The following is a 144,179-nucleotide window of genomic DNA, read 5'->3' as shown; positions in this document are numbered from 1 at the left end:
AATGCAAAAAGCTTTCATACATCTGGCCCGTAATGTTGTGTAACCATTTTTTTTTTTTTCCTATCAACCAATCAATCAATATTTCTATAGTGCACCTTGGCAGGGTGCTATAAAGGAAGGTATGCTGTATTATGCATGTTTTCATTATGTCACTTTGGATATTGTTGCCGGGTGACATCAGTTAAACTTACAGAGAGTTCTGGAATGCAGGGACTTGGGCAGGAGTTGCATCTCCTGTACACAGCGTAATAAAGTACCGTCTTCTCATCATCTGTGAGACGCTTGACTTTGGAAAAATATCCACTTTACCATTCCCCATTTACAAAAATCAACCACTCACTTGCTGATACTGCATTTTGTTTTCCTTTGGTGCTGTCCATATTGCTAAAGATGCACGTTTCATTCACACTTTTACAATCAGCATGTATAGGACCATTGCTTTACAGAGAGGCCAAGGACTGGATCCGTAAGTAGTCTGAACACTATTATGACCCACTGACAGGCAGTGTCAGAACCTCACACTGCATTCAGTCTCCGCTCTGCAGCTTTTATCCAGACACTGGAAGGCGATTCAGATCAAACTATGCACAACACAAAAGACATATGTTGCATGAAAAACTACAGAAGCACAGCAGCTGGAAATACCAAATACATCTAGGAAATGCTGATGGACAGTCAAGTAAAACATGTGAAATGTTAACAGGAAATGTATCCCTGACATTATTTACATAAAAGATTGTGTTACATTTACTGTTTGGAAATCAATCAAGCCCTGCTTTTGCCTCAAAAGATAAGGATATGAAAAGAGAACCTGATAGGGACTCATTTCAAAATTGCCCTACTTAAAGCTCTACTAAGAGGAACCAGGCACAGGACTCAAAACATCTACTGGACCACTGCTATGGCAAGTTAGCAATTAAGATGCCTTTAAATCTTATTCTTGTCACATGTGCTCTGTGTTCAGAGAGAGAGGTCAAAAGTCAGTTTGTCTGCATGAAGTGCAAATACTTTGCCTTGTGACTGCAGAGTTCCAGGATTTTGCAAGGTGAACTGTCTGACCTATGTGAAATGAGAGGCTTTTGGTATCAGGATTTTCCTAACACACAACATTTATATAACTAAGTCAATTTTACAAACATTTCAAAACATATTTCAGTAGCTGTGAACGACCATTTTTTGTACTAAAAAGATTTTCATAGGATGAAAAAAAAGTCAGAACACTTTATTTGGTGATGTGCAAATGATACATTTTTTCTGAAACCCAATTTTCACAGATTATTGTTAATACACTATATAGTTTTATCAGTAAAGCTGCAAGTTAGTGGGAAGGTTTTTGGACATTTCTTGGAAATTTACTGTCTGTAAATATCAGTGCGCTACCACATCATGCTTTAGTAATATATTTATTTAAAGTGAGTGTTTAAACATAAACTGAAAAACACTCCTGCCCTGATGGCAAAGCTGTTAGTAAACTAAGAGGCAAGTCATGCATGGATTATGTGTACCCTATATGTGGCCTAGATTTATTATACATGGAGCAAACATTTAGGTGGTCATTACAATCCTGGCGGTTGGTGTTAAAGCGGCGGTAAAACCGCCAACAGGCCGGTGGAAAAAAAAAATTAATTACGACCGTGGCGGAAACCGCCAACATAGACAGCCACTTTAACACTCCGACCGCCAAGGCGGTACAAACAAACACCGCGGCGGTAACCGTCAACAGACAGGCAGAGGACAATGTACCGCCCACAGAATTACAACAGTCCAATCCGCCACCTTTTCCGGGGCGGATTCACTGCGAACAAAAACACTGCGGAAACAGGACTTGGAAGGGAAAACGCTCACCTCTACACACCCCACGCGGAACTAGGATGCCATGGAGCCAGAACTCAATATTCTACCTGCCTTTGTCTTCCTACTCCTCTACCAGGAGCACGAACGCCGGTGGCAAAGACCACGGTGAGTACTGCACCTACGACACAGGGGAGGGGGGAGGGAAAAAACAGTGACACACACACACGCAACTCGCAAAACCCCAACCCCCACCCTCACCCACGACAACACACACACTAATACATCATGATACATTACAGTTACACCCCCAACCCCCCTGGAAGAATGCAAGGACAAAAGGAAATGAGTCGAATGATTGTAATATATTCAAATACAGTAATCAAAAATATAGCGAGATGTAAAGTTATATACACGATAAACAAATATATACACCAAGAATACAAGTCCAAGGTATTCCACCATCATAGTCCGTGGACCACTGGGCCCAAAAGGCATGGGCGAGGCCCACACTCAATACCCAATCAAAACGGAGAGAACACTGCTGGGGCATCAGATAGAAAAAAAACAGGCACCTCAGGGGGAAGCGAAGGGGGGGGCACCTCAGCCGGATGAGTGCATGACGCCAGCTCCACGCGGGGGCTCCATGCCCACTGTTCAATCCTGGGGAGTACAAAGCCACAGTCTCTCAAGTCTCTACAGCGGGTGGTTTGCCCAAAGTTCAATCCTGGGGAGTGCAAAGCCACAGTCTCACAAGCCTTTACAGTGGGTGGTTTGCCCACTGTTCAAACCTGGGGAGTGCAAAGCCACAGTCTCTCAAGTCTCTACAGTGAGTGGTTTTCCTACTGTTCAATCCTGGGTAGTGCAAAGCCACAGTCTCTCAAGTCTCTACAGTGGGTGGTTTGCCCACTGATCAATCCTGGGGAGTGCAAAGCCACAGTCTCACAAGTGGATAACAGTCTCCACTGGTTCTGGAGGGGGCTTTGTGCCCAGAGTGCTTCATCCTGCCAAGGACAGATGTAGTGGATGTGACTCTCCACTGGTTCTGGAGGGGGCTCTGTGCCCAGAGTGCTTCATCCTGCCAAGGACAGAGGTAGTGGATGCCTTTCTCCACTGGTTCTGTAGGGGCTTTGTGCCCAGAGTGCTTCATCCTGCCAAGGACAGAGGTAGTGGATGCCTTTCTCCACTGGTTCTGTAGGGGCTTTGTGCCCAGAGTGTTTCATCCTGCCAAGGACAGAGGTAGTGGATGTGAATCTCCACTGGTTCTGGAGGGGGCTCTGTGCCCAGATTGCTTCATCCTGCCAAGGACAGAGGTAGTGGATGCTTTCTCCACTGGTACTGGAGGGGGCTTTGTGCCCAGAGTGCTTCATCCTTCCAAGGACAGAGGTAGTGGATGCCTTTCTCCATTGGTTCTGGAGGGGGCATTGTGCCCAGAGTGCTTCATCCTGCCAAGGACAGAGGTAGTGGATGTGAATCTCCACTGGTTCTGTAGGGGGCTCTGTGCCCAGAGTGCTTCAACCTGCCCGTGGCGGCCTCAGTAGCGTCGGAATCATTGGCGCTCACTGGCCTGTGGTGCTGCTGGCGGCGGTGTCCTGGGCAGCGGTTCTGCTGGCGGCGGTGTCCTGGGCAGTGGGGCTGGTGGCGGCGGTGTCCTGGGCAGCGGTTCTGCTGGCGGCGGTTTCATGCACGCCTCATTCTCACCCCCCCATCTTTCATCCACACCACTCCAAACAGGCATTGCCCATACAGCATGCTCACAGTGTACTTACCTGTTTGCCTGGAGGACCGTAGAGTAGCATGTACTGGGGGAGGACCCCGTCCACGAGTTTCTCCAACTCCTCCGTGCTGAAGGCAGGGGCCCTTTCCCCAGACACACAAGCCATTGTCTCTTCCAGACTGAGGTCACATCAGCACTTGCAGTGTAGGTCCTCTCCTGTTGAAGATCAGGTATCAAGTGAGTGAACAGAGAGAAAATGGCGGGCACGTCCGTGGCGGTGCGTACCGTCACCGCCGGCGTACATCGTCATTGGCTCCTGGGACCCCTAGGGTCCAATGTTAACAAATGCAGCATTGCGCTGCAGTCTTCGACCGCCTACTGCGACGGTGTACAACGCCAGCGCAGTTACCTCATATCCCCTTGTCCCACTTTACAGGTCAAGCAGCCGCCATTTCATGGGCCCACATGTCATTATTTTGGACTGCGTCACACACATACCTAGGCCTTGCCTAAACACTCATACAGGCATATGTCGATTTGCTAATATTTTCAGAGTAAGCTGTGTTTACGTACCTCAGAGTTGGTTGACTCTCTGCTCGCCGTTCTCCTCCATAGGCACCGTTGCTGGGGCATGTGAGGAGATGGCGGCATCCTCCGGTGTACAGACCGCTGGTGGACCTGTCGACAATGGAGGAGCGGCATGTGATCATCACCTACAGACTTGATCGTGCCACAATCCAGGAACTGTGTGCCCAGTTGGAGCCAGACCTGATGTCAGCTATCTGCCATCCCACAGGAATCCCCCCCAAGTGCAGGTGCTGTCGGTACTCCATTTCCTAGCAAGTGAGTCATTTCAAACTACAGTGGCCATAGCATCAGGGATGTCCCAGCCTATGTTTTCCAACGTGTTGTCCAGAGTGTTGTCTGCCCTGCTGAAACACATGCGGAGCTACATCGTTTTCCCTCAGGTGGAGGATTTGCCTACAGTGAAAGGTGATTTCTATGCCCTGGGATATATCCCCAACATCATTGGTGCCATTGATGGGCCACATGTGGCCTTGCCCCCCCCCCCCAGGAGTGAACAGGTGTACAGAAACCGGAAGAGTTACTATTCGATGAATGTGCAGATGATGTGTTTGGCAGACCAGTACATCTCCCATGTGAATGCCAAATTCCCTGGCTCAGTGCATGACGCTTACATTTTGAGGAATAGCAGCATCCCTTATGTGATGGGGCAACTCCAGAGGCACCGTGTGTGGCTATTAGGTGAGGACATGGACCCAATACAGTGTGAATAGTTGTCTGGGTCTGGGAATGTCTCTATGAGTTAGTGTGTGTCCAGTTGTCCCTCAACATTTGCAGGTGACTCTGGTTACCCCAACCTGTCATGGCTACTGACCCAGTGAAGAACCCCAAGACAAGGGCAGAGAAACGCTACAATGAGGCCGATGGGCGAACTCGGAGGATTATAGAGCGGACCTTCGGCCTCCTGAAGGCCAGGTTCCGGTGCCTCCATATGACAGGTGGTTCCCTATTCTACTCACCAAAGAAGGTGTCCCAGATCATCGTGGCCTGCTGTATGCTTCCCAACTTGGCTTTGCGACGACAGGTGCCTTTTCTGCAGGAGAATGGTCCAGATGGAGGTGTTGTGGCAGCTGTGGGGCCTGTGGACAGTGAAGACGAGGAAGCAGAAGAAGAGGACATAGACAACAGGAACACGGTGATCCTGCAATACTTCCAGTGAGACACAGGTAAGAAGACAACACTGTCTGCTACATGTGATTTAGGGCCAGATGTAGCATAATCAGTTTTTGCGACTTGCAAATTGCGAGTCTGAGCGACTCGCAATTTGCAAGTCGCAAAAACGGATGCAGAATGGTGTCTCAGACACCTTCTGCGACTCGCTATGGGGTCGCAAAGACCCACCTCATCAATATTCATGAGGTGGGTCGCATTTTGCAACCCCATAGCGAGTCCCTGCACTCACAGGGATGGTGGCCTGCTGTAGTCAGCAGACCTCCATGCCTGTGACTGCTTTTAAATAAAGCAGTTTTTTTTTCATTTTGCAGCCCGTTTTCCTTAAAGGAAAACGAGTTGCAAAATGAAAAAAAATCCGAAACCATTTGGTTTCGTTTTTTTCAGAGTAGGCGGTGGTCCATAGGACCACTGCCTGCTCTGAAAAAATATTTATGTCAACATTCACAAAGGGGAAGGTGTCCCATGGGGACCCTTCCCTTTTGCGAATGTGTTACCACCAGTGTTACACTGGTGGTAACTTCGAGTTGGTTTGCGACCGCATTCGCGGTCACAAAGCAACTCTGAATTGCGATGCGAGTCGCAAATAGGAAGGGAACACCCCTTCCTATTTGCGAGTCGCATTCCCAAATTGCGAGTCGGTACGGACTCGCAATTTGGGAATGTGCATCGCTTGAGGCCATTTGCATGGCGCAAACTGCATTTTTCGCAGTTTGCGCCATGCAAACGGCGTGCTACATCTGGCCCTTAATTCTACTACCTCTCTACCATCTGGCATTTTCACCCAGTGTATGGTCACTGAGTTGTCACTTTCCCTTACAATTTCACAGATGTGGGTCCCACTGTGTGACATCTGCTTTGTTTCCGCATGGACTAGAGCTGTGTGACATAGGTATGTTGACATTACATTTGACATAGCATTTTGCCACTGTAATTGCTAATACACAATTTCGAAATCACAGACAGACTCCTGATTGTTTTGTGATTTAAGGGTGTTTATTTAAGTGCTCAATATTGGAGGGTGTTGTCAAAATGGTCAGGGGTGATGGTGGAGGAATGTCCATGGCAGAGTCCAGTCTATTAGTCTCACAGGTGCATTGTCCAAAGGGGCCTAGGAAGTGGAGCTGGGGCAGTTTAAGGATGGACAGGGTGACAAAGTGGGACAAAAGGATAACAATCAGGGTGGTCTCATTTCTTGGCAGGGGTCTTGGCATTGTTCTCTGTCTTTGTCCTGGATCTCAGGGACCATTTACCGGGTGGTTCTCCATCTGCAGGGGGTGGGGTGCTGGTGTGGTGGTCCTGTGGCGGTGCCTCCTGTCCACTAGCGCCGGCAGAGGTGGTGGGCAGTTCATCGTCCAGGCTAGTGTCAGGAGCCCCTTGTTGTGCCACAGTGTCCCTCTGGGTGTTCATGAGTTCCTTCAGCACCCCTACTATGGTTCCCAGGGTGGAATTGATGGATTTGGGTTTCTCCCTGAAGCCCAAATACTGTTCCTCCTGCAGCCACTGGGTCTCCTGAAACTTGGCAAGTACCGTTGCCATCATCTCCTGGGAATGGTGGTAGGCTCCCATGATGTTGGAGAGGGCCTCGTGGAGAGTAGGTTCCCTGGGCCTGTCCTCCCCCTGTTGCACAGCAGCCCTCCCAGTTCCCCTGTGTTCCTGGGCCTCTGTCCCCTGAACCGTGTGCCCACTACCACTGCCCCCAGGTCCCTGGTGTTGTTGGGGTGGTGGGTTAGCCTGGGTTCCCTGTAGTGGTGGACACACTGCTTCTTGACGTGTCCTGTGGACAGAGGTTTGAGCCCGCTGGGTGGGTGCTGTGCTGGTGTTTCCAAAGGGGGGAAGCTCTGTAGTGGCTTGTGACAGTGTGAGGGGAACCGACTGTCCCGAGTTCCCAGATGGGCCGGGCTGGTCATCTAGATCCAGTTGGACAGAGCTGCTGTCATCACGGTGGGCCTCTTCTGTGGGTGGAGTGGACATATCTGGACCCCCCCTGTCCGGTGACGTTGGGTAGGGGTCCTGCAGGGGTGTGAAAGCATGATTATTGCATCTGTGTGTGCCATGGTGTGCAATGGGTGGGTGACCATGTATCCCAGTGCTTGCATTCCTGTGTAGGACCTTGTTTGATGATGGTTTAGGGGGGTGTATGGGTATGTGCAGTGGCCATGCTTTGGTGATGGGTGTCCATGCTTTGGTGTTACATGCAGGGCTTGGGTTTGGGATGTGTGGTTTGTGATATTGGGACATCTGTGAGGAGTTGGAGTGATGGGGGTGAGGGCGAGGGTGGGGGTATGTGATGGCATGCAGGTAGGGTGGGGGATGAAATAGTGAATGATTTGACATATCAGACTCCATTCCTCCTGCTACTCCTGCAAAGCCCTTAGGATGCAGTATAGCCAAAACCTGCTCCTCCCATGTTGTTAGTTGTGAGGGAGGAGATGGGGGTCCGCTGCCAGTCCTCTGAACTGCGATGTGGTGTCTTGAGACCACGGAACGCACCTTCCCCCGTAGGTCGTTCCACCTCTTCCTGATGTCATCCATAGTTCTTGGGTGCTGTCCCACTGCGTTGACCCTGTCTAAGAATCTTCGCCATAGCTCCATCTTCCTAGCTATGGTGGTGTGCTGCACCTGTGATCCGAATAGCTGTGGCTCTACCCGGATGATTTCCTCCACCATGACCCTGAGCTCCTCCTCAGAGAACCTGGGGTGTCTTTGCAGGGCGTTAGGGTGGTGTGGGTGATGTGTGGGGTGGTGTGTGTTGTCATGTGTGGGGTGATATTTAGAGGTGTGTTGTGTGAGGTGCTTGGATGTTGTGTGCGTGATGGTGATGAGTGCCTGTGAATGCTAGTGTTGTTTCTGTTGGTGTCTCTCTCTGGCCTTCAGTCGCAGTTGTGGTCGTAAGGGTTTGTGGGTGATGTGGGTGTGTGTTTTATATTGTATTTGGTGTGTGGGAGTGGTGTGTGTATGTGTATCAGGTGTGTGTATTTCGATTTGTCCAATGTGGTAGTGTTTTGTAAATGTGTATGTATTTTGAGCGCGGCGGTGTGTACCGCCAATGGAATACCGCGGTTGAAAGACCGCTGCGTGGATTCGTGGGTCGTGATAGTGTGGGCGTATTCCTGTTGGCGTGACGGTGGAGGTTTTTCTTATCGCCAGTTTATCACTGACCTTTGGTGTGGTGGACTTGTGTGGGTGTCTAGATTTTGGCAGATTACGGGCTGTGGGTCATAATGACCATGGCGGAATTCCGCGGCCGCGGCGGTGTGTTGGCGGTCTTCTGCACGGCGGTAAGCGGCTTTTACCTCCAATGTTGTAATGACCTCCTTAGTGTATTTAATCAAACAAGAGGATTTTTACAGCAGAAATGCTGAACTCACATATTTGAAGGTGCACTCGTGAGAGAATGAAGAAAAAAGCGACTGTAAAATACAATATTTGCCTAGGATCACTCAATTTGCAACCCGATTCCAGGTCAAGTACATTACAGTTAGTTATTACAAGATGACCAAGGCACTCAGAGGAGCAAAGTTCAGCAAAGTTTGTAGGAGAAGGTATCCCTGGTCGTGTGAGTCCAGAAGCGGAGAAGAAAGCACTGATTCCAAGTTGGTGTTGAGTAATGTCTTTATTCTTAGACAAAGTTTGTCGTAGGTAAGTTACGTCTTGCAGAAAAACAGCCAACACTTGTTTCGTCACACAAGTGACTTTATCAAGGCTGGGCCCGTCCGGCCAAGGAAAGTGAGACCGCAATCGGTATGTAGGTAGGTAGTAGGTATGTGCTGAGCCTGGCAAGGTCAGTGTTTAATCTTCACGTGATCGAAGAGAGAGACGAGGAAGCCCTGATAAGCCTCCAAGCAACGTCCTGAGTCGAAATGCAATGCCCACCGATCCGTCCGTAGAAACGCGTCAGTTAGGTCAAGTAGACTATTCAAGCTACTCGACCTGCAGGTCTAGTAACATTTTTATGATATTTCGAGTCCTGAGGCATGTAAAATGGGTGTCAATCATTGCAACATATTGCTTCCTTTTACAACCAGCACTGTGTGCAGCACAACCTCTGAATATGAATAGAGGCAGACATTTGTTTAGACAAAAGTGGCCCCTTTGCGTATTCATGCTTAGACGCGCCTTTGAAAAGAAACATGCTTAAGGAGCATGTTAACATATACTCAAGAATAAAGCATTTGCACATTTCAACACTAATTAGGTTATGTTATGTTTTCCTTCCTACCACTGATATCTTACTGTCAACTCAGACTATGGAACTGGCCTGGACATCAGTGACCTGCCCCCACTGTGAGCTGTTCCCCATCAGGTTCAATTGTGCATTCTACCCCACATTACTCCTGTAAACTTCATCAAATGTCATAACATCTCAACTTCAAAGCAGTAGTTAATGTTCCCCAACAGTGAATGCTAACACATCCTGAATTTGCAATTTAAAATTGGAAGGGCTAAATATGTAAATGTGGCAACACGAATACATATTTTGCTTTAATTAAAGAGGAAAAGAATTCTAGGTTGGTCATTCTATAGCAACATGAGCTCTGCAGATTGGGGCATGAGACGAGAGCACTACTACAGTGTAAAGAAGTACTCAAGCTTGTAAACATTTAGGGCCAGATGCAGCAAAGGTTTTTACCCATTCAGTGTCTATGGGAAAAAGTGTTTGTACATATGGCCCTTAGAGTTTACAAGTCTGAATACACATACCAGCAGATAAAAAACATCTTTGTATAGAGACTCCAGCTAAACATTAGGGACACTTCTAACAGCAAGAAACGGAAACACACGACAAAGTGATTAAACTTTACACTGAAGCAGAGACTTTCCACAATTACGTAATTATAAATGCTCTTCATGCCCCACGGCCTACCCTCGTGCGCTGTTAGCAGCGAGGCATGGACCTCCGGCGCAGAGTGCATGGACACTGCTTCAGAGCCAGGAAGGGGGACACACGTCACAGCAAGGCCACCACAATGCTCCAGCTCTCATAATGGCACTGGAAATCATAAACGCAGAGAAAGAATGCAGCAGGCCCGCTGCTCACTGGGTAAAACATTTAAAGTGTGCACCAAGCTGAATGATTAAGTTTCAACAACCACCACGTTCGTACATGCGCCCAGGTAGGCATGTGCCGCAAGTTCTAACCGCCGTGATGCCGTTCGCAAGTTGGCGCTGCCAGTTCCCCGAGATCAAAACTATCTTATACAACAAGTTTTATTTATGGCAAAGAAGTTAGCATAACGCATACTAATTTAGTGATGGCATTAAACTTACTGGTGTCCTGACAAATGTCAATATGAGCCGGGGTAGTGTGGGGAAGAGTGAGGTAATTTACTCTAGGAACACACACTATTATAGACAGACAATTTCAATGTTGCAAGTTCATGTTCTTTCTTCTTCCTTCAGTAGACCAATCAGGCTCTGATGTGCCCAAGGGAACCCCCAATTTTTCTTGAGAAATAATGCTGACATAACATGCAAAGCTGATGATGGTTAAAACTTGTGCTAAATGCAAAAGTGTAGCCGGCAACCATACTTAAATAAATGTGGTAGGCCTGAAACACGGGGACACTGACATATAGTTAACTAAGCTAAGAAATTGTAAAATCAGCAGAAGACTTGATCTTGACCTTTTGAGAAACGTGTTTTTCATAACGAATAGTTGTCACGGAAAAATGTTTTGCTTCTCGTTTATACAGATGTTTCCACTAAAAAGACTACTGTTAGCTAATGAATAGACTTGCTATTTAGACCGATAAATATGAAAGTTCATACATGGGAATGCAGTCTTGAGTAGGAGAATGAATCCTGAGAAACTAGACAAAATAATTACAAGATAAAACATAATTGTGGTCTTGGAAGTTGCTTTCTGAGGTTTATTGTTTCCCTGTGAAAAGATGGGGAGTGAAAGCGTTCTCATGGGAACTTCGGAAGCTGATTGGTCAACTGAATAAAGAATCATGAACCAGCAACATTGATATTTTGTCTGTCTATAATAGTGCATGTTCCTAGAGTAGGCTACCTCGGTCATCTTCCACACTCTTTTCAATTCTCCTTACTGCCTTACATAATGGAGACTCTATTGAGTTTCTTGAACCGCTTGTCATGAGACGTCTTGCTTTTATTATTGAACTACTGAGTGGACCTTTGATGTTGAAGCTTTGTGCTTTGTGATTTCTCTCAAATTCAGAACTCTTAATGGGTTTCCTGGACTGGCACATTTTCCTTCTCATTCCTAGAATAGGGATTCCTTCCTTTATGGAAAGCGCTTAACATAGCTCCCAAGTTTCCCGGGTCCATGCATGATGTGCGTCTCCAGTCCAGATTTTTTCCTTTGAAGTCTGGGATTGGCAGTCCAGTTTTTTTAATGGAGTACACAAGACTACAAGTCCCAGAACTATAAAAAAAAAAAGTAGATTCGAGTAGCACATCACAAGTGGACCTTAGAAACTTGGCAGGGCTGGTTTAATGCATTTTATTGATTACTTATCCTGGTTATTGATTTCTGACAAAACTAATGACTACGATTAATGAATTTATCTTGTGACTTTAATAAAGATGAAATACTAAAAAGAATTTGAATTTAAAAAAAAACTTTAACTCATAGTGAAATACACTAGAGATGGTTATGATAGTCTAATGTGATGTACAGCTGATTAATCTCCATTAATGTCAAAGTTACATCCACATGAGAAGAGCAGGCAGTCTGGGTTTTCCCCTGATAATGGTAAACCAAGACTTTAACTGAGCAGTCCCCACACCAGCAAAAGTTAGCATAATGCATAGTAATTTAGTGAGGGCAATAGACTTACTGGTGTCCTGACAGACGTTAATTGGAGCCAGGTCGCAAGCAAGTCCCCAGGGTCCAATATGTTGCTTAGGGGTCGCGATCCCCTAGTTTACGTCAATACATGGATGAGGGACTTACAGGCAGTGGAAAAGTTAAAGTACAAGCTCAAGAAAAAGGATTATGTTTAAAGGTATTTTAGAGAGGTAGACTCCAAAGTATTAAAATGTAGAATTCCATTATTTAGCTGAGGAGCACGAAAGGACACAGCTGCACAGATGCCCTCTCTTCAACTGTCTTCCAAGGCAACCCTTACATCTTAAACTTATACATTCTATGAATGCTGGCTAACCCAGCATTCTACTAGTCAAGCTCATTTAAAAGACAACACTTCCCCCTCCCCTTAAAAGAAAACAACACAACAATTAAAAAAACAAACAAAAAAAAAAAACATTTCCAAGTAAAATACATATGTAAAACAAGCTTAACATAACAACAGTAATAATCAGTACTGGAAGCCACAATCTAAATAATTTTACACATGGCTGAATAATTTCACACACGACTGACAATATAGGGGGTCATTCTGACCTTGGCGGTAAAAGGCCCATACCGCCGGTCAGAACTCCGCCATACTACCGCCGCGGCCGCGGTAAACCGCCACGGTCATTCTGACCACCAACTGTGAATCCGCCAAAAACCCGACATCCAAGGAAGGCCGCCTCATCAGCGGGCAGCGGAAAACTGGAGATGACCAAACCTCCACCGCCACACCAACACAAACACAAACACGCCCATGCCATTCTGACCCACCAATCCACGCCGCGGTCTTTCACCCGCGGTATTCCATTGGCGGTACACACCGCCGCGCTCAAAATACACACACACCTCCAAAACACTGCCACATTGGGCAATTTGAAATACACACACCTGACACACATACCAACAACACTCCCACACATCCATACAACTATAAAACACACACCCACATCACCCACAAACCCCTACGACCGAAGATCAGAGACGAAGGAGAGAGAGACACATCACAGAATAGAGAGCCACATCACACAGAGGCACACTACACCATCACACACACCACATAGAAGCACAAACACCACACACCAACACACTCATCACCATATACACCACCCCACACCTCATCCACACCACCCCATGGCACCCCAAAGGCACCCACGCTTTTCGGACCAAGAACTCCGGGTCATGGTGGAGGAAATCATAAGAGTTGAACCGCAGCTCTTCGGCTCACAGGTGCAGCACACCACTATAGCCAGGAAGGCGGAGCTATGGCAGCGGATCGTGGACAGGGTCAACGCGGTGGGACAGCATCCCAGAAATCGAGACGACATCCGCAAACGCTGGAACGACTTAAGGGGAAAGGTGCGTTCGATGGTCTCGCGACACAACCTCGCAGTGCAGAAGACTGGCGGGGGACCCCCACCCACTCCACCCGAATTCACAGCATGGGAGCAAGAGGTACTAAACATCCTGCATCCTGATGGCCTCGCTGGAGTACACGGAGGAATGGACTCTGGTAAGTACAATCTCAACTACTTCACCCCCCCCCCCCAGCATGCTAACCCCCACCACCACCCTCACCCCCAACCCCCCATCACACATCCTCCCTGAGAATGTCTCTCCAGCACAACCCACCCAACACCAACCCCTGCATGCCATCACAAACTATGGACACCCATCACCCAAGCATGACCACTGCACATACCCCCCCCCCCAAAACACCCCCACAACACCTCCCCCAAGGGAATGGCAGCACTGGGGGACAAGGGCACCAATCAATGGCACGCAATAGCACACACAGAAACAATAACCATACTCTCTTACCCCATGCAGGACCCGAACGCCAACACACCGGCCAGGAGGGTCCAGAAATGTCCATCCCCCCCCGGAAGAGGCCCCCAGTGATGACAGCAGCTCTGTCGACCTGGAACCTGATGGCCAGCCCGGACCATCGGGGACCTCTGGACAGTCGGTTCCCCACACACAGGCCACAGCAGACCCAACCCCCTCTGGGACCAACAGCACAGCTCCCACCCAGCGGGCCCATGCCTCTGTCTCTAGGACAGGTCAATCAGCGGTGTGTCTGCCACTACAGGGCACCCAGGCTAACCCACCACCCCAACAACAACAGGGACCTGGGGGCAGTGGTAGTGGGCACACCGTCCAGGGGACAGAGGCCGGGGGAAACAGGGCAACTCGGAGGGCTGCTGTGCGACAGGGGGGGAGGAGAGGCCCAGGGAACCCACTCTCCAAGAGGCCCTCACCACCATCATGGCAGCCTACCACCACTCCCAAGAGACGATGGCGACGGTACTGGCCAGGTTCCAGGAGATCCAGGCACAGCAGGAGGAACGCTACATGGGGTTCACCAATCAACTCACCAACATCTCTACCGCTATGGGGAGCATAGTCCAGGCCCTCAACCGGATAGAAGACACGTTGCGGGACCATGTGGCACCACACAGGGCCCCTGTCACTAGCCAGGAACAGCCTACCACCTCCGCCGGCGCTAGTGGACAGGAGGCCCCACCACAACGACAGGCCACCAGAACCCCACCTCCTGCTGAAGAACAACCACCCCGCAAGAGGAGCCTGAGATCAAAAAAATCGACAGAGTAGGATGTCAAGACCCCCGCCAGCATGAGACACCCCCTGAACTCATCCCACTGTCCCACATTGCCACCCTGTCCAACCTTGAACTGCCCCTGCTCCATCCTTCCACAGGCATATGGACAATGCACCTGTGAGACTGAGAACTGGACTCTGCCATGGCCATTACTCCACCCCCACCCATCACCGTGTTTATATCATGTACCATTATCTAGCACAAAAAATAAATCACTCAATGCACTGAAATCAAACAGGAGTCAGGCTGTATTATTTACAAATGTATAACACATTACCGATCAATTATGTTCTGTTAACTTTGTGCTGAACACATACCGAGATCAATAAGCATTAGTCCATGGGCTAACCAAGCAGTAGTCACAGAGTGGGTCATACAGCACTGAAAAGGTAAGAGAAAATCAAACATCAGTTTAAAAGAACTGGGGGGTCATAGACAAAGTTGAGAAGCAGGAGGCTTGCAGGAAAAGTAAAATGGCGTGGGTGATTCTTACCTGTGTGCTACTGAAAATACTGTTGGATAACTCTGTCCCTGTTGTCTGTGTCGTCCTCTGAGTCTTCCTCCTCTTCATTCTCCGCAGGCTCCACAGCTGCTTCAACACCACCATCTGGACCATCCTCCTGCAGGAAAGGCACTTGACGTCGCAATGCCAGATTGTGAAGCATACAGCAGTCCACGATGATCTGGCACACCTTCTTTGGTGAGTACATCAGGGATCCCCCTGTCATATGCAGGCACCTAAATCTGGCCTTCAGGAGCCCAAAGGTTCTTTCTATGATCCTCCTAGTTCGCCCATGGGCCTCATTGTACCGTTCCTCAGCCCTGGTCCGGGGATTCCTCACTGGGGTCAATAGCCAAGGCAGGTTGGGGTAACCAGAGTCACCTATTAGCCACACACGTTGTCTCTGTAGCTGTTCCATCACATAAGGGATGCTGCTATTACGCATCACATACGCGTCATGCACTGACCCAGGGAACATGGCATTCACATGGGAGATGTACTGGTCAGCCAAACAGACCACCTGGACGTTCATAGAATGGTAACTTTTACTGTTTCTGTACACCTGCTCATCGTCTTTTGGGGGGACTAAGGCTACATGGGTCCCATCAATGGCACCAATGATGTTGGGAATATGTCCAAGGGCATAAAAATTACCCTTCACAGTGGCCAAATCAACCTCCTCAGGGAATATAATGTAACTCCGCATGTGTTTCGTCAGGGCAGACAACACTCTAGACAAAACTTTGGAAAACATAGGCTGAGACATTCCAGATGACATGGCCACTGTTGTCTGGAATGAGCCACTTGCAAGAAAATGGAGGACTGACAGAACCTGCACCAGAGGGGGAATTCCTGTGGGTTGGCGGATGGGGGACATCAGGGCTGGCTCCAGCTGGGCACACAGTTCATGGATAGTGGCACGGTCAAGTCGGTATCGTAGTATGATGTAGCGTTCTTCCATTGTCGACAGGTCCACCAGCGGTCGGTACACGCGAGGATTCATCCTTCTCCTCGCAAGTCCCAGTGGACGGTGCCTAGGAATGACAACATGGAGCACAGAGTCAAGCCAATCACTGGTACGTTCACCACAGCTTGCATAGCACACGGTTATCTATGTTTTGAAAGGCGTGTATGTGTGGCAATGCAAGGCCTAGGCCTGTGTGTCGCAGTAGAAATTATGCCATGTGGGCCCTTGAAATGGCGGCTGCCTGACCTGTGAAGTGGGACAATGGGATGTGAGGTCAATGCGCTGGCGGAGCATACCGTGGCGGTAGGCGGTCGAAGACCGCTACACGGAGCCGCATTGGTTAACATTGAAGCCTATGGGTTTCAGGAGCCAATGACGAGGTGCGCCGGCGGTAGCGGTACGCACCGCCGCGGTACGCACCGCCGCGGGCGTGACCGCCATTTTCTATCTGCCTAATCACTCGAGACCTGATCATCCACAGGAGAGGACCTATACTGCAAGTGCTGCTGTGACCTCGGTCTGGAAGTGACAATGGCTGCTGCGACTGGGGAAAGGGCCCCTGCCTTCACGTCTGAAGAGTTGGAGAAGCTCGTGGATGGGGTCCTCCCCCAGTATGCGTTACTCTACGGTCCTCCAGACCAACAGGTAAGTACACCGGGTGCACATGGAATGGGCGATGCCTGTGTGGAGTGGGGTGGATGTAAGTTGGTGGGGTGGGGGGCGAATGAGGAGTGCCACGCACGACAGATGAGAGCATGTGCCATATGGCAAGGTTGGGGAGGGGGGGGCAATCACATCTAACATGCAGTAAGTTGATGAATGTTTCCTTCCCACCCTGTACATGTCACATAGGTCAGCGCCCATTAGAAAGTCGAGATTTGGCGTGCCATCTCCAAGGAAGTCCGGGCCCTGGGGGTCCACGTCAGACGGGGCACCCACTGCCGCAAGAGGTGGGAGGACATCCGCCGCGGAACCAGGAAGACCGCCGAGTCACTGCTGGGGATGGCCTCCCAACCTAGGAGGGGTGCCAGTCGTACCCTGACCCCCCTGATGTCCCGGATCCTGGCGGTGGCCTACCCTGATTTGGATGGGCGCTTGAGAGCATCACAGCAGACACAAGGGGGTGAGTATCAGCACATTCTGCTATCTTTCTGCGCAGTGGAGGTGTCTGGGTGGGGGAGGAGGGTTGTGGGTGACATTAGGCCAGGGCGCTTTCTGTAGTGTAGTCCTCTCCCTTAGGCATGGCCCTGTGCTCCCGGCCCCCACCTCTGTAGGGTGACAAGTACAGCTATTGATGGTCCAGCCTCACACATCTGCGCGTTTGTCCTCTCTTGACCTGTTGTCTTAGTCAGAAGTACTGAGTAGTGTACCCCGAATGCGCGGCTTAGTGCATGAGGCTCCTGTGTCTGTCCTCTCCGCCAACGGTGTTGACATTGCATGCACTCAACCTGGTCTTCTTTTTTCTCCCCCCACCCTTCTTCTTCTTGTGCATGTGTGCATTAGCATCATCAGGCGGAGGAGATTTGGCATCGGAGCACGAGGGAGCTGCAAGTCACAAGGCCCCGGTGGGCCCAGGAACAGACACCGAGGGCACCAGTGATCCGGAGGGCGAGGGGAGCACCACAACGGGGACCGGTGGTGAGAGCAGCGACACAGACACGTCCTCGGATGGGTGCTCCCTGGCGGTGGCGGAAACATCCGGGACCCCCGCCTCTACAGGTACAGCCGCCACCCAGCGCACCAGCCCCGCCCTCCCTGCAGCCCCTCAGCCTACGCTCCGTGCCCGCTCGCCCAGGAAGGCGGGCGTCTCCTTCGCCCCAGGCACCTCAGCCCCTGCCCCGTCACCCCTGCTGCCCTCAGTGCGGAGCTCATTGACCTTGTGAGGACGCTCATTGTTGGGCAGACTACCCTTTTGAATGCCATCCAGGGGGTAGAAAGGGAGGTGCATCGGAGCAATGCCTACCTGGAGGGCATTCATTCGGGTCAGGCTGCCCATCAACGATCGTTCACTGCTCTGGCCTCAGCACTGACGGCAGCCATTGTCCCTGTTTCCAGCCTCCCTCTTCTGACTGCCTCCAGCCTGTCTCTGTCTCCTGTTCCTCAGCCTATCCCATCCACACCATCTGACCAGCCTGCACACACCTCAACACCCAAGGGCAGCTCATCCAGACACAAGCACCACAGATCCCACAAACACTCACCCAAGCAACACCCAGATGCAGACATTCCAACAGTCACTGCCACCCCTGTGTCCCCCTCCTCCTCGTCTCCCTCCTCCCTCCCTGTGACGTCTACACTCACACCTGCATGCACACCAACATCAGCCAGTGCTTCCATCACCAGCACACCCTCCTGTACAGTCCGCACGCGTGCAGTCACCACCCCCACTGCCATTTACACGTCCCCTGTGTCCTCTCCCACTGTGTCTGTCACCCCCTCTTCCAAGACACACAAACGCAGGCAGCCACCCACCCAACAAACATCCACCTCACGACAGCCTACAGCACCAGCACCTCACCCAATGACAGCACACCTGACTCTCCTACAACCACATCCTCTTCCTCAACTCCCATCACCACTTCTCCTACCCTTTACCTAGGCCCTAAAAAACTTTTCCTGGCTAATCTTAACCTCTTTCCCTCCGATGACCTACCCCCTCCATCTGCAAAGAGTCCCAAGAGCACCACAGCCACCACCAGCCCAGCTTCGGGTGTCACTGTTGTGCATGGGTTCTGGAGTCCACCCTTTGCCAGCAGTGACACCTCAATCAGCAGCAAGGACACATCCAGCCCCCCCCCCCGGCAAGAGGACCAGGAAACACAAGGGCCGCCGTGCGAGGACTGACACGGCTGCCCCCAAGGAGCAAACTTCGCCCACTTCACCAGCCACATCATCTAGGGGAGGCAAGGGCCCGAGAGCCCCATCTAAGGAGCGTAAGGGCAGCAGGGCGGAGAAGTCAGGCAGCAGGAGCGCGGAGCAGGTGGGCCCCACATGCCACATCCCAGCTGGAAAGGAGGACACCAAAGGGCCCAGGACTCCGTCCCCGAAGGGTCCAGAAGCATCACGGTCGGAGGGCGACTGAGCAGGGAGTCCAGGCCAGGTCTGGCTCCCTTGACCTACTGGATGTGCACCACTGAACAGGGCCCGCCGTGCAGAAGAGCACCGCTGAACAGGGCCCGCCGTGGAGAAGAGCACCGCTGAACAGGGCCCGCCGTGGAGAAGAGCACCGCTGAACAGGGCCCGCCGTGGAGAAGAGCACCGCTGAACAGGGCCCGCCGTGAAGATAGGCACCGCTGAACAGGGCCCGCCGTGAAGATAGGCACCGCTGAACAGGGCCCCGCCGTGCAGAAGAGCACCGCTGAACAGGGCCCGCCGTGGAGAAGAGCACCGCTGAACAGGGCCCGCCGTGGAGAAGAGCACCGCTGAACAGGGCCCGCCGTGGAGAAGAGCACCGCTGAACAGGGCCCGCCGTGAAGATAGGCACCGCTGAACAGGGCCCGCCGTGAAGATAGGCACCGCTGAACAGGGCCCCGCCGTGCAGAAGAGCACCGCTGAACAGGGCCCGCCGTGGAGAAGAGCACCGCTGAACAGGGCCCGCCGTGAAGATAGGCACCGCTGAACAGGGCCCCGCCGTGCAGAAGAGCACCGCTGAACAGGGCCCGCCGTGGAGAAGAGCACCGCTGAACAGGGCCCGCCATGGAGAAGAGCACCGCTGAACAGGGCCCGCCGTGGAGAAGAGCACCACTGAACAGGGCCCCGCCGTGGAGAAGAGCACCGCTGAACAGGGCCCCGCCGTGCAGAAGAGCACCGCTCCGCTGGGCCCCGCCGTCTCAAGCACCGCTCCGCTGTGCCCGCAGTCTCAAGCACCGCTCTGCTGGGCCCCGCCGTCTCAAGCACCGCTCCGCTGGCCCCTTCCTCTCAAGCACCGCTCCGCTGGGCCCCGCCGTCTCAAGCACCGCTCCGCTGGGCCCTTCCTCTCAAGAACCGCTCAGCTGGGCCCTTCCTCTCAAGCACCGCTCCGCTGGGCCCCGCCTTCTCAAGCACCGCTCCGCTGGGCCCCGCTGTCTCAAGCACCGCTCCGCTGGGCCCTTCCTCTCAAGCACCGCTCCGCTGGGCCCTTCCTCTCAAGCACCGCTCCGCTGGGCCCGGCCGTCTCAAGCACCGCTCCGCTGGGCCCCGCCGTCTCAAGCACCGCTCCGCTGGGCCCCGCCGTCTCAAGTACCGCTCCGCTGGGCCCTTCCTCTCAAGCACCGCTCCGCTGGGCCCCGCCGTCTCAAGCACCGCTCCGCTGGGCCCTTCCTCTCAAGCACCGCTCCGCTGGGCCCCGCCGTCTCAAGCACCGCTCCGCTGGGCCCCGCCGTCTCAAGCACCGCTCCGCTGGGCCCTTCCTCTCAAGCACCGCTCCGCTGGGCCCTTCCTCTCAAGCACCGCTCCGCTGGGCCCCGCCGTCTCAAGCACCGCTCCGCTGGGCCCCGCCGTCTCAAGCACCGCTCCGCTGGGCCCTTCCTCTCAAGCACCGCTCCGCTGGGCCCTTCCTCTCAAGCACCGCTCTGCTGGGCCCTTCCTCTCAAGCACCGCTCCGCTGGGCCCCGACGTCTCAAGCACCGCTCCGCTGGGCCCCGACGTCTCAAGCACCGCTCCGCTGGGCCCTTCCTCTCAAGCACCGCTCCGCTGGGCCCTTCCTCTCAAGCACCGCTCCGCTGGGCCCCGCCGTCTCAAGCACCGCTCCGCTGGGCCCCGCCGTCTCAAGCACCGCTCCGCTGGGCCCTTCCTCTCAAGCACCGCTCCGCTGGGCCCCGCCGTCTCAAGCACCGCTCCGCTGGGTCCTTCCTCTCAAGCACCGCTCCGCTGGGCCCCGCCGTCTCAAGCACCGCTCCCCTGGGCCCCGCCGTCTCAAGCACCGCTCCGCTGGGCCCTTCCTCTCAAGCACTGTTTATGGTTCACTGTGCCCACCATGCCTCCTCCTTGAGCAGTGGACACTGTCATCCACCAGATGGACTGTGGCTTTGCACTCCCCAGGATGGTGAAGTGGGCAACCCACCCACTGTAGAGACTTGAGAGACTGTGGCTTTGCACTCCCCAGGATGGTGAAGTGTGCAACCCACCCACTGTAGAGACTTGAGAGACTGTGGCTTTGCACTCCCCAGGATGGTGAAGTGGGCAACCCACCCACTGTAGAGACTTGAGAGACTGTGGCTTTGCACTCCCCAGGATGGTGAAGTGGGCAACCCACCCACTGTAGAGACTTGAGAGACTGTGGCTTTGCACTCCCCAGGATACATCAATGGGCATGGTGCCCCTTCGTGGATCTGGCGTCGTGGACTCATGTGGCTGTGGTGCCTCCCCCTTACCTTCCCCCTGAGGTGCCTGTAATTTTTTCATCAGATGCCCCTGCAGTGTTCTCTCCAAAGGACTCAGGTCTCCTGTGTGGGCTTTGCCCTTGTGTCGCTACACTGTAGCCCACGGACTGTTCCATTTAACTTTCATGTACAGGACTAATTGCCTCGGTTCTCCATGGCAGTGTATATAGTATCATTTTGTTATGGATATTTTGCATAGTTGACCGCTCCATATCAGAGTCTATTTTTTATATAAATTTTTCCTCCCAATTTATTTCTGTCTTTGCATTCTTAAGGGGGGTTTGGGTGGTGTCACTGTGCATTGTTGCTTTGCATTAGTGTGTACATAGTTTGGGGGGGGGGTCGCATATGTGTGTGCCGTAAGCTTCCCTCCTCCCCCCTCCCGTGTGTCGTAGGTGCAGTACTCACCGTTGTCGTCTGCGCCGGAGTTCGTACTTGTGGTAGATGAGAAGGTAGACGAGAGCAGGTAGGATGTTTAATTCGGGTTCCATGCTGTCCTCCTTCCTCGTGGAGTGTGTTTTGGTGCGCGTTTTCCCGTTCGTAGTCTGTTTCCGCCGTGTTTTTATCGGCGGGGCTCCCGCCCCGGAAAAGGTGGCGGATTGGTGAGTTGTGATAGTGTGGGTGGTACATTGTCTGCCGCCTGCCAGTTGGTGGTGACCGCCACGCTGTTTGTCTGCACCGCCGCGGCGGTCGGAGTGTTAATGTGGCGGGCTGTGTTGGCGGTTCCCGCCAGGGTCAGAATTCCATTTTTTCGACCGCCGGCCTGTTGGCGGGTTGGCTGCCGCTTTATCACCGACCGCCAGGGTTAGAATCACCCCCATAGTCTCTTAACCAACCCGGTGCTTTCCTTTCTCTGACTTCGCTGCATTCCAAAACAGGACCATCCCCTGAATCTCTTGATGCACTCTGACAGACCGACTCACCCTGCTTCCTAGTTTTATCATTTGACTAATCCATGTTACATTCGTCAATCATGGATTCCTGTGCAAGGTTTGTTTCACTGGTTATCCCACCTGTACCAGGTCCCTTATTTAAACCACATGTACCCGGCTCATCCCCCTGTTCAAAATGCTTGACTTCATCCTGAAGCCATTCAAATTTCCTTCCTATAGTGTCAAACCCTATCCTACTCCTCGCAATCTTATTCAAATTTCACACTTTGCCACTCCTTAATTTAACAGTAAACTGGAACCCTTCAACAACCTTCTCAGGATCATAAAAACTACTTTCTCCCTTACACACCAAACAAGGTTTCTTAACATATACCCCGTCACCCACCTCAATTTTAACAGCCTTAACGCAGTGTTTAGCATCAAAATACCTTTTACTTTTGTCATGAATACCTTCCATTCTGTTAATCACCTGATCTCTTAATCACGGCTCCACCCCGTGGCAAATAACCTTCCTGGATTATACTTGGATCTTAGTTTCCACCCTCTCTTGATTACAAAAGGTGGTAGCCCAGTAGCATTATTGTATGTGACTTGATAAGCCAAATTCATCTTCCCTACTTGAATAATCCAATCTTCTTTATGTTTAATAGCTAGTTGGATTGTACCTTTCAAAACACGGTTAAATCTTTCAACCATTCCATTTCAACTAGTTTTGTTCTATGTTTAATACCAAGTTTCCCAAAGTATACCTTAGTTTTGTTAGAAAGAAACTGTACACCATTGTCACTCACAATAGATGATGGAATGCCCTCAACCGTAAACACCTCATCTAAAGATTTTAGAACTGCATCTGTATTAGCCTTATCTACCACCTTCACCACAGGTCAGCAAGAAAACCAATCAATTAACACCAAAAGATATTTCTGTGGATTCCCCACCAGGCCCATAATGTCAATTGCCACTGATTCCCATGGCTCTTTGAAAAGAAACCTATCTGACATGGATGGTCGCAACGTTTGTAACGACTTATCATAAGTAGAACATGCAACACATTCTCGCATAGTACGTTCAGCAGTCATATCCATTCTAGGCCACCAGAATAACTTCTTCAGTACAGATTTAGTCCCTCATTATGAACATGGCGGTCCGTTCCGCACCGCCAGCGGTGGTGGCAGAAACCGCCAACAGAGGAGCGGTCCGGACCACCAAATAATGAACCAAACATAACTCACGCATCCCGCGCACCACCCACCGCCAGGAAAGGATTCCCACTGACGACGGCAGAGGCCGCCCACGGGCCGTCGGAAAGGCCCAACCCGCCCATCAAATTATGAACCACCATTCCGCCACCAGTTCCGGGGCGGGGACCACCGCCACACAAAGCCAGGCAGAAATTAAACAAATAGAAGGAAACACTCACCGGGGCTCAACAAAACGTTCAGGGGCAGCCATGGACAGAGAACGGCAGATCATGCCAGCCTTGTTCCATGCCATATATATACACGACTGAGACCGCCGATGAAGACGACGACGGTAAGTACTGCAAGGCAGGGCATGAGAGTGTGCATGTAGAGGGGACAGACAGGGAGGCGAAAGAGGCAGGCACACTAGGGGAAGTGGACGTTGTTGTGTGTGCAGGTGTATGTTGGCTGTGTGAATGCTTCTGGTGGGAGGTGTGGTTCTTGTGTTTGGAAGTGTGTTTTTTGTGTGTAGAAGTGCTTGACTGCATGTCTGAATGTGTGCCTTGGACGGGTGAAGGGAGTGGGGTGCTGGAAGGGGTAGAGGAGGTTGGAGGGGGGACGGAATGGCCAGGGAAACTGGCTGCCGTCCAAGAGGAGGCCAGAGCCTGAAAAGATCTCTGTACAGCAGACACAGCACCATGAATGCCATCCAGATAGGCATTAGTCTGCTGCACCTCTGATGCTAGCCCCTAGATGGCATTGACGATGGTTGTCTGCCCTACAAAGATGGTTCTCAGGAGGTCAATAGCCTCCTCTGTGAGGGCAGCAGGGCTGACTGGGGCAGGCGACGAGGTGCCTGGGGCGAAGGAGACGCCCACCTTTCTGGGTGGGTGGGCACAGTCAACTCAGTGGGGAGCAGAAGGGAGGGCACTGATGGTATGGGTGGTGGCAGAAGTTCTCACGGTCGGGATTTGTCCACTAGTGTCCGCCACCACTGGAGGACCCCCAATGGAGGAGGTTTCAGAGTCACTACCACTGATGGTAGTAGCCTCCCCCGTGGAAGTCCCCTCGTCCGTTGTCTCTGCCTCCGAGTATCCGTGGGCCGCTGTCTCCCCACTAGCCGGTGCCTCAGCTCCCTCGCCTGATGTTGATGCTGTACCAGACACACAAAAGAGAACAGGGAGGGGGAGACAAAACAGGAGAGACAATTGTAAGTAGCTGAATGCTGATACACAATGGCCAGACACACACCTACCCAGCAGACACACCCAACAGGCAGCACCATGCACTAGGCCTGTGACCATGCCCCTGACTACTGAGCAGTATACTGACCTACACCCAAATCCTGTCATTGAATTGAAGCTGAGGTAGGTGAAACCTGACAAGTACACTCCTACACCCTTTGGGGAGCAGTCAGTAGCTGGACACCAGTCAAAACCCTGCTCTAAGCCGCATGAGCCCTATGGCACACACACTCATCCTTCCAGGCTGAAGTATGGGCTGTGAGTACTCACCCCCTTGTGACTTCTGTGCAGCCTTCAAACGCCCATCCAGGTCTGGGTACGCCACCGCCAGGACCCTTCGCATTAAGGGAGTCAGTGCCCGACGGGCACCCTTACTACGTTTGGAGGACTTCCCCAGCTGGGCCTCACTGATCTTCTGCGCCCAGCGCCGCAGGTTCTCCCACCTCTTCCAACAGTGGGTGCTCCGCCGGGTGTAGACCCCCAGGGTGCGTACCTCCTTGGCGATAGCATGCCAATGTGCCCTCTTCTGGTGGGCGCTGACCTAGTAGGGAGACACAGAGATGAAACACAGAGGTCAGACACCTGCACGATGGCAATAGCTGGCTGATTGTTAGACATAGGACAAACAGTACTCCCAGATATGCAGGACAGTGGCACGCAGCATTCCATGCACCAAGCCTCATCCTGGCTCACAGGAACGCACATCCGAGCAATCCACTCCATCCATTACACACACAGGGCCCCCCAAACCCGGACTCACCTGTACCTCTGGCCGGCCGTAGAGTCTGCTGTACAGGGGCAGGACCCCTTCCACCAGTTTCTCCAGTTCTTCCTGGGTGACGGCGAGGCCCTTTCCCCTGCACCACGTGGAACATCCATAGCCAGAGGCAAGCCACAGCAGTACACTGAGTGGAGTACTTGTCCGCACAAGATCAGGGAGTCAAGAGACCACACGATGACGAACGCGCGTACGTTCTGCGGCGGAATGCACTGTCATCGCTGGCGCTGATCATGATACGCCAACATTCCCCATTGGCATCCATGTTATCCAATGAGGGTGTGAACAGCGGTAAACACGCCGAACGCTGTGACATCAACCGCTAGCTGTCTTAGGTCACTTCCACAACAAAGGGGCAGAACTTCAGTGGGCAGACATTTTGCCATCACCTACACATCTAGAAATTCAATTTAGTCACAATGCTGGGCCTACTAGCCATATGAATCACATATGTCTCTATCCATAGAGTATATTACCACACATAATTTACTCTGTTCCCTCTTAGTGATGACAATGTACATCTGTCAGGTTGCAGGTATTGTACAGACACTACTATGAAGAATGCAGTGAATGTGTTTAGCAAATATGCCTGTGTAGGTGTGCACATGACTCCTTGTTCTTACCCCTCACAGGTACAGACCCTTGTGGCGAGGAAGGGCACCTTCTGTGTACAGACCACTTGTGAATATGGGGACCATGGTGGAGCGTCAGATCATTATCACTTTCAGACTCACACGTGCAACTATTCAGGACCTACGTGCATTACTGGATCTTGCACTGACTCCCAGAAATCGTAATCAGCATGCCATTCCAACTGAGGTGCAGGTGCTCTCCGCACTCCATTTCCTGGCCACAGGCTCATTTCAAGTGACAGTGGGCATGGGTGCTGGTTTCTCACAGCCAATGTTCAGCCAGGTATTCTCTTGCACATCCTGTTTGAGAGCCACCGCCAGAGATTTCTGCCTTGAGCACAATGGCAAGAACCTCCTTTAAAGGTGCAATTGCCGTTAACCCAAAGCCTCTCCTGGATGGGTGGATTGCATGTATACATGACAACTTGATCCTTAATCAATTCCTCACATAAATTGTCCAATTTGCAATCCAAAGCTATTTTTTTTTAGCTCAGCCACATAATTGTCTATCGACTCCAACTTATTTTGCTTCCTCTGGAAAAAATTAAACCTTGTAATTCCTATACATACTTTAGGCGCAAAGTGATTATCTAATTTTAGCAGTGCTAAATCATTCACATTCATATCTCCAGAGATAATTACTGTAGTCATTTAGTTATACACTTTTAACCCAAAGGGTCCTTAAGAATGTAGTAAAATTATTTTCTTATGTACCGGTGCAAATTACAGCATCAATATAATTAGTAAAATATGCTTTCCACTCAAACCATTTTATTGAAGGTTCTAATCCATCTGTACAAAAAGGTTGAAGTGGACAAATACTGTAATTTTGTGTAGACATTATGAATGGACTTACCAGTGTCAACACTTCACCCAAAAGGGATTAGTTCACTGTCTAATATTCACCATAAGATCCTTAAAGGTGACAGAAAAGAAAAAAATAATAATAATAAACAGTGCCAAAATACCTTTGACTGCTAATAGTTTCAATGATCATAGCTGGAGAACGCGTGGTAAATTATTGCAGGAGACGCATTAGTAACAGGCAAATGCATACTTTGGCACGAAACATCAGAAAAATAACCAAATCCCAGTAATGAAGCTTGTACATTGGTAATCTAATCCAAAATGGCCACCACACGCAAGGTCACATAATGTGACCCTATGCACTGACGACGATCCCCAATTCGCTTCACACAAACAAGGTTGTGGTGTGTTTCGTTCCAAGGAAGAACGTTGATCCCATCGTTCCAACAAGGATGCTCTACATGATGACGGTTTCTCATCCAAATCCAGCGCAAGGTGAGTATCCATACACCAAGCACATATAAACAACAAAGACGAGTCTCACACCAACACTGCTCCAATATCCAGAAGGTAGTCATCACACATTGCCCGCAAAGCACCATTAATGGTATCGCTTGAATAAATAGATCCTCTTATGCAATGAAAACAGCAGTAGTGATAGCAGTGTAGGTCCAACAGTTCCTCAGCGCTCATCGCCAGTGTAGAGAAGTAGACTCCAAAGTATTAAAATGTAGAATTCCTTTATTAAGCTGAGGAACACAAAAGGACACAGCTGCACGGATGTCCTCTCTTCAACTGTCTTCCAAGGCAAACCTCACATCTTAAACTTACACATTCTAAGAATGCTGGCTAACCCAGCATTCTACCAGTCGAGATCATTTAAAACACAAGTATGCCTACAATGCCACAACGTGTTGCATTCCTATCCATTCGTAGACAAATTGTAATGCTTTACCCAATTAACAAATGGATTGGAGCCACTTTATTTGCTCGCAACGACTCTCAAGAAACTCTTGCAGTGCTTCAGGGTATTTCCCTATTTGGCCTAAATTGAAACTTCACCCATACCTGACCCACGTTCTCCCTTTACCATAATGGCTGCTAAAGGGATATGTTTTTTCTGTTCCACCCGCTACCGGCCACTATTCGTCGCATTTACTCCCGGTGTTCTGTCCTTTGACGGTCCCCATCTTTTTCCGCTCTACATTCTTCTGTGCGCATGCGCATGGCTGTGTGCATGCGCACTAATAATTTTGTCACTTTCCTTATCTTTACGAGCTCCGCTCACAGCTCACTTGTGATACGCATGCGCATGGGTGTGCGCATGCGTTTTATTCATTTTCTCATTTTGCTCGTCTTTACTACTCATCTTTACCAGCTCTGAACTGCGTTGCGGCACCCCAGTGCGCGGTTAGAAGCAGCCAGGGACGCCGCACGCATTTTGGGAATAGTAAATAAAGGGAAGCGCGATTACCATGATAAAATGCGAGCCTCTGCTTAGGTGGGGCCAGGCACAATGGAGTCGGCATACAGCTATGCAGGAATGTTACTGCTTCCCGTGTGATCATTATGCAGGGCAGGCCATCATCTTTACGAGTTTGTACTTTCAGGCCTGCCCTGCCTAATAATCACAGGGACAACAAGACCTTTGGTTACTGTGTGTGACATTTTTATAATTTAATTCTATGGGTGACCTTTTAATGGCTACACTTTATCTGTATTAAAATCCAGCTATCTGAAACCTTGGCATCTATGTAGCGTGCACCATAGGGCAGGAGCAGGAGCCTGACACACACACGTTGTTGGCCATGCCTCCACCTACTTTCTCCTCACTCAGCAACAGTAACCAAGGGTCTTGCTGTCAGGATCGTTAGGCAGGGCAGGCCTGAAAGTACGCTTTCGTAAAACATTCAGTGTATTTATGAGTGCCTTTTTTTCAGGAGAAAAAAATCAAACAATGAAGCCAATTAAAAATATAGATTTTAAAAATTGGCGGCATGCAAGTATGAATGTGATATTTGGTTGTGGATTTTTGTGAATTTACAAGTTTACTCTTCATTTAAATACAGAGGGTGTTTGAGGTGTTATACTCCCCTAATAAATGCAATAGTTTTGTACAGGTGATTTCAACAGCACTTTTTGCACACAGAGAACAATGCACACATACTATTCCTCCTTGTTTTAAAAGTAGTCAAAACTAGTTGTTATTTTACAAAATATTGTTTTCTCTCCCACCAATGTGCATTCCTGTCCCCTTCCACTGCCACATACGCCACTCTCATGCACCCTGCTTCTCGAATAATATATTTAAATAGTATGGGCCTCATTCGAGCCTCGCTGTGGTGGTCCTTCCACAGAGGAGCTGCCACATTAAGAGCTGTGGGGCTTGGCAGACGCCTTATATGCCAGCCTAACTGTCAGCGAAACTGCAGCATCCCCCTCTAACAGACCAAGCTACGACCCTGTTTAAATCTTGTGTTTTTGGAAGGTGCAAAATATTGCTCAGTGCCATTGTTTGAAGTGTTGGCTCTGCCCTTCTAACCCCCTCCCCCTGAAGTTTGGATCTAGTTGCACCTCTGGGCAGGCATGGGTATGTATAGCGAATTATGGGACTGGCATGACGGCTATCACAGAATACATAATGTGCAGAGTTTTAATATTTTGGGACAGGACAGTGGTGTACAAGAAATGTTTTGTTGGACACTTTACATATGTTTCAGGGTTAGTTTTCTCCAGTAACTCCTTATTCAGATGAGTTATGTGGATTGTAATATAATCATGTTATTCAAATTGGATAATTGAAATTTTCTAAAATCACCCACTGCTTGTAAAATTTTATTTTATTTTATTTTATGTTTTTATCTGGGGCCACTCTACACAGTCTGTAAAGTGGCCTACGGGTATAATGGACTGTAGGATTTTCAATTGAATTAATCAGAGAGACGCTGGTGTGTCCACTTCTGCCAGGAACATGAGTGATTTACACCAATCGTTGTCATTCGTTTCTCACAATCCCGCACCCATCTGTCCTGCACTTCCACCTAGGGTGCTGGTTGTTTCTCATTAATGTCCCATCTGTGAGGGAAATCAGGTTTTCCTTTACTGACCCATCCATCAATCCCATCTCCTGCAAAGAATTACTCCTGCACCTTTACATTTGTGAGGGTGCTGTGATGAAGATCTGCCCTAAGTTGTGCATATTTCATCCATTGCATGGCAGGCAATCCAATATTCCTTTTGCAGATGTGCAAAGGCGACTACTCCATTGTCATTCCACACGTCCGCCAGAGTTGAGATGCCTATGGTCCCAACCACAAAACCCCTTCAGAGTCACCAACTTTGGGAGCCTAAAGCTTTCCCATAACAGTGTTCCCGGGATCCATTGAGTACACATTAGCCAATTTTTTGTATTTATCTCCCTCCAAGTCCTATCCACCAATTCCTTGCCTGGACAGAGTTTCAATTCCAGTTTACACCTGTACAGCCAAAGTAGGATAGCTTTTTTTACCCATATATTGGTGGTCAGCCCAAAATGGTGGCCTTTTCACTTGGGCATATGCACATTGCATAACTACACAAACCTGTCCAGCCTCATAATACTTGCAAATGTTTTGCAGGTCAATCCGCCTTTATATTTAGACCCCTGGAGAAAATATAGAGCCACCCTTGACTTCCCACCCGTCCGTACCAGGATGCGCACCAGCGCTTCAACCTGTATAAAGAATGTGTCTGTTATATATAGGGTGTGTTTGGAAGAATGTAGAGAAAGCACAGGGCTCCAATTATCTACTCGACCACTCACTATGGCGAGTTTTACCTTATGCGTTTGATTCCACTTGACCCTTGTAGCAAGTGGACAAATAAGAGGTGTTCAGTCCATTCACAAACTGAATTAGCAATTAAGATGTCTTTAAACCTTATTCTTGTCACATTTTCTCTGTGTTCAGAAACATAGTTCAAAAGTCAGTTTGTCTTCTTGGATTGCAAATAATTTTCCTTGTGACTGCAGAGTTCCTGGATTTTGTAAGGTAAACTGTCTGACCAAAGTGAAAGAGAGGCTTTTGGTATCTGTCTTTTCTTAACACACAACATATATTTAACTTAGTCAACTTCACAAACATTTCAAAATATATTTCAGTAGCAGTGAAAGACCCTTTTTGAACTTCTGTGTGATTAAAAGAAATTATTTTATTAGTTTTAAAAACAAGTCGTAATACTGTACGCGGTGATATGCGAATGATAAATGTTTTCTGAAATCCAATTTTCACAGAATTTTGTTAATAGACAACATAGTCTTACCATTAAAGCTGCAGGTTAATGGGCAGCTTTTTGGACATTTCTTGGAAATGTACTGTCTGTAAATGACAGTATGCTACCACATCATGCTCTAGTAATATATTTATTTAAAGGTAGCCTTTACACATAAACTGAGAAACACTCCTGCCCTGATGGCAAAGCTATTAGTAAACTAAGAAGCAAATCATGCATGGATCATGTGTACCCTATATGTGGGTTATATTTATTATACATGGTGCAAACATTTAGTGTATTTAATCCAACAAAAGAGGATGATTTTTTTTTTACAGCAGAAATGCTAAACTCACATATTTGAAGGTGCACTCATGTGAGAATGAACAAAAAGGCGATTGTAAAATTAAATATTTGCCTAGTATCCCACAATTTGAGATCCGTTTCCGGGTCAAGCACATTACATTCTTGTCGAGTAGATTATTCAAACTACTTGACTTGTAGGTCTAGTAACATGTTTATGATTTTTAGAGGCCTGAAGCAGTTCAGTGCTCACATTTTAAAATATGCCACACTTACCAGCGGAGAAATTGACATTGACTGCCATTGCCTTACATCCTGGTCAAAGTGGGCTAGCAGAGGGACCAAATTATCTCCCCAAATGTTTAAATTTAGTCATCTCCACTGTAAGGGTTAAAGCCAATTGTTGATCACGTACTTTGTCCATTGGGAACAATAAAGATTTGTCCCAAATATCATTAAATCCAGAGACCTCTACAAAGACCTGAAAGATATCTTGCAACGTCTTTAGTGTTCCTGTCACTTGAGTCAAGTCATAAAAAAGAAATAAGCAGCATTCTGGGTGATCACCCCCATCCCTCATGCATCTTGACCACCTTCAAATCTGCACATCCATCCATATCCATTTGATTACATCCTCTATCACCAGCCCAAATATCATCGGCATCAAAGAGCAACCCTGTGCTGCTGGAACTCACAGGAGGCGTGCCTATCAATTCTTATTCTTGCACAGGGTATATTGTACAGCAACCTACCATCTCCAGTACTTGGGGCCAAAACTAATTTTAACCAGGATTCTAAAATGAAATGGCCACTCTTCAGAGGATGTATATGATCTTGTATTGTCAGACATCTGCCCCATTAATGTTTGTTTCATGAAAAGAAGAGTGACCTTAATGTGTATTACGGAAATTTGTGGTATGTAGGTGAACCACACAACATAAGTGTGGGGTACTGGTTAGGTGAGGCACATCATCATGCTCACATATAGTATGGCTGCCCTATTAATATAGTTGATGTACAGTTAGCAGCTGAACTTTATTATGCACATACGTGTTGTTTCTGTGTGTATGTGCAGTCAATCTCTTCTTTAAGTTAATCGGTTAGCCCAGTATACTGGTATTTTTGTATGAGCATCTATCCTATCTGCTCAGTTTATATTTTTTTATCTGCAATACATATTGTTACAGTGGTTAAAAAATGAGAATCAAATACAATATCTATATGGATTTTGCGCTTGCTTATTGTCAAATATCCTTCTCTTAAGGTTCACCCCAAAATGGTTGCCTTCCTTCTCTTTCTCAGACTTTTTTCTTGTTGTCGGGACTCTGAGCACTCTACCACTGCTAACCAGTGATGAAGTGCATGTGCTCTTGCCTTAAAATATGTTAATGTTTGCTTATCCACAGTTGGCATATTTAATTTACTTATAAGTCCTAATAAATTGCACTTACCTACGCCCTGGATTTGTAAATTAAAGGCTACTAGTGTGCCCACAGAAATGATTGTGCATCCCAATTGAGTAGTAAGTCCAACATGACTGGCTTGTCATTACAGAGCCTGTGTGTGCAGTTGTAAACTACCATTTTCATCTGTCAAGTTAAGTCTTTCCAGGTTCAAACCTTTATTTGTAAAACATATGTAACCCCCTTAGTGGGACCTGCAAAGATCAAAGGGAAGAGGCAAGTTGGACATATACTTGTAAGTTGAACCTTTTGTGGTAATAGAAAAACTATTACACATGTCTTTCACCACCGCAAGGCCTAACTTTCACTTGAGGTAACATTATGGTTACCTTGAAGCAGCCTGTCTAATTTCCAATTGTTGAAAAATCAAAAAGGCCTAACTTTCACTTGAGGTAACATTATGGTTACCTTGAAGCAGCCTGTCTAATTTCCAATTGTTGAAAAATCAAAAATTGGAGTTAGGTGTCTCCGGACTCGCAATTCAAAATCACAATTTATGGTCAAGTCGAACTTTAATTTGTATGGCTTGAAATGACACTTTAAGAAATTTGCCATTTTATTTTCTTAAATATTTACTGCCTTCTGGCTGCCCCTGACTACATGTTTGGGTGGGTGACACATCAGCTCTTGTGCATTCCCTCCAGACAGGCACACACCGAGGGAGCTCAGGTGTGACTAATGGACCATAAACATCCTGATTTCTTACCCTTGGCAGGATGAAATGGAGCAGCTGACACATCTAAATGGGCTCTCTGTTCTTCCCATACACAGGGCTGCATAATCCCCTGTAGCGAGTCTGGAGCTAAGACCGGAAGTGCAGAGACTATGTGCACGTTTGCCAAAGGGCTCTTTTTCAAGTCTCCCCCATTTCAGAGGCACCACTTGGCATAATAATTGGACCTCGGATATCACCAACTCATTACACTTCTGGACATGTGGACACTTTGCTAGGAAGAACTGCTATGCTGCTTAATGGACTGTCACTCTACTGAACTCCTGTTGTGCTGTGCTGACCTGCTGTCTGCTGCTCTCCTTGCCTGGTATCCATAAGGGCTGGTCCTGAATCTCTCCAAACCAGAACCAAAGTGATTTTAAGTGCTTGCTGGCTTTCCTCCTGTTCTTTAGAAGTCCCAAGGACACAAAAGTCTTCTAACACATCACCTACTACATCTGGAATTTGCTTGCTGCAGCTCTTGCCCTAACATATGGTGGCAATTAAAGTGCTGCTACTACTCGAACCAGCGCATTGATGTTGTTGTGCTGCTTAGAACTGGTGCATTTCCATTGACGCCACAGTCATTATTAAGCATATTGCATTGCTCCTATTGCTAGACTGCCACCAGTGCATCGCTGCTGGTGCAAGGACTGGACTGGAGCATCATGCTCGGAAATGCCACCATTGTTTGGAGAAATCTGGTGCAACACCCAAATTACGTGGGGATTTTCAACTCATCTTGTGCTGCAACAAGTATTACAGTAGTTTTGATCGCCAGTCCCTGCCTGGCTCCTGTAGCCAGCTTGCATTCCATTATGAGCCGCCTGAAAACTTTACTTTCTCCAGGTCCAGTTCTGTCAGATAACTCAATATTCACTTTGTGCTTATAAGCGCTATTGCATTTAATCTTTACAAATACATGCCTGACTTCTAATCATTGTATTACTTTTTTTTTTTTCATTTATAAAATTGTAATCCACTTCTATAAACATGATGTTGAGTCCTTTTGTGTTTTTTTACTTTGTTGCTGTTTTCGGTATTGCCCAAATATATTAGATATTGCCTCCTAATGTATGTATGTTGGCCCTCCTCCACCCGCAGACTCCTCCCTGTGCCTCATCCCTGGTGCCATAGTGGCCATTTGAAACTAAGTATATCACACTCTATTAACTTTTTTCCTCCCTTTACTTCTGCCTTTTTACTTCTGAATGTACTTCTATTTTTTCACTTGTTTCTTTTATGTCTGTTTTTCTTTTTCTCCTTCTTGCGTTTTCTACGTGCCACTGCTGCCCCGGTTGCTCCTCCCCCTCTCCCGTGAATCGCTTTTCCTGCCCTTTTGCCTCCCAGCAGAGCGCCCCCCCTCCCTCCCCTCCTTAATGGCAGGCGCAGCACTATGTGAGAGGTAGACTCCTCTGACCACCTGGTCAGCCTCTGTTGCCCTCCCTAGGGCAGCTCCTCTGGCTGCTGCTGTTGCCTTTGCTTGGGACGAACTCAGAGCCTGCCTGACTCTAGGCTCCTGCCAGCACCTCATCGATGGTGGCCTAGTATCTGTCTGAAAGTAAGTATCTTCCTCTCTTTACTCTTTGCCTCTCTTTACTCTTGTTTTTTTTACTGCTGCCTTTACTTCTGTTTCTTTTCTGCCCTTTTCTCTTTTTCTCCCTCTTGTGTTTACCCCGCACCGCTGGTGCCCCAGCATCCCCACCCTCCCCATACAAAGCGCTTCTCCCACCTCCTCATCACTGGACTCCCGCCTCCCTCTCTTTCTTAACGATGGCCACCACGCTGGTGCGCCACAGGAAACCTGTTTGTGCATGGACGGCCCACGGCCCCTGGTTCTCACCCCTTCTGCCGGTTCAACGCAAGCACTCTACGTGCCTTCAACCCGATAAGATCATCAGCATGCCACCAAGCCGATCACAGGAACATCTATGGACCATTTTCTTGCTGCATCTCCTCCAGCACACTCCAAGTACAACTCCACGATTCCACACCAGGCCTTGACCGCCACCTCAAGTGCATACTCCTCAACACATGCTCCCTCGTCGAGCACGCACTACAAGTCTGAGACCTCAGCGACTCAACAGCCCCGGATGTCACTTTCTCAGGGTGATCACCCCTGCCACTACCACAGACATTGCCACGGCCATTACGCACAAGTACAAAATCATACACTAGGACAGAGCCAACCGGCCTGGAGGTGGCATTGCCATAATCTACAAGAACAACCTCTGCCTTTCATCATCTAGTCGCATTCTGTCAACGCACAAGCATCTACATTTCCATATCGTGACCAACCGAAACTCCTCCCTACATGGCACCCTCATCTACAGGCCACTTGGATCTCAACCCCACTTTTGACAAGACATCGCCAACCTCGTTGACCCTCCAAGCAGTCACTTTCTCCTATTACATCCTACATGGTGATCTGGATTAACATCTTCATACCCTCGATGACCCCCAATACCTCAAACGTCCTGTACAACCCCACAACTCTCGGCCTCAAACAACTCGTCAATGTCCGCACCCACAAAGCCAGACACATCCTGGATGCCATTGTCTCAGCAGGGGACAACCTCACCATCATCCACACTGTTGGATTGACCACAATTGCATCTACTTTACCTACTCAAAAAACACTGCACGCCACAACACCCCCTAACCCCCTGGCAGACACTGGGGCAAAGTCACAGAAGCACAGATCACCAAACGCTGTCAACCACTCCCTCACACCAGACGCTAATGAATCCGCAGGTAAACTAAAGCGCTGGCTCTGATATGTGCCGACAACATAGCCCCCCTAATGGAAATTGGCAGGGAATCTACAGAGCAAAACTCACAAGTGGTTTACGCAAGACCTATATCGATCCAAGCGCACCTGCAGACTATTGTAATGCAAATGGAGCCTCAGCAAATCCACCAAAGACCGAACAGCCTACAAAAATACTGGCACCACGCACCACCAGAACATCCGAGCCACCCAAAAAGCTGCATTTCAAGCATGCCTCAATACCAGCACTCACAGCATCAGAGAGCTCTTCGTCATTGTCAAAGAGTTCACAAACCGCAGGGCAGAAACCTCATCCATCCCTCCCTCCCAACGTTCTTACCCACCTTCTTTCACTGTAAGATCCGGACATCTATGAAGGCTTCAAGATCCAGAGCCCGCCATCACCACTCACCACCACGGACCATGCACCCCCACCAGATACTGAACTGCTGGACCCCATTACTATAGAGGACACTCAAAGACTAATGAACTCCATCCACTTGGGAGCATCCTCAAATCCATGCCCTCATCACATCTTCGACCTTGTCAGCACCATCATTTCACCGGAGCTTTGCTGAACGATCAACCTATCGTTCAAGACTGCCACATTCCCCTCAGACTGTTAACACACTGAAATCAGCCCGCTACTCAAGAAATCCAAAGCCGACCCTAGGGAGCTGAAGAACTACTGACCCATGTCTCTGCTCCCTTTCCCAGCCAAGGTAACGGAAAAAGCCATCAACCAGGAACTCATCGAGTTCCTCAAGACACACCGTACCCTAGAACTTACCCATTCCGGATTCGGAAACAACCACAGCACCGAAACTGCATACTTAGCCGCCACCGACGACATGCGCATCATACTGCACAGCGTAGGCACTGCTGCACTCATCCTTCTAGACCTCTCTACTGCATTTGACACCGTCTCCCACTTCAGCCTCTGCAACAGGCTGCACAACACTAGCATCTGAGACAAAGCCCTGAACTGGATCTGCTCCTTCCTCACCAGAAGAACACAGAGGGTCAGACTACCACTGTTGACATCAGACCCTAAAGGCACTTGCTGCGGAGTGGCCCAAGGATCCTCACACTGCCCGAAGCTTTTTAACCTTGACATGGCCCGCTCACTAAGATCATCAAACAACACGAGGTAAAGATAGTCTTCTACGCCAATGATCCTCTCAATGTCTGACGACTCTGCTCAAGCCAAGAGGCATTTCCACAATGGGATGAGAGCAGTCTGCCCTTAGGTAGAGGCCAGCTGCCTCAAGCTCAACTCGGACAAGACAGAAATCCTTGTGAATGGCTACACCCCATTCTGCCTGGAATGACTCATGGTGGCCCCCACTCAGGTTAACGCCCCCACCCACATTGACCAGTTGTGCGACCTGGCCATTATCCTTGACTTCTCTCTATCAATGACACAACAAGTTAACGCTGTCTCCTCATCAAGCTTACACCCCCTCTGTAGGAAAATGGCTCCTTGTTGCAGTTACCCCCCACTTTTTGCCTGATTTTCATGCTGATTGAATGAGAATTGTGCTGAGATCCTGCTAACCAAGCCCCAGCACCAGTGTTCTTTCACTTAAAAATGTACCATTGTTTCCACAATTGGCACACCCCTGGCATACTGATCAGTCCCTTGTAAAACATACCACTGGTAACAAGGGCCCTGTGACCAGGGAAGGTCCCTAAGGGCTGCAGCATGTGTTGTGCCACCCTGAGGGACCCCTCACCTACCACATTCACAATGCCATTGCAGATTGTGTGTGTTGGTGCAGAGAAAAAGGCAAAGTCGACACGGCATATCCCTCAGAATGCCATGCATACAAAATACTGCCTGTGGCTTCGGTAAGTCACCCCTCTAGCAGGCCTTAAAGCCCTAAGGCAGGGTGCACTATACCACAGGTGAGGGCATAGCTGCATGAGCAATATGCCACTACAGTGTGTAAGTCCATTCTTAGACATTGTACGTACAGTGTGTCCATATTCAGTATATGGCCTGGGAGTTTGTCAAAACGAACTGCACAGCTCCGTAATGGCTACACTGAATACTGGGAAGTTTGGTATCAAACTTCTCAGAATAATGACCCCACACTGATGCCCATGATGGATTTATTACAAAATGCACTTAGAGGGCATCTTAGAGATGCCCCCTGTATTGTACCCAATCCTTCAGTGCAGGACTGACTGGTCTGTGCCAGCATGCCACTGAGGGACAAGTTTCTGACCTCCTGGGGTGAGAGCCTTCGTGCTCTCTGTGGCCAGAAACAAAGCCTGCACTGGGTGGAGGTGCGTCACACCTCCCCCCTGCAGGAACTGGAACACCTAGCAGTGAGCCTCAAAGGCTCAGGCCTCGTGTTACACTGCCCCAGGGCACTCCAGCTAGTGGAGATGCCCACCCCCCAGAAACAGCCCCCACTTTTCGTGGCAAGTCCGGTGAGATAATGAGAAAAACAAGGAGGAGTCACCCCCTCAGCAAGGTCCACCCCTAAGGTGACCAGAGCTGAAGTGACCCCCTCCTTAAAAAATCCTCCATCTTGTTTTGGAGGGTTTACCCAATAGGAATAGGGATGTGCCCCCCGCCCCAAAGAGAGGAGGCACAAGGAGGGTGTAGCCACCCTCAAGGACAGTAGCCATTGGCTACCGCCCTCCAGCCCTAACACACCCCATAAATTCAGTATTTAGGGGCGACCCTGAACCTAGGATTTCAGACTTCCTGACAACCTAAAAAAGAAGAAGGACTGCCGACCTAAAAGCCCTGCAGAGAACACGGAGGCAACAACTGACTTGGCCCCAGCCCTACAGGCCTGTCTCCAGACTCAAAGAACCTGTAACAGCGACGCATCCAGTGGGACCAGTGACTCTGCCGACTTAGAGGGCTGCCCTGCAACCCAAAGGACCAAGAAACTCCAGTGGACAGTGGTTCTGTCCAAACAACAAGGAAGAAACAATCTTTAAAGGGACTCCCACTTCACTCCTGAAGCATGAGTCCCCAACACTCTGCACCCGACGCCCCCGGCTCGTGTCCAGAGAAACCAACACTACAGCGAGGACCCCCAGGCGACTCCCACTACCCTGAAATTACCTCCCTACACCCCCACGGTGAAGCCTGCAGAGAGAATCCAGAGGCTTCCCCTGACCACAACTGCCTGGTAACGAAGAACCCGACGCCTGAAAAAAGCACACCCGCAGCCCCCAGGCCAAGAGGAACCAACTACAGGTGCTGGAGTGACCAGCAGGTGGCCCTCATCTTTTCTCAGTTGGTGGCTGACCCAAGAAGCCCCCCCGTGCCCTGCCTGCATCACCAGAGTGACCCCTGGGTCCCTCCATTGATTTCTATTCAAAACCCGACACCTACTTCACACACTGCACCCGGCCGCCCCTGTGCTGCTGAGGGTGTATTTTGTGAGCCTGTTTGGGACCCCCCTAGTGCTCTACAAAACCCCCCTGGTCTGATCCCCGAGGACTCAGGTGCTTACCTGCTAGCAGACTGGAACCGGAGCACCCCTAGTCTCCATAGGCATTATTTAGGCCCCACTTTGACCTCTGCACCTGACCGGCCCTGTGTTGCTGGTGCTAGGTGTTTGGGGTTAACTTGAACCCCCAATGGTGGGCTGGCTATGCCCCAGAGACTGAACTTGTAAGTGCTTTACTTACCTCAAAAAATAACCTGTACTTACCTCCCCCACAGACTGTTGAATTTTGCACAGTCTCCACTTTTAAAATAGCTTATTGCCATTTTTGCCAAAACTGTGTACCTTACTGTTTTCATTCAAAGTTCTATATTTACTTATGCCAAGTACCTTGCAATTTGTGTACTTATTTGAATTCTGAATCTTGTGGTTCTAAAATAAATTAAGAAAAGAAAAGAATAATTTTCTATATAAAAACCTATTGGCCTGGAGTTAAGTCTTTGAGTGTGTGTTCCCATTTATTGCCTGTGTGTGTACAACAAATGCTTAACACAACCCTCTGATAATCCTACTTCTCAACCACACTACCACAAATAAAGCATAAGTATTATCTATTATTGCCACTATCAACCTTGAAGGGGAACCATTGGACTCTGTGCACACTATCGCTCACTTTGAGATAGTATATACAGAGCCAGCTTCCTACACCCTCAATCTCCCGCAGAAGATTTTAAAAAGGATTCCCCGACACGAGGAAGACAGTCCTCCACTCACTCATCATCACCAAACAGGACTACATCAATTGAGTCCAGAATGCAGCATCCACATCCATCCTTGACCTCCACCACACAGCTGAACCTCCTCCCACCTCAGAGACCTACGCTGGCTCCCAGTCAACCAGTGCATCACATTCAAGGCACTGCACAACATAGTACTGGCATACATCAACCACCACCTCACCTTCTACATACCCAACAGACGTCTCCATTCCTCCCAGCTCGCACTTGCATCTGACCCGAACAAACTGAACAGTATAACATTAGGAAAATACTTCTCATACCTAGCAGCCTGGACATGAATTTACCACACTTCCCCTCAATCTCAGGCAAAAAGCATCACTGAAACTGTTCAGGAAAGAACTCAAGACCTGGCTCTTCAACTGAGCAGCATGCCTACTTTCTGCACACTGAGACTCTATGGGTGATTGGCCGTGTTTTACAAAACTTTGATTGATTGATGGTGTATATTTGACTTACCCTGACAATGATTGTTTCTTGTTTGATAAGGTGCATACCCCTGCCAACCTGAAAACTGATATCTCAGCCTTATTATGTTATATTTTGCATGCATTAGATATTCTGGACAGCCAAGGTTAAAAACAAATTAGTTGTAGTTTTACCTTGAACCCCACAGGCATGTTTTTGGAGAGATGGGTTTTTCTGGTCATGTAGCTCCTGGTAAGTCCTTCTCGTCTCCTGTATGGTGGATTTGGCTTCATAGTTGGCAGCATGGTGTCTATGTTTGGATGGGCGGTGCAGGTCGGACACAGTGCTGCGGCCAGACTGCGAGGCTGGGGGGTGGAGGTGGCAGTGTAGAGAATCTGGCCCTGAATTGTAACAGCCGCGGGGGTTGGTGGGGCCTGGTCCGGGGGGGGGGGCCCGTGAGAGGCAGAGAGAGTCTGCGGCCGAGGGGACCGGTGTGGGACAGCAGGAGGTGGAAAAATGGTGAAACCATAGTGCCATCCCAATGCACATTCAAATAAAATGTAAAAGTATATGGTGGCGAAACTACAGGCAGCAAGTGATGGGGATGGGGAGCTGCCCAGAGACGCAGAGACCTCATTGGGAGCCATTATGGACGCCATTCGGGATCTCAAGAGCGTGCTAGAACCAGCATTGGACGCTGTGACGCTGGATGTAAATCTGTGAGCAGACTTTCGCAAGATGTCCGACAAAGTTAAAACAGTGGAAACACACATTCACCTAATGCAATCTACAACCAAAAAGTTGGAGGATCAGGTCCAGTCCATAAAAAAACAACAGACTCAAATGGCATCCCGACTAGAAGATCAGGAAGGCAAGACACTGAGAAACAATATCCGTGTGGTGGGAGTCCCGGAGGGGGTGGAGGGGCCGGCTGTGGACCTTTTTGGAGGACTTGATAACCAACCACCTCCGGCCGAAAAGACTCTCCAAAATTTTCTCTATTGAGCGGGCGGATAGGGTGCCAGTGCAGTTGGCGAGGCCGGGGGCCCTGCAGAGAACTATCATGGCTTGAGTGTTCAACCACAGAGACAGAGATGCCATTCTGCTAACAGCATGGTCTCGGGGCGACTTCCAGTACGAGGGCACCACTGTGAGGTTTTTCCCAGACTTCACAATGCAAGTTCAACGTCAGCGACGAAGGTTTGATGAGGTCAAGAGGGCCCTGAGAGAAAAAGACATCAAATACATGATGCTTTTCCAGGCCAGACTAAGGTTTGTGATGGAGGGCAAATCTTGGTTCTTCTCCATGCCATCGGAGGCCTGGGACTGGAACGAAGGCTGGCGCAAGGGGGGTAAGCATACCCCGAGATGCATGAAGTCAGCCAGGCCCTTGGACCAACCAGCCAGGGTCGTGAGGAGGCATTCGGTTCCGTCCACATCCGACCCTAACACTGCGGAGGACCGGGGAAATCGTTGAGCTGGGCAACAGGACACAGAGATGGATCCAGCAGAAACTGAGTCACGACACGCAGGGGCCGAAGACAGACTATACGACAAGGCAGATGTTCCCGAGACATAATTGACTAGGGGTGGTGGTAAGTAATAAGGGAGGACTGCCAGGGGACAGGTACCCTACCATGAAGAAAGGTGAATATTTGGTAGTCAAGTAGAGCCGATGTTTGGATACAAAAGAGAACAAGGGGTGTAGGGCTCGCGCATCCACTTTCTAAATGCTGATTGGTGCCACCAGCCAGTCCTTTACTAGTTAGATCGTTTTAGGGCGACAGTTGCTCTGCAAGTTGGGGAGGTGGGCAAGTTTGGGTCCTCAATGCAGGGTGGGGGGAAGGGGTTGGGGGGTGCCTGGGACAGTTCCCGTCCCAGTAGAGTACTATGGTTTTAGATCAGCAACAAGACATTTACAGGGTAGAGACAGGGTCAAGGCTCAGGAGGGGGCGATACACAAGAACACACCATGCCACAACAATCCACAGCAGAGGTCAAGATTATGACCTGGAACGTCAATGGCCTTGGCATTAAAATTAAGCGCACTGTAGTCCTACAATACATTTGGCGGCATGCACCGGACATTATCCTGATTTAGGAAACTCATTTGAAAGGGAACATATACAAGGCACTAGATCGAATGAGCTACTCCCTGGTTGCACACACGGGTTACACAACTAGTTCGAGAGGAGTTGGAATAATGGCCAGCGTAAAGGTGGCATATACTCCAGGTGACACGCGTGCAGACCGCTTAGGTAGGTACGTAATGCAGACAGGCACCTGGGAGGGTCAAACGATAAATATTTGCTCACTTTATGCGCCTCCCGGGATGCAAGAGGACACATTCCGAGAGTTGGGAGGAGAGTTACTGGGCCTGCCCATGGGCAACCTGATCCTTGGTGGAGATATGAATGATATCATGGATGCGTAGAGGGACAGGCTTTCGGGGGTGGGGGGGGAGAGTAAGTCCCCTTGGGAAGTTCGTGGAAGCATTGGGCCTGGTGGACCTCAGGAGGGAGCACAACCCTCAGGAGGGGGGGGAATCAATATATGTATTTTTCCGCAGCACACAGTTTTTCACAGATAGACTACATTTTTACACTCTAGTCCCAGTCTGGGCAGTTCGATGGGGCAACTCATCTTGCAAGAAGGATCTCGGATCACTCCTCAGTGACGGTGGTACTCGGGGGTCTGAGGAGGGGCAGGGGACTGCCTCTAAGGTTGGACCCTTGACACTTCCTAGATCCGGAATTCATGCATAAAGTGAGAGAGCAGACCACTTTGTATTTTCAAGAAGATGACAGATCAGTGGCATCACCCGTCACCCTATGGGAGGCATACAAAACAGTGATCCAGGGCCAGGTGGAGGCGCTGATAGGAGGAATGAAAAAGGAACAACAGATCAAAGTAGGGTGTCTGGAAGCAGAGGTCAGGACAGTCAAGAGGGTAGCCAAGCAGGCAGGTCGGCAGTGTACGGAACCATGTCACCAACTTAGACTTCGCCAGCAAGAGTTGAGGGACTTGGCGGAAGGCAGGGCAAGGGCTAATGCGCAGTTAACTAGCTAGGAAGGAGGGACTATCTTCTGGGCTCTCAGGAAGGGAGGGAAGTTAAGAGGGACTGAGTGTGGCACGAGACGATTTAAGATCAATGATTGTGTAATGTTGGTCGCTGGCCAGATGTTATTGTATACCCTGTGCTACCATGCCTATGTAATTGATATGGGTTGCAATGTATGCTGAGCTTTGTTTACAATAACAATATTTTTTTTTAAAAAGGATGTTGCATTGCCACAAAGCACTACCATTGACCACCCTGGAAAAAAATGTACTGCTCTGTTCCCGCCATACCCCCCACCTTCTGTAAACCTTTGCAGCTAGCAGCTGTGCCTCTTGTGCCCATTGTTTTACAAAAAATAGCATCACAAACATCAGTAATTTTCTATCTTGTTCCATTACTTAGACAGTAATTTTCTATCCAAGGTACTTATATCTACATTTATTTAACCTTTTTCCTGCTGTGTCCCCCATAGCCCCCACTGCTAAGGCTTTTTGGGGTAATTTGGAGTAGTTAAGCACTTAAGCATCCATCACGTTTTCTCCACATACACTTTCCACAATAAATTTCTGTTACTTTTTCCAGCAACCTGTGGATTATAAAGGTGCCCAGGGTTTATGGATTAACCTGTAGGGGACTGTGGAAATAGTTAAAATATAGCTAAGATTTAAATTTTAATTTTGTTATTGTTTTTTCTTTTAGGGAGTAAAAATGTGAGAAACTGCTACTATAAAAATGTCCCCCCCTCCTTTCGGAAATGGCACTTGGAAACGGTTTGTTGAACTAAATTCATCTTCCAAGCTTTTGCAGAAACATGGCAGAGTGGAATAAAAACACTTAGGCGGTCATTACAACCCTGGGGGTCGGTGTTAAAGCGGCGGTAAGAACGCCAACAGGCCAGCGGAAAAAAAAAATTGAATCACGACAGTGGTGGTAACCGCCAACAAAGACAGCCACTTTAACACTCCGACCGCCACGGCAGTACAAACAAACAGCGCAGCGGTCACCACCAACAGACAGGCGGGAGACAATGTACCGCCCACAGTATCACAACCTACCAATCCGCCACCTTTTCTGGGGCGGATTCACCGCGAACAAAAACACGGCGGAAACAGGACTTCAAAGGGAAAACGCTCACCTCTACACACCCCACGAGGAACCAGGACGCCATGGAGCCAGAGCTTCACATTTTCCCTGCCCTTATCTTCTTGCTCCTCTACCAGGAGCAGGAACGCCAGCGGCGAAGACCACAGGGAGTACTGCACCTATGACACAGGGTAGGGGGGAGGGAAAAAACAGGGACACACACATACAACACGCAACACCCCCACCCCTACCCTCACCCACGACAACACACACACTACTACAGCATGATACATTACAGTTACACCCCCCAAGCTCCCCGGAAGAATGCAAAGACAAAAGAAAATGAGTGTAACCATTGTAATCTATTAAAATCCAGTACGCAAAAATATATATATACACTATAAACAAATATATATACACCAAGAATAGTAGTCCAGGTATTGCTCCATTGAAGTCTGTGGAACACTGGGCCCATACTGTATGGGCGAGGACCACACTCAATACCCGAACATGACGGAGAGAACACTGCTGGGGCATCAGATAGAAATAAAATAGGCACCTCAGGGGAAAGGGAAAGGGGGGCACCTCAGCTGGCTGAGTGCACGACGTCAAATCCACGAGGTGGCCCATACCCACTGTTCAATCCTGGGGAGTACAAAGCCACAGTCTCTAAAGTCTCTACAGTGGATGGTTTGCCCACTATGCAATCCTGGGGAGTGCAAAGCCACAGTCTCTGAAGTCTCTACAGTGGGTGGGTTGCCCACTGTGCAATCCTGGGGAGTGCAAAGCCACAGTCTTTCAAGTCTCTACAGTGGGTGGTTTGACCACTGTGCAATCCTGGGGAGTGCAAAGCCACAGTCTCTCAAGTGAATAACAATCTCCACTGGTTCTGGAGGGGGCTTTGTGCCCAGAGTGCTTCATCCTGCCAAGGACTGTGTGAGTGGATGCTTTTCTCCACTGGTTCTGGAGGGGGCTTTGTGTCCAGAGTGTTTCATCCTGCCAAAGACAGAGGTAGTGGGTGTAAATCTCCACTGGTTCTGGAGGAGGCTTTGTGCCCAGAGTGCTTCATCCTGCTTGTGGCGGACTCAGTAGCGTCAGTGCCCTTGGCGCTCATGGGCCAGCGGTGCTTATGGCGGCGGTGTCCTGTTCAGCAGTGCTTGTGGCGGCGGTGTCCTTGGCAGCGGTGCCTGTGGCGGCGGTGTCCTGTTCAGCGGTGCTTGTGGCGGCAGTGTCCTGTTCAGCGGTGCTTGTGGCGGCAGTGTCCTTGGCAGCGGTGCCTGTGGCGGCGGTGTCCTGTTCAGCGGTGCTTGTGGCGGCGGTCCAGTTCAGTGGTGCTTGTTGTGGCGGGGTCCTTGGCAGCGACTCAGCTGCTGGCGGTCCTGTCTGGCCCAGCGGGGCTGGTGCTGCCGGTCCTTTCTGGCCCAGCGGGGTTGGTGCTGGCGGTCCTTTCTGGCCCTGCAGGGCTGATGGCGGTGGCCTCCTGCACAGCGGGGCTGATGGCGGTGGCCTCCTGGGCAGCGGGGCTGATGGCGGTGGCCTCCTGGGCAGCGGGGCTGATGGTGGTCTTCTCCGCTGTGCTGCTCTTCCCAGACTTGCTGAGTTTCTTGTGCCCCTTCCCCACCTTGGAAGGTGTCACAGCTGACTCAACACACCCACCTGTACCCCTGGGAGTGGCTTTGGTGGCTGGAGTCTTCCCCCTCTCCCGCCGGGCACTGGCCAACTTTTGATGCTTGACTGGTGGGGGACTGTCCGTGCTGTGGCTCCTTGCCAAACTGGCTGCCCTGCTGCCTGGTGCACTCCAGAATCAGGTGACTACTGGCACCACTGGTCCCGGAGATGTTGCGGCTGAGGTGCTAGGTTGGGACCTGGAGAGTCGGGCCCTAGGAGACTGACAGGGTGGGGGGTGAGGGAAAGAGGTCAAGGGTGGACAGGAAAAGTTTCTTGGGAACACTGGGATCGGTAGCTGGAGGGGGTTTGGGAGTGGAGGAAGAGGTTGCGGTTGTAGGAGGCGTACGTTTGGTGACTTTGGGTGAAGGTGCATGCGCTGGAGGCTGTCGTGAGGTGGATGGCTGTTGGGTGGGTGTGTGCCTGTGTTTGTGTACCTTGGGAGGTGGCGTCACAGGCACACTGGGAGAGGACACAGGGGACATGTGAATGGTAGTGGGGGTGGTGACTGCATGTGAGCGTGGTGTGGTGGTGGGTGTGCTGGTGATGGAAGTAGTGGCTGTAGATGTAGTGCATGCAGGTGTGAGTGGAGATGAGACTGGGAGGGAGGAGGGAGACGAGGAGGAGGGGAACACAGTGGAGGCAGTAAATGTTGGTGTGTCTGCATGTGTGTGATGCTTGCGTGAGTGCCTGTGGGATGTATGGTGCTTATGTTTGCCTGAGCTTCCTTTGTGTATTGAGGTGTGTGCATGCTGATCTGATGGTGTGCTTGGGATAGGCTGAGGTACAGGGGATTGGGTCTGAGTGGAGGAAGTTGGAGGGGGGAGGCTAGAGACAGGGACAATGGCTGCCATCAGTGCGGAGGCCAGAGTCTGAAATGCTCGCTGAAGAGCTGCCTGACCAGAATGAATGCCCTCCAGGAATGCATTGGTTTGTTGTAACTGCCTCTCTACACCCTGGATGGCATTCAAAATGGTAGACTGCCCAACAGTGAGGGACCTGAGGAGGTCAATGGCCTCCTCACTGAGGGCAGCAGGGGTGACTGGGGCAGGGCCTGAGGTGCCTGGGGTGAAGGCGATGCCCACACTCCTGGGTGAGCGGGCATGGTGCAAAGGCTGAGGGGCTGCTGGGAGGGCGGTGCTGGTAGGGGGGGTGGCGGCTGTACCTGTAGATGGGGGGGCCACAGATGTGTCCGCCACCACAAGGGAGCTCCCATCAGAGGACGAGTCCGTATCACTGGTGTCAGCTCCTGTCCCCGCCGTGGAGCTCCCCTCGCCCTCCGTCCCACTGGTGAATTCAGACTCCGTAGTGTCGCCCTCCAGGGCCATGTGGGATACAGCTCCCTCCTGCTCTGGTGCCACTGCTCCTCCGCCTGGCGATGCTAATGCACACAAGAACAGGGAGACTACAAAAAGTGGGGGGACGACAGAAGAAAGACATGTTGAGTGCATGCATTACCGCTACCGTTGGCGGACACGACAGACACAGAAGCCCCCTGCACTACGCCGCGCACTTGGGGTCCACTATTCAATCCCTGGGACATGGCCTACAAGGCTATCAATCAATCAAAGAGACTTATAGAGCGCGCTATTCACCCGTGAGGGTCTCAAGGCGCTGAGGGGGGGTGGGGGGGTAGATCACTGTTCGAAAAGTCAGGTTTTAAGGTTCTTCCTGAAGAGTAGGAGGTCCTGGGTCTTGCGGAGGTGGGTGGGGAGGGAGTTTCAGGCTTTGGGGGCCAGATAGGAGAAAGATCTGCCTCCAGTGGTGGTATGTTTGATGCGGGGAACTGTGGCGAGAGAGAGGTCTGCGGAGCGTAGGTGGCGTGTGGGAGTGTGGAAGGTCACTCTTTCGTTAAGGTAGGTTGGGCCGGTGTTGTGGAGGGATTTGTGTGCGTGGATGAGGATCTTAAAGGTGATCCTTTTGTCTATGGGGAGCCAGTGGAGGGATTTGAGGTGTGGTGAGATGTGTTCCTGGCGGGGGAGGTCGAGGATGAGGCGTGCTGCTGAGTTCTGGATTCACTGTAGTTTGCTCTTGAGTTTGAGTGTGGTGCCGGCATAGAGGGCGTTGCCATAGTCTAGCCTGCTGCTGATGAGTGCGTGGGTGACTGTCTTTCTGGTCTCTGTGGGGATCCATTTGAATGTTTTTTTCAGTGTGTGGAGTGTGTTAAAACATGAGGAGGTGAGGGCGTTGATTTGTTGGGCCATTGAGAGGGAGGGGTCCAGGATGATGCTGAGGTTGCGTGCATGGTTTGCGGGGGTGGGTGCTGGGCCTAACGTGGTGGGCCACCAGGATGAGTCCCAAGTGTTTTTGTGTGGGCCAAAAATGATTATCTCAGTTTTGTTGGAGTTGAGTTTGAGGTGGTTGGCTGTCATCCAGGCAGCGGTGTCAAGGAGAGCAGCGTGTAGGTTGGTTTTGGCGGTGGTGGGGTTGCTGGTAAGGGAGAAGATGAGTTGTGTGTCATCAGCGTATGAGAGGATGGTGATACCGTGAGGTTTGAGGATGTTGGCTAGTGGGGTCATGTAAATGTTGAAGAGTGTGGGGCTGAGGGAGGAGCCTTGTGGGACTCCGCAGGTGATTTTGGTGGCGGAGGATTGGAAGGGTGGGAGACGGACATTTTGGGTTCTGTCGGTGAGGAAGGAGGTGAGCCAGTCTAGGGCTTTGTGGCGGATCCCAGCGTTGTGAAGGCGTGTGTGGAGTGTGTGGTGGCGGACAGTGTCAAAGGCTGCGGAGAGGTCCAGGAGTATGAGTGCAACGGTCTCGCCCATGTCGACTCTGGATCTGATTTCGTCGGTGCATGCGATGAGAGCAGTTTCCGTGCTGTGGTTCTTGCGGAACCCAGATTGGGAGGGGTCGAGTGTGTGGTTTGCCTCGAGGAAGTGGGATAGGCAGGAGTTGACTAGTTTCTCCGTGACCTTGGCTGGAAAAGGGAGGAGGGAGATGGGGCGGTAGCTGGAGAGGTCGTCTTGGTCGGCTTTTTTAGGAGATCAGTGACTTCCGCGTGTTTCCAGGGGTCTGGGAAGGTGGCGGTTTTGAATGAGCTGTTGATTATGGCTCGGAGTTTGGGGGCGATGGTGGGGCTGGCCTTGTTATATATTCGATGGGGGCAGGGGTCGGAGGGGGAGCCAGAGTGAATGGAGTTCATTGTCTTTTCAGTTTCTTCGTCGGTGGTGGGGGCCCAGGTGGTGAGTAGGTTGGGGGGTGTGTGTGGTGGGTTTGTGTTGGGTGGGTGGAGGTTGCGTCTGGAGGGTGTGTGTGGTAGGAAGCTGTTGTGTATGTCCTGGATTTTGCGGTGAAAATGATTTGAGAGGGAGTTGCAGAGGGTTTGTGTGTGTGTGGGGTCTAGGTTGCTGGCTTTGGGTTTGGAGAGCTCTTTGATGATGGGAAAGAGTTATTTGCTGTTTTGGGAGTTGTTGTCAATATGTTCCTTGTAGTGTGCTCTTTTGGTGGTGTGTATGAGTTGGTGGTGGTTGTGTGTGGTGGTTTTGAGGGCGGAGAAGTTTGTGGTGGACGGTTCTTGTCTCCAAGTTTTCTCTGCTTTGCGGCATTTGCGTTTGGACTCGTGGAGTTCAGTGGTGAACCATGGGGCGTTCTTGATGTTGCAGGTGTTGATGTTTTTTCTGAGGGGCGCGAGAGAGTCTGCACAGGTGGTGATCCATTTGTTGAGGTTGTGTGCGGCAGTGTTGGGGTTGGTGGTGTTGGGGGGTGGTTTGTGTCAGTTTGGAGTTCAGGCGCTCTGTGGGGATCTTGTCCCACATGCAGTAGGGGGTGGTGTGTTGGTGGAGGTGTGTGGGTGGTTTGTTGTAGGAGAAGTGGACGCAATAGTGGTCCGTCCATTGGAGTTTGGTGGTGTGGGTAGAGGTGATGTGTTGGCTTGAGGTGAAAATTGCGTTGAGTGTGTGTCCAGCCGAGTGGGTGGGGGCTGTGACCAGTTGTTTGAGTCCCAGGTTGGAGAGGTTGTCTAGGAGGAAGGAGGAGTTGTGGTCGTGAGGGTTTTCCAGGTGAAAGTTGAAGTCGCCGAGGACTATGTAGTCTGTGGAGATGAGAGCGTGCGTGCTGATGGTGTCAGCGATGGTGTAACAGAAGGGGGGGCGTGGTCCTTGGGGTCTGTATACGAGTGTGCCTCTGAGGGTGGTGGTGTTGTTGATGTGGATGAGGAAGTGCATGTGTTCTGCGTTGTTGAGGGTGTCGAGGGTGTTGGTGGTGACCTTGATGGTGTCTCTGTGGAGGATGGTGATGCCGCCTCCTGGTTTGTTAAGGCGGTCTTTGCATTGGAGTTTGTAGCCCTCCGGGGTGGCTGTGGCTATATCTGGCTCGGATGAGAGGTTTGTCCAGGTTTCTGTGAGGAAGACGATGTCAGGTGAGTGTGATGTGATGAGGTCCCAGAGTTCTATGGCCGACATCTGCACACATGGATGTCACAGGAGCCTGACTAGGTGTACTTGGCACTGTACACAGGTGGGGTGGGGTGCCACAGGGTCTGCCAGAAGAAGGGGACCTAACTAGCACACTCACCCTGGCCTAGGGAAACCCACAGCCCACCTCCCCCACCCAGACACCTCCACTGCGCGCTGAATAAGCTGGATGAGAGTGTACTCACCCCCTTGTGTCTGCTGTGATGCTCTCAAGCGCCCATCCAACTCCGGGTACGCCACTGCCAGGATCCTGAACATCAGGGGGGTCATGGTGCGACGGGCATCCCTCCCACGTTGGGAGGCTATCCCCGGCTGGGCCTCCGTTGTCTTCTTGCTCCAGCGGCGTCTGTGATAGACCCCCAGGGTCCGGGCATCCTTGGCAATGGCACGCCAAATATCCTTCTTCTGGAGGGCACTGACCTACATGAATTGTACAGGGGAAAAAGAGAAGTTACTACAAACTGCACCGTCACAGTCATTGGCCCCCATCCCTACCCTTGCCATGTGGCACATGCACTCACCATCGTTTCATGCATGCCTCATTCTCCCCCCCCCATCTTTCGTCCACCCCACTCCACACAGGCATAGCCTATACAGCATGCTCCCAGTCTACTTACCTGTTTGTCTGGAGGACCTTAGAGTAGCGTGTAATGGGGGAGGACCCCATCCACGAGTTTCTCCAACTCCTCCTTGGTGAAGGCAGGGGCCCTTTCCCCAGACGCACGAGCCATTGTCTCTTCCAGACTGAGGTCACAGCAGCACTTGCAGTGTAGGTCCTCTCCTGTCGAAGATCAGGTATTGAGTGATTGAACAGATAGTAAATGGCGGTCACGTCCGCGGCGGTGCGTACCGCCACCGCCGGCGTACATCGTCATTGGCTCCTAGGACCCGTAGGGTCCAATGTTAACCAATGCAGAATTGCACTGCGGTCTTCGACCGCCTACCGCGACGGTGTACAACGCCAGCGCAGTTACCTCACATCCCATTGTCCCACTTTACAGGTCAGGCAGCCGCCATTTCAGGGGCCCACATGGCTTCATTTTTAACTGCGTCACACATACCTAGGCCTAGCTTAAACACTCATACATGCAAATTTCGGATTATGAATCGTGTTCTGTGTAAGCTATGTGTACGTACCTCAGAGTTGGTTGACTCTGTGCTCGCTGTTGTCCTTCATAGGCACCGTCCACTGGGACATGTGAGGTGATGGCGGCATCCCCCGGTGCCAGACCGCTGGTGGACCTGTCGACAATGGAGGAAAGACATGTGATCATCACCTACAGGCTTGATCGTGCCACAATCCTGGAACTGTGTGCCCAGTTGGAGCCAGACCTGATGTCAGCTAACCTCCATCCCACAGGAATCCCCCCTCTAGTGCAGGTGCTGCCAGTACTCCATTTCCTGGCAAGTGGGTCATTTCAAACAACAGTGGCCATAGCATCAGGGATGTCCCAGCCTATGTTTTCCAACGTGTTGTCCAGAGTGTTGTCTGCCCTGCTGAAACACATGCGGAGCTACATCGTTTTCCCTCAGGTGGAGGATTTGCCTTAAGTGAAAGGTGACTTCTATGTCCTGGGACATATCTCAAACATCATTGGTGCCATTGATGGGACACATGTGGCTTTGGTACCCACCCCCGCAGGAGTGAACAGGTGTACAGAAACCGGAAGAGTTTTCATTCGATGAATGTGCAGAAGGTGTGTTTGGCAGACCAGTACATCTCCCATGTGAATTCCAAATTCCCTGGCTCAGTGCATGACACTTACATTCTGCGGAATAGCAGCATCCCTTATGTGATGGGTCAACTCCAGAGGCACCGTGTGTGGCTACTAGGTAAGCACCTGGAAGCAAGTCAGTGGGAATGGTTGTCTGGGTCTGGGTATATCCCTACAGGTTAGTGTGTGTCTAATAGTTGTCCCTCGCCATTTGCAGGTGACTCTGGTTACCCCAACCTGTCATGGCTACTGACCCCAGTGAGGAATCCCAGGACAAGGGCAGAGGAACGCTACAATGAGGCCCATGGGTGAACTAGGAGGATTATAGAGCGGACGTTCGGCCTCCTGAAGGCCAGGTTCAGGTGCCTCCATATGACAGGTGGTTCCCTATTCTACTCACCAAAGAAGGTGTGCCAGATCATCGTGGCTTGCTGTATGCTTCACAACTTGGCTTTGCGAAGACAGGTGCCTTTTCTGCAGGAGGATGGTCCAGATGGAGGTCTTAAGGCAGCTGTGGAGCCTGTGGACAGTGAAGACGAGGAAGCAGAAAAAGAGGACATCGACAACAGGAACTCTGTGATCCTGCAATACTTCCAGTGAGACACAGGTAAGGATACAAACCTGCCTACTACATGTACTTTAACACTACTACCTCTCTACTGTCTGTCTTTTTCACCCAGTGTATGGTCACTGAGTTGTCACTTTCCCTTACGATTTCACAGATGTGGGTCTCACTGTGTGACATATGCATTGTTTCCTCATGGACTAGAGCTGTGTGACATGGGTATGTTGACATTACAATTGAAAGAGCATTTTGTCACTGTAATTGCTAATACACTATTTCGAAATCACAGACAGACTCCAGATTGTTTTGTGCTTTAAGGGTGTTTATTGAAGTGCTCAATATTGGAGGGTGCTGTAAAATGGTGAGGGGTGATGGTGGAGGAATGTCCATGGCAGAGTCCAGTCTATTAGTCTCACAGGTGCATTGCCCAAAGGGGCATAGGAAGTGGAGCTGGGGCAGTTTGAGGATGAACAGGGTGACAAAGTGGGACAAAAGGATGACATTCAGGGCGGTGGAGGTCTTGGCATTGTTCTCTGTCTTTGTCCTGGATCTCAGGAACCGTTTGCGGGGTGGTTCTCCCTCTGCAGGGGGTGGGGTGCTAGTGTGGTGGTCCTGTGGCAGTTCCTCCTGTCCACTAGCGCTGGCGAAGGTGGTGGGCAGTTTATTGTCCAGGCTAGTGTCAGGGGCCCCTTATTGTGCCACAGTGTCCCTCCTGGTGTTGAGGACTCCCTTCAGCACCCCTACGATGGTGTCCAGGGTAGAATTGATGGATCTGAGTTCCTCCCTGAAGCCCAAATACTGTTCCTCCTGCAGCCGCTGGGTCTCCTGAAACTTGGCCAGTACCATTGCCATCGTCTCCCGGGAATGGTGGTAGGCTCCCATGATGTTGGAGAGGGCCTCGTGGAGAGTGGGTTCCCTGGGCCTGTCCTCCCCTTGTCGCACAGCAGCCCTCCCACTTCCCCTGTGTTCCTGGACCTCTGTCCCCTGAACCATGTGCCTACTGCCACTGCCCCCAGGTCCCTGGTGTTGTTGGGGTGGTGGGTTAGCCTGGGTTCCCTGTAGTGGTGGACACACTGCTGCTTGACGTGTCATGGGGACAGAGGTATGGGCCCGCTAGGTGGGTGCTGTGCTGGTGTTTCCAGAGGGGGGAAGCTCTGTGGGGGCCTGTGCCAGTGTGAGGGGAACCGACTGTCCCGAGGTCCCATATGGGCCGGGCTGGTCATCTAGATCCAGTTGGATAGAACTGCTGTCATCACTGTGGGCCTCTTCTGTTGGTGGTGTGGACATGTGTGGACCCTCCTGTCTGGTGACGTTGGGAAGGGGTCCTGCAGGGGTATAAAAGGATGTTTATTGAATCTGTGTGTGCCATGGTGTGCAATGGGTGGGTGACCGTGTACCCCAGTGCTTGCATTCCTGTGTGGGACCTTGTGTGATAGTGTTTTAGGGGGGTGTATGGGTATGTGCAGTGGCCATGCTTTGGTGATGGGTGTCCATTCTTTGGTGTTGCATGCAGGGCTTGGTGTTGGGATGTGTGGTTTGTGATATTGGGACATTTGTTGGGAATTGGAGTGATGGGGTGAGGGCGAGGGTGGGGGTATGCAATAGCATGCAGGTAGGGTGGGGGATGTAATAGTTAAGGTTTGACTTACCAGAGTCCATTCCTCCATCTACGCCTGCGAGGCCCTCAGGATGCAGAATCGCCAAGACTTGCTCCTCCCATGTTGTTAGTTGTGGGGGAGGAGGTGGGGGTCCGCCGCCAGTCCGCTGAACCACAAGGTGGTGTCTTGATACCATGGAACGCACCTTCCCCCGTAGGTCGTTCCACCTCTTCCTGATGTCATCCCTATTTCTTGGGTGCTGTCCCACTGTGTTGACCCTGTCCACTATTCTTCGCCATAGCTCCATCTTCCTAGCTATGGAGGTGTGCTGCACCTGTGATCCGATTAGCTGTGGCTCTACCCGGACGATTTCCTCCACCATGACCCTGAGCTCCTCCTCAGAGAACCTGGGCTGTCTTTGCCGTGCCATGGGGTGGTGTGGGTGATGTGTGGGGTGTTGTGTGTTGTGATGTGTGTGGTGATATTTAGTGGTGTGTAGTGTGAGGTGCGTGGAAGTTATGTGGGTGATGGTATTGTGTGCCTGTGGATGCTTCGTAGTAGTTTGTAGTGTCTCTCTCTGGCCTTCTTTTGGTATTTTGGTCGTAGGGGTTTGTGGGTGATGTGGGTGTGTGTTTTATATTGTATTGGGTGTGTGGGAGTGGTGTGTGTATGTGTATCAGGTGTGTGTATTTCGATTTGTCCAATGTGGCTGTGTTTTGTAAGAGTGTGTGTATTTTGTGTGTACCGCCAATAGAATAGCGCGGTTGAAAGACCGCCGCGTGGATTCGTGGGTCGTGATAGTGTGGGCATATTTCTGTTGGTGTGACGGTGGAGGTTTTGTTTTCACCAGTTTATCACTGACCTTTGGTGTGGCGGACTTGTGTGGGTGTCTCAATTTTGGCAGATTCCGAGCAGTGGGTCATAATAACCGTGGCGGAATTCTGCTGCTGCGTCGGTGTGTTGGCGGTCTTCTGCACAGCGGTAAGCGGCTTTTGCCGCCAATGTTGTAATGACCCCCTTAATTTTGTACCACAGCTTTGTAACTTTTTGTATAGGTACCTTATTTTCCCTATTTGTTGTACTCTCAACTACTAAAGTTTGTGGCAGAAACCAGTGTGAAACACATTAGTGATCCAGAACAGCTATAGAATTATGGAAACCAGAAAAAATTACTAATTCAGAAAGGATCATTCAAGGTTTTCATAACAAAACTAAATTTTGAAATAAATAAATATTGAAAATGAGTAGGAAGGGGGGGCCTAGGTAGCCGCCAGCCAATATGGCCGTATAGTATTTGATCTCTGGGACTAGCTGCGAGATCCCCCAGCTAAAATACGTACATTATTCTGTCCAAAGTATCTGGTTTGCCAGTGAGCCACACATGGGGTGCCATTGGGAGGGAGTGCGTTGGCCTGTCCCATCCGGGAGGGACGGTGCTCCTGAAAGCAGTGGATGACAGGTGAGGCCTAGCGAGGCTATAGCGCCGAGTGTTGAGGAAAGCTTGGCAGGAGGCCTCTGGAGCTTGGGCAATGGGGCCCCTTCCACTCTGCGACAGAGCAAAGTGGAGACTGGTGGGTGGTGTGGCTCCGCCTCTGGCTGGCTGACTCCGGGTACGGAGGAGAAACCCACCCTTCCCCATCCCCCCAACCACTGACACCACCACCATCTTCCTCCAGGTTACTTTATTGACTCGCAGGATGCAGCTCTTGGGAGTCAAGGAGCAGTCTGGTACCTCCATTGACGATGAGTGCTTTTTTGGGCACCTCAGGAGAATCTGCCGTTGAGGATGGCCCAGAGTGCCACCGCCCGCATGGTAGGCTCCATGGGCCTGGACAAGATTGTGCTGTGAGCAAAGCGTTGACTGTAGCGGGCCCTCTGAGGGGTAGGAGTGCACCATTGTGGGCTGGAGCGGTTCCTCAGACTTTGAGCATGATGTAATGCGTGAGGGAGTGACATCTAAGTAGCTGCGTGTGGTGATAGTTATCCCTAGTCCCCGATTGGTACTGGACTGAGAAACGCTGTGTGGAGGAGGTAGGGGCCTGGAAGTTTTGGTGAGGTGAGCCCATTTGCAGCTGGTGGACACTCCAGCATGGTGAGAAACCAGGGGCATGTCCCCACGCAGGTTAATAAAATGGACAACTTCTCGATCATTAGGCTGCCAGTGGCTCAGGCAGAACAGCAGGTGGGTGTGCCAGGAAAGAATGATAGTGGGCACAACCTGCATTGGCCAAACCGTCGCTTTGGGCAATTATGGCTGCTATTCAGGTCCGAAGGCGACTTACCTAAACTGGATTCCGTGATGATAGATGTGACTTTCCTACGTGCAGATCTTAAAAAAGTGGAGGACAAGGTTTTAGTCACGGAAATGGATATCACTCAATATTAATCCACGTTGAAACACCTGGGGAGCAAGAGTGGTTCCTGGTCACGGAGTATGGAAAAAATGGTGGCCCAGCTGGAGGACCAGGAGCGAAGGGCCAGAAGAAATAACATCTGAGTGGTGAAGGTGCTGGAACAGGTGGAGGTGCAGAGTGCGGAACTCTTTTTGGAAGAACTTGTTACTATGAAATTATGTCCCCAAACAGTTGTCCCACTTTCTCACTATAGAAAGAGTCGCCAGATCCCAAGTTATATCAGTGCCTCCCCACCTAGGCTACAACATGCAGGCTTTTCAATTTCCGTGACACGGGACCCATTTTTCAAACTGCCCGAATGAAAGGTGACATTTAATATTAATACACAGTCATCCCATATATTTTTTGTTATTTTTTAAACTGATTTCATACTTCGAGTGCAAAGACAGCAACCCCATTTTCAGGAGGTGAAAAAACTGCTGAGAGACACAGGTGCCTTAAATATATGATGATCTATACATTCCGGCTGCGGGTGATAGTGGAAGGAAAGACCTGGCAGTTCAATGCCCAGGCAGAAGTGTGTGAGTGGTTGGAGAGGTGAGGCACACAGGGATGTCGACATAAGCAAGGTGCAGATGCGAGGGGCTGGGGTGGCTCAGCACAACTCCCTGCCGCTCAGATACACAAAGACAATGGACAATCTCCAGACCGCCTGATGCAGGCCTAATGCAAGCCCCACAGGATGGGTGGCAGGCTGGAAATGATCTTGTGTTTTGGTTCCGTGTTGTTTCTCCTTGTCTCGGACTTTGGATCAATGAGCCGAACGGGGAAGTGGTGTGTACTGTTTGTGAAGCGCGGTTGTGATTGAGGACACCTGCAACAAATGGGTGTGTTAGCACTACATGGATTTCAACTATTCAAAGTCAGCAATTGTGAGGGTACAGAGGTGCATGGTGCATTTCACACAAGTGACGGTTAACCAATATCAGGTTGCCCTTATATGTTGGCACTGGCCAACGCAGATGATTTGAATTTACTTTTGGGTGGACTGGCACTTTGCAAGTTGGTGGGGTGGGCCATAGGAGCCTGTCTAGGGGGGGAGCAGTTTGTGGGGATTTGGGAAGTTTCTGTTGTGTGTGGTTAGCTGTTGTGTAGTTTTGTTTCAGTGCTGCCTGTTGTCAGAACATGCCTGTACTGACCTGGTGGAGGGGTGGTACAGAGGGCCCTCGCGGGAGCACAGGATAGCCATGGAGTACAAGGCCACCGCATTCATGGGTCCATCGGACAGCACTACAGATTCACAATGTCTCACGCTGTATAAGTAATGACATGGAATGTGAATGGCCTAGTGAACCGTATTAAGCGCACCATCATCCTACAGTACATACATAGGCATGCCCCGAAGGTGGCTCTCCTCCTGAAGACACACATGAGGGGGAATAGATGCCCGGCACTATACAGGTTTGGATACTACCTGGTCGTACATGCAGGAAGCAACACTGACTCCAGGCCTGTGGGGATATTTTTGAAGAAGTCACTAGCATTCACTCTGACTTGGACCAGTTGTGATTCACTGGGTAGGTAGGTGTGGATATCAGGGGTGTGGGAAGGACAGATCTTGGAAATTGTGCTTTGTTTATGTGCCTCCAAGGCTGCATACACAAACCCTGGCTGAGGTGGGACATTACTTCTGGACATGGCAGGTTGGTGCTTGGGGGAGACTTGAATAAGTTAGTAGACCTGACGGGATAGGGATACGAGAGCAACTACACAGTGGGAAGATGGCACCCGTGCCATACCTCTTGGATGCCATGCGGCTGGGTTGACCTATGGAGAGAACATCCCCCTGTAGTCGAAACAGTATACTTATTGCTATGCAGCACATGACAGCTACTCGCTCCTGCATTACCTGCTCACTACTCAAAAGTATTTGGGGTACTACACGGATGTGCAGCACAAACCGAGAGGACTCTCTGACCTCTCCCTAGTGACAGTGCAGTTGCATGACCTAATCCAGATCTATGCACTGCACTTACTACCGGTTTGTTTCTCTTTTGGCCATGGTATGCTTGTGTAGTACTACATTTGCTTCCTGGGACTGCAAATCCCATAATGCACAGCCTGGTAGTCAGGAAAGCCCGGATTCTGTTTCCCATTGTTTTCTATGGGAGAAGTCCAGTTGCTCCTTTTCACCAGATCCTCTCCTCCAGGACTTGCAAGTGTCTGAAACTACACACACCTGAGACCTCTCCTGTGCAGTCCAGCTTGGAACTGCTTATAAACAGCCATTTCCTCAAGATCCCCGTCGTGCATTGGAGTTCGATTCTTTGGTGTTCCAGTTTTGTTCCTGTTCTGCTCCAGCTTGAACCTGTTTCCTGTTTTTCTGCCCTGCTCCTGATTGTTCCAGCTAGAGTCTGTTACCTATCTCTCAGCCTTGTACCTGTTTGTTTCTTCCAGAGCCTGTTCCCTGTTTCTCTGTCCTGCTCCTGCCTTGTTTCAGCCTGAACCTGCTACCTGTTTCCCAGTCCTATTTACTGCTTATTCCTACACCCTGTATTCCAGCCCTGTCCTTCCCTGTTCCAGCCAGAGCCTGCTCTCAGTTTCCCAGTCCTATCTCTGTTTGTTCCAGCCAGAAGTTTGCGCACTGTTTTCAAGTCCTAGTCCTGCCTTTGCTTCAGCCTGAGCCTGTTCCCAGTTCTTGCCTCTGCCTCTTAGTTTGTTCCCTTCTGTTTCTGTTTCTTCTTGGTTATTTGTGTCTGGAAAGTGTTCTATCCGTCTTCACCAGTGTATAAGTGTCCTTCTTTGTACTGGGGTTGGCTCATGGTTACCAGGAGGCAATTCCAGCCCCCATCCTCGTCTAGTGTTATACGTTGTCTTTCGTGCCTAACAGTGACAGTGTGCTATTGCTGTTTTCTCAGGAACCCCCACTGTGTTTCCAGCTGGACCCACAAGAGCATGTCTTGTGTATGTAATTACTATCCTTGTTTGTGCTCTAGGATCCAGAGACAGAATCACTTCTGCTGCCTCCTTTCTATGGGGCTGGCAGGGTGACTATCTGTAATGAGCAAACTGCACAGAGGCATTGACATTCCCTGTCACTGTGGGAGGTTCTGTGCCTTACTCTGTGTACAACCCCAGCATGTTGTCCATTAGTAATCTGTTTCCTGTTTGTTCACACAAGGGTTGCTCTGCTTTTACTTTCCTGTGCCTCTCCATAGCTGTCATTTCCGTGTATGCCTTTAGCTGCTCTTCTGCCCCAGTACACTACCTCTTTAGGATATTCGGTGACCTCAAGGGGTGTCCCAACCAGAGTCCTGATCAGACCCGCCCGAAACAGTGACAAGCACATTTTCCAAGGGAAAACTCATTCTAATTTATAGTGTGTGTACCTCCTACATTTTGCAACCATTGATCACCCGGTACCCAGAGAAACTAGCCAATTTCTTTTTTTTTTTCAAACTACGCACTTAGTAAAAAGTAAAGGATGGCATTACTTGCATGAATCACATTTTGTTTGTTTTGTGCTAGAATGCAAAAAAATACTGCAAAGTATGAATTAAATCACATAATTTTCTCAAGTTTCTATGACTGAAACTTCCGGAATGTGTCAGGAGCCACAAAACTGCTACCACTCTGCATTGACCCACCTGAACCAGAAAAAAAACATCACCACTTGTGTGGCTGGGCCCACAGCACCAACAGGAACGGTTCAAACCAAGGACTACGGTATCTTATCAGTTAACATTCATTTGAGTGATCACCATTGGTAACAGTGTGGTCAGTCCGTAAACCTATAAAGCAAGTATCTGAGACTCTGTTGTCTGGTCAAAGTCCAGGGAGCTAGCATCCAAAACCAGAATTTACATACAGAGTTTTAAAAAGGACAGTTTCTTTAGAATTAACTTAAACCTTTAGTCATTTGTCAAACTTTCACTTCTTTAACTGCAATTTCTTTTTCAAATTAGAGGTGTGCAAGCCAACAAATGACCATCTGAAAATTATCAAGCCTAAAACATGTTTTTTTTCCTCTCAGCGCACCCCTAGGTAATTTTTTGGGGTTTTCTGCTTATTCAAAGTTGCGCAAATTTTTTTTAACTAAAAAGTGCCAGGCTCAGTTAGACAATTTATTTACCTAGAATCACACCTGCTTTTTTAGGTAGCAAAGCAAATATTGGTCCCTGGTTTTCTCATTAACATTGTACAATTCATCCATTTGATCGCTACTACTTTGCTCTCCGTATAGTACCCAAGGTTTTAAGATTTTTTTTTAATAAATCATTATCGGCACGTGAAGTGAGAGTGGAAGCAATGCTGAAGCTACACTAAAATTACATTATTTGCATTTTAAGGTTCAAAACGAGCAGGAGGTGAGTTGCAGCAAATCCGCTTGTGTGAGACATGAGTAGCTTGTTCACCTCTGTAATACTCAAGTTTTAGTACTTTTTAGGTTCTCATGTTTTTTTTCCCCTAACCTTTAAACACTAGCTACGTTTGGGCTCTATAAGTACCAATTGATTTACATTATATATCTTTAATGGGCTCCCTTGACTTGCCACAAAGACTGCTAAACAGGGACTGTGCCACCTTCAGGACTTGATTCCATGTCTTTTTCCAAATGACCAGTGGTGAGTATACATTTTACATCTCTTCAAATCTGTTGTAACTATAACTACTATCCAGTAGTCAATATTAACTCTTGTAATTCATAACAGTCCACCATGAGTAAACCATTATTCTTCTTTTACTTTTACTTTATGAAATTTAAGGCGTATGTGTGGGAATCAGTGCTCCAACGTATCATATTGGATTTTTAGATGTGGAGCTTCCAACTAACCTATTATGGAGGCTCTTTGATTGCACTCCTGCAACAAGAGACAACTCAAATAATTTGCACGAACAAGAGGCGCACGTGACCAACTACCTACCATGGGAAAACACCTGTGCAACAACCAGCTAACGACATTGGTGTATAATAGAGTGTTATCCTTCGCCCTACCAACCGAAAGAGTGATGTCCATTGAAATACTTGTTTTTTAATTAAACATGGAATTTATCATCGCACATACAGTGTGTGCAAAATAATAGTCTTTCTCAGAGCTGTAGTCTACCACTGTTTGTGTGGGCTCCCTTTGTCTCTTACCCACTACTAAACCCAGGTTATTTCTCAGTCTAGTGTGGTGACATAGAGCCTACTAGTCAATATGAGTCTTGAAAGTCACAACATAACCTGGCTGAGGTCTATGTGTTTTTGCGCCCTCTGTTATAAAGTTTCAGTTTTAGACACCCACAGGCTCTGCACCAGAAATTTCAAGCTTGTACACACCATAGAAGATCTAGAGGCAGCTATATACATTTTCTGTGCTTGTGTGACAAACTCTGCAACGTTTGATGCTGGCAAGGAACAGCAGCATATTTGTAATCGCCTCTGAATGTGGATCTTCGCACTGCTTCGCAGACTTGACGGTAAGGTGCCTTTGGTTCAGTATTTATTTTTACTTTTTTTTAAAATTATGGATATTTTTGTTGATACACCTAAAACCCTCCTTAAACAAGACGCTGGTGGGGTGATAAAGGTCAAGCACTGGTACATACAGATGGAAAATAACAAACACCCCCCCCCCCCAAACTTCCCTCCCTACATCCCACTTCTCCCATTCATGGTACACAAACTTCATAGATTTACAATCTACATGGGGTGTTAGAGGGAGGTAGTACCTCTGTTGGGGGGAACACATTGTGCGCTTTGAAGTAGTTCATCCACCTTGGTCCTCACCTGAAACTCCGCCCTCACCTGTTGCTCCTTGTAGCAGTTTGCATGCAGCAGTGGACACACCCCGTGCAACAGCTTCAACTGGCTGGCAAAACTATGGGGGAAGGTAGCAAATGGTGCTACAACTCTAGTAGGTTAGGGCTTGTCTACCTATGCCTGCAAAGACTGGATCCAGCGGACTGCGCGGGGAACAAACAAGGATTTGGTAAATGGGCAGGAAGGCGCACTTAGCAAAGTGCTGTGGAGCGCGAATAGGGCAGAGTGAGACACATTCGTTCAAAGCAGGACATCCACTGCATCCCTACCTATCTCCAGTCATCTTGACTATGTCGTGGCACTGGATCAAGATAGGCAGGGGCAAGGGAGTGAGGCTGACGACCTACACAGCTCTCCCTCACTGTAATCCAGTTCACGCTCAAGTCAAGACATCATCCTTCCTCGCACATCCATCCATCAAGTCCTGTGTCGGTGGGCGAATGACGAAGCAGCAGGTGCGGATACACCGGAAGCTGTAGACACAACTGCACACATGTGTGCCCAGGGTAATTGGTTGCTTTATACTTGACCAAGCAGTGGAGTTCGGCAGCCCCTGGGTGTCTGAGTAGCCCCATTTAGGATTGGTCGGCTCACCTCCATGGTCTGAGGAAGGTGCTAGAAAAAGGTCCCCTAAACATGGCCTGCTAGCCACAGGATGCAGGGATCCTAACAATATGGTAGCATCACGAAGAAGAAAATATCAGTGACTCCGCTCAACATTCGCACATTGAATGTTCGCACGCTCATGGATAGCTCTAAAACAGACAGACCTGGGAGACTGACAGCAATTGTCACAAAAGAATTCGGCAGGTACAACATCCAGATCACACCCCTAAACGAGAACATGGTCCCATACGAAGGCCAGCTGACAGATTTAAAAGCCGGTTACACATTTTTATGGAGTGGCTGTAGCAGCCAAAGAACGTCATGGAGCAGGAGTGGGTTGCCATCACATCTAATCTGATCAGCAAATTAGCCAGCCACACAAAAGGATTTAACAATCGACTCATCTCTGCTGCGCCCCTTGAAGGAAAACACTGTACCACCTTTATCAGTGCATATGATCCCACCATGGGGGCAGAGGAGATTGAAGACAAGTTTAAGGAAGACTTTTAGTCCCTGATAGCATTGGTGCCCAAGGAAGACATGCTTGTTATCTTAGGCGACTTCAGTGGCAGAGTTTGTGCTGACTAACAGACATGGAAGGGAGTCATTGGGAGGAATGGAGTTGGCAAAAGCAACAGCAGTGGTCATCTATATTTGGAAACCTGCGCAGCTCATGACCTGTTGATCACAAACACAGTTTTCCACCTACACAGCCGTAACAAGACGTCCTGGATGCACCCATGCAGCAAGTACTGGCCTCTCATTGATTACGTTATAGTAAGGAGAAGGGACGGGCAGAATGTCAGAGTGACTAAGATTATGTACGGCAAAGACTGCTGGACAGACCACAGACTCATCCTCTCAAATCTCACCATGCACATCCAGCCCATGGGGCGCACGCAAGGCCAAAGGCACAATAAGCGACTGAATGTCAGCTTGAACAATTCAGCTTTGGCACAAACAGTGCAGAATTTGGACTTGGCAGCTTTTATAGAAGTGGTCTACAATACCGCTATCGCTCACTTGGACCAGAAAACATGCAAACCACAGGAGGGTTCAATGGCAATGATAAAGAAATTCAAAAGCTGCTGGATGAGAAGCCTGAAGACCTCAGATCCCTCTGGCAACACATTATGGCCCTCATTACAACATTGGGGGTAAATGGCGCTTACCGCCATGCTGACGGCCACCAACATACCGTGACCGCAGCAGTATACTGCTACAGGTATTATGACCCACATAGAGAAATTAGCCACTATACAGACACCCACACAAGTCCGCCAGACCAAAGGTCATTGATAAACTGGCGGTACCAAAACCCACACCGTTACGCCAACAGAAATACGTCCACAGCATCATGACCCACGAATCACTGTGGCAGTCATTCAACCGCGGTAAACCATTGGCAGCACACACTGCTGCGCTCAAAATACACACACCCTAACAAAACTACACCACATTGGACAATTCAAACTACACACGCCTGACACACATACACACACCACACCCACACACACAATCCAATTAAAAACACACACCCACAATACCCACAACCCCTTACAATGAAAAAAAATATTGCAAACTGAGAGAGACAAGCCAGGAGCACCCACTGAATCTGAGCCACATAACACCATCACCCATACACCATCTACGCACCTTACAGCACACACCCCAACACATCACCCCACACACCCTCATACATACCACTCACACTACACCCATTGCACCACAAAGTCACCCCAGGTTCTCAGAGGAGGAGCTAAGGGTCATGGTGGAGGAAATCATCTGGGTAGAGCCACAGCTATTCGGATCACAGGTGCAGCAGACGTCCATTGCTAGGAAGATGGAGCTATGGTGGAGAGTCGTGGACAGGGTCGACGCCATGGGACAGCACCCAAGAACAACGGATGATATCAGGAAGAGGTGGAACGACCTACGGGGGAAGGTGCGTTCTGGGGTTGCAAGACACCAGGTAGCTGTACAGAGGACTGGTGGTGGACCCCCACCTACTCCCCCACAACTAACAACATGGGAGGAGCAACTCTTGGCGATCATGCATCCTGAGGGCCTTGCAAGAGTAGCAGGAGGACTGGACTCTGGTAAGTCAAATCTTTACTACTTTCCCCACCCCACCTGCATGCCATCACAAACTCCTACCCCTGCCCTCACCCCCATCATTCCACCTCCTCACATATACCCCACCATCACAACCCACCCATCCCAATACCAAGCCCTGCATGCAACATCAATGCATGGACACCCATCACAGACCTGCATGGACACCCATCACCACAGCATGCATACTAGTGACAATCACTTAGCGAAACCAAGCACAACTCACACAAGCCAAAGCTGCCTTGCTAATAACATCCATAGAGGGAAAAATACCCATACACAAGATGGCACATGCAGATACAGTAACACTGCATTTACATCCCCACAGGACCCCGACTCAACGTTGCTGGTGAGGAGGTGCCAGCAACATCCAGTCCCCCCCAGAAGAGGCCCACAGTGATGACAGCAGCTCTGCACGCCTGGATCACGATGACCAACCTGCCCCATCAGGGACCTCTGGACAGTCGGTTACCCAGCCACAGTCCCAAACCACCACAGAGCCTCCCCCTCAGGAAACACCACCACAGCCCCCACCCAGCAGGCCCATACCTCTGTCCCCAGGACACGTCAATCAGCAGTGTGTCCACCACTACAGGGAACCCAGGCAACCCCACAAATACAGCACAATCAGGGACCTGGGGTCAGTGGCAGTGGGCACACGGTTCATGGGACAGAGGCACAGGACAACAGGGAAACTGGAAGGACTGCTGTGCGACTGGGGAGGGAAACCACTCTCCACAAGGCACTTGCAGGGATCCTGGGAGCATACCACCATTCCCAGGAGACCATGGGCCAGATACTGTACAGTTTGCAGGAGACCCAGGGGCTGCAGGAGGGACAGTACCTGGGGATCAGGGAGGACCTGAAAGACATCCACACAACCCTGGTCACCATTGCAGGGGTGCTGGCAGACATGGCCAACACCATGAGGGAGGCAGTGGCACACCATCGGGCCCCTGACACTAGCCACACTGATGAACAGCCCTCTAACTCCACCGGCGCTAGTGGACAGGAGGCCCCGCCACAGGGCCAACAGGCCACCAGCACCCCACCCCCTGCAGAAGAAGAAGCACCCCGCAAACGGTCCCTGCGATCCGGAAGAAGCCAGAGAACATTGCCAACACCCCCACCAGGAAATAAGACTCTCCTGAATGTCACCCTTGTGTCCCACTCCATCACCCTGTCCACCATGAACTGCCATTGCTCCCCTTCCTATGCCCCCTTGGACAATGCACCTGTGATACAAATAGACTGGACTCTAACCTGGAATTTCCTCCATCAGCAACCCAGCCCGTTGCAATACCCCCTACACTTATTAGCACCTAAATAAACACCCTTTGAACAAATTCAAGTATGGAGTTTGTGGATATATGACAAATGTATTCGTTTCACAAACTGTAAACATTGCAATTCTAATCAACTGTAATATTAACATAGGTATGACTTGTAGTGTGCAGCAGTAAACACACCAGGAGCCAGAGTGGGGCACAGAGATCTGAAAATAGAGATGCCAAAGGGTACAGTAAGTGGCCATAGAAATAGGGAAATCAGGCTGCCATGTTCAATGTCAAACACAATACTGCAATGGAAGGTGAAGTTACAGTGTATTACCTGTGTGTCACTGGAAGTACTGTTGAATGAGTGTACTTCTGTTGTCCACATCTTCTTCCTCTGCCTCCTCTTTGTCACTGACCACAGGCTCCACCTCTTCCACATGACCATCTCCAGGCTCATCCTCCTGCAGAAAAGGCACCTGGTGTCTCAAGGCCAGGTTGTGCAACATGCATCATGCAATGATGTTCTGGCACACCTTCTTGGGTGAGTAGTACAGGGATCCACCTGTCAGATGGAGGCACCGTAATCTGGCCTTCAGGAGGCCAAATGTTCTCTCAATGGTCCTCCCTGTTCACCCATGTGCCTCATTGTAACGTTCCTCTGCCCTTGTCCTGGCATTCCTCACAGGGGTCAGTAGAGTAGTCATGAGAGGTTGGGGTAACCAGAGTCACCTGTAAATATCGAGGGACACCTGTTAGCCACACACTCACCCTCAGGGCCAAACCCACACCCATATACCTACATCCACTGGGTGGGGACCATGGGCTCACCTATTAGCCACACCAGGTGCCTCTGGAGTTAAGACATCACATATGGAATGCGGCTATTCCTCAAGATAAAGGCATTATGCACAGAGCCAGGATACTTGGCATTGACATGGGAGATATACTGGTCCGCCAAACACACCATATTCACATTCAGAGAGTGAAAGCTTTTTCTATTCCTGAACGCTTGTTCATTTCTCTGGAGGGGGGACAAATGCAATATGTGTACCATCAATGGCACCAATGATGTTGGGGATATGTCCCAGGGCATAAAAGTCAGCCTACACTGTGGCCAAATCCTCCACCTGGGGGAATACGATGTAGCTGCACATGTGTTTCAGCAGGGCAGACACAACTCTGGTCAGCACGTTTGAGAACATTGGCTGAGACATCCCTGATGCCATGGCCACTCTTGCTTGGAAGGAACCACTTTCCAGGAAATGGAGCACTGACAGGACCTGTACTAGAGGGGGGATACCTGTGGGCTGGCGGATAGCTAAAATCAGGTCTGGCTCCAATTGGGCTCACAGCTCTTGGACTGTGGCCCTATCGAGTCTGTAGGTCAGGATAATGTGCCTGTCCTCCACTGTCCCAAGGTCCACCAGGGGTCTGTACACAGGGGGATGTCTCCATCTCCTATTCATCCTCAGCGGTTGAACTCTAGGGTGAAAAACAGTGAGCAGACTATCATATTCACACATATTTTAAAATATTTATGCATTTCTTCCTTATCAGAAACAGTATGTGAACTCGAGAGTCAGTTGATGTGCCAATGTCTGCTGTGACGCAGTTAGGTGCTATGGCCTGTGCCCCCCTAAAATGGCGGCTGCCTGACCTGTGAGGAGAGACAAGTGGAAATGAGGTAATTCCGCTGGCATTGTGCGCCGTTGCGGTCGGCGGTCGATAACCACCACGCAACTTTGCATTGTTTATCATTGGGCCCTATGGGTTCCATGAGCCGATGGCGATGTACGCCGGCGGTGACGGTACGCACTGCTGCAGACATGTCTGCTATTTTTGATCTGTTCACTCACTTGCTACCTGACCTTCAACAGGAGAGGTCCTACAATGCAAGTGCTGCTGTGACTTGTTTCTGGAAGCGACAATGGCTCGGGTGTCTGGGAAAAGGGCTCCCGCATTCACTTCGGAGGAGCTGGAGAGACTGGTGGATGGGGTCTTACCCCAGTACACTTTACTCTATGGTCCTCCAGACAAACAGGTGAGTACACTGTGAGCATGATGTGTGGGCCATGAATGTAGGGATTGCTGTGTGTGTAAGCCTCGTGTGGGGGTGGCTGAGGGGTCCTGGGCAGAGTGCTGCATGTCTGGTGGTCAATGTCTGTACATAAGGGGATGGGAGGTATATGGTGGGCCATGAGTCTAACAGGCCGGACGGTATGACTCATACCTTTTTCTATGCATATTTTCCTGCAGGTCAGCGCCCATTAGAAAAAGGGTATTTGGCGTGCCATGGCCAAGGAGGTGCGGACTGTGGGGGTCTTTGACAGGCGGAGCACCCACTGCCGCAAACAGTGGGAGGACCTGCGCCACTGGGCAAGGAAGACAGCGGAGTCCCGGCTGGCCTCCCAACGAGGAAGGGGTGTCCGTCGTACCCTGACCCCTTGATGTTCCACATCCTGGCGGTGGCCTATCCGGAGTTGGATGGGCGCATGAAGGCATTACAGCAGCCACAAGGGGGTGAGTACAGATTCTGAATCATGACTTTGCGCGTTAGGGTTTTACCTGGGTGGGGGATGTGGGTGCCCCAGGCCAGGGGGAACATGGCAGGGTAGGTCCCATGTTGGCCAGGCCCTGAAGCACTCCAACACCAATAGGGTTAGTGGGCATCTACTACTGGGCAGGGTACTGTGGGTTTCAGGTGTGCAGCTAAGGGCGTTAGGCATTGTACCCCATGGGCTGGTGACTAGCATTGTAATTGGTAGTGCATGGCCCAGTGCATAGGTCTGTTCCCTGTGTGTTGTGTACGCCAACGGTAGTGTTGTTGCTGGCATTAACCAAGTGTATCCTCTGTCTCTCCCCCCCTTTTTGTTTTGTCACCCTGTCCTTGTGTGCATTAGCATCATCTGGTGGAGGAGCAGAGGCACCGGCGATGGAGGGAGCTGCATCCCACATGGGCCTGGAGGCCGAATCCACAGACAGTGAGGGCACCAGTGGGACGGAGGGTGAGAGAAGCACCACGAAGGAGAGAGGAGGGGACACTACCGTCAGCGACTCCTCCTCCGATGGAAGCTTCCTGGCGGTAGCGGTCACCTCTGTGCCCACCCCAATAGCAGGTACAGCCGCCACCCCCTGTACGAGCACTGCCGCCCCAGCCTCCCCTCGGCATGCTTCCCGTGCCCGCTCACCCAGGAGGGTGGGCACCTCCTTCACCCCAGGCACCTCAGGCCCTGCCCCAGTCAGCCCTGCTGCCCTCAGTGAGGAGGCTATTGACCTCCTGAGATTCCTCACTGTTGGGCAGTCAGCCATACTGAATGTGATACAGGGTGCAGCAGGGCATTTGCAACAAACAAATGCATACCTGGAGGGCATTCACTCTGGCGCGGCAGCCCAACAGAGAGCATTCCAGGCTCTGGCCTCCGCACTGATGGCAGCCATTGCCCCTGTCTCCAGCCTCCCCCCTCCAACTTCCTCTACCCAGTCCCAATCCCCTCAACCCCAGCCTATCCCAAGCACACCTTCAGACCAGCAATCACCCAAATCAACACACAGAAGTGGCTCAGGCAAACACAAGCACCACACTTCATCTCACAGGCACTCACACAAGCATCATCCCCATGCAGACACACCAACATCCATTGCCTCCACTGTGTCCCCCTCCTCCTCATCGTCCACCCCCTCCCAGTAGCGTCTCCACTCACACCTGCATGCACTACATTCTCATCCACTACCTCCATCACCAGCACGCACATCACTACACGCCCCTCACTGGCAGTCACCGCCCCCACATCCATGCACACGTCCCCTGTGTCCTCTCCCACTGTGTCGGTGACCCCTCCTCCCAAAGTACACAAACGCAAGCACACACCCATCCAACAGGCATCCACCTCACAACAGCATCCAGCCCATGCACCTGCACCCAAACACAGCAGACTGACACCTCCTACAACCACTCCCTCTTCCTCCACTCCCAAACCTTCGCCCTCTTCCAGCCCCAGTGTCTCTAAGAAGCTTTTCCTTGCCAACATTGACCTATTCCCTACCCTTCCCCCTCACCCCCCATCTTTCACCTCGGGCCAGGGTGGCCAGAACCCAGCCCAGCACCTCAGCCACCCAGTCCACGGCCACTGTGGTTTCTACAGCTGTGAGAGGCTCCAAGGAGGCACCCGTCAGCCCAGCCAGTGCGCCACCAACACCTGCCAAGGCCAAGAAGGGTCCGCCACCTGGCAAGGGCAAGAAGGGGACAGCAGCCAGCAAGGGGAATGAGGCACAACGAGCCAGCAAGGCCAAGTCAAAGACTCCAGCTGGCAGAGGCAAGAAGGCACCAAAATCTGCCGAGGGCAGGAAGGGGTACAGAACACCAGCTATGACACTTTAGCAGCCGTCCGAGGCTGCAGGTGATGGCCTGGAGGCTACCACCACAACTGCCAGAACCGCCATCCGCACCACGGCCAACACCGCCCCCTGCACCGCGGGCAGCACCGCCACCTGCACCACGCCCAGCACTGCCCGCCACAAGCAGCACCACTGCCAGCAGCAGCAGCCCCAGTGGGCAGCCGTCCGAGGCTGCAGTTGAAGGCCTGGAGGCTACCACCACAACTGCTAGCACTGCCATCTGCACCGCGGGCAGCACCGCCACCTGTACCCCGTCCAGCACCGCCACCTGCCCTGCCGCAAGCAGCACCACTGCCAGCAACAGCAGCCCCAGTGGGCAGCCGTCCGAGGCTGCAGGTGAAGGCCTGGAGGCTACCACCACAACTGCCAGCACCGTCACCTGCAGCGCAACTGGCAAACACTGAGCAGCCGTCACCACTGGAGAGCAGTGTGTAGTGGTGACTGCATGGGCTGCAGTGTGTCCTGGCCCCTGCAGAAGCTGTCGTGACACCCAGGTGAGAGTCTGTGACCTTGCACTTCAAAACATCTGCATCACAGGGTGCAATGCCCCCTCCAAACCTAGTGGAAGAATGCATCCACTCAGTCCCTCCTTGCCAGGATGAAGCACACTGGGCACAAGGCCCCCTCCAGAACCAGTGGAAGAAGGCATCCACTCACCCCCTCCTTGCCAGGATGAAATGAAGCACACTGGGCACAAGGCCCCCTCCAAAACCAGTGGAAGAAGCCATCCACTCAGCCCCTCCTTTCCAGGGTGAAGGACACTGGGCACAAGGCCCCCTCCAGAACCAGTGGAAGAAGCCATCCACTCAGCCCCTCCTTGCCAGGATGAAGCACACTGGGCACAAGGCCCCCTCCAAAACCAGTGGAGAAACCATCCACTTGAGAGACTGTGGCTTTGCACTCCCCAGGACCAAGCAGTAGGCAAACCACCCACTTGAGAGACTGTGGCTTTGCACTCCCCAGGACCAAGCAGTGGGCAAACCACCCAGTTGAGAGACTGTGGCTTTGCACTCCCCAGGACCAAACAGTGGGCATGGAGCCCCTCCAGGAGCAGTGGCGTTGTCCCATCTTCCGACTGAGGTGCCCCCCCATTCCCTGTCTCCCTTAGGTGCCTGTGTGTTTTTGACCTGATGCCCCTGCAGTGTTCTCTCCGTATTCAGGCAAGAATCAAGTGTGGCCTTGGTGGCCTTGGACTAATATGGTTTGGCCCAGTGGGCCACGGACAATTTTTGAGTGGGCATTATCCCGCCTTTTGTTTATATTGTGCATACTGTTTTACCTTTTATGAATGTATTTCTACTTATTACTAATATTACACACATTTTACTCCATTCCTTTTGTCTTTGCGTTATTCCAGAGGGTTACGGGGTGTATATGTAATGTTGTTACATGTGGTTGTGTGCATGGTGTTGGGGTTGAGGGTGGGGGTGTTGCGTGTGTGTGTCACTCTCTTTTGTCTCCCCCCCCTTGTGTGCTAGGTGCAGTACTCACTGTGGTCGTCGTCACCGGTGTTCATGTTCCTGGTATATGAGAAGATACACCAGCCTGGGGAACCCCTGCAGCTCAGGCTCCATGGCGTCCTGGTTCTTCCTTGAGTGTCGAGAGGTGAGTGGTTTCCCTTCTGTGTTCTGTTTCCGCCGTGCTTTTGATGGCGTTGGTACCGCACCGGAAAAGTTGGCGGATGGGCGGGTTGTAATGCAGTGGGCGGTACATTGTCTTCCGCCTGGCTGTTGGCAGTTACCGCCGCAGTGTTTGTTGCTACCACCATGGCGGTCAGGTGTTAAAGTGGCTGTCTGTGTTGGCGGTTTCTGCCGTGGTCATGATTCCATTTTTTTTTACCGCCGGCCTGTTGGCAGTATCACCGACCGCCAGGGTTGTAATGAGGCCCTACATGTGCCTTCAAGAAGGCAGCCTACAACTCCATCAAAATCAAGGTACAAGCAAAGTTCAGAGAGATGCAAGAATCCTAGCTCAGAAGAAAGGCAGATGAGATCCACAGGTATGCTGACAGCTACAAATCCAAGAATTTCTACGATCCTCTGAAGAGCATTTATGGGCCACAGTCCTCTGGGCCAACATCACTGCTTAGTGCCGACTGGTCCGCCATGCTCACTAACAGGAATGTCATGTTGACAACAGGGGCTGAGCACTTCAGCAATATCCTTGACAGGTCTTTCTCTATCAGTGCTGAAGCTTTTGACCACACGCCACAAGTCGCCATCAACACCTCCCTGGCAGAACCTCCAATCCTTCTCAACCGCCTCCGTCAACGCTTTGGAGATGGACACCTGCTAGACAGTTAGTGCAGCTTCAGAGACTGACAGTGGGCATGATACTTGCTGCATGTCAACTACAAAAACCGTTCAAGAAGACAGTGACATTTACACAACGTTTGTGGACCTGACCAAAGCCTTTGACAGTGTCAGTCATAAGGGACTATGGCAGGTCATGGAGAATTTTGGATGCCAAGGACAATTCATCAGTATGGTTTGCAAGTTCCACGATGTCATGCTTGCTCGAGTAGTGGACGATGTAGACTCCTCCGATGCCTTCCCAATCAACAACAGAGTCAACCAAGGCTGTGTACTGACACCCACGCTGTTGAAGCTGCATGAAGTGTAGACATTCCTTCTCTTTGAGTGTGTAGGTTCTTTTTAATTGGTCGAAGGAACTAGGGCCATCTCTGTTAAAGAAATGGGCAATAGACTGGCATCCCACCTATGGCCAGGTGCGGAACGCTACTTGTTCCAGGCCTAGGTTAAAATCTGTGTTGGCTGTTATTGGTGTGAGAAGAGAGTGGAACGTCGTTAGCCTTTTACATACTATCACCTTCTCTCACAACCAGAGCAAGAATCTTTTAACTGGGGAAGAGTAGAGACTCCAAGCTCATTGTGGTTTCCTCAGGAATGGGACCTTCCACAAGTGTTTCTCTTATTTTGGCTGTGGCCATTCTGCAATATATGTTGGAGCTCCGTTGCCTCACAGTATTTTTGAAGGTGTGTGATTGACAGAACTCCATCCGGTGGTGTACAATAGCTCAGGTCTCAGCTAAGCCGTGGACGTTGATATGCCCAAACAAAGCTATAAAGGCTTTTATAAGGAGTGATTCATCCCTAGTGTGTGGACTCACCTGAAGCTTCTGGGAGAGGAAAAAAATCCAAGATAAAATCATCATTTTCATAGCGGCAACTCTGTCCAGCCAGGAAAGGTTGTAGGGACGCTAATATGCTAGTTCTTTTGTAACCTGCAGGAGTAGCTCATCATATTTGTGTTACTGTCGTATTTGTGTTACTGTGCTTGGCACTGTCTTTGTCAGCTGAATGTACAATTATGAAATTGTTTTCTTCACTAATTGCACCGGAAATTGTGGGGAGAGTTGTATTACTTTGTTGGTTAGATCCGTGACATGGACAGCTTTGAACTTATGAATACGTATTCATAAGCCAGCAACTGCACTAAAAGTTTCTGTTTCCTTAAAAAAAAACTGTGAGGCCTCATAGGGGTTTGTCGAGGGGCATTATTATGTCGTCTGCATAAAAACTGATAGTGTGGTGTTCCACCCTAAGCAGATCCCTGTAGTAATAGTTAACAAGCACTAGTTGGTGAGATGGCTACATTTATAATGCACATAGCATAGGGCATGGGGGCACCTCTGTCTGTCACCTCTGCTGATAGTTTATCGGGAAGACATTTTGTCATTAACTCTAATCGTGGATGACCATAGTTCCTTATAATCATGAGCTAAAGCATTCCCCAAGCAGAAATGGATCAGTGTCATCACCAGGTATGGACAGTGGACCCGGTTGAACACCTTATCAGGGTCTGTACAAGAGCATGATGTGTCGGGGGAAGAGTTGTGCTTTGTCTATAAGGTGAAGGAGCGTCTGTTTTGTCACTGCATTGCTGGTGCGGTACAAAGCATAACTGGTCAGAGACTATTATACCTGGACTGAGCTGATTCAGGAGGACAGATCAGATGCTCATAAACACCTTGGTATCAACATTAAGGAGAGAAATGGCTATACAGGACCTGCTATGCTTCCTATCTTTCCTAGTTTTTTTTTTATAATAACGATGGCTTCAGACATTGCAAATGACATTGAAGCTTGTCCCGTAGACGAGTTAAACAGTTTTGTCATTGTCCTGTAAAATGTCTTAGAAAACGCAGCCAGGAATCCATCTGGTCCTAGGGATTAATGGTGCTTCAGTCGTGCTACCATCCGCTATAAGCTTGTCAAATTTGGATATGTCCATCTAAGTCATTTCTTCGATCAATGGTCACCTGTTCCAGAGCAAAGTAGTGTACATGCCTTTTTATGACTCCAACTTGTTTGGTCTGAAGGATGATCCTGCACTGGAGTGAACCAAGGACAGTGGCAACAGCACGTCAGCACGATGTTTTGGGCTCTACACTGCTGCCCGTTTGCTTTAGCCTCACTTATCCTCCCACCCCTTCTGTGGCTGCATTCGTGGCCACAGTTGATTTCCCTATCAGCCCTATTTCTCTGGCTTGTTTCGGCAGTCTTTTCATGGACATGGGTGTGGTAGCCGTGTAGGCCGCTAGTTACAAGACCACGTTAGTACCCGGACCGTCTCACCACCTACCCCTCAGCACCCCACCGGCTTCTGACGCCAAAGGCCTTTAGTCTAACCTTAACCCACAACCATCTTGTTGTGGCTTGGATACAGTAGCACCTGCCTCAGTTGCTGAATATAATGTGGTGGTAAAAATAATTTTGGCAGGGCTATGCTTTGCCATTCTTTCAAGCCCCATTACATATTCCTATGTCCATTCAATGTATGACAGAGAGCTATTCTTCCTTGCTCCAGTGGGAGGTTCCCTCTCTCTTGGGCAAGAGTGCCGATTAGGGTGTCCTAGCTCCAGAGATAGGTTGTGGTTGTTTTTCTTTTTATTTCTTGGTGCAGAAAAAACAAAAAGGTATGCTCTGTCCTCTTGATTTGCAGTCCATCAACAGCTACCTCCACAAAGACAATTTCTAAATGCACACCCTGGCTATGGTGTTGTCAGTGCTCAAACAGGATACTGGATGGTAGTGCTGGACCTTCACAATGCTTACTTACACACTCACATCCTGAAGGTTTCACACATGTTAACTGTGGTTCAAAGGGAGCCAGTAGCTTTTTAAGTTTACTGTGCTCCCCTTTCGTGTCTTCACAAAACTGATGATGGTGGTGTCAGCTCATTGTCGTGGGACTGTGATCATCTTTGGGCACAATGAAAGGTAATCTTTCAGTGTTCCCAGTCTGTTTGCGGGTGCCTGGCCGATCTTCCATGTTGGTCACCAGCTGCCAACAGTGTTTTAAACAGCTTATTTCACTATAGCAGCCTTAAAACATTTTGTTAGAGCTCAGTGAAATCTTAGATTTCTTTATGAAGTGTTTCATGTGAACTCCATTTGAGCCTAATCACTTTATGAATGTTGACGGTACAATTTTTTTTCCCCGCAATTACATCTTACATGAGGGTTAACAAGCTTCTAATCCTCTCTGTATCCACACATTTAACTACCATCTATTGAGGCAAGCTTGTTCTCTTTTTCAAAAAGTGCTCAATCTTTCACATTGGTCTAAATATTGTCCTGCCGACTTTTACTCTACCTCCTCATTCTTAAATCTTACATATATTTGAACCAAAGTGGTTGTTCATCGTACTAAACAATGCCAAATGGATGATCAGCTTTTTATTTGCTTAATTGCTGTGAAAGTGAGGCAAGCTGATGAGAGAAGAGGACCATCTCCAACTATCTTTTTCTTTCTATTATAAAGTGCTATGCCTTTGCGGAGAAGCAGACTTCTGATGGCTTATGTGCTCCTTCCACCATTGCTGAGGCACCTACTTCGGAGAGATATTCTTATGGTATCCAGTCTCACTAAAAGATGTGTGGGTGTAAATTGGCGATCAGAGGAACAACTTAATTACCTTTGTTAACGTATATTCATCCATGTAATTTCTTATTTTATTTAAATTATGATGTTTAGATTTTCTTCATATAATAATTTTATGTTATTTTAAAGAACAATGGATGCTACAAAATACAACAAGCTTCTGAATTATATAAGCAGTTGATTTCAGTAAAGTAATGAAGCATGTATTACGGAGACTTTCCAAAAAATTCACCAATCACGGTAAGTTACTTTTCAAATAATTGCCTTGGAATGAGAAAATGGTAATACACTCATAAAATTTACTGTACTTGTTTGAATGAAGCTTCATGAATTGGTGATCCTTTCAATTATATTGGCATTCCTACTTTTGTGTTAACAAATATTGTTTAGTCTGAATCATTTAATTATATTTTATTTTTAAGAAATGGTTGTTAACATGTATGTATATATTACTTGTTTTTAATGTATCTTTAGTGCAACATCTGCAGTAAATGGAAATCTTCCTTTAAGCGTTCTCATGTTTTTTTCAAATTAGGAGGAAAGTTGATCTTTGTAGGAAAGGGGAAGAAGGCACAAGTTATCGTTGATGCAGAATTGGCAAAACACATTTTTAATCAGTTCCATTCTACACTAATTGGATGTCACTACTGACCAAACATGACTGTTGATATTGAACAGTGGGTGACTTATGTATTGCTAATCTTTCAAAATAACTTCTAGGTAAAACTTTTTTTTCTTTTTTATGTTTCTATTGAGACATACTTGTTAAGCTATTGTTAGACAAAATGTTTTTGATTCCTAATCAAAGTATTTTTGCACAAATCAGTCAGTCGAGCAATCGGACACTTTTAAAGGGCAGCTTATCACCCAGGGTGGCTCAAGTCGCTGTTGAAGTTGTGCTGCACACTCAGCAAGCCATGTCTTTAGATCCTTCTTGAACTGCTTCAGCGAGGCTGCATGTCTGAGTTTGAGTGAAAGCGTGTTTCTTGTCTAGGCTGCAAGGTAAGAAGCATCACCTCCAGCTGTCCTCTTCTTGATTCTGTGGATGGCAGCAAGGGTGGGTTGGGAGGATAAGGCCTCCCTGGTGGGGGGTGTAGAAGGTCATGCAGGGAGTTGAGGTAGGCCGCTCCGATGTTGTGCAGTGGCTTGTAGGTGTGTGTCAGTAGCTTGTAAGTGATGCGTTTGTCAACCGGAAGCCAGTGCAAGTCTCTCATTTGGTCGAAGATGTGGCTGTGGCGGGGGATGTCCAGGATGAGTCTGGCTGTTGCGTTCTGGGTTCTCTGTAGTTTTGTTTGAAGCTTCTTTGTGATGCCGGCATACAGTACATTGCCGTGGTCCATTATACTGGTGACAAGCATGTGGGTGACCGTCCTTCTTGTCTCTGTGGGAATCCACCTAAATATCTTCCGAAGGAGGCGCAGGCTGTGTAAGCATGGCAATGGCACTGCATTGACTTAAAGGGTCATGGAATGCGTGGAGTCCTGCATGATGCCCAGTTTGTGGGCATAGTCAGTGGGTGCGTTTCCAGGGGATGTTGGCCATCAGGACTCGTCCCAGGTGGAGAATGTGCAGCAGAGTACGAGGATCTCTGTTTTGTCAGATTAGAATTTGAGGCAGATGGTTTCTATCCATGCAGCGACTGCTTTCATTGCATTGGGGAAATTTCTCTTGGCTGATGATGGGTCGTCATTGGTAAGTGGAAGGAACAATTGGATATGGATGACAATGTTTAGGCCGTGCTGTGTAACAAATAAATGGGTCTAACGTCCATTCATTATATTGTAGTATAGTGAGTTTCTACGTACATACAGAATGAAGTGCTTTTCCCTACCCTGTATGTGTACTGATATGATTTTAAAGGCAACTATTCAGTCGTCCATTGCGTCCAGGAATATAAATAAGGTTTTTCTTATAACCATGTTCTATTAATTTTAACAAGGCCAGCATCATTCACCGTGACAGGTTCCTTGGCAGAGAGGCGTCATTTATGTCATAAGGGAATCCTGCAGGATTAAGCATAGAGCCACCCTGTAGCAGTGCGCCATTTCTCTTGTGCAGGAGGGTGTGGTTAGTAGCAGTCGGTCCCCATTTGACACCCCAAGAATCCCTTTGAAATGCCAAAATGTAAATATCCAGATAGTCTGCGGGATCTTTGCACCCATTAATTAATGTGTTCCAGATGTGCGGCAAGATAGCAACCGGTAATGTCAGTCACACCGAGGCTAACGTCTGAGTTACATTACCATGCTGAGGATTAAGGCACTCTGTGCCACCCACCTGCCTAAAATAAGCTCCACTTTCTATGTCAGAGAGCAAAACCATTTTTGAGGAATCAGATATGTAATGTTCATTAAAGTACCTGGGTTACTGGTGAGTCACAACATCTTGAAGACTACAATGCGTCTCATCGATTGAAGGGTAGGCAGCTCCACATATGCAAGTCATGTCTCGGCCTGTTGCGAGTGGGTGCAACTTAAAGGTCTATGCCACAGATGGAAGGTGTGACATATGAATCCACAGATACCTAAAAGAGTTGAACTGGAATCTCAGTGCACCAACAATGTGTCGCAAAATTTGCAGATGCCACCATCAAAAGTGACTTGAGTGCATTTACCCGCAGACCAGAGCCCCGCTTATAGCGATGGAGGATTAAAAGCCACCTGAGGCCTGAAGATCACTAAGGAAGAGAAGTACATCATCCAAATAAAGGGCAGTGTGGTGTTATGCACTCCACTTACCTCGCCATCCCCAAATCGGAGTGTGACATCATATCAGGAGCACCAGCAGGTTTATGGCAATAGCAACATTTATAAAGGTGGACCTTGACATGTACCTCTGTGGAAAGGAAAGGGTGGTGATAGATTTCTGTTTACTCAGACCTGGTTTGTGGGTGTAGTACACAGGAGCACCATCATCATCCAAAAGCATAGGTCGGAGCCAGATCATTGGAGCACAGCCTTGAAAAATTACCAGGAAACAGAATCAAACTCCTTTTGTAAATCAATCAGAAAAATGGCCAGGTTTTGATTTAGTCAGAAGTGCTAAATGGCCGCATTGCCCAGTTCTTCTCCCTGGCATAATGCCTAAATGATGAGTATGTTTAAGAATTGACAATTTCAAACTCATCTTGTTTGTTAAGACTTTGTCGAAGATGTTGATAGTCAAGTTGGTAAGGAAAATTAATCGTGTGGTCGGCCATTTTCCCACTTTGGGTTTGATAGCGATTGTAGCTTTATCTAAGGGGTGAATGAGCCTTGCAATTATGCCTACTTATAGAGTGCCAGAAATTGGTTCACAATTAAAGAGCAATTTACGGTTTTTAACAGAAAAGCTGTCTGGGCCTGAATTCTTGACTGATTGGAGACCAGATATGACCTGATCCTCCTCTACAGCTGTTAAGGGCAGTTCAACTTCAAGGGTCATGAGGCGTGGATTAGAAGGCAGATGTATGTCTCATGAACTCACGTGGGGGAGCGTAATTGCCTAAACGATTTTGAAAGGTTAAAGTATTTGAGTAATTATTGGTGGCTTCTCATAGAGATTATTATTGTATAGATTATTATATAGCATTCTCTAATGGCTGGCAATATTCTATTGGAAACGTTATCAATTCAAGGCAATATTGAAGTTTGCCTGATTTGTCTTATGATTTGTAAACCCTTAGGGTTGACACCCTCTATACACTATTGTGCTTCCTACAGGGAGAACTCTCTTACGTTGTACCTATGCCACCGCCAACTAGGAGTACCACTTTGCACAAGTCATGAGCTTCTACAGGTACTTCAAGGCAATCATCTGGGTCCCCAAGTCGGATATTTGTGCCAGCAGCAATGATTACATTCTGGAGCACATAAACCTTGAGGAGGGCCCATAAACTGTGTTTACTCATCCAAAAACAATTGTCATCCGAGGACAGCGAGTTCCTATAACTATCAAAGAAGGTTTGTACTTCTTTCTTCACAAATTTGGCACACTCCAAATCGAATAGATGCCATGTATTACATCCTCCACATCAATCGAAGGGCACGGGGCTGAGCATTCCACTCAAAAAGAAGGGTCTTCTGATCTGATATACCCCACTGTAGGATTCAAGCAGAATGGAGTGACATCAGGTCATCCAGCCTATAACCAGAACATGTCAAATCTAGATTGTGTGTGGGAGACCCAAAGACCATACAGAGGGATTCCCCATGCAGGAGGCATCACTTAGGCACATTGGTTGGCCCAGGAGACTAAGGGCCCGTTTTACAATAAATGACGCAAAGCTGTGCTAACACAATTTTTCTTCATATTTTTGTATGCAATGCTATGAGAGTCGTTACCGACATGCTGAAGCAATATTAACAATATGGCGCAACCTGTCAGTAAAAGAATAATTAGTATTAAAAAAATTGTGCTGATCCGTAGGACACATCGCTATGTGATGTTAACCTGTTTTGGGGCACGTTAAGTGAAGCAAACCAGGTTTGAGGCATGTTTCATAAAGTGATGTTCTTAAAATGTACCCAAACACATCACAAAATAAGTCCACAAATCAGGAAAATGGCGCACTCAGGTCAAGAGAGATCCCAGAAAGATCACAATGCAAGGAAAGAGCATAAGGAAGAGTAAGTGTTGTTTCAGTCCAGAGGGAAAGAACCTCATTACCACAGAGGTGACAGGCCACCAACAGCAGCTATTTGCCACCTCTAAATTGCCATTAGGTAGGAAGGAGGCAATCTAGCAGTCCATAGTGGGTATGGTTAACGGTGTCGCATAGGTCAGAAGAACAGTGATGGACTGCAAGAAGCACTGGCATGATTGCAAACACAGGTCAAAAGAGAAACAGGCCAGCAACCATCAGGCAGCATTGCAGACCATAGGCGGAAGTCCTACCTCCCAGGAGATTCTGGCTGAGCTTGATGAGATGGTCACAGCAGTAAACCAGGAGGATCTGGGGAAAGGAATCCACATAGAAGACAGTGCAGCTATCCGAGAGCAACAGCAAACACCGTGTAAGTTGCGCAGGTGGCTACATTGGTACTCACAATTTTCACCAGGGGAGGCACATTGGAGGCACTCTATTCATAATTGGGTTGCAAGGGGGCACAATAAAGGATAAACAGCAAAGACAATTTATGGCCACTCAACCCCATCAATATCCCCCCTACCCCCACTTCACTACCCTCACACCACTACCTTCACTCTATGAACACTAACATATACCCATGTCTAAGTCACAATGAGAAGCAGGGACCAGGCAGCGTATGCAGGAGTTAGGGGGGACAACTCTGGGGAAAGGACAGTCTGTACCACTGAGAAATAACAATAATTCAGTGCACTCACAACACGTGGGGATTCACTCTTTTCGCCATATGTGCTCATGCACACCTACCTTCCATGTTCCTATGCAGGAACATCTGCATCATACTGCAAGGGGCCTCTGTAGAGGGCATCATTGCTCTTGTGCATGAGGGGCAAACTACTTCTATGGACACACACATCCAAGCTGGGTGCTTCTCCCTAAGGCTAAGGCAGGATGAAGCACATTAAACTAGGACCCTACCAAGAGAAGGCACTTTTTACAGTCTACACTTGCATTACTCCTAAAACACATGTTGGGGGCATTGGAACTGTACACACTCCTCAAATATTAAAATTGCCAAAAGATTAGATTCTCCATGCGTCCATGAATGTTGTAGAGGAACAACACAAAACACTCCCACGTAAACCACCTCCCCTGCACTCAACTTCCAGAAATGGAACATAGGCAGAGACCAAAGAAAAGCTGGGTAAGAAAGAGATCAGATTATATTAAGCCATGTCAACATGTACAATGGGTCGCCAAAGTGAAATAAAAATACATACACTGGTGGGGTATTGTGCAGGCAGGGGCTGTGGAATTAGGCATTTCAGAACAGATTCAAAAAGCCCCACCCCCACTCGAGAGGCCCCCTCAGAAATGCTCCGGTCGTGCTAAACCCAGCAACATATTTACAAGTGGTTGCTAAGCCACTTCTTGGGGCTTAAGGCCTCCTTGTAAATACCGGCCCTTTACATGCATGTTTTCATGCAGCAGAAGGGGTGTGCAATCGCTTTTCCAGTGGGTGTTCCACTGCAACATACATTTATATTGATGCTGCCACACATGTACAACTAACTGCAAATCTGTGAAGCTGCCAAAAAATAATGGTGGCCCAAGGGTGGTACTACCATGGCGCAATGCAGAGGAACAATATCAATCCTCCATTTTTTTGCTCATTCGATGTGTCCTGAAAACTACAGCACGCATGGACAGAGCAAAAGGCCATGTATTACTGTTCATGTGCAGGAGGGTCTCCCTTCTTGCATATAAACAATTGTCTGACAATGAAGCTTTGGTACTTTTGTGTGTGCTGCCTAATAGACACATAGAATGGACACATAGAATGGACAAACTACCATTGTAGATTGGTTATATGCAGGGAGGGACCCCTTCATGCACCAAACAATCCACGCTCTCAATGCATACACCCTTGCACTAGGGTGCGAGAATGCCTGCATTGGCACAGGCTGCTACATTTATTGCCAGGGCAGGTGGAAACACAGGGAGGAGATGTATTTATGTAATTATGGCGTATCCCACTGTCAAAAACGGTGCAGTGTTGTGCTGCTAATTTCTGTGCAGCACTGTAATGTGCCAGTTATTGGTTAATCTGGAACTTGATGTGTTGTGCTATACCATGTAAAGTAAGTTAATACCCCATTACAAAAATTAAAACACATGTAGATCAGCCAGGACAGGTACAATTTCACCTATCATTATCTCATTGCAGAGAGTGAATATTTACTGCCTACACATCTGTCTATCCTGGACTTTCAAACTGACTTTGATGAGCAGCTGCCAACCATAAATTCTGACACCATCTAGCAGGTCATGGGGTCCATCTGTTTACCATCTCCGTTGCAGGGAGTACACACACAGCGTTGCGCCATCTCCAGATGGCCCTCTCAACAGAGCACACACATCACCTGCCTTCTCCCACAGAGCCCGAGACTCCCAGGACCAAGGCATCATCTTCCAAAGGCAAGCGGTAGGAGTGCAGAGGGAGCTGGTGCAAAAAGTGCAGGTGGGGATAGAGAACAAGGCGGGAAACCTAGCTGAAGTCAAGAGGTGCCTCATTCCCAATAGGTACAACTCTACTGCCAATAGAGGCACTCACTTCCCACATGCGTGGAGTGAAGCAGTCCCTATCCTAAATCGCTGGCGTTAAGAAGGAGAGACAACAACAAATATCTTATCAAAGTGGTGCCAGTGCGGTATCCAACATGCCCTGGGAAATGCTCACTGTCATGCAGTACATGCAGTGGTAGATGGTATCCATCTAAGGCTGCTTTGAGGCTTACACAGTCATGTTGTTGCTGCTGCATTGAAAAACCAACAGTTCCTCGACTGCAGTGAGGTCTCACATCTTGCCACAGATTAAGGGGGTCATTCTGACCTCGGCGGTAAAAGGCGCTTACCGCCGGTCAGAAGACCGCCATACACCGCCGCGGCTGCGGTAAACCGCCACGGTCATTCTGACCCGCAACTGGCAAACATTTTTTGGATGGCACCCGACATCCAAAAAAGTCCGCCACACCAAAGGGCAGCGAAAAACTGGCGATGACCAAACCTCCACCGTCACGCCAACAGAAATACGCCCATGCCATTCCGACCGACGAATCCACGCGGTGGTCTTTCAACCGCGGTATTCCATTGGCGGTACACACCACTGCGGTCAAAATACACACACCCTTACAAAACACAACCACATTGGACAATTTGAAATACACACACCTGATACACATACAAACAACACACCCACACACCCAATACAATATAAAACACACACCCACATCACCCACAAACCCTTACGACCACAATAGCGACTGAAGGACAGAGAGAGACAGCACTGCTTAGAGTAGACCATCACACAGAGGCAAATCACAATATCACCCACACAATTACCACGCACAAAACACCATACACCACCACACACATCACACTCTACAACACATACAACATCCCTCACCTCATCCACACCACCCCATGGCACCCCAAAGACACCCCAGGTTCTCTGACGCAGAACTCAGGGTCATGGTGGAGGAAATAGTTTGTGTAGAGCCCCAGCTCTTCGGGGCACAGGTGCAGCACACCACCATTGCCAGGAAGATGGAGCTATGGCAAAGGATAGTCGACAGGGTCAACGCTGTGGGACAGCATCCACGCAATCGGGATGACATCAGGAAGCGCTGGAATGACCTACGGGGGAAGGTGCGTTCCATGGTATCAAGGCACAACATTGCGGTGCAGAAGACTGGCGGCGGAACCCCACCTACTCCCCCAGAATTTACAGCATGGGAGGAGGAAGTCTTGCACATCCTGCATCCTGAGGGCCTCGCAGGAGTAGGCGGAGGAATGGACTCTGGTAAATCAAATCTTAACTACTTCTTCCCACCCCCACCCCACCTGCATGCCAGCACATACCCCCACCCTCACCCCCACCCCCATCACACCAACTCCTTGCAAAAGGCTCACCATCACAACCCACCCATCCCAACACCAAGCCCTGCATGCGACCACAAAGCATAGACACCCATCACCAAAGCATGCCCACTGCACACACACATCACCCCCACAAGCCACCCTCACAAAAGCCCCCACAAGGGAATGCCTGCACTTGGGTACACGGCCACCCACCCATTACACGAAATGCCACACACAGAAGCAATAACCATACCCTTATACCCCTGCAGGACCCGAACGCCACCACACCGCCACGGAGGGTCCAGAGATGTCCATCCCACCCCCAAAAGAGGCCCCCAGTGATGACAGCAGCTCTGTCTCCCTGGACCCAGATGACCAGCCCGGCCCATCGGGGACCTCTGGACAGTCGGTTCCCCACAGACAGCCACAGGCTACAGCAGACCTAACCCCCTCTGGGAACACCAGCACAGCTCCCACCCAGCGGGCCCATGCCTCTGTCTCCAGGACACGTCAATCAGCGGTGTGTCCGCCACTACAAGGCACCCAGGTTGACCCACCACCCCAACAACAACAGGGACCTGGGGGCAGTGGTGGTGGGCACACGGTCCAGGGGACAGAGGCACAGGAACAGAGGGGAACTGGGAGGGCTGCTGTGCGACAGGGGGGGGACAGGCCCAGGGAACCCACTCTCCAAGAGGCCCTCTCCTCCATCATGGGAGCCTACCACCACTCCCAGGAGACGATGGCGACGGTACTGGCCAGGTTCCAGGAGATCCAGGCACTGCAGGAGGAACGGTACATGGGGTTCAGAGATGAACTGAGGAACATCGGTTCCGCAATGGGGACCATCGTCGTGGCCCTTAACCAGATAGTCACCACATTGCGGGACCATGTGGCACCCCAACGGGCCCCTGTCACTAACCCAGACCAGGAACAGCCTACCACCTCCGCCGGCGCTAGTGGACAGGAGGCCCCCACACAACGACAGGCCACCAGAACTCCACCTCCTGCAGAAGAAGTACCACCCCGCAAGCGGAACCTGAGATCTCACAAGAAGACAGAGTAGGATGCCAAGACCCCCGCCAGCATAAGATACCCCCTGATGTCATCCCACTGTCCCACATTGTCACCCTGTCCAACCTTTAACTGTCCCTGCTCCATCCTTCCACAGGCATGTGGACAATGCACCTGTGAGACTGAGAACTGGACTCTGCCATGGACATTACTCCACCCCCACCCATCACCGTTTTCCAATCATGTACCTAAATGTAGCACTGTAATAAAATCACTTATTGCACTTAAAAAATCAGGAGTCTGCTTGTATTCTTAACAAATGTATTAGACATAACGGTGCAAAAATGTTCAGTTACATTGTGATGACAACATACCACTGTCATACAGCTTTAGTCCATGGGCAAACAAAGCAGAAGTCACGCAGTGGGTCATACAGCTCTGAAAAGGGAAGGGAAAGTCACAAATCAGTTAACAGGAACTGGGGGGAAACACAGACAGTAGAGAGGCAGGAGGCCTTAGGTAAATGTAAAATGGCGTGGTTGATTCTTACCTGTGTGCTACTGAAAATACTGTTGTATCACTGTATCCCTGTTGTCCGTGTCGTCCCCGTCGTCTTCCTCCTCTTCACTCTCCACAGGCTCCACAGCTGCTACAACACCACCATCTGGACCATCCTCCTGCAGAAAAGGCACCTGGCGTCGCAAAGCAAGATTGTGAAGCATACAGCAGGCCACGATGATTTGGCACACCTTCTTTGGTGAGTACATTAGGGATCCACCTGTCATATGCAGGCACCTAAACCTGGCCTTCAGGAGCCCGAAGGTCCTTTCTATGATCCTCCTAGTTCGCCCATGGGCCTCATTGTACCGTTCCTCTGCCCTGGTCCGGGGATTCCTCACTGGGGTCAGTAGCCAGGACAGGTTGGGGTAACCAGAGTCACCTAATAGCCACACACGGTGTCTCTGTAGCTGTTCCATCACATAAGGGATGCTGCTATTTCGCATGATGTACGCGTCATGCACTGACCCAGGGAACTTGGCATTTACATGGGAGATGTACTGGTCAGCCAAACAGACCACCTGGACATTCATCGAATGATAACTTTTTCTGTTTCTGTACACCTGCTCACTTTCTTTGGGGGGAACCAAAGCCACATGGGTCCCATCAATGGCACCAATGATGTTGGGAATATGTCCCAGGGCATAGAAATCACCCTTCACTGCAGCCAAATCGCCCACCTCAGGGAAAACAATGTAGCTCCGCATGTATTTCATCAGGGCAGACAACACTCTGGACAAAACCTTTGAAAACATAGGCTGAGACATCCCTGATGACATGGCCACTGTTGTCTGAAAAGACCCACTTTCCAAAAAATGGAGTACTGACAGAACCTGCACCAGAGGGGGAATCCCTGTGGGTTGGCGGATAGGGGACATCCGGTCTGGCTCCAGCTGGGCACACAGTTCATGTATAGTGGCTCTGTCAAGCCTGTATGTAAGTATGATATGTCGTTCTTCCATTGTCGACAGGTCCACCAGCGGTCTGTACACGGGAGGATTCATCCTTCTCCTCGCAAGTCCCAGCGGACGGTGCCGAGGAATGACAACATGGAGCACAGAGTCAAGCAACCCACAGGTACGTAACCACAGCTTGCACAGTACACGATTCGTTATGCATTGAAAGGCTTGTATGAGTGGCAATGCAAGGCCTAGGCCTGTGTGACGCAGTAGAAATTAAGCCATGTGGGCCCTTGAAATGGCGGCTGCCTGACCTGTGAAGTGTGACAATGGGATGTGAGGTCAATGCGCTGGCGTGGCACAACGTGGCGGTAGGCGGTTGAAGACCGCGGTGCAAAGCCGCATTGGTTAACATTGAACCCTTTGGGTTTCAGGAGCCAATGAGGATGTGCGCCGGCGGTCGCGGTATGCACCGCCGTGGGCGTGACTGCCATTTTCTATCTGATTAATCACTCGAGACCTGATCATCCACAGGAGAGGACCTATACTGCAAGTGCTGCTGTGACCTCGGTCTGGGAGATACAATGGTTGCTGCGACTGGGGAAAATGCCCCTGCCTTTACATCTGAGGAATTGGAGAAACTTGTTGATGGGGTCCTCCCCCAGTATGCGCTACTCTACGGTCCTCCAGACCAACAGGGTAGTACACAGGGTGCACGTTGTATGGGCTATGTCTGTGTTGAGTGGGGTGGTTGTAAGATGGCGGGGAGGTGAGCGAATGAGGAGTGCAACGCACAACAGATGAGAGCATGTGCCACATGGCAAGGTTGGGGAGGGGGGGCCACTCACATTGACCATGCAGAAAAGTGATGATGTTTCTTTTCCCACCATGTACATGTCACATATGTCAGCGCCCATCAGAAGATCGAAATTTGGCGTGCCATCGCCAAGGACGTCCGGGCCCTGGGGGTCCACAACAGACGGGGCACCCACTGCCAAAAGAGGTGGGAGGACATCCGCCGCAGGACCAGAAAGACCGCTGAGGCTCTGCTTGGGATGGCCTCCCAACGTAGGAGGGGTGCCAGCCGCCAATTGACCCCCCTGATGTTCCGGATCCTGGCGGTGGCCTACCCCGATTTGGATGGGCGCGTGAGGACATCACAGCAGACACAAGGGGGTGAGTATCAGCACATTCTGCTATCTTTGCGCGCAGTGGAGGTGTCTGGGTGGGAGAGGAGGGCTGTGGCTATCTCTAGGCCAGGGCGCATTCTGTAGGCTAGGCCCCTCCGTTAGGCATGGCCCTGTGCCCCCGCCCCCCACCTCTATAGGGTGCTATGTACAGCTATCCATGGTCCGGCCTCACCTATGTGTGCATTTGTCGTCCATAGACCTGTAGGCCAAGTCACAATAACTGAGTAGTGTACCCCGATTGCGCGGCGTAGTGCTGGGGGCTTCTGTGTCTGTCCTCTCCGACAACGGTGTTGCCAATGCATGCACTCAACCTGTCTTTATTTCTCCCCCCCCCATTTTCTTTGTCTTCCTGTTCATGTGTGCATTAGCATCATCAGGCGGAGGAGAAGTGGCATCGGCGCACGAGGGCGCTGCATCTCACATGGCCCCGGAGGGCCATGCAACCGACTCCGAGTACACCAGTGAGACGGAGGGCGAGGGGGGATCCACAACGGAGATCCGTGGAGACGTCAGCGACACAGACACGTCCTCGGAAGGGAGCTCCCTTGCGGTGGCGGCAACATCCGTGCCCACCGCCACAACAGGTACAGCCGCCACCCAGCGCACCAGCTCTGCCCTCCCAGCAGCCCCTCAGCGTTCGGCCCGTGCCCGCTCGGCCAGGAAGCCGGCCATCTCCTTCGCCCCAGGCACCTCAGGCCCTGCCCCAGTTACCCCTGCTGCCCTCAGTGCGGATATCATTGACCTCCTCCAGACGCTCATTGTTGGGCAGTCTACCCTTTTGAATGCCATCCAGGGGGTAGAAAGGGAGGTGCATCGGAGCAATGCATACCTGGAGGGCATTCATTCGGGTCAGGCTGCCCATCAGCGATCGTTCAACGCTCTGGCCTCAGCACTGACGGCAGCCATTGTCCCTGTCTCCAGCCTCCCTCTTCAAACTCACTCCACCCAGTCCCAGTCTCCTGTTCCTCTGCCTATCCCATCCACACCATCAGACCAGCCTGCACACACCTCAACACCCAAGGGCAGCTCATCCAGACATAAGCACCACAGATCACACAAGCATTCACCCAAGCAACATCCAGATGCAGACATGCCAACAGTCACTACCTCCTCTGTGTCCCCCACCTCCTCGTCTCCCTCCTCCCTCCCTGTGACGTCTCCACTCACACCTGCATGCACACCCCCATCAGCCAGTACTTCCATCACCAGCACACCCTCCAGACCAGTCCGCACACGTGCAGTCACCACTCCCACTGCCATTTACACGTCCCCTGTGTCCTCTCCCAGTGTGTCTGTCACCCCCTCTTCCAAACCACACAAACGCAGGCAGCCACCCACCCAACAGCCATCCACCTCACGACAGCCTCCGTCACAAGCACCTGCACCCAATGACAGCACACTTGACTCTCCTACAACCACATCCTCTTCCTCCACTCCCATACCCACTGCACCTACCCTTCCCATTGCTCCAAAAAAACTTTTCCTCTCCAAAATTAACCTCTTTCCATCACCTGACCCACCCCCTCCATCTGGTAAGAGTCCAAACAGCACCTCAGCCACCACAAGCCCTGCACCTACTAGGACCATAGTTCAGGGCTATTGGAGTCCACCAGCTCCTAGGGCAGGAACATCGGCCAGCAGCAAGGGGACAGCCAGCCCACCCCCTGGGAAGAGGACCAAAAAAGCGAAGGGCCGGCGCGACAAGCCTGAGACGGCTGCCACCAAGGACAGTAGCCTTGCCCCGTCACCTGGCACATCAACAAAGGGAGGCAAGGGCCCCAGAGATTCAGCAAAGGAGGGCAAGGGCAGCAGGGCGGACAAGTCCGGCAGCAGGCGTGCTGCCCAGGAGGGCCCCACCAGCCCCATTCCGGGTGTGACGGAGGACACCCACGGGCCCAGGACTCCATCACAGGAGGGCCCCGCAACCGAAAGGTCAGATGGCGACTGAGCGGGAAGTATTGGCCAGGTCTGGTTCCCTAGAAACACAAGACAAGCACCGCTGAACAGGGGCCACCAAGACAAGCACCGCTGAACAGGGGCCGCCAAGACAAGCACCGCTGAACAGGGGCCGCCAAGACAAGCACCGCTGAACAGGGGCCGCCGTGACAAGCACCGCTGAACAGGGGCCGCTGTGAGAAGCACCGCTCCGCTGGGCCCTTCATCTCAAGCACCGCTCCGCTGGGCCCTTCCTCTCAAGCACCGCTCTGCTGGGCACCGCCGTCTCTGAACTGCTCTGCTGGGCCCTTCCTCTCAAGCACCGCTCCACTGGGCACCGCCGTCTCAAGCACCGCTCCGCTGGGCCCTTCATCTCAAGCACCGCTCCGCTGGGCCCTTCCTCTCAAGCACCGCTCCGCTGGGCCCTTCCTCTCAAGCACCGCTCCGCTGGGCCCTTCATCTCAAGCACTGCTCCGCTGGGCCCTTCCTCTCAAGCACCGCTCTGCTGGGCACCGCCGTCTCTGAACTGCTCTGCTGGGCCCTTCCTCTCAAGCACCGCTCCGCTGGGCCCTTCATCTCAAGCACCGCTCCGCTGGGCCCTTCCTCTCAAGCAACGCTCCGCTGGGCACCGCCGTCTCTGAACTGCTCTGCTGGGCCTTTCCTCTCAAGCACCGCTCCGCTGGGCCCTTCATCTCAAGCACCGCTCCGCTGGGCCCTTCCTCTCAAGCACCGCTCCGCTGGGCACTGCCGTCTCTGAACTGCTCTGCTGGGCCCTTCCTCTCAAGTACCGCTCCGCTGGGCCCTTCATCTCAAGCACCGCTCCGCTGGGCCCTTCCTCTCAAGCACCGCTCTGCTGGGCCCTTCCTCTCAAGCACCACTCCGCTGGGCACCGCCGTCTCTGAACTGCTCTGCTGGGCCCTTCCTCTCAAGCACCGCTCCGCTGGGCCCTTCATCTCAAGCACCGCTCCGCTGGGCCCTTCCTCTCAAGCACCGCTCCGCTGGGCACCGCCGTCTCTGAACTGCTCTGCTGGGCCCTTCCTCTCAAGCACCGCTCCGCTGGGCCCTTCATCTCAAGCACCGCTCCGCTGGGCACCGCCGTCTCTGAACTGCTCTGCTGGGCCCTTCCTCTCAAGCACCGCTCCGCTGGGCCCTTCATCTCAAGCACCGCTGGCCCATTGGCAGTGCCGGTTCTGTGTCGATCAGGGCTTCACGAAGCACTCTGGCCACCATGCCTCCTCCATTACCAGTGGAGTCGGTAATCCATCTGATGGACTGTGGCTTTGCACTCCGCAAGGATTATGCAGTGGGCAACCCACCCACCTTATAGACTTGAGAGACTGTGGCTTTGCACTCCCCAGAATGGAACAGTGGGCAAGCCACCCACTGTAGAGACTTGAGAGACTGTGGCTTTGCACTCCCCAGGATGGTACAGTGGCATGGAGGCCCCTTGTGGATCTGGCGTCGTGGACTCATGTGGCTGAGGTGCCCCCCCTTCCCTTCCCCCTGAGGTGCCTGTAGTTTTATCATCTGATGCCCCAGCAGTGTTCTCTCCAATGGTATCTGGTCTCGTGTGTGGGCTTTGCCCATGTGTTTGTGCACATTGGCCCACGGACTATGGAACTTTGCCAAAATGTGCAGGACTTATAGCCTATGTATATATTTCTAACTATGTTCATTCTTTAATATGTATATTTCATATTTCATATTTCCCATAACTTCAATTGAGCTATAATATACTTCAATTTTAATGATCATTTTATTTTGTCTTTGCATTATTCTGGGGGGTTTGGGGGGTGTCACTCTGACTTGTTGCTCTGCATTGGTGTGTAGGTATTTGGGGTGGGGGGGTGGGTGTATCGCGTATGTGTGTGGCTGTAACCTTTCCTCCTCCCCCCTCCCCTGTGTCGTAGGTGCAGTACTCACCGTTGTCGTCTGCGCCGGTGTTCGTACTCCTGGTAGATGAGCAGGTAGACAATAGCTGGTAGGATGTTTAATTCGGGTTCCATGCTGTCCTCCTTCCTCGTGGAGTGTATAGAGGTGAGCGTTTTCCCGTTCGTAGTCTGTTTCCGCCGTGTTTTTATCGGTGGGGCTCCCACCCCGGAAAAGGTGGCGGATTGGTGAGTTGTGATAGGGTGGGCGGTACATTGTCTGCCGCCTGTCTGTTGGCGGTGACCGCCGCGCTGTTTGTTTGTCCCACCGTGGCGGTCGGAGTGTTAAAGTGGCGGGCTGTGTTGGCGGTTCCCGCCAGGGTCAGAATTCCATTTTTCTGACCGCCTGCCTGTTGGCGGGTTGGCCGCCGCTTTATCACCGACCGCCAGGGTTGGAATGACCCCCTAAATCTGCTGGGATGTACAAGTCCACCTATTCTGCACCTAGTGTACGTGTGCCTAGCTCTACTGTGTCTACAATGCATTATTTGATGCTAAAGCAATGAAGAGCCTATATATATTGAAATGGATCTGCGCATATCAGCAAGTGAAGTTGACATACTGAGGTGTGCCATTCCCAAAGTGCAGGGTAGGGATCTATGGAAAATAGCAAAGTCAAAGTGGGTGCCTACAGTGGTGCATGTGTATGATCCTTACCCCATGCACAATGCAGTCATCCTAGCACAAGGCTGCAATGTGTGCTCGATTAGCAGTTAATGGTATCAGTATCTGCATGTAGGTGTTCCTTTTAGGGTGATAACACGCCTTAATGTATCTTTACACTACTCGTGGGTGGAAAAAATGTGCACTCATAGTTAAAGGTAATCGGAGAATGATTTATCACTATGATCCTTAATGTGCCAATCAAACCCCAACATCCGGCCCGTGACAGAATGTATGCCAATTGCCTCAAGTGCATATTTTATTGTATATCTGATGTAGTGTACAACACAATGAGTGTTGCTTGGGCATGACTAAAGCTGCATCCATTGCATGCCCTAGTGCTGTATCACCCTGCTGCAGGCCCTCTCTATCTCGAAATCGATGTTGCAGCATCCACATCGCCACAGTGACAACTTGAACATATTTGATATAAACCATCACCACTTTCATGTCACGCAACAGGATGGCATGTGGATGTCAGTGCATTGTACTTATGTCATGGAATACCTAGCTGGAATTTGTCTCCATATGCGAATGGCACAATGTCACATATAGTGACTGAAGCCTAATCAAAGGTGACGGACACACATATTGAGAACCAAGTCCCACCTGAGGCATCCTAGTGTGGTGTAGGAAGCTGGATCCGTGGTTCCCCAGAGGCTTAGCAGAGGCAAAAATAATAATACTCTATTTTGTGGCAGTGTGGTCGAGCAATTAGGCTTATGCGAGAGGTATTGTAGCGCATTTGTTGTATGCACACAGACAATTGAAGAAGCACACAATCAATGAAAGAACCACAGACCAATAGGTTTCCATGTTGAAAAATATCTCTTGTTTATTTATTTTCAGAACCACAAAATTCAGTTTGCAGGTAAGTACATAAAATCAAAGTTACTTCGCATTATGTATCGCCAGGACTTTGAGTAAAAACAATAAGGAATACAGTTTTGCTTAAAATGGCAAAAACCTATTTCAAAAGTGTACACTGCAATTTCCAACAGTTTTTAGGGGAATAAAACGTAACACAGTTTTACAGGTTATTACATTACTTGAAGTTCCTGTTTCTGTGGTATAGGTAGACCACCATTGGGGGTTCAAGTTACTCCCAAACACCCACCACCAGGAACACTGGGTCAGTCGGGTGCAGAGGTCCAAGTAGAGAAATTTGTACATGGGCTCCTAAGGAGACGGGGCTTATTCAGAGTTAGGCCTGCCAGCAGGTAAATCCCTGCATCTTCGAAGAGCAGACCTGGGGGGTTTAGAGGAGCACTGGAGGGGCCACAAGTAGGAACCAATTCCACACCCTCAGTGGCACTGTTCCGGCTGAGTGAAGAGTGCTAACCGGGCGTTGGCTTTCTTATGGTTCTCTATGATTGCACCCCAGGGGTCACTTAGCGCCTGCAGGCGACGTCAAGGGTGTCAACTGGGGCAAATCACAAGCTGGATAGGGAGGGAGGGCATCTGAACGTAGTCGCACTGGTGTTTGGGGTCTCCAAGACCTGGGGCAGCTGGTCCAGTTGTCCTTTAGACATCATATCTTTGTCCGGGGCAGTCGCGGTCATGGGGGTTATCGGGATTCCCTCTGCAGGCGTCGACTTGGAAGGGTGGAAAGATCAATCCAGGGTTGGCACTTGCTTACAATTGCCTGGGACTCTTTCTGGATGGTTTGACCACCTGAGCACCGGCAGTGGGAGTCTGGTGCAGGGTGGTTAAGGCTCATGCATCCGGGGTGGGTCTGGAATCTTTGGATGTTGTTTCTTTGATCTTTCTTCTTATGCAGAGCCGCTGTCCATGTAAATTCTAGGTCCTTTTGGGTGAGGGCAGTGCTCTGAAGCTTGGCAGAGGTCGCTGGTCCCGCTGGATGGGTTGCTGTAGTTTTGCAGGTTCTTTGAAGCAGAAGAAAGGCCAATAGGGCTGGGGTCAAGTCAGTTGTCTTCTTCCTTCTCTGCTATGGGTTCAGTTGAGCAGGCCTTCTTCTTTTCAGGTCACCGGGAATCTGGTGTGCTGTGTTCAGTGAGGCCCTTAATTCCTGGATTATGGGGTGTTACAGCGGTCATAGGGCAGTAGACAATGGCTACAGTCCCTGAAGTTGGCTACACCCTTCTTCTGCCCAGTTCCTTTGGGGAGGGGGGCCACAAACATAAACCTTTTGGTCCCTGTCCTGCAAATGAAGATGGAGGTTTCTGCAGAGAGGGGGGCACCTCACCTTTGGAAACCTTTGGGGTGGTACTACTTGGGGGGGTCACCCCTCTCTGCTTTAACTAATTTTCCTCTCTGATTGGCCACCAAAAGTTGAGCTAAGTACAGGGGGCGTGTAACTCCACTAGCTGGAATGCCCTGGGGCACTGTAACAAGAGGCTTGAGCCTTTAAGGCTCACCAGCAGGTGTTACAGGTCGTGTAGGGGGGAGGTGTGAAGCACCATGACCTAGGACAGCCTTTGTTTATGGCAACCAAGTGCACAAAGGCACTCAGCCCATGTGGTCTGAAGTTTGTCTCCAAGTGGCAGACTGGCAGAGAGGCCCTCATTATAACCCTGGCGGTCGGTGTTAAAGCGGTGGTAATATTGCCAACTGGCCGGCAGTACAAAAAATTGAATCACAACAATGACGGAAACCGCCAACACAGACAGCCACTTTAACACTCCAACCGCCACGGCGGTAGAAACAAACACCGCAGCAGTAACCACCAACAGACAGGCGGAAGACAATGTACCGCCCACAGTATTACAAGGCACCAATCCGCCAGCTTTTCCAGGGCAGTACCAACGACATCAAAAGCAAGGTGGAAACAGTACACCTGATACACATACAAACAACACACCCACACACCCAATACAATATAAAACACACACCCACATCACCCACAAACCCTTACGACCACAATAGCGACTGAAGGACAGAGAGAGACAGCACTGCTTAGAGTAGACCATCACACAGAGGCAAATCACAATATCACCCACACAATTACCACGCACAAAACACCATACACCACCACACACATCACACTCTACAACACATACAACATCCCTCACCTCATCCACACCACCCCATGGCACCCCAAAGACACCCCAGGTTCTCTGACGCAGAACTCAGGGTCATGGTGGAGGAAATAGTTTGTGTAGAGCCCCAGCTCTTCGGGGCACAGGTGCAGCACACCACCATTGCCAGGAAGATGGAGCTATGGCAAAGGATAGTCGACAGGGTCAACGCTGTGGGACAGCATCCACGCAATCGGGATGACATCAGGAAGCGCTGGAATGACCTACGGGGGAAGGTGCGTTCCATGGTATCAAGGCACAACATTGCGGTGCAGAAGACTGGCGGCGGAACCCCACCTACTCCCCCAGAATTTACAGCATGGGAGGAGGAAGTCTTGCACATCCTGCATCCTGAGGGCCTCGCAGGAGTAGGCGGAGGAATGGACTCTGGTAAATCAAATCTTAACTACTTCTTCCCACCCCCACCCCACCTGCATGCCAGCACATACCCCCACCCTCACCCCCACCCCCACCCCCATCACACCAACTCCTTGCAAAAGGCTCACCATCACAACCCACCCATCCCAACACCAAGCCCTGCATGCGACCACAGAGCATAGACACCCATCACCAAAGCATGCCCACTGCACACACACATCACCCCCACAAGCCACCCTCACAAAAGCCCCCACAAGGGAATGCCTGCACTTGGGTACACGGCCACCCACCCATTACACGAAATGCCACACACAGAAGCAATAACCATACCCTTATACCCCTGCAGGACCCGAACGCCACCACACCGCCACGGAGGGTCCAGAGATGTCCATCCCACCCCCAAAAGAGGCCCCTAGTGATGACAGCAGCTCTGTCTCCCTGGACCCAGATGACCAGCCCGGCCCATCGAGGGACCTCTGGACAGTCGGTTCCCCACAGACAGCCACAGGCTACAGCAGACCTAACCCCCTCTGGGAACACCAGCACAGCTCCCACCCAGCGGGCCCATGCCTCTGTCTCCAGGACACGTCAATCAGCGGTGTGTCCGCCACTACAAGGCACCCAGGTTGACCCACCACCCCAACAACAACAGGGACCTGGGGGCAGTGGTGGTGGGCACACGGTCCAGGGGACAGAGGCACAGGAACAGAGGGGAACTGGGAGGGCTGCTGTGCGACAGGGGGGGGGACAGGCCCAGGGAACCCACTCTCCAAGAGGCCCTCTCCTCCATCATGGGAGCCTACCACCACTCCCAGGAGACGATGGCGACGGTACTGGCCAGGTTCCAGGAGATCCAGGCACTGCAGGAGGAACGGTACATGGGGTTCAGAGATGAACTGAGGAACATCGGTTCCGCAATGGGGACCATCGTCGTGGCCCTTAACCAGATAGTCACCACATTGCGGGACCATGTGGCACCCCAACGGGCCCCTGTCACTAACCCAGACCAGGAACAGCCTACCACCTCCGCCGGCGCTAGTGGACAGGAGGCCCCCACACAACGACAGGCCACCAGAACTCCACCTCCTGCAGAAGAAGTACCACCCCGCAAGCGGAACCTGAGATCTCACAAGAAGACAGAGTAGGATGCTAAGACCCCCGCCAGCATAAGATACCCCCTGATGTCATCCCACTGTCCCACATTGTCACCCTGTCCAACCTTTAACTGTCCCTGCTCCATCCTTCCACAGGCATGTGGACAATGCACCTGTGAGACTGAGAACTGGACTCTGCCATGGACATTACTCCACCCCCACCCATCACCGTTTTCCAATCATGTACCTAAATGTAGCACTGTAATAAAATCACTTATTGCACTTAAAAAATCAGGAGTCTGCTTGTATTCTTAACAAATGTATTAGACATAACGGTGCAAAAATGTTCAGTTACATTGTGATGACAACATACCACTGTCATACAGCTTTAGTCCATGGGCAAACAAAGCAGAAGTCACGCAGTGGGTCATACAGCTCTGAAAAGGGAAGGGAAAGTCACAAATCAGTTAACAGGAACTGGGGGGAAACACAGACAGTAGAGAGGCAGGAGGCCTTAGGTAAATGTAAAATGGCGTGGTTGATTCTTACCTGTGTGCTACTGAAAATACTGTTGTATCACTGTATCCCTGTTGTCCGTGTCGTCCCCGTCGCCTTCCTCCTCTTCACTCTCCACAGGCTCCACAGCTGCTACAACACCACCATCTGGACCATCCTCCTGCAGAAAAGGCACCTGGCGTCGCAAAGCAAGATTGTGAAGCATACAGCAGGCCACGATGATTTGGCACACCTTCTTTGGTGAGTACATTAGGGATCCACCTGTCATATGCAGGCACCTAAACCTGGCCTTCAGGAGCCCGAAGGTCCTTTCTATGATCCTCCTAGTTCGCCCATGGGCCTCATTGTACCGTTCCTCTGCCCTGGTCCGGGGATTCCTCACTGGGGTCAGTAGCCAGGACAGGTTGGGGTAACCAGAGTCACCTAATAGCCACACACGGTGTCTCTGTAGCTGTTCCATCACATAAGGGATGCTGCTATTTCGCATGATGTACGCGTCATGCACTGACCCAGGGAACTTGGCATTTACATGGGAGATGTACTGGTCAGCCAAACAGACCACCTGGACATTCATCGAATGATAACTTTTTCTGTTTCTGTACACCTGCTCACTTTCTTTGGGGGGAACCAAAGCCACATGGGTCCCATCAATGGCACCAATGATGTTGGGAATATGTCCCAGGGCATAGAAATCACCCTTCACTGCAGCCAAATCGCCCACCTCAGGGAAAACAATGTAGCTCCGCATGTATTTCATCAGGGCAGACAACACTCTGGACAAAACCTTTGAAAACATAGGCTGAGACATCCCTGATGACATGGCCACTGTTGTCTGAAAAGACCCACTTTCCAAAAAATGGAGTACTGACAGAACCTGCACCAGAGGGGGAATCCCTGTGGGTTGGCGGATAGGGGACATCCGGTCTGGCTCCAGCTGGGCACACAGTTCATGTATAGTGGCTCTGTCAAGCCTGTATGTAAGTATGATATGTCGTTCTTCCATTGTCGACAGGTCCACCAGCGGTCTGTACACGGGAGGATTCATCCTTCTCCTCGCAAGTCCCAGCGGACGGTGCCGAGGAATGACAACATGGAGCACAGAGTCAAGCAACCCACAGGTACGTAACCACAGCTTGCACAGTACACGATTCGTTATGCATTGAAAGGCTTGTATGAGTGGCAATGCAAGGCCTAGGCCTGTGTGACGCAGTAGAAATTAAGCCATGTGGGCCCTTGAAATGGCGGCTGCCTGACCTGTGAAGTGTGACAATGGGATGTGAGGTCAATGCGCTGGCGTGGCACAACGTGGCGGTAGGCGGTTGAAGACCGCGGTGCAAAGCCGCATTGGTTAACATTGAACCCTTTGGGTTTCAGGAGCCAATGAGGATGTGCGCCGGCGGTCGCGGTATGCACCGCCGTGGGCGTGACCGCCATTTTCTATCTGATTAATCACTCGAGACCTGATCATCCACAGGAGAGGACCTATACTGCAAGTGCTGCTGTGACCTCGGTCTGGGAGATACAATGGCTGCTGCGACTGGGGAAAGGGCCCCTGCCTTTACATCTGAGGAATTGGAGAAACTTGTTGATGGGGTCCTCCCCCAGTATGCGCTACTCTACGGTCCTCCAGACCAACAGGTTAGTACACAGGGTGCACGTTGTATGGGCTATGCCTGTGTTGAGTGGGGTGGTTGTAAGATGGCGGGGAGGTGAGCGAATGAGGAGTGCAACGCACAACAGATGAGAGCATGTGCCACATGGCAAGGTTGGGGAGGGGGGGCCACTCACATTGACCATGCAGAAAAGTGATGATGTTTCTTTTCCCACCATGTACATGTCACATATGTCAGCGCCCATCAGAAGATCGAAATTTGGCGTGCCATCGCCAAGGACGTCCGGGCCCTGGGGGTCCACAACAGACGGGGCACCCACTGCCGAAAGAGGTGGGAGGACATCCGCCGCAGGACCAGAAAGACCGCTGAGGCTCTGCTGGGGATGGCCTCCCAACGTAGGAGGGGTGCCAGCCGCCAATTGACCCCCCTGATGTTCCGGATCCTGGCGGTGGCCTACCCCGATTTGGATGGGCGTGTGAGGACATCACAGCAGACACAAGGGGGTGAGTATCAGCACATTCTGCTATCTTTGCGCGCAGTGGAGGTGTCTGGGTGGGAGAGGAGGGCTGTGGCTATCTCTAGGCCAGGGCGCATTCTGTAGGCTAGGCCCCTCCGTTAGGCATGGCCCTGTGCCCCCGCCCCCCACCTCTATAGGGTGCTATGTACAGCTATCCATGGTCCGGCCTCACCTATGTGTGCATTTGTCGTCCATAGACCTGTAGGCCAAGTCACAATAACTGAGTAGTGTACCCCGATTGCGCGGCGTAGTGCTGGGGGCTTCTGTGTCTGTCCTCTCCGACAACGGTGTTGCCAATGCATGCACTCAACCTGTCTTTATTTCTCCCCCCCCCCATTTTCTTTGTCTTCCTGTTCATGTGTGCATTAGCATCATCAGGCGGAGGAGAAGTGGCATCGGCGCACGAGGGAGCTGCATCTCACATGGCCCCGGAGGGCCATGCAACCGACTCCGAGTACACCAGTGAGACGGAGGGCGAGGGGGGCTCCACAACGGAGATCCGTGGAGACGTCAGCGACACAGACACGTCCTCGGAAGGGAGCTCCCTTGCGGTGGCGGCAACATCCGTGCCCACCGCCACAACAGGTACAGCCGCCACCCAGCGCACCAGCTCCGCCCTCCCAGCAGCCCCTCAGCGTTCGGCCCGTGCCCGCTCGGCCAGGAAGCCGGCCATCTCCTTCGCCCCAGGCACCTCAGGCCCTGCCCCAGTTACCCCTGCTGCCCTCAGTGCGGATATCATTGACCTCCTCCAGACGCTCATTGTTGGGCAGTCTACCCTTTTGAATGCCATCCAGGGGGTAGAAAGGGAGGTGCATCGGAGCAATGCATACCTGGAGGGCATTCATTCGGGTCAGGCTGCCCATCAGCGATCGTTCAACGCTCTGGCCTCAGCACTGACGGCAGCCATTGTCCCTGTCTCCAGCCTCCCTCTTCAAACTCACTCCACCCAGTCCCAGTCTCCTGTTCCTCTGCCTATCCCATCCACACCATCAGACCAGCCTGCACACACCTCAACACCCAAGGGCAGCTCATCCAGACATAAGCACCACAGATCACACAAGCATTCACCCAAGCAACATCCAGATGCAGACATGCCAACAGTCACTACCTCCTCTGTGTCCCCCACCTCCTCGTCTCCCTCCTCCCTCCCTGTGACGTCTCCACTCACACCTGCATGCACACCCCCATCAGCCAGTACTTCCATCACCAGCACACCCTCCAGACCAGTCCGCACACGTGCAGTCACCACCCCCACTGCCATTTACACGTCCCCTGTGTCCTCTCCCAGTGTGTCTGTCACCCCCTCTTCCAAACCACACAAACGCAGGCAGCCACCCACCCAACAGCCATCCACCTCACGACAGCCTCCGTCACAAGCACCTGCACCCAAAGACAGCACACTTGACTCTCCTACAACCACATCCTCTTCCTCCACTCCCATACCCACTGCACCTACCCTTCCCATTGCTCCAAAAAAACTTTTCCTCTCCAAAATTAACCTCTTTCCATCACCTGACCCACCCCCTCCATCTGGTAAGAGTCCAAACAGCACCTCAGCCACCACAAGCCCTGCACCTACTAGGACCATAGTTCAGGGCTATTGGAGTCCACCAGCTCCTAGGGCAGGAACATCGGCCAGCAGCAAGGGGACAGCCAGCCCACCCCCTGGGAAGAGGACCAAGAAAGCGAAGGGCCGGCGCGACAAGCCTGAGACGGCTGCCACCAAGGACAGTAGCCTTGCCCCGTCACCTGGCACATCAACAAAGGGAGGCAAGGGCCCCAGAGATTCAGCAAAGGAGGGCAAGGGCAGCAGGGCGGACAAGTCCGGCAGCAGGCGTGCTGCCCAGGAGGGCCCCACCAGCCCCATTCCGGGTGTGACGGAGGACACCCACAGGCCCAGGACTCCATCACAGGAGGGCCCCGCAACCGAAAGGTCAGATGGCGACTGAGCGGGAAGTATTGGCCAGGTCTGGTTCCCTAGAAACACAAGACAAGCACCGCTGAACAGGGGCCACCAAGACAAGCACCGCTGAACAGGGGCCGCCAAGACAAGCACCGCTGAACAGGGGCCGCCAAAACAAGCACCGCTGAACAGGGGCCGCCGTGACAAGCACCGCTGAACAGGGGCCGCTGTGAGAAGCACCGCTCCGCTGGGCCCTTCATCTCAAGCACCGCTCCGCTGGGCCCTTCCTCTCAAGCACCGCTCCGCTGGGCACCGCCGTCTCTGAACTGCTCTGCTGGGCCCTTCCTCTCAAGCACCGCTCCACTGGGCACCGCCGTCTCAAGCACCGCTCCGCTGGGCCCTTCATCTCAAGCACCGCTCCGCTGGGCCCTTCCTCTCAAGCACCGCTCCGCTGGGCCCTTCCTCTCAAGCACCGCTCCGCTGGGCCCTTCATCTCAAGCACCGCTCCGCTGGGCCCTTCCTCTCAAGCACCGCTCTGCTGGGCACCGCCGTCTCTGAACTGCTCTGCTGGGCCCTTCCTCTCAAGCACCGCTCCGCTGGGCCCTTCATCTCAAGCACCGCTCCGCTGGGCCCTTCCTCTCAAGCAACGCTCCGCTGGGCACCGCCGTCTCTGAACTGCTCTGCTGGGCCTTTCCTCTCAAGCACCGCTCCGCTGGGCCCTTCATCTCAAGCACCGCTCCGCTGGGCCCTTCCTCTCAAGCACCGCTCCGCTGGGCACCGCCGTCTCTGAACTGCTCTGCTGGGCCCTTCCTCTCAAGTACCGCTCTGCTGGGCCCTTCATCTCAAGCACCGCTCCGCTGGGCCCTTCCTCTCAAGCACCGCTCCGCTGGGCCCTTCCTCTCAAGCACCACTCCGCTGGGCACCGCCGTCTCTGAACTGCTCTGCTGGGCCCTTCCTCTCAAGCACCGCTCCGCTGGGCCCTTCATCTCAAGCACCGCTCCGCTGGGCCCTTCCTCTCAAGCACCGCTCCGCTGGGCACCGCCGTCTCTGAACTGCTCTGCTGGGCCCTTCCTCTCAAGCACCGCTCCGCTGGGCCCTTCATCTCAAGCACCGCTCCGCTGGGCACCGCCATCTCTGAACTGCTCTGCTGGGCCCTTCCTCTCAAGCACCGCTCCGCTGGGCCCTTCATCTCAAGCACCGCTGGCCCATTGGCAGTGCCGGTTCTGTGTCGATCAGGGCTTCACGAAGCACTCTGGCCACCATGCCTCCTCCATTACCAGTGGAGTCGGTAATCCATCTGATGGACTGTGGCTTTGCACTCCCCAGGATTATGCAGTGGGCAAACCACCCACTGTAGAGACTTGAGGGACTGTGGCTTTGCACTCCCCAGAATGGAACAGTGGGCAAGCCACCCACTGTAGAGACTTGAGAGACTGTGGCTTTGCACTCCCCAGGATGGTACAGTGGCCATGGAGGCCCCTTGTGGATCTGGCGTCGTGGACTCATGTGGCTGAGGTGCCCCCCCTTCCCTTCCCCCTGAGGTGCCTGTAGTTTTATCATCTGATGCCCCAGCAGTGTTCTCTCCAATGGTATCTGGTCTCGTGTGTGGGCTTTGCCCATGTGTTTGTGCACATTGGCCCACGGACTATGGAACTTTGCCAAAATGTGCAGGACTTATAGCCTATGTATATATTTCTAACTATGTTCATTCTTTAATATGTATATTTCATATTTCATATTTCCCATAACTTCAATTGAGCTATAATATACTTCAATTTTAATGATCATTTTATTTTGTCTTTGCATTATTCTGGGGGGTTTGGGGGGTGTCACTCTGACTTGTTGCTCTGCATTGGTGTGTAGGTATTTGGGGTGGGGGGGTGGGTGTATCGCGTATGTGTGTGGCTGTAACCTTTCCTCCTCCCCCCTCCCCTGTGTCGTAGGTGCAGTACTCACCGTTGTCGTCTGCGCCGGTGTTCGTACTCCTGGTAGATGAGCAGGTAGACAATAGCTGGTAGGATGTTTAATTCGGGTTCCATGCTGTCCTCCTTCCTCGTGGAGTGTATAGAGGTGAGCGTTTTCCCGTTCGTAGTCTGTTTCTGCCGTGTTTTTATCGGTGGGGCTCCCACCCCGGAAAAGGTGGCGGATTGGTGAGTTGTGATAGGGTGGGCGGTACATTGTCTGCCGCCTGTCTGTTGGCGGTGACCGCCGCGCTGTTTGTTTGTCCCACCGTGGCGGTCGGAGTGTTAAAGTGGCGGGCTGTGTTGGCGGTTCCCGCCAGGGTCAGAATTCCATTTTTCTGACCGCCTGCCTGTTGGCGGGTTGGCCACCGCTTTATCACCGACCGCCAGGGTTGGAATGACCCCCTAAATCTGCTGGGATGTACAAGTCCACCTATTCTGCACCTAGTGTACGTGTGCCTAGCTCTACTGTGTCTACAATGCATTATTTGATGCTAAAGCAATGAAGAGCCTATATATATTGAAATGGATCTGCGCATATCAGCAAGTGAAGTTGACATACTGAGGTGTGCCATTCCCAAAGTGCAGGGTAGGGATCTATGGAAAATAGCAAAGTCAAAGTGGGTGCCTACAGTGGTGCATGTGTATGATCCTTACCCCATGCACAATGCAGTCATCCTAGCACAAGGCTGCAATGTGTGCTCGATTAGCAGTTAATGGTATCAGTATCTGCATGTAGGTGTTCCTTTTAGGGTGATAACACGCCTTAATGTATCTTTACACTACTCGTGGGTGGAAAAAATGTGCACTCATAGTTAAAGGTAATCGGAGAATGATTTATCACTATGATCCTTAATGTGCCAATCAAACCCCAACATCCGGCCCGTGACAGAATGTATGCCAATTGCCTCAAGTGCATATTTTATTGTATATCTGATGTAGTGTACAACACAATGAGTGTTGCTTGGGCATGACTAAAGCTGCATCCATTGCATGCCCCTGTGCTGTATCACCCTGCTGCAGGCCCTCTCTATCTCGAAATCGATGTTGCAGCATCCACATCGCCACAGTGACAACTTGAACATATTTGATATAAACCATCACCACTTTCATGTCACGCAACAGGATGGCATGTGGATGTCAGTGCATTGTACTTATGTCATGGAATACCTAGCTGGAATTTGTCTCCATATGCGAATGGCACAATGTCACATATAGTGACTGAAGCCTAATCAAAGGTGACGGACACACATATTGAGAACCAAGTCCCATCTGAGGCATCCTAGTGTGGTGTAGGAAGCTGGATCCGTGGTTCCCCAGAGGCTTAGCAGAGGCAAAAATAATAATACTCTATTTTGTGGCAGTGTGGTCGAGCAATTAGGCTTATGCGAGAGGTATTGTAGCGCATTTGTTGTATGCACACAGACAATTGAAGAAGCACACAATCAATGAAAGAACCACAGACCAATAGGTTTCCATGTTGAAAAATATCTCTTGTTTATTTATTTTCAGAACCACAAAATTCAGTTTGCAGGTAAGTACATAAAATCAAAGTTACTTCGCATTATGTATCGCCAGGACTTTGAGTAAAAACAATAAGGAATACAGTTTTGCTTAAAATGGCAAAAACCTATTTCAAAAGTGTACACTGCAATTTCCAACAGTTTTTAGGGGAATAAAACGTAACACAGTTTTACAGGTTATTACATTACTTGAAGTTCCTGTTTCTGTGGTATAGGTAGACCACCATTGGGGGTTCAAGTTACTCCCAAACACCCACCACCAGGAACACTGGGTCAGTCGGGTGCAGAGGTTTAAGTAGAGAAATTTGTACATGGGCTCCTAAGGAGACAGGGCTTATTCAGAGTTAGGCCTGCCAGCAGGTAAATCCCTGCATCTTCGAAGAGCAGACCTAGGGGGTTTAGAGGAGCACTGGAGGGGCCACAAGTAGGAACCAATTCCACAACCTCAGTGGCACTGTTCCGGCTGAGTGAAGAGTGCTAACCGGGCGTTGGCTTTCTTATGGTTCTCTATGATTGCACCCCAGGGGTCACTTAGCGCCTGCAGGCGACGTCAAGGGTGTCAACTGGGGCAAATCACAAGCTGGATAGGGAGGGAGGGCATCTGAACGTAGTCGCACTGGTGTTTGGGGTCTCCAAGACCTGGGGCAGCAGGTCCAGTTGTCCTTTAGACATCATATCTTTGTCCGGGGCAGTCGCGGTCATGGGGGTTATCGGGATTCCCTCTGCAGGCATCGACTTGGAAGGGTGGAAAGGTCAATCCAGGGTTGGCACTTGCTTACAATTGCCTGGGACTCTTTCTGGATGGTTTGACCACCTGAGCACCGGCAGTGGGAGTCTGGTGCAGGGTGGTTAAGGCTCATGCATCCGGGGTGGGTCTGGAATCTTTGGATGTTGTTTCTTTGATCTTTCTTCTTATGCAGAGCCGCTGTCCATGTAAATTCTAGGTCCTTTTGGGTGAGGGCAGTGCTCTGAAGCTTGGCAGAGGTCGCTGGTCCCGCTGGATGGGTTGCTGTAGTTTTGCAGGTTCTTTGAAGCAGAAGAAAGGCCAATAGGGCTGGGGTCAAGTCAGTTGTCTTCTTCCTTCTCTGCTATGGGTTCAGTTGAGCAGGCCTTCTTCTTTTCAGGTCACCGGGAATCTGGTGTGCTGTGTTCAGTGAGGCCCTTAATTCCTGGATTATGGGGTGTTACAGCGGTCATAGGGCAGTAGACAATGGCTACAGTCCCTGAAGTTGGCTACACCCTTCTTCTGCCCAGTTCCTTTGGGGAGGGGGGCCACAAACATAAACCTTTTGGTCCCTGTCCTGCAAATGAAGATGGAGGTTTCTGCAGAGAGGGGGGCACCTCACCTTTGGAAACCTTTGGGGTGGTACTACTTGGGGGGGTCACCCCTCTCTGCTTTAACTAATTTTCCTGTCTGATTGGCCGCCAAAAGTTGAGCTAAGTACAGGGGGCGTGTAACTCCACTAGCTGGAATGCCCTGGGGCACTGTAACAAGAGGCTTGAGCCTTTAAGGCTCACCAGCAGGTGTTACAGGTCGTGTAGGGGGGAGGTGTGAAGCACCATGACCTAGGACAGCCTTTGTTTATGGCAACCAAGTGCACAAAGGCACTCAGCCCATGTGGTCTGAAGTTTGTCTCCAAGTGGCAGACTGGCAGAGAGGCCCTCATTATAACCCTGGCGGTCGGTGTTAAAGCGGTGGTAATATTGCCAACTGGCCGGCAGTACAAAAAATTTAATCACAACAATGACGGAAACCGCCAACACAGACAGCCACTTTAACACTCCAACCGCCACGGCGGTAGCAACAAACACCGCAGCAGTAACCACCAACAGACAGGCAGAAGACAATGTACCGCCCACAGTATTACAAGGCACCAATCCGCCAGCTTTTCCGGGGCAGTACCAACGACATCAAAAGCAAGGTGGAAACAGTACACAGAAGGGAAACCACTCACCTTTCGACACTCAATGAAGAACAAGGACGCCATGGAGCCCGAACTACAAGTCCTGCCGATGCTGGTGTATCTGCTAATACACCAGGAACATCAAAGAAGGGGGCAGCGACGACGAGCACTGTGAGTACTGCCGCTAGCACACAGGGGAAGGGGAGAGGAAAAAGAGAGTGACACACACACGCAACACCCCCATCCCCACCCTCACCCACAAAACCATACACACAAACACATGCAGCAACATTACATGTACACCCAGTAACCCCCTGGAAGAATGCAAGGAGAATAGGAATTGAGTTAAATCAGTGATATTTAGAAAATGCAGATAACGGTAAAGATTGTAAAGAACAGTATATGCAAATATTTACAATATGTACAGAGGGCCGTACACTGTCCTTAGCAAATGTCCGTGGACCAGTGGGCCAAAAAAACAGGGGCGAAGCCCACACTTGACTCCTGCCTCAAAACGGAGAGAACACTGCAGGGGCATCAGGTCGAAAACACACAGGCACCTGAGGGGGAAGGGCAGAGGGGGGCACCTCAGCAGGAAGATGGTACTATGGCACTGCTCCTGGAGGGGGCAACATGTCCACTGCTTGGTCCTGGGGAGTGCAAAGCCACAGTCTCTCTAGTAGGTGGTTTGCCCACTGCTTGGTCCTGGGAAATGCAAAGCCACAGTCTCTCTAGTGGGTGGTTTGCCCACTGCTTGGTCCTGGGGAGTGCAAGGCCACTGTCTCTCAAGTGGGTGGTTTGCCCACTGCTTGGTCCTGGGGAGTGCAAGGCCACAGTCTCTCAAGTGGGTGGTTTGCCCACTGCCTGGTCCGGGGAGTGCAAGGCCACAGTCTCTCAAGTGGGTGGTTTACCCACTGCTCGGTCCTGGGGAGTGCAAGGCCACAATCACTCAAGTGGGTGACATGTTCCACTGGTGCTGGAGGGGGCTAAGTGCCCAGTGTGCTTCATCCTGCCAAGGATAGGGTGAGTGGATGCATATCTCCACTGGTTCTGAAGGGGACTTTGTACCCAGTGTGCTTCATCCTGCCAAGGAAAGGGATAGTGGATGCATATCTCCACTGGTTCTTGAGGGGGATTTGTGCCCAGACAGCTTCATCCTGCCAAGGAAAGGGATAGTGGATGCATATCTCCTCTGGTTCTGGAGGGGGCTCTGTGCCAAGTGTGCTTCATCGTGCCAAGGAAAGGGATAGAGGATGCATATCTCCACTGGTTCTGGAGGGGGCCTTGTGTCCAGTGATGCTGCACCTGGGTTGTGGCAGTTCCCATTCCCTCACCTGGGTGTCTGAGCCACGAGATGTGCAGGGAACAGATAGCATGATACTCCATGGAGGCAGAGCCACACTCCATCCTGCAGCGATCTAGGCTGCAAACTGCTGGTAGTGCTGGTGCTGCTGGTGGTGGTGCTTGAAGTGGTGGGGGGAGGGTCCAGGCCGCCTCCTGAATCCCCGGACACCTGCCCACAGGGGAGGATGCTGATGACAGATGTAGTGGCACTTGCTGGGCATGTGGTAGTGCAGATGGGGGCGCATGTGGCGGGGCAGATGGCGGTGCAGGTGGCGGTACCTGCGGCAGTGCCTTCCGCGGTACAGGTTGCTGGGCTGTCAGTACTTATGGTGGGCACTAGTCCCTCACCTGGAGGGTCCAAGGCCTGAAGTGCCGTACAATGGGTTTTCTTGCCCTTCCCCACCTTGCCAGGTGCTGCTGGGACCTTGGCACTGGCAGATGCAGTTTTGGAGGAGGCCTTGCTGGTCGGGTCCTGCTTTTTGGCCGTGCTGCTTGCTGGCACCCTCTTCACCTTGGCAGGTGATGGAATGGGTTGGTCCTTTGTAGGGGTCGCTGGTGCACTTGCAGCCCTGACGGGTGCCGCCTTTGATCCCCTGGGACTTGCAGGTACCACCACGGACGCCGACTTGGTGGCTGAGGTGCTGGCCTGGGATCTTGACACCCTGGCCCAAGGGGAAGGATGGGGGGGGGAGGCGTAGGGAAGAGGTCAAAGTTAGCAAGGAAAAGTTTGTTAGACACACTGGGACAGGAAGAAGTGGGAGTGTTTGTAGGAGGTGTCTTTCTGCTGAGTTTGGGTGAAGGTGCATGGGCTGGATGCTGTTGTGAGGTGGATGGCTGTTGGGTGGGTGGGTGCTTGCGTTTGTGTACTTTGGGAGGAGGGGTCACAGACACTCTGGGAGAGGACACAGGGGACGTGTGCATGGTTGTGGGGGTGGTGACTGCTCGTGAGGGGTATGTAGTGATGGGCGTGCTGGTGATGGAGGTAGTGGATGAGGATGTAGTGCATGCAGGTGTGAGTGGAGACGAGACTGGGAGGGGGTGGACGAAGAGGAGGAGGGGGACACAGTGGAGGCAGTGGATGTTGGTGTGTCTGCATGGGCATGGTGCTTGTGTTAGTGCCTGTGAGATGAGGTGTGGTGCTTATGTTTGCCTGAGCCACTTTTGTGTGTTGATTTTGGTGAATGCTGGTCTGAAGGTGTGCTTGGGATAGGTTGGGGTTGAGGGGATTGGGACTGGGTAGAGGAAGTTGGGGGGGGAGGCTAGGCACATGGACAATGGCTGCCATCAGTGCTGAGGCCAGAGCCTGAAATGCTCTCTGTTGGGTGGCCACGCCAGAGTGAATGCCCTCCAGCTATGCATTTGTTTGTTGCAAATGCCTCTCAACACCCTGGATGGCATTCAGAATGGTTGACTGCCCAACAGTGAGGGATCTCAGGATGTCAATAGCCTCCTCACTGAGGGGAGCAGGGCTGACTGGGGCAGGACCTGAGGTGCCTGGGGCGAAGGAGATGCCCACCCTCCTGTGTGAGCAAACACGGGAAACATGCTGAGCAGCTGCTGGGAGGGCCAGGTGCTGGTAGGGGGGTTGGCGGCTGTACCTGTTGTTGGGTTGGGCACAGAGGTGTCCGGCACCGCCAGGGAGCTTCCATCTGAGGAGGAGTTGCTGTCACTGGTCTCCCCTCCTATGCCTGTTGTGGTGTTCCCCTCGCCCTCCGTCCCACTGGTGCCTTCCCCATCAGTGAATTCGCCCTCATGGGCCATGTGGGATGCAGCGCCCTCCATCGCCGGTGCCTCTGCTCCTCCGCCAGATGATGCTAATGCACACAAGGACAGAGTGACAAAACAAAAAGGGGGGGAGAGACAGAGGATACACTTGGTAAATGCCAGCAACAACACTACCGTTGGCGTACACAACACAGAGGGATCAGCCCAATGCACTAGGCCATGCCCAACCAGTCACTAAGGTAGTCACAAGCCCATGGGGTACAATGGCTAACGCCAGCATCTGCACATCTGACACCCACAGGACCCTGCCCAGTAGCATATGCCCACTTAATACATTGGGTTTGGAGTGCTTCAGAGCCTGCACACAAGGGACCTACCCTGCCATGATTGCCCTGGCCTAGGGTCACCCACAGCCCACACACCCAACCCAGCTACCTCCTAAAGCGCACAAAGTCAGGAATCAGAATCTGTATTCACCCCCTTGTGGCTGCTGTGATGCCTCAAATGCCCATCCAACTCCGGATAGCCCACCACCAGGATGCGGAACATCAGGGGGGTCATGGTGCGATGGGCACCCCCTCCACGTTGGGAGGCCAGCCCCAGCTTGGCCTCCTATCTCTTGCGGCAGTGGGTGCTCCACCTGTGATAGACCCCCAGGGTCAGCACCTCCTTGGCGATGGCACGCCAAATACCCTTTTTCTGGTGGGAACTGACCTAGAGGGAAAAGACAGGAGGAAAGGAAATTACTCACCTGTCCAAACCGGCATACTCAATGCCCCCAGCCCCCACCCATGCCCTGACACACATACGGTGTCCACCTCTCATGCAGCACTCAGGCCAGGGCGCCTCAGCACCCCCCAACATGTGGCTTACATCCACACCACTCAAAACATGCATTGCCCACACATCATGCTCTCAGTGTACTCACCTGTTTGTCTGGAGGACCATAGAGTGACTTGTACTGAGGTAGGACCCCATCCACTAGTTTCTCCAACTTCTCCGCAGTGAAGGCAGGGGCCCTTTCCCCAGACACTGTAGCCATTGTCGCTTCCAGACTCGGGTCACATCAGCCCTTGCAGTCTATGTCCTCTCCTGTTGACGGTCAGGTAGCAAGTGAGTGAGTTGTTAGAAAATGGTGGTCACGTCTGCGGCGGTACGTGCCGTCACCGCTGGAGTACATCACCATTGGCTCCTGGAACCCATAGGGCCCAATGATAACCAATGCGAAGTTGCGAGGTGGTCATAGACCGCTTACAGCGACGGCGCACAACGCCAGCGCACTTACCTCATTTCCACTTGTCCTTCCTCACAGGTCAGACAGCCGCCATTTCAGGGGGGCACATGCCATGGCACTTAACTGCGTCACAGCAGACATTGGCCCATCAACTGACTCTCAACTTCACATACTGCTTCTGTGACCTAACTTCAGCAACAGTTGTGCTTTCTATGTGGAAATATGACTTTCTGCTCACCATTATCCTCCATAGGCTACAACCGCTGAGGCAGATGATGAGATGGCGGCATCCTCCGGTGTACAGACCCCTGGTGTACCTGTCAACAATGGAGAACAGACACATTATTATCACATACAGACTTGATCATGCCACAATTCAAGAGCTGTGTGCCCAATTGGAGCCAGACCTGATGTCAGCTATCCACCAGCCCACAGGAATCCCCCCTCTAGTGCAGGTTCTGTCAGTGCTTAATTTCCTGGCAAGTGGTTCATTTCAAACTACAGTGGCCATGGCATCAGGAATGTCTCAGTCAATGTTCTCCAACGTGTTGACCAGAGTGTTGTCTGCCCTGCTGAAACACATGCACAGCTACATCGTTTTCCCCCAGGTGGAGGATTTGGTGTAGGAGGCTGGCCTGGCTTATAGTGGGTACATGATGGTACTTACACCTTGTGCCAGGTCCAGTTATCCCTTAATAGTAGATTAGTAGTGTTCTAGCAGCTTAGGCTGATAGAGGTAGCTATAGCAGAGCAGCTTAGGCTGAATTAGGAGATATGCAAAGCTCCTACTTTACCACTTATATCATATAACACTATATCATAAGAAACACAATACTCAGAGTTACTAAAAATAAAGGTACTTTGTTTTAGTGACAATATGCTAAAAGTATCTCAGAAGATATACTCCCTTAGGAGGTAAGTAAAATACACAAAATATACACACAAACCAAAACCAGGTAAGTAAACAGTTAGTAAAATAGTGCAAACACTGTAGAACACAATAGAATGCAATAGGAGACAATAAGCCTAGGGGCAACACAAACCATATACTCCAAAAGTGGAATGCGAACCACGAATGGACTCCAGGCCTAGTGTAGTGTGTAGAGAGTTGCTAGGACTGTAAGAAAACACTAAGGGTGTCCAAGATACCCCACCCCAAGACACTGAAAAGTAGGAGTAAAGTTACCCCACTACCCCAGGAAGATAGTAAAGTCGAGATAGGGGATTCTGCAAAGGCAACAACTGACTGCAAAGCACTGAAGATGGATTCCTGGGCCTGAGGACCTGTAAAGGAAGGGGACCAAGTCCCAGAGTCATGCAAGTGTCCAGGGGGGGCAGGAGCCCACTAAACCCCGGATGAAGGTGCAAAAGGGCTTCCTCCAGGTGGAAGAAGCCAAAGATTCTGTAACAAGCGAAGGTGCCAGGAACTTTTCCTTTGATCAGAAGATGTCCCACGGCGTGCTGGAGGATGCAGAGTTGTTTCCACGCAGAAAGCCCGCAAACAAGCCTTGCTAGCTGCAAGAGTTGCAGTTGAAGATAATGGGTGCTGTCCGGGCCCAGGAAGGACCAGGAGGTCGCCCCATGGAGGAGGAGACAGAAGGGGCACTCAGCAATAGAAAGAGCCCATGCAGAAGCAGGCAGCACCCGCAGAAGCACTTGAACAGGCATTCAAGAAATCTGAGCACGGCGGTGGTCTCAACACAACAAAAGAGGGTCCCACGAAGCCGGTGGTCAACTCAGCGAGTTGAGCAATGCAGGACGGAGTGCTGGGGACCTGGACTGTGCTGTGCATGAAGGAATCCTTGCAAAAGTGCACAGAAGCTCTAGTAGCTGCAGATCACGCAGTAAACAGGATTACATGCAGGTCCATGCTGGAGCCCCGGGGATGCATGGGATTGGCACCCCACTACCAGACTGGGCATGGGGGGACAATTCCATGATCTTAGACATGTTACATGGCCATATTCGGAGTTACCATTGTGAAGCTACATATAGGTATTGACCTATATGTAGTGCACGCGTGTAATGGTGTCCCCGCACTCACAAAGTCCTGGGAAATTGCCCTGAACTATGTGGGGGCACCTTGGCTAGTGCCAGGGTGCCCTCACACTTAGTAACTTTGCACCTAACCTTCACTAAGTGAGGGTTAGACATAGCGGCGACTTATAAGTTACTTAAGTGCAGTGTAAAATGGCTGTGAAATAACGTGGACGTTATTTTATTCAGGCTGCAGTGGCAGTCCTGTGTAAGAATTGTATGAGCTCCCTATGGGTGGCAAAAGAAATGCTGCAGCCCATAGGGATCTCCTGGAACCCCAAAACCCTAGGTACCTAGGTACCATATACTAGGGAATTATAAGGGGGTTCCAGTGTGCCAATCAGAATTGGTAAAAATGGTCACTAGCCTGCAGTGACAATTTTTAAAGCAGAGAGAGCATATGCACTGAGATTCTCGTTAGCAGAGTCTCAGTGACACAGTTAGGCACCACGCAGGGAACACATATAGGCCACAAACTATGAGCACTGGGGTCCTGGCTAGCAGGATCCCAGTGAGACAGGCAAAAACAAACTGACACACAAGTAAAAATGGGGGTAACATGCCAGGCAAGATGGTACTTTCCTACATTTGGCCACAGTGAAAGCTGACTTCTATGCCCTGGGCCACATCATTGGTGCCATTGATGGTAAACATGGGGCATTTGTTCCACCCCCGGAGAAATGAACAGGTTTACAGGAATAGAAAAAGCTATCACTCGATGAATGTGCAGATGGTGTGTTTGGCGGACCAGAACATCTCCCATGTGAATGCCAAATATCCTGGCTCTGGGCATGACGCCTATATTTGGAGGAATAGCAGCATCCCTTATGTGATGGACCAACTCCAGAGGCACCGGGTGTAGCTAATAAGTGAGCCCAAGGTCCCCATCCACTATAGGAATGTGTCTGGGTATGGGGTTGTCCCTAAGGGTTAGTGTGTGTCTAACAGTTGTGCCTCGATATTTACAGGTGACTCTGGTTACCCCAACCTCTCATGGCTACTGACCCCAGTGAGGAATCCCAGAACAAGGGCAAAGGAACGTTACAATGAGGCACATGAGCGTACAAGGAGAATTATTGAGAGAACCTTCGGCCTCCTGAAGGGCAGGTTCCGGTGCCTCCATCTGACTGGTGGATCCCTGTACTACTCACCCAAGAAGGTGTGCCAGATCATCGTGGTATGCTGTATGTTGCACAACCTGGCCTTGAGACGTCAGGTGCCTTTTCTGCAGGAGGATGAGCCTGGAGATGGTCTTGTGTCAGTGGTGGAGCCTGTGGACAGTGAGGAAGAGGAGGCGGATGAAGAAGATGTGGGCAACAGAACAAACAGCAGTACTTCCAGTGACACACAGGTAAGAGACTGTAACTCAAATTTACATTACAGTAAACTTTTGAACATTGTACATGGCATCCTCTTACCCTCTGCCTATGGACACTGACTGTTCCCTTTGGAATCACTATTTTCAGATCTGTATACCCCATTCTGGCTACTGCTATATGTATTTCTTCCCACCAAAGATCATCCTGTGGTATATTTCACTGAACATAGATGTTGCAATGCTTTGATTATGTTGTAATAATACATCATAAGAATCATTACACTGACTCCAGTATGGTTTTTGTTTCAAGGGTGTTTATTTTCTGTGCAAAATAGTATGGGGGTAAGTGCAAGGGGCTGGGGTGATGGTGGAGGAATGTCCAGTTAGAGTCCAGTCTACTGGTATCACAGGTGCATTGTCCAATGGGGCATTGTAAGTGGAGCAATGGCAGATCAAGGTCGACAGGGTGGCATAGTGGGACAGAAGAGTGACAATCAGGAGAGTCTTATTTCCTGGCGAAGGTCTTGGAAATGTTCTCTGTCTTTTGCCTGGATCACAGGGACCGTTTGAGGGGTGGTTCTCCTTCTGCAGGGGGTGGGGTGCTGGTGGCCTGTTGGTCCTGTGGCGGGGCCTCCTGTCCACTAGCGCCGGCGGAGGTGGAAGGCTGTTCCTCAGTTTGGCTAGTGTCAGGTGCCCTTTGTTGTGCCACTGCCTCCGTCATGGTCTTGCTCATGTCCACCAGCACCCCTGCAATGGTGACCAGGATGGTGTATCTTTTAGTTAGGTCCTCCCTGATCCCCAGGTACTGTCCCTCCTGCAGCCGCTGGGTCTCCTGTAACTTGGCCAGTACCTGGCCCATGGTCTCCTGGGAATGATGGTATGCTCCCAGGATGTTGGAGAGTGCCTCGTGGAGGGTCAGTTCCCTGGGCCTCTCATCCCCCTGTCCCACAGCAGTCCTCCCAGCTTCCCTGTTGTCCTGTGCCTCTGTCCCCTGAACCGTGTGCCCACTGCCATTGACCCCAGGTCCCTGATCATCCTGTGTTTATGGGGTTGTCTGGGGTCCCTGTAGTGGTGGACACACTGCTGATTGACATGTCCTGGGGACGGTGGCATGGGCCCGCTGGGTGGGTGCTGTGCTGGTGTTTCGTGAGGGGGGAGGGTCTGTGGTGGTATGGGACTGTGGCAGGGTAACCGACTGTCCAGAGGTCCCTGATGGACCAGGTTGGTCATTGTGATCCAGGCGTGCAGAGCTGCTGTCATCACTGTGGGCTTCTTCTTGGGGGGGGGACTGGATGTAGCTGGCCCCTCCTCTCTGGTGACGTTGGGTAGGGGTCCTGTTGGGATGCAAATGAATTGTTAATGTATTTGTGTGTGCCATCTTGTGCAATGGGTGTGTTTCTCTGTATGATTGTGCTTTCCCTGTTGACTTGGCCTTGTGTGAGTGATGATTTCTGTGGGCTGGGTGAGTCTCTCTATTGGGCATGCTGGGATGATGGGTGTCCATGCAGGTCTGTGATGGGATTCCATGCATTGTTGTTGCATGCAGGGCTTGGTATTGGGATGGGTGGGTTGTGATGATGGGGTATATGTGCGGTGTTGGAGTGATGGGGGTGAGGGTAGGGGTAGGAGTTTGTGATAACATGCATGTAGGTTGGGGGGTATAATAGTTAAGATTTGCCTTACCAGAGTCCAGTCCTCCTGCTACTCCTGCGAGGCCCTCAGGAATCATGATCGTCAAGACATGCTCTTTCCATGTTGTTAGTTGTGGGGGAGGAGGTGGGGGTCCACCGCCAGTCCTCTGTACAGCAATCTGGTGTCTTGAAACCACGGAACGTACCTTCCCCCATAGGTCGTTCCACCTCTTCCTAATGTCATCCCTTGTTCTTGGGTGCTGTCCAACGGCGTTGACCCTGTCCACTATTCTCTGCCATAGTTCCATCTTCCTTGCAATAGAGGTCTGCTGCAGCTGTGCCTCTACCCGGATGATTTCCTCCACCAAGACACTTAGCTCCTCCTCAGAAAACCTGGGGTGTCTTTGGGGTGCCATGGATGTGGTGTGAGTGATATGTGTGAGGATGTGTGAGGTGAGGTGTGGGGTGATGTGTTGGGGTGTATACTGTAATGTGTGTGGATGGTGTATGGGTGAAGGTGTTCTGTGCCTCTGAGTGAGTGTGTGCTCTTTGCTTGTCTCTCTGTGCTTGGTCTCTGTTTTCTTCACTGTAAGGGGTTGTGGATAATGTGAGTGTGTGTTTTATAGTGGTATGAGTGTGAGTGTGTGGTGCGTGTATGTGTGTCAGGTGTGTGCATTTTGAAGTGTCCAATGTGGTGTGGTTTTGTAAGTGTGTGTGCATTTTGAGCGTGGAGGTGTGTACCGCCAGTGGTTTACCGAGGTTGAAAGACCGCTGCGTTGATTCGTGGATCGTGATTCTGTGGTCGTATTCCTGTTGGCATAACGGTGTGGGTTTTGCTATCGCCAGTTTATCACTGACCTTTGGTGTGGCGGACTTGTGTGGGTGTCTGTATTGAAGAGGATTTCTATGTGTGGGTCCTAATACCTGTGGCGGATTACCGCCGTGGTCACGGAATCTTGGCAGCCGACAGCACGGCGGTAGACGGCATTTACCACCAGGGCTGTAATGAGGGCCAGAGTGTTTAGTCCAGCACTAGCAGTTTGGCTAACATGCAGGGGGTTTCTCTATGATGCCCCCGGGTGCATTTTTCATTAAATCCCACATTGGCATCAGTGTGGGTTGTCCAGTGAAGTTTGATACACAAATTACCAGCATTCAGTGAAACCATTATGGTGCTGTGTAGTTCATAATGACGAACTCTAACACCATATACTCAATAGGGATATACTGCACGTACAATGTTGATGAATGATCTTAGACACCGCAGAGGGATATTGCTCATGCAGATATGCCCTCACATGGGGTATAGTGCACCCTGCCTTAGGGCTGTAAGGGGTGCGAGAGGGCTGACTTACCTAAGCCATGGGCAGTGGTTTAGAGACAGGGCAGCCTGAGAGGGGTAACATGTCCACTTTGCCTTTTCTCCCCACCAGCACATGCATGCTGCAATGGCAGTGTTTGTGATTGGTGAGGGGTCCCCCAGGGTGGCATAATACAAGCTCCAACCCTTGTGGACATTTCCAGGACACAGGGCCCTTGGTAGAATGGCTACCTTTTAAAAGGGGTTTAACTGTGTGCCCTTGGTGTGCCAACTGGGAAAACAAAGGTACCAATTTTGTGAAAGGCCACTGGTGCTTGTGCATGCATCCACTCCGGCTCTCCATCTGACCCCTGCCCTCACCACATCCTCAACAGAGCAAGCTCCGACATCGCACCCCAACTACGGAAGATCATCAATAGCTCCTTCGAGTCCGCCACCTTCCAGAAGAGCTGGATACACGCCGAGATCAACGCCCTCCTCCAAAAAACCCAAGGCGAACCCAAAGGACCTCAAGAACGTCCTGCCTATCTCCCTGCTCCTCTTTCTCGCAAAGGTCATCAAGAAGGCTGTCAACAGACAACTAACCCACTTCCTCGAGGAGAACTGCACCCTGGACCCTTCCTAATCCAGATTCCGCAGGACCCACAGTCCCGAAACCGCCCTCACCACCGCCACCGACGACATCAGAACCATACTGGACAACGGCGAAACCGCGGTCCTGGACTGGGTCACCTCCTTTCTCACCGGCAGAACCCAGAGAGTCCGCCTCCCCCCATTCTGAAATCATCTGCGGAGTACCTCAGGGTTCATCCCTCAGCCCGACCCTCTTCCACGTCTACATGGCCCCGCTCGCTAACATCGCCCGACCCCACAACTTCAACATCATCTCATATGCCAACACCCAGCTGATCCTCTCCCTCACCAAGGACTCCGCCAAGACCAACCTCCACAAAGGAATGAAGGCCATTGCCAAAAGGATGAAGAGCAGCTGACTCAAACTCAATTCCAACAAGGTGGAAGTCCTCATCTTCAGCTCCACTCTCTCCACATGGGATGACTCCAGGTGGCCTGCCACTCTCTGAGCTGCTTCCGACTCCCACCGACTACGCACGCAACCTAGGATTCATCTTGGACTCCTCATTATCCATGACCCAGCAAGTCAACGCCATCTCCTCCTCCTGCTTCAACACCCTCCGCATGCTCCAAAAGATCTACAAATGGATACCCACTGAAACCAGAAGAACAGTCACCCAAGCCCTCGTAAGCAGCAAACTGGACTACACCAATGCCCTCTACGCTGGAACCACGGGCAAACTCCAAAAAAGGCTGCAACACATCCAGAACCCCTCTGCACGCGTCATCCTGGACATTCCCCGCCACTGCCACATCACAGACCACCTGAGAAACCTACATTGGCTCCCAGTCAACAAGAGAATCACCTTCAAACACCTCACCCACGCTCACAAAGCACTGCACAACACCGGACCAGAATACCTCAACAGAAGGCTCTCCTTCTACACCACAACCCAGCATCCCCGCTCCACAGACCTCACCCTTGCAACTGTCCTACGGGTACGCAGAACTACAACCAACGGTAGATCATTCTCGCACCTCACCGCCAAAACGTGGAACACTCTTCCCACCCACCTGTGCCAGACCAAAGACCTCCTTACCTCCAGGAAACTTCTCAAGACCTGGCTGTTCGAGCAGTAGCAGCAGCTACCCCCTCCCTTCTCCCTACCCCCCCGACCCTCAGCGCCTTGAGACCCTCACGGGTGAGTAGTGCGCTTTACAAATTCCTGATTGATTGATTGAGTAGGATTCCAGCACACTCTCAATAAAAGTTGGTATCAATACTAGGCAAAAAAAAGGGGGGATAACCATGCCAACAAGGGCACTTTAGTTTACCAAGACTGCTAGTTACATAAGACCATTGATATAAAAAAGAACAGATGCATGTGTCAGACTGTGATGAGTAGGCATGAGAGAATCTGTACCCAAAGCTTGAATTAAAGGTAGTGTATTGACAAAAACGCCATTGACAATGCTAGTCACAAACCGTCCAAAAACATTAGTATGCATTCATAATAGCCTGCATATGGTTGTGTGGCCGATCAGAACCAGGTTTTCACCTATCTTGCAGACGTTTGTCCGTTCTCTTGGACCATATAGCTAAACCATCTTCAAACTCCCCCCAACCAAAACAACTATCACACTAAAAAGTCCCATTCCCACCCCCAATTGAGCAAATCTATGTACTAAACTAATTTCAATACACTAATTAACCTATACTAAACTATCAATAAAAGACCAAATATTGAAAGTAAGAGTATGGTTAAACAAGAGTTATAGACACTTCAAAGTCTTATTCTCAATGGCTAATCTCCGTTGGTTGGCCTGGATGTCCTCACTATTGTCCAAATTTTATCTAATTTGTGCTCCAAATGAGCTATTTAATAGTTCCGGTTGGCATGTTTGCTGCATTGCTCTGATATATATGCTGGCTCCCTTTGCTGCTTTGATTCGTAAGGCATTGGCTGGTTGTAGGTGGCACGTGAGCCATAGAAGGTCCAGCTACAGTTTGGGCTGAAGTAGTGGCCAACCTGCTGTACAGTTGTGTAGCACAAACTGTTGTTTGACGGGCTGGTCCCACATGCTGAAATGCTCTACGCTGAACAGATAACTTTTTCTTTTGGTACATAGACTGCATCCTCCTGTACCCTTGGTGAACCTGGGCATTATATCACAATACCCAGTCTGCACTTGTAAAGGAATTGCGTCTTGCAACAGTATCCATGTTGGTGGCTATTATAAACATAGGATATGTTAATCCACTGTCAGTCACGCAATTGAACAACAGGTATTCATACAAATACACAACGGCAAACCATGGACATTGATATGCACTTTCCTTTGGTAATCCCAAATGGACAGTGTGTTATTTATTGGGTCCAACTTGAAGCTTCCGAAATTTCAGTTTTATTGATAGGTCTCATAGCACTATTTTGAGACAATGGAACTTCACTTTCTTCGATCATCTCCTAAGGATCATGACTCCACTGTGTACTATTGTCATACATATCAGCCATGTGAATTTGGTATGTTATTTTTAAAATGTGGGATAGCTCTTCAATGTCCCACATACATGCATCATATACTGATGGCTCTAATAGCCTATGAAAGGACCTTCTGAGCAAAGTGCCCCTCTAACTGGTAGGCTCAGTTAGTAATACAAAAGGATGATGGAGAGAGTGCTGAAACTTTTCAACCACTCACCCCCACACACAGATCTGGCTTTAAATCCTCGTTCTTTTACTCACCATGCCACCCCACTTTGGAGCAAGCTAATGCAAATAAATCTTGACCCTTTTCCCCATGGGAGCAGTCCAGTCCAGTCCGAACTGCCACACCAGGTACTCCCTGGACCTGAAACAAGCATCCTGGGATCGGTTTTGGGGTATCACCCTTCATTAGCCAGCCTAGCTTGAATCCACTGTTATAGTGAGCAATATGTCAAAGATCTGTTCTGCCTTGGGATGTTGCATCAGCACTGACTAACACTGCACTCTGTATTTAACCGTTGGCATTACATCAGAGACATTTACAGGTCCGGTACAGAGGATGCATTTAAATTGTAAATTATGGGCCACATTCTTACTAAAGTGGTGCAGCATGGTGATGCGAAAATGTGTCCGTGCTGTGCAGCATACATTACCCGCATCCCACCGAGGATGATATGGAATTAATATGTAATCTTATCTGTATATGTTTATGTAGACTTGAGCACATGTAATATATTTGTGCACCATTCAAAAGTGCAGTGTGCAGGCTGTCAAGCAAGCCTTTTTTAGGTGCGGTGAGGAGGACATTTGGTGTTGCAAACATGTTTGTGGATGTGTTAGATGGACATACGTAAATGTTTTTTTCCCATGGACATGACGTATGTGAGTGGTATATGTTCCTCTTCTGCCATGTAAAGTTATGTGCTCTGTGAAGTTCCCTCCCCAATCTTTGGACTCATCAGTGTGTCCTTGCACTTCATATGAACACAATTATTATTCATAAATATATACAACATGTTGTATTCTATTTTGTAACATGTCACCTGTACCTAAGTGTGCAGAATGGATTCACCCACAAACCAGGCCCTAAGATCCATATATGTATTTGACTATTTATGAGAATTAAGATACATACAATGCTGTGGGCATTAAGGAGGTACAAATGTAAAATGTTTTGTGTACTTTTTCCATACACATACTCTTTGATGGTGACATACCTCGCCATGTGTAACTTTTCAAACTTTCAGTAGACACAGACCTGTGTCGTACTTGGATTGTTGGCTACACATTAGTGCACACTACAAGCATTTTTACACTGAACATTGCCTACACTCTCCTGCCCTAATATCTAGTAGCTACTTACGGGACAGTAGATGATAACCATGCACTATTATCTATCACTGACTTTCAGGACACTGTTTTAAATGGTTTTCACATATTCCTTCAATGCTGTCCTAATACTTTGTAAATATTGGGACAGGGACATGAGTTTATACCTGGTGTACAAAGAGTGTCGGTAGCAATATTACTCATTCATACTTGATAGTGTTGAGCTAGCACATTGGGCCGCTTGGTGAGAGTGTGAGTTTGATGCAAAGAAGCCCGCGCAATATGTGATCATGTTTGAGAGCTGACACAGCAATAGTTTTGATATGCAGACTGAAATAGGACATATTGGCATGTTTGCCATCGGTTGCTGCCACCTTGTGTACTGTAGCTTTATTTTGTCACATGGATGCCACTGTTTGCAGCTCTTTGTAGTGGCTCCACAACTTCCCTGTGCTCATTTTCCTAACCATCCTGTGCTTAACAATATTTGGTCCAAACATTACTTTCTGATATAGTTTTGTTCATCTTCAGGAATTCATCTTTTTCCTTTGTGTTATCCTGTATAATTATTGCCAGCCTTCCCTATATGTTTAACCCTTAACCTGGACTATTGTTTACTCCCTGAGAGGACTCCATAAAGTGACTGAGACAGTTGTGTACATGAGTGCTTCAAATGTCCTTCAACATATGTGTGTTTAAGATCCATCCAGCATCACCGCTGCAGCCAACATCTTCATTCCGATGCACAATGAGTGTGAATGGCTTGTATGCTTCTTTCTAACATAGAACATTATAATATGCCTTGAGTGGACTGTCTGTGTTCTGAGTAAAACATGCACGTTTTCCTGAATTATTATAATGCAATCTAACAGTTTGTTATACATGGAAACTGACAAAATAATTCAATTTGAAAGAACTGGACATGAAGTTGCATTTTCCTATGTATTCCAGTCGTCAGTATTTGCCAATCTTTTGTGTTCCATTGATGTGTATGTAGGAATATTATACTTGTGTGTGCCAGTCGGGTATGGAATAGTCATATGGCTCTCATTGAGCTACTGCCTACTGCTGACCTACTTATGACAAATATGTGAATATCATTCACCACTTTGACCTCAATCTAGTATGCCGTCATGATCTGATAGAGACTTCCAGCTGCAGATTCATTACCTTTGAAATCCCTGGCATCAGCTTCGAATCCGGAATCTTTTTGCTGATCAATACCCTGCGCGTGCAGTCGGATGGTGGCATTTGGCTCCACGTGCATCGTCCAGTGCCACGTGGCTTCGTCAGGGTCATTGGAGCCATCTGGCATCACTGTCATCTGTAAAGATGCCACCTCGGCGGGCATATGTCAGTTATTTTCCTTCTGTGCTGGTTGAGTGCAGATCGGGGATCGAGCTACCCTTTACCTTTTTGGCAAACCTTTTTTCAACGTTTTGTTGAGGATTTTTGTCATCTGTGTGAGGGATATGTCCTCTAGGAAGAAGGGTTTCAAACTGTGCGGCGTTTGCCATCGCGTGATATCAGTGAAGGACCACCACGAGGTATGTCTCTGGTGCCACGACAGGGACCACGACTCAAAGTTGTGTTCCATCTTCCGGGCCATGGCCCTGAAAGCTTTGAGGGAGCAGTCCCTAAAGCTCATGGCGGACCGGCAGTTGACTTCGGTCTGCGCGACTCCTCGGAGGTCACGGTCCCACACAAGGAGGGGGTCGTTGAACTGCTCCAGGAGCCCCAAGTCCTCTGCGTCCCATTCAAGTTCCTCGCGGGCAATCGGGGAAGAGGCACAAAAAGAAGAAGTCCAAGCGGACTTCAACTTTGCCATGCCTGTTGGCCGCCGAGGCGTCTCAGGAACGTCGATGTTCCGAGCACGGTTCTGTAGAGCCGCTGCCAGGGCTGACTCTGCATCCTCACTCCCCCTTTTCCGGGAGCCAGAGCAACCCACGCTCAACTAAAGGAATTTTACAAGGCTATGCACCTTGCTTTTGAGCGGGCTGCCCCCTCGGGTGGGTCTTCGGGCCCTGCAGGGTCATCCGGGTTCCCATCGGATTCCACGCCGGCGGCTTCAGCCTCAGCACCGTTGGGGACCCCAAGACACGATAACGGATCTGGACCGGTGCCAGGTTCTCACACTTGGCCTCCTCCGGCGCTGGGCCTGACGTCAACGCTCCCTCCACGTATCCCCATCCATATTCCTGATGATCAGGAGCCGGAACAACTTCGTACGACATAGATTATGACTTTGACGCGCCGATTAGGCCCAGATCAGTGCCCACGGCTTATTTAAAACAGCCAGGCACAGGTGAGGAGTGGGAGGGGTGTGAGGATCCTTTAGAATAGGGATTGGAGTATGAACAGGACTAGTATGAGGATCTAAGGGAAGCCAGTAGACTGGATGCTTCTCGAGGTGCTGGTATGCTCTCACCTCCCGATGTGGCTACGGTGCGTAGAGCAGCTGGGGGCTTTGGCCCTAGACTAGCCTACGCTGCCAGTCAGGACTAATCTCTTGACCGAGGTACTTCAGCCAGGGGCTGCTACATCAGAGCCGATGTTACCCTTCAATGAAGCCCTCACAGATGTCATTATGGGAACGTGGACCAAACCCAGCACAGGGTCTCCTGTGGATAGGGCAATCGGCTGCCTCCATAGACCAGCTCCAAGCGACCCTAGTTTCCTCACCCAACACCCCACCCCGGAGAGCTTGGTGGTCCAAGCCTACACTTCCCGTGGTGCCTTCCCTTCCGCTCCCCCGCATAGGGAATCCAAGAGGCTGGACCAACTTGGGAAGACGATGTTTTCTTCCGCAAGCCTGGCATTGAGGTCGGTAAACACCTCTTCCCTGTTGGCCCGTTTTTTTCACATACTTTATGGGATACGGTGGCACAAGTGTTACCCAAGTTCACGGGGCGTACAGGACACTCTCACCCAGGCTGTCAAGGATGGAGAGATACAGGCAAGTTTACCATCAGGTGGTGCTTGGACACAACTGACTCGCTGGGCACAGCGATTTCTTCGACAGTGGCCCTCCGACGCCATGCCTCGCTGCGTACCACTGGCTTTTCGGGGGATCCCCAGTCGAACTAGATGGACATGCCTTTCGATGGCACACACCTTTTTGGTGAAAAGACAGACTCTGCACTTGAGAGATTCGAGGACTCTTGAGCTACGGACAGATCCTTGGGTCTTTCAGCGCCTGTTCGACAGCAGTCTGTCTATCGCCCCTTACGAGGCTTCAGGGGGGGCTCGGTAAGAGGCCAACAACAGGTTAGCCACTGTACACGGCATCACAACATCCAGTGCGAGGATGCGGTTGTGCTACCTTCAGACCCAGATGGTCTACCCAGAGTTCGGCCACCACCTAGCCCCCCTCTTCCACAACGCCCAAGCCCTCCTACTATGGTTCTGCAAGATCATGTCCGTTCAGATAGAGGGATGATTACATTTCATCACCCTCACTGCTGTAGGAGGCTGGCCTGGTTTGTAGTGGTACCAAGGGGTACTTACACTATGCACCAGGTCAGTTATGCCTTATTAGTGTAGAAGAGGTGTCTAGCAGCTTAGGCTGATAGAAAAGGGTAGCTTAGTAGAGCAGCTTAGGCTGAACTAGGAGACATGCAAAGCTCCCACTATACCACTGGTGTCATATGCACAATATCATAAGAAAACAAAATACACAGATATACTAAAAATAAAGGTACTTTATTTTTATGACAATATGCCAAAAGTATCTCAGTGAGTACCCTCAGTATGAGGATAGCAAATATAAACAAGATATATGTACACAATACCACAAATATGCAGTAATAGCAAAAGGAAGTAATGCAAGCAATGTACAGTCACAATAGATTGCAATGAGAGCACATAGGTATAGGGGCAACACAAACCATATACTCCAAAAGTGGAATGCGAACCACGAATGGACCCCAAACCTATGTGAGCTTGTAGAGGGTCACTGGGACTGTAAGAAAATAGTGAGGGTTAGAAAAATAGCCCACCCCAAGACCCTGAAAAGTAGGTGTAAAGTGCACCTAAGTTCCCCAAAGAGCACAGAAGTCGTGATAGGGGAATTCTGCAAGGAAGACCAACACCAGCAATGCAACAAAGGTGGATTTCCGGATGAGAGTACCTGTGGAACAAGGGGACCAAGTCCAAGTGTTGCGACAAAGTCGATGTTGGGCAGATGCCCAGGAAATGCCAGCTGAGGGTGCAAAGAAGCTGCCACCAGATGGTAGAAGCTGTGGATTCTGCAAGAACGAAGAGGACTAGGAACTTCCCCTTTGGAGGATGGATGTCAAGGGTCGCGCTTAGGGTTTTTGGATGCTGCTGTGGCCCAGGAGGGACCAGGATGTTGCCAATTGCGTGAGGAGACAGTGGGGGCACCCAGCAAGACAAGGAGCCCTCACAGAAGCAGGCAGCACCTGCAGAAGTTCCGGAACAGGCACTACGAAGAGGAGTGAACCGGAGCTCACCCGAAGTCACAAAAGAAGATCCCACGACGCCGGACGACAACTCAGGAGGTTGTGCACTGCAGGTTAGAGTGTCGGGGACCCAGGCTGGGCTGTGCACAAAGGAAATCCTGCAAGAGTGCACAGGAGCCGGAGCAGCTGCAAATCACGCGGTACCCAGAAATGCAGTCTAGCGTGGGGAGGCAAGGACTTACCTCCACCAAACTTGGACTAAAGAGTCACTGGACTGTGGGAGTCACTTGGACAGAGTTGCTGAGTTCCAGGGACCACGCTTGTTGTGCTGAGAGGGGACCCAGAGGACCGGTGATGCAGTCTTTTGTTGCCTGCGGTTGCAGGGGGAAGATTCTGTCGACCCACAAGAGATTTCTTCGGAGCTTCTAGTGCAGAGAGGAGGCAGACTACCCCCACAGCATGCACCACCAGGAAAACAGTCGAGAAGGCGGCCGGATCAGCGATACAAAGTTGCAGTAGTCGTCTTTGCTACTTTGTTGCGGTTTTGCAGGCGTCCAGAGCAGTCAGCGGTCGATTCCTTGGCAGAAGGTGAAGAGAGAGATGCAGAGGAACTCTGATGAGCTCTTGCATTCGTTATCTAAAGAATTCCCCAAAGCAGAGACCCTAAATAGCCAGAAAAGGAGGTTTGGCTACCTAGGAAGGAGGATAGGCTAGCAACACAGGTAAGAGCCTATAAGAAGGAGTCTCTGACGTCACCTGCTGGCACTGGCCACTCAGAGCAGTCCAGTGTGCCAACAGCACCTCTGTTTCCAAGATGGCAGAGGTCTGGAGCACACTGGAGGAGCTCTGGGCACCTCCCCTGGGAGGTGCAGGTCAGGGGCGTGGTCACCCCCCTTTCCTTTGTCAAGTTTCGCGCCAGAGCAGGGCTGGGGGATCCCTGAACTGGTGTAGACTGGCTTATGCAGAGATGGGCACCATCTGTGCCCATCAAAGCATTTCCAGAGGCTGGGGGAGGCTACTCCTCCCCAGCCCTGACACCTTTTTCCAAAGGGAGAGGGTGTAACACCCTCTCTCTGAGGAAGTCCTTTGTTCTGCCTTCCTGGGCCAAGCCTGGCTGGACCCCAGGAGGGCAGAAACCTGTCTGAGGGGTTGGCAGCAGCAGCAGCTACAGTGAAACCCCGGGAAAGGTAGTTTGGCAGTACCCGGGTCTGTGCTAGAGACTCGGGGGATCATGGAATTGTCTCCCCAATGCCAGAATGGCATTGGGGTGACAATTCCATGATCTTAGACATGTTACATGGCCATGTTCGGAATTACCATTATGACGCTATACATAGGTAGTGACCTATGTATAGTGCACGCGTGTAATGGTGTCCCCGCACTCACAAAGTCCGGGGAATTTGCCCTGAACAATGTGGGGGCACCTTGGCTAGTGCCAGGGTGCCCACACACTAAGTAACTTAGCACCCAACCTTTACCAGGTAAACGTAAGACATATAGGTGACTTATAAGTTACTTAAGTGCAGTGGTAAATGGCTGTGAAATAACGTGGACGTTATTTCACTCAGGCTGCAGTGGCAGGCCTGTGTAAGAATTGTCAGAGCTCCCTATGGGAGGCAAAAGAAATGCTGCAGCCCATAGGGATCTCCTGGAACCCCAATACCCTGGGTACCTCAGTACCATATACTAGGGAATTAGAAGGGTGTTCCAGTATGCCAATGTGAATTGGTGAAATTGGTCACTAACCTGTTAGTGACAATTTGGAAAGCAAAGAGAGAGCATAACCACTGAGGTTCTGGTTAGCAGAGCCTCAGTGAGACAGTTAGTCATCACACAGGGAACACATACAGGGCACACTTATGAGAACTGGGGCCCTGGCTGGCAGGGTCCCAGTGACACATACAACTAAAACAACATATATACAGTGAAATATGGGGGTAACCTGCCAGGCAAGATGGTACTTTCTTACAACTGCCAATCCATAAAATTGGACAAATGGGTCTTGTAGATCATACAGAAGGGCTATTTCCTCCCCTTCCAGTCTTTCCTTACCTCTATCCCTCTGGTAAAAGAACAGCTGATGTGGGATCATTTGATCTTACTCCGTGAGGAAGTTACGGCTCTCTTGGCCAAGGGAGCCATAGAAAGGGTCCTGATATCAGAAGTAGGCAGTGGTTGTTATTCCCGCTACTGATTTCCAAAAAGAACTAGGGTCTTTGACCTATTGTGGATTTAAGGGATGTCAATCTCTTCCTCAAAAAGGAGAAATTGAAGATGCTCACTCTTGCTCAGGTTTTGTCCGTCCTAGACCAAGGAGACTGGATGGTAGCGTTTGACTTGCAGGATGCTTATTTTCACATCCCCTTCCTGCCCGTCCACAGACGCTACTTGCGGTTCAAGATGGGCCACGAGCACTTTCAGTATATCGTGCTCCCCTTCGGTCTCACCAGTGCTCCTCAGTTGTTCACCAAAGTGATGGCAGTGGTGGCAGCTCATCTGCGCAGGTTAGGGATCTTAGTTCCCCTACTTCGACGACTGGCTGTTGAAGCCTCCTACGCCCCAGGCTCTTGTCACCCACCTTCAGACTACGGCGGTCCTCCTGTATTCGCTGGGGTTCACGATAAACGTGCCAAAGTCACACCTGACTCCCTCTCAGAAGCTCCCTTTCATCTGAGCGGTTTTGGACACAGTGCAGTTTCGGGTCTGTCGTCCCGAGAAGCAAGTCCAGGATACTCAAGTTATGATACTGATGTTTCAGCCTCTATCCTGGATTTTGGTGAGACAGACTCTGAGGCTGTTGGTGCTCTTGGCTTCCTGCATCCTGTTAGTCAAACATGCCAGATGGCATATGAGGCCTCTGCAATGGGACCTGAAGTTCCAATGGGCACAGCATCAGGGAAATCTTACCGGCACGGTTCAGATCTCAGAGGGAACTGCAGTGGTGGTGAGTGAACTACAATTGGCTCAAAGGCAGACTCCTCTCCCTTCCCCAACCCGGTCTCACAGAAGTGATATATGTGTCACTTCTGGGATGGGGTGGCCATCTGGCCAAGGCGGAATCTGGGCTCCAGATCAACTTATTGGAGCTCCGGGCGTTCCGATTAGCATTAAAAGCATTTCTTCATGTTGTGAAAGGGAAGTTAGTGCAGGTATTCACAGACAACACTACAGCAATGTGGTACTGCAAAAAGTAGGTCGGTGTGAGGTCGTGGTCCCTTTGTCAACAGGCTCTGTGTCTCTGGACATGGCTGGAGCAGCAGGGCATAACCCTTGTGGTTCAACACCTGGCAGGTTCTCTGAATGCCAGGGCGAACAAACTCAGCCGTCGATGCCTAGCGGATCAAGAATGGTATCTGAATCAGGAGGTGGCTAAAGGACTCTTTCAGCAGTGGGGAGATCCTTGGTTATATCTGTTCGCCTCCGCAGAGAATGCGCAATGTCAGCAGGTTTGCATGTTGGAGTTTCCAAGGTTGCAATCACTCGGCGACGCTTTTCCTCACAAGTGGAATTCAGGCCTCCTATATGCATTTCCTCCCATTCCATTTCTGCCCAGAGTTCTCAAGAAGATCAAGAACAACCGGGACCAAGTCATCTTAGTGGCTCTGGATTGGGCATGGAGAGCCTAGTATTCCGAGCCACTCAAAATGAGGATAAATCTTTGGATCAGGCTGCCCCTTCAAGAGGATCTTCTGTCGCAGCAGCAGGGGGTGTTCTCCACCTGAACCCGTCAACTCTGCGCCTTCGTGCATGGAGATTGAGCGGCAGCAGTTGATGGTTTATGACCTCCCTCCCAAAGTCTGTAATGTCATTCTGGCAGCCAGGCGTCCCTCTACCAAGACAGTTTACGCCTGCCGTTGGAAGCGTTTTGTATTATATTGTACAGAGAGGTCTATTACTCCTCTTTCTTATTCTCTTTCTAATATCCTTCTTTTCATTCTGACACTCGCCCAACAGGGTTACACATTAGGGAATCTTCAGGGCTATGTTTCTGCCTTATCGGCTTTGATTCAACTGCCTGATCAACAGTCTTTGTTTAAGTCTCCTATTGTACAGAGATTCTTAAAAGGGCTTGTACATATGTTTCCTCCTACGACCTCTATTATGCTTCAATGGGACCTAAATCTTGTCCTCACATTTCTTATGTGTGCTCCCTTCGAGTCTTTACACAACTGGCCCCTCTGGCTGCTCACCATCAAGACAGCTTTCTTAGTGACAAAAACATCTGCCAGGAGTGTGAGTGAGATGCAACCCTGTCGTCAAGGCCACCGTATCTCACTGTCCATCCAGATAAAGTGGTTCTCAGAACTTGTGCCTCTTTCCTCCCCAAGGTGGTGACCACATTCCATCTGAGTCAGAATATCATCCTGCCCACCTTCTTTGCTCCACCGCATCACTACAGGGAGTGCAGAATTATTAGGCAAGTTGTATTTTTGAGGATTAATTTTATTATTAAACAACAACCATGTTCTCAATGAACCCAAAAAACTCATTAATATCAAAACTGAATATTTTTGGAAGTAGTTTTTAGTTTGTTTTTAGTTTTAGCTATGTTAGGGGGATATCTGTGTGTGCAGGGGACTATCACTGTGCATAATTATTAGGCAACTTAACAAAAAAAAATATATACCCATTTCAATTATTTATCATTACCAGTGAAACCAATATAACATCTCAACATTCACAAATATACATTTCTGACATTCAAAAACAAAACAAAAACAAATCAGTGACCAATATAGCCACCTTTCTTTGCAAGGACACTCAAAAGCCTGCCATCCATGGATTCTGTCAGTGTTTTGATCTGTTCACCATCAACATTGCGTGCAGCAGCAACCACAGCCTCCCAGACACTGTTCAGAGAGGTGTACTGTTTTCCCTCCTTGTAAATCTCACATTTGATGATGGACCACAGGTTCTCAATGGGGTTCAGATCAGGTGAACAAGGAGGCCATGTCATTAGATTTCCTTCTTTTATACCCTTTCTTGCCAGCCACGCTGTGGAGTACTTGGACGCGTGTGATGGAGCATTGTCCTGCATGAAAATCATGTTTTTCTTGAAGGATGCAGACTTCTTCCTGTACCACTGCTTGAAGAAGGTGTCTTCCAGGAACTGGCAGTAGGACTGGGAGTTGAGCTTGACTCCATCCTCAACCCGAAAAGGCCCCACAAGCTCATCTTTGATGATACCAGCCCAAACCAGTACTCCACCTCCACCTTGCTGGCGTCTGAGTCGGACTGGAGCTCTCTGCCCTTTACCAATCCAGCCACGGGCCCATCCATCTGGCCCATCAAGACTCACTCTCATTTCATCAGTCCATAAAACCTTAGAAAAATCAGTCTTGAGATATTTCTTGGCCCAGTCTTGACGTTTCAGCTTGTGTGTCTTGTTCAGTGGTGGTCGTCTTTCAGCCTTTCTTACCTTGGCCATGTCTCTGAGTATTGCACACCTTGTGCTTTTGGGCACTCCAGTGATGTTGCAGCTCTGAAATATGGCCAAACTGGTGGCAAGTGGCATCGTGGCAGCTGCACGCTTGACTTTTCTCAGTTCATGGGCAGTTATTTTGCGCCTTGGTTTTTCCACACGCTTCTTGCGACCCTGTTGACTATTTTGAATGAAACGCTTGATTGTTCGATGATCACGCTTCAGAAACTTTGCAATTTTAAGAGTGCTGCATCCCTCTGCAAGATATCTCACTATTTTTGACTTTTCTGAGCCTGTCAAGTCCTTCTTTTGACCCATTTTGCCAAAGGAAAGGAAGTTGCCTAATAATTATGCACACCTGATATAGGGTGTTGATGTCATTAGACCACACCCCTTCTCATTACAGAGATGCACATCACCTAATATGCTTAATTGGTAGTAGGCTTTCGAGCCTATACAGCTTGGAGTAAGACAACATGCATAAAGAGGATGATGTGGTCAAAATACTCATTTGCCTAATAATTCTGCACTCCCTGTATAAGGAAGAGGTGCGACCCCATCGACTGGACCCAATAACAGCATTGTCGTTCTACCTTGGCCGCACAAAAGAATTCCGGGTGGGTGACCAACTCTTTGTGGGGTACGTGGGAGCAAAGAAGGGTCGGGGACGTGCAGAAGCAATCCATTTCACTCTGGCTCGTTCTCTGCATTAAGTTATGCTACGCATTGGCCAAGAAGCAGCCTCCTCAGTGCTTGCGGGCTCATTCTACCAGTGGCAAAGCTTCTAACACTGCACTAGCTCGAGGAGTACCAGTCCTGGAAATCTATTAGGCGGCAATGTTGGCCTCCTTGCACATGTTTGCGAAAGATTACTGCCTGGGCAGTCAGGTACGAAGGGACGGGTTCTTTGCCCGTTCAGTCCTGCATGATTTTCTACTGTAAGGAGTGGAATCCTCAGCCAACCACCAGGAGGTTATGTTTTGGTTATCTAATCAAAGGTAAGGAATCTGCAGCTAGAAGTCTTTACCAGATGAAAAAGTTACTTACCTTAGGTAACACATTATCTGGTAGAGACTATCTAGCTGCAGATTCCTTACACCCACCCATGCCTCCTAGCTCTGTGTACATGACAAGTAAGGTTAGGGTTTATCCCTTCTCAGGGCCCTAGTTTTGCACAGATAAATGTTTGTTCTATCCATGATTCTGTGCTTCTGGTGTGGAAGTTTTTGTGGATAAAAGAACTGACGTATGCGCACGAGGTGGCATCTATATAGACGACCGTGATGTCATAGACTGCTCTAACGATGCTGACAAAGCCACGCGGAGCCTGACGACGCATGTGGAGCCAAACAACACCACCCGATGGCGCGCGCAGGGCATTGCTCAGAAAAAAGATTCCAGATTAAAAGCTGACGCCAGGGAATTCAAAGGTATGGAATCTACAGCTAGATAGTCTCTACCATATAATGCGTCATCGAAGGTAAGTAACTTGTTCTTTCATTCTGCTAGACTTGTGTGATATGAGTGTTGACTGTGTTCAAAGATTTCACTTTGACAATTCTTTATCATTGCATTGTGTGTGTTGTGGTATTCCTACAGTATGTGTATCTTTGTGTAGCAACTATTGTGGTCTAGCTATGGCTTTTGATTTTTCATCCGATTTGACTGTTCATCTGAATCAAAAAGAAGAGACCAGACACATTGTTGTAAACGTTACTTAATAATAAGAATGATGAGAGTCGTGTTGTGTGTGTCTGATCATTTTGTGTGTATTTTGTGCCATGAGAGCAGAGTTGGTCCCTGTATGAGGCATGCAAAACCGCCACCCCTTTGCCATGTTACTCTTCCCTTGCACAAATGACTACCTGTAGTATTTCCCGACTCGCATGTATATGTCTTTCCATCACGCAAGGTGTGTTCTAGTGTTTTGTAAATGAATGTCATGTTTGTGGCTATAATGGTAGGCCCCGTAGTAGAGGATGGTAGAGTTATTCTGTTGCAGCACTATCCTGTTCCACTGGGATATATTAATATTGTGCTATGACTGCTGTAGATGTAGCATTATTGTCCATATCCACTGCACTGTTGGTAATTCAAATTCCAAGTTGCAACATGGAGTCAGCAGTGATGCAGCTGCACCCTTGGCAAATTGAAGACAAGGTGGCTGTGGGGAATTTACAGCAACACACTACTCTGAGAAGACTTATATCTGAGTACAGTATTTAACAACCTCATGTTGTTTGTACTAATACACTGAAAAGCTGTGTACACTTGAATGTAAATGACTCCCACAACATCAACATGAGTCTCCTGAAAATATTATGACATACATTGTGCGCTTTAGAAAATTGGCTTTATAATCCATCTGCTCAGTAAGCTTTATTGAAGTGTAAGGTAAGCTTGTAATAACGGAAGGCTTTTCTCTGGAAGTGAGCCAGGCATCAGTGATGGAGGGACAGGTATTCACATTACCAACATGTGGAATATTTTTGGATAAGAAGTAAGATGTTGTTGTAAATTTATGTTTGGGTGAGAACAATGCAAAATTTATTATTTTTTCTGAATATTCTTTTAATAGATTAAGGAGTGTGATTGTTGCCAAAAGGAACAACCGGCACTGCAGATTTCTTCTGCGTTAAAACCAATTAAAGTATGTAATCCGTCTTATGCTTTCCTTTATGACTTTGTAGTTCTGTCTGCAGGAAGTTAGAATAGCAAAAATCGTATGTCAGAAAACAACATTGAGGGGGTCATTCCAACCTCGGCGGTAAAAGGCGCTTACCGCCAGACAGAAGACCGACATAACACCGCCGCGGTCGCGGTAAACCGCCACGGTTATTCTGACCCACAACAGGCAAACCGCCAAAATCCACCCATCCACAAAAGTCCGCCACACCAAAGGCCAGCGTTAAACTGGCGATGACCAAACCTCCACCGTCACGCCAACAGAAATACGCCCACACTATCACGACACACGAATCCACGCGGCGGCCTTTCAACCCCGGTATTTCATTGGCGGTACACACCGCCGCACTCGAAATACACACACATTTACAAAACACAGCCACATTGGACAATTCAAAATACACACACCTGATACACATACACACACCACACCCACACACCCATTACAATATAAAACACACACCCACATCACCCAAAAACCCTTACGACCACAATTGCGACAGAAGGCCTGAGAGAGACCCCACCATCTACAAACTAGCAGCCACAGGCACACAACACCATCACCCACACAACTTCCACGCACAAAACACCACACACCACTACATATCACCACACTTATCACTACACACACCACCCCACACATCACCCACACCACCCCATGGCACCTCAAAGACACCCCAGGTTCTCAGATGATGAACTCAGGGTCATGGTGGAGGAAATTGTACGAGTAGAGCCACAGCTGTTCGGGACACAGGTGCAGCACACCACCATTGCCAGGAAGATGGAGCTATGGAGCAGAATAGCATCAACGCTGTGGGACAGCACCTAAGAAATAGGGACAACATCAGGAAGAGGTGGAACAACCTACGGGGGAAGGTGCGTTCCATGGTATCCAGGCACAACATCGCGGTGCAGAAGAATGGCGGCGGACCCCCACCTCCTCCCCCAGAATTTACAGCATGGGAGGAGCAAGTCTTGAACATCCTGCATCCTGAGGGCCTCGCAGGAGTATCTGGAGGAATGGACTCTGGTAAGTCAAATCTTCAATACTTCATCCCCCACCCCACCAGCATGCCAACTCATACCCCCACCCTCACCCCCACCCCCATCACACCTACTCCTTGCAAATGTCTCACCATCACAACCCACCCATCCCAAAACCTGGCCCTGCATCCGACCACAAACCATGGACACCCATCACCAAAGCATGCCCACTGCACATACCCATCCCCCCCCCAAAGCACCGTCACAACAGCCCCCACAAAGGAATGCCAGCCCTGGGGTACACAGGTACCCACCCATTGCACACTATGGCACACACAGATGCAATAATCATACTTTTGTACCCCTACAGGACCCGAACACCACGTCACCGCGCAGGAGGGTCCACAAATGTCCACTCCACCCCCAGAAGAGGCCCACAGTGAGGACAGCAGCTCTGTCGACCTGGATCTAGATGACCAGCCTGGCCCATCGGGGACCTCGGGACAGTCGATTCCCCTCAGGCAGTCACAGGCCACAGCAGACCTTCCCCCCTCTGGGAACACCAGCACAGCACCCACCCAGCGGGCCCATACCTCTGTCCCCAGGACAGGTCAATCAGCTGTGTGTCCACCACTACAGGGAACCCAGGCTAACCCACCACCCCAACAAGAACAGGGACCTGGGGGCAGTGGTAGTGGGTACACGGTCCAGGGGACAGAGGCCCAGGGAAACAGGGGAACTGGGAGGGCTGCTGTGCGACAGGGGGGGGACAGGCCCAGGGAACCCACCCTCCACGAGGCCCTCTCCTCCATCATGGGAGCATACCACCACTCCCAGGAGACGATGGCGACGGTCCTGGCCAGGTTTCAGGAGATCCAACTTCTGCAGGAGCAACAGTATATGGGGTTCAGGGAGGAACTAAGAAACATCAGTTCCGCAATGGGTACCATCGTAGTGGCCCTGAATCAGGTAGTCACCACATTGTGGGACACTGTAGCACCACAAAGGGCCCCTGACACTAGCATGGACCAAGAAATGCCTACCACCTCCGCCAGCGCTAGTGGACAGGAGGCCCCGACACAAGACGAACAGGCCACCAGAACCCCACCGCCTGCAGAAGGAGAACCACCCCGCAAGCGGGCCCTGAGATCCAGGAAGAAGACAGAGTAAGATGTCAAGACCCCCGCCAGCAAAGGATACCGCCCTGATTGTCATCCCACTGTCCCACATTGTCACCCTGTCCAACCTTAAATTGCCCCTGCTCCACTTCCCACAGGCATTTGGACAATGCACCTGTGATACTGATAGTCTGGACTCTGCCATGGACAATCCTCCACCATCACCCCTCACCGATTTGCAACCACCCATCCAATTTAGAGCACTTGAATAAACACATTTGTTGCACAAAACAATCTGGAGTCTGGCTGTGATTTTGAACAAATGTATTAGACATGACCGTGCCAAAATGTTCATTCACATTGTGATGCCAACAAACCGCTGTCACACAGCTGTAGTCCATGGGGAAACAAAGCAGAAGTCACGCAGTGGGGCCCACATATCTGAAAACGGAAGGGAAAGTCACAACACAGTTACCATACACTGGGGGAAAAAGTCAGACAGTAGAGACGTAGGAGTGTTTAAGTAAATGTAATATGACGGGTTGGACTCTTACCTGTGGGTCACTGAAAATACTGGTGTATTACTGTGTTCCTGTTCTCTATGTTGTCCTCTTCGCCTTCCTCCTCTTCACTCTCCACAGGCTCCACAGCTGCCACAACACCACCATCTGGACCATCCTCCTGTAGAAAAGGCACCTGGCGTCGCAAAGCCAGGTTGTGAAGCATACAGCAGGCCTCGATGATCTGGCACACCTTCTTTGGTGAGTACATTATGGATCTACCTGTCATATGGAGGCACCTAAACCTGGCCTTCAGGAGGCCAAAGGTTCGCTCGATCACCCTCCTAGTTTTCCCATGGGCCTCATTGTACCGTTCCTCTGCCCTGGTCCTGGGATTCCTCACTGGGGTCAATAGCCAGCGAAGGTTGGGGTAACCAGAGTCCCCTAATAGCCACACCCGGTGCCTCTGGAGTTGACCCTTCACATACAGGATGCTGCTATTCCGCAGGATGTAGGCATCATGCACTGAGCCAGGGAACTTGGCATTAACATGGGAGATGTACTGGTCTGCCAAACAGACCACCTGGATATTCATGGAATAATAACTATTCCTGTTCCTGTACACCTGTTCACTCCTGCTGGGGGGGACCAAAGCAACATGTGTCCCATCAATGGCACCTATGATGTTGGGGATATGTCCAAGGGCATAGAAATCACCCTTCACGGTAGGCAAATCCCCCACCTCAGGGAAAACTATGTAGCTCCGCATGTGTTTGAGCAGGGCAGACAACACTCTGGACAACACCTTGGAAAACATGGGCTGGGACATCCCTGATGATATGGCCACTGTTGTTTGAAATGACCCACTTGCTAGGAAATGGAGCACTGACAGCACCTGCACTAGAGGGGGGATCCCTGTGGGTTGGCGGATGGGTGACATCAGGTCTGGCTCCAACTGGGTACATAGTTCCCGTATAGTGGCTCGGTCAAGCCTGTATGTCAGTATGACATGTCTTTCCTCCATTGTCGACAGGTCCACCAGCGGTCTGTACACGGGAAGATTCCTCCATCTCCTCGCATGTCCCAGCGGACAGTGCCTAGGAAGGACAACATGGAGCACAGAGTCAATCAACCCACAGGTACGTTCCCACAGCTTGCACAGTACACGATTCTCAATGCATTGAATGGCTTGTATGAGTGTCGATGCAAGGCCTAGGTATGTGTGACGCAGTAGAAATTAAGCCATGTGGGCCCTTGAAATGGCGGCTGCCTGACCTGTGAAGTGTGACAGTGGGATGTGAGGTCAATGCGCTTGTTTGGCACACCGTGGCGGTGGGCGGTCGAAGACCGCGGCGCAATGCCGCATTGGTTAACATTGAACCCTATGGGTTTCAGGAGCCAATGACGATGTGCGCCGGCGGTCGTGGTACGCACCGCCGCGGTACGCACCACCGCGGGCTTGACCGCCATTTTCTATCTGCTTAATCACTCGATACCTGATCTTCCACAGGAGAGGACCTATACTGCAAGTGCTGCTGTGACCTCGGTCTGGAAGGGACAATGGCTGCTGCGACTGGGGAAAGGGCCCCTGCCTTCACTTCTGAAGAATTGGAGAAACTCGTGGATGGGGTCCTCCCCCAGTATGCGCTACTCTACGGTCCTCCAGACCAACAGGTAAGTACACTGGGAGCATGCTTTGTGGCCAATGCCTGTGTTGAGTGTGGTGAATGAAAGATGGTGGGGAGGGGAGCGATTGAGGCATGCATCAAACGACAGATGAGAGCATGTGCCACATGGCAAGGGTGGGGATGGGGGGCCACTCACATCGAGCATGCAGAAGGTGATGATTTTTTTCTCCCCCTGTACATGACACATAGGTCAGCGCCCGGCAGAAAGTCGCTATTTGGCGTGCCATCGCCAAGGACGTCCGGACCCTGGGGGTCCACAACAGACGGGGCACCCACTGCCAGAAGAGGTGGGAGGACATCCGACGCTGAAGCAGGAAGACGGCGGAGGCTCAGCTGGGGATGGCCTCCCAACGTAGGAGGGGTGCCAGTCGTACTTTGACCCCCCTGATGTCCCGGATCCTGGCGGTGGCCTACCCCGATTTGGATGGGCGCGTGAGGACATCACAGCAGACACAAGGGGGTGAGTACAAGCACATTCTTCTATCTTTGCGCGCAGTGGAGGTGTCTGGGTGGGGGAGGAGGGCTGTGGGTATCCCTAGGCCAGGGCGATTTCTGTAGGCTAGGCCCCTCCGTAAGGCATGGCACTGTGCCCCCACCTCTGTAGGGTGCCTAGTACAGCTATTCATGACCCTGTGTCACCTATGTGTGGAGTTGTCGTCCATAGGCTTGTAGGCCATGTCCCACTGATTGAGTAGTGTACCCCAAGTGCGCGGCGTAGTGCAGGGGGCTTCTGTGTCTGTCCTCTCCGCCAACGGTGTCGCCAATGCATGCACTCAACATGTCTTTATTTCTCCTCCCCCCCTTTTTTTGTGCTCTTCTTGTTCATGTGTGCATTAGCATCATCAGGCGGAGGAGAAGTGACATCGGAGCACGAGGGAGCTGCATCCCACAAGGCCCTGGAGGGCCATGCAACGGACTCTGAGTACACCAGTGGGACGGAGGGCGAGGGGAGCTCCACAGCGGGGACACGTGGTGACACCAGCGACACAGACTCGTCCTCGGAAGGGAGCTCCCTTGTGGTGGCAGCAACATCCGTGCCCCCCGCAACAACAGGTACAGCCGCCACCCAGCGCACCAGCACCACCCTCCCAGCAGCCCCTCAGCGTTCGCCCCGTACCCGCTCACCCAGGAAGGTGGGCATCTCCTTCGCCCCAGGCACCTCAGGCCCTGCCCCAGTCACCCCTGCTGCCCTCAGTGAGGAGGTCATTGACCTCCTGAGGTCCATCATTGTTGGGCAGTCTACCCTTTTGAATGCCATACAGGGTGTAGAAAGGGAGGTGCACCGGAGTAATGCATACCTGGAGGGCATTCATTCTGGTCAGGCTGCCCATCAGCGATCGTTCAACGCTCTGGCCTCAGCACTGACGGCAGCCATTGTCCCTGTCTCCTGCCTCCCCCCTCCAACTTCCTCCACCCAGTCCCACTCCCCTGTACCTCTGCCTATCCCAGACACACCATCAGACCAGCCTGCACACACCTCAACACCCAAGGGAAGCTCATCCAGACATAAGCAACACACATCACACAAGCATTCACACAAGCAACATCCACATGCAGACATACCAACAGACACTGCTTCCTCTGCGTCCCCCTTCCTCCTCGTCTCCCTCCTCCCTCCCTGTGACGTGTCCACTCACACTTGCATGCACAACATCTTCAGCCACTACGTCCATCACCAGCACACCCACCAGAACACTCCGCACACGTGTAGTCACCACCCCCACTACCATTTACACGTCCCCTGTGTCCTCTCCCAGTGTGTCTGTCACCCCCTCTTCCAAACCACACAAGCGCAGGCAGCCACCCACCCAACAGCCATCCACCTCACGACAGCCTCCAGCACCAGCACCTGCACCCAAAGACACCATACTTCACTCTCCTACAACCACATCCTCTTCCTCCACTCCCATAACCACTACACCTACCCGTCCCTCTCTTTCAAAATTGCTTTTCCTTTCCAAACTTGACCTCTTTCCAACAACTCCCCCACCCCGTCCATCTCATAAGACTCCAATCAGCACCTCAGCCACCACAAAACCCGGACATACAAAGACAATAGTCCAAGGACTTTGGAGTCCCCCACCCTCAAGGCCAGCTAGTTCGGCTAGGAGCAAAGACACGGCCAGCCCACCCCCGGAAAAAAAAGCAAAGATTGCCAGTGCCCGGCGCGAGAGGCCAAAAACAGCAGGCTCCAAAATCAATACCCTGGCTCCGTCAGGAAGTGGGGTGCCACCTGGCACACCGCCAAAGGGAGGAAAGGGCCACAGACGAGCAAGGAAGGGTGGCAAGGGCAGCACGCCCGACAAGTCCGGCAGCAGGCCAGCTGCCCAGGAGGGCCCCACCAGCCCCATTCCAGGTGTGCAGGAGGACACCCACGGGCCCGGTACTGCAGCACAGGAGGGCCCCGCAAGCGAAAAGACAGATGGGCAGGAAGGCCCCGGCAGCCACATGTCAGGTGGCGAGTGACATCCATGGCATGGCCGGATCTGCTGACCTGGACACTCATCTCAAGCACCGCTAAACAGGGCCCTTCAAGTCTAGCACCGCTGAACAGGGCCCTTCAAGTCAAGCACCGCTGAACAGGGCCCTTCAAGTCAAGAACCGCTGAACAGGGCACCGCCGTGTCAAGAACCGCTGAACAGGGCCCTTCAAGTCAAGCACCGCTGAACAGGGCACCGCCGTGTCAAGAACTGCTGAACAGGGCCCTTCAAGTCAAGCACCGCTGAACAGGGCCCTTCAAGTCAAGAACCGCTGAACAGGGCACCGCCGTCTCAAGAACCGCTGAACAGGGCCCTTCAAGTCAAGAACCGCTGAACAGGGCACCGCCGTGTCACGAACCGCTGAACAGGACCCTTCAAGTCAAGAACCGCTGAACAGGGCACCGCCGTCTCAAGCACCGCTCTGCTGGGCCCTTCATCTCAAGCACCGCTCCGCCCTTCATCTCAAGCACCGCTCCGCTGGGCCCTTCATCTCAAGCACCGCTCCGCTGGGCACCGCCGTCTCAAGCACCGCTCCGCTGGGCCCTTCATCTCAAGCACCGCTCCGCTGGGCACCGCCGTCTCAGCACCGCTCCGCTGGGCCCTTCATCTCAGGCACCGCTCCGCTGTGCACCGCCGTCTCAAGCACCGCTCTGCTGGGCACCGCCGTCTCAAGCACCGCTCCGCTGGGCCCTTCATCTCAAGCACTGCTCCGCTGGGCACCGCCGTCTCAAGCACCGCTCCGCTGGGCACCGCCGTCTCAAGTACCGCTGGCCCATTGGCAGAAGGGGCAGGCCCGCATCTGTGTCAGGCAGGGATGCACGAAGCACTCTGGGCACCATGCCTCCTCCAGAACCAGTGGAGTCTGTAATCCAATTGTGAGACTGTGGCTTTGCACTCCCCAGGATGGCACAGTGGGCACCCACCCACTGCAGAGACTTGAGAGACTGTGGCTTTGCACTCCCCAGGATGGCACAGTGGGCACCCACCCACTGTATCGCATTGAGAGACT

Source organism: Pleurodeles waltl, chromosome 4_2 (genome assembly GCF_031143425.1).
Source record: "Pleurodeles waltl isolate 20211129_DDA chromosome 4_2, aPleWal1.hap1.20221129, whole genome shotgun sequence".
Lineage (NCBI taxonomy): Eukaryota > Metazoa > Chordata > Amphibia > Caudata > Salamandridae > Pleurodeles > Pleurodeles waltl.
Note: the sequence above shows the minus strand (reverse complement) of the source record.